General features: G+C 43.9%; 1 protein-coding gene, 1 long non-coding RNA gene and 3 pseudogenes across 10 annotated transcripts; 3 read left to right on the forward strand and 2 right to left on the reverse strand.

Annotated features, from left to right (window-relative positions):
- Positions 1-4,578: 4,578 nt before the first annotated feature.
- LOC148001430 (uncharacterized) lies at positions 4,579-24,997 on the forward strand. Of its 2 annotated transcripts, XR_015637531.1 has the most exons (3): positions 4,579-4,743; positions 19,132-19,175; positions 19,767-24,997. It is a non-coding gene; the product is annotated as an uncharacterized LOC148001430 (long non-coding RNA). The 2 variants fall into 2 exon arrangements; XR_015637530.1 differs by lacking the exon at positions 19,132-19,175 and having other exon boundaries at positions 19,767-22,254.
- LOC120096858 (U4 spliceosomal RNA) lies at positions 5,259-5,435 on the forward strand (annotated as a pseudogene).
- On the reverse strand, positions 11,549-94,577 carry Hormad2 (HORMA domain containing 2). Of its 8 annotated transcripts, none has more exons than XM_087584097.1 (11): positions 94,178-94,577; positions 88,732-88,819; positions 82,368-82,509; positions 79,953-80,016; positions 79,451-79,487; positions 76,589-76,609; positions 75,894-75,920; positions 68,537-68,604; positions 65,516-65,667; positions 65,281-65,349; positions 11,549-12,390 (listed from the first exon to the last, which is right to left on the reverse strand). In XM_087584097.1, exons 2-11 carry the CDS (start codon positions 88,780-88,782, stop codon positions 12,362-12,364), a joined length of 660 nt encoding a protein of 219 aa, XP_087440223.1. In that variant the 5' UTR covers positions 88,783-88,819; positions 94,178-94,577; the 3' UTR covers positions 11,549-12,361. The 8 variants fall into 8 exon arrangements, with proteins under 8 accessions (XP_087440223.1, XP_087440224.1, XP_087440221.1 ...); XM_087584098.1 differs by having other exon boundaries at positions 94,323-94,467; XM_087584095.1 differs by having other exon boundaries at positions 65,045-65,349; positions 94,323-94,467.
- Positions 42,120-42,514, forward strand: LOC103693146 (non-histone chromosomal protein HMG-17 pseudogene; annotated as a pseudogene).
- LOC120096841 (U2 spliceosomal RNA) lies at positions 51,815-51,989 on the reverse strand (annotated as a pseudogene).
- Positions 94,578-125,989: the final 31,412 nt, after the last annotated feature.

Here is a 125,989-nt window from a genome sequence, read left to right on the forward strand (position 1 = left end):
AAATGATGAAAAGCACAGGATTGGAGCCAGAGTGCCAGGTTCAAATCCTCCCTGTACCGTTTCCTGTTTTAATTATTCAGTTTCTCTGTATCTTGTTCTCCTATCTGTAAAGTGGGGGTAAAGACTGCACCTATCTCAAAGGGTTGTTATGATAATTAACAACGATAATATGTGTGACATCCACCACAGGGTATTAATTAATACATCACACTGTATTAAGTATTTCCTTTGAGCTCAGTCAAATGGTGATAGATTTCTCCAGCATGCTCACCCTACATTTTCTAGGACGTTCATATCTGGAATGTGTGTTACCAACTTAGGTCTATGTTTGTCTTCAACACATAGAGCGAGGGTGGATGCGTGACCTTTTGGTGGGCGGCTAAACTCCTAGTTGTTTGCCAGGCTGTGACAAAGAGCAGAGGTTTCCCAAGGATATACTATAACCCCCACCAACTGGTCTAGGTGAATTACGGAAAGTTTAGCTCCCTCCTAAACCACAGGTTTACTATCAGGCTTTGATGACTGACGTTCATGGCAGAGGGAAACATCCTTGACCTTTGGGGAAGTCTGCCCCTTGCTCAGAGGTTGCAGTGCCTTGGGCAAATCCCTGTACAGTAATACATGCTTCCCTTCCTCACGTAGACCTGGGAGGAGCAGAGGGAAATGAGAGCCAGCTTGGGGGATAGATAGTCAAGTACTTGTGAAATGGCTAGTGACTGACAGCCAGGGACAGTGACAGTGCAGTCTGAAGGAAGCCTTCTTATCACCAAGAGAACGCTCATGCAAAAGTAAACCCAGCTTTAAAAAATTCTAATTCACAAAAATTGAAGAGAGACGTGGTTACTGTTGCAGACTACAGAACTGAAAGAAAGAAGTAAATTGAAAATAAAAAAAAAAAAAAACTCCAAAAGGATGAGGTTCGCCCATCTGGGAAGAAGACCAGGATATCACTGGAAATCAAATAAAATCAACAGCAATTTAGTCTCCTTGCAGCCAATGAGAAGGAACCTAGAAAAGGAAACTCCAGATCTCTTGTTTATCCAGCTGTCTGCACAAAGTGAATTATTCATGATTCAGTGTGAATAATAAGCCTATGCAAATATTTGTTGTATTCTGGATTTTGAAGGAGCAGCAGGAAATGAAGTCACTGTAAAATGATTTCGTTAACTCTCGCTCTTTGAAATGAATTGAGAAGATTGATGCTGACGGTTAGCAAGCGATGTCCCGCCTCTCAAAAGAAATATTTTTTTCTCCTTCGGAGGCTTCTGTCTTGTTGGAAATAACAATTTAAAGCTTCTGTTAGTATCATGACCTTTATATGATTTCCTTAGAAACCAATTATGAGAGTTTTTTTGCTTTTTCTCAACTGTAGAGGGTTAAAAAAAAAGAAACCTCACAGCAGTTCTGTAAGGGGAAACCTTAACGGACAAGTTTCCAAGTACTTGCTGCTTACTGTGACTTTTTACCTGTGGATTTCAGTTACAGGTTTTCGATACAGGGAATATTACAATAATACTGATACCCAGCAGCTTTTGGCTGTTTATCTTTTCACTACAGAGTTGGCTGAACAGTTTCCGTCAGAATTGCTAGATGAGCAGCTTAGAGCAGTGGTTCTCACTCCCTAACGCTGCGACAGTTCATGTTGTGGTGACCCCCCCTCCTCCCCGCCTCAACCATAAAATTATTTTCATCGCTGCTTCACAACTGTAGTTTCGCTACTGCTATGAATCGAAATGTAATTCAAATATCTGATATGAGGGACATCAGATATTCGACCCCCTGTGAAGGGGCAGTTTGAGAACTGCTGACTTAGCACTGAGACCTGTGTTAGCATTTATGCAGCCTGTCTTCTGGGGTACCTGCAGCATAGGACAGGTGTGTTACTCTCTTGCTGCTTTGGTAGCTTTCCCACTGTGCCAGCATCATAGGCTGCCCCATCACTCCACCCTGATTCTTTAAAAACATATATTTTATTTCCTGTCCAAGGCAAAGCTTCACTGTATCCATCAGGTTGGCCTTGAACTCATGATTCTCCTATCTCAGGCTCCAGAGTGCTGGGATGACAGATGTGAGCCACAAAGGCCCAGTTCACCACAGCCTCCTATGGAGTGGCTAAAGTGTGTGATGACTGCTGTATGTGTTACGCTTATGAATGAATTTTATTGATATGGACAGTTGCACCTTGAGTCTCCTCCTAAGGCTGACATGATTCAGACTGTGGGCTCCTTTCAATTAAACAGACTAAGTTCAGAGAAATCTCACTTTTGCTCAGCAGTGGTCCCAGAGTCTTTGGGGGAGAATTTGAGCTTCCCTGGTTCTTGTGGACCAGGCTTTGTCTAGAATCATTCACTGGTGGAGATCCAGACTCTGCCAGAAGCTCTCTAGCTTTCCTTAAGTCATAGAGCCCAGGCAGAGGGACCCAGGCCACTGGGGCAGATCTAGAGCAGAGAGACTCTCAGGTAGGACTTATGCTTCCACCACCTGGTTGGTAAAAAATTATGGATAGAAATCAGGGTTACCTCACATTTTGCAGCTAAAGAACAGGAATAGGCAGGTCATTTGGTTTTGGATGTCTAGGTAAAAGAAGAACCAAGATTAAAAGGAGGCCGAAGAAGATGGTTCAGTAGGCCAGAGTGCCCACACGCAAGCACAAGAACCAGAGTTCGAATCGCTAGAACCAAAGAAAAGGGTGTACGGCCGAAGTCAACACTGAAGTTTAGGCATGGTGAGAGACCATCTCAAGAGAATCAAGTGCAGATTGCAAGGAGACACCTGCCATCTTCTGGTCTCTGCATGTTTATACAGTCCAGTACACAGACAAAGGCACAGACACACACAGAGAGACACAGATACACACACAGACACATACCCCCCTAGACACACAGACACAGAGACATGGACACCCCCTCCCCCCCACCCACAAGACTAAAATCTGTTCTTTCAACAAAGCTTTAATTTTTCCATGCTACTCTGAGGAAGACCATCCTCACGATCCACCCAGAAACCGAAGGACCTATCATTTGTCCGGTGTCACCACACAACCCCTCGCACTGCACGGAGTGTTCTGTGTATCTTTTCCTTCTGCTACCGTAGTTTCTGGGCATCTGTAGTGCAGAAATAGACCATGTAGAGGAACACGAGAAGAGATGCATCCTTCATAAGGCGTCAGGCATTAATGTGTTGAAAACTGTCCATAGTTCCAGAAGAGAGAATTAATTCTATTACTCCTCTCAAAATTGAAATGCTACCAAGTGCATTCTGATATTTTCTTTCATTCTATACTGACTGGAGGTAACTTTTCTTATTTAAAAGTGACATTAACATTGTGTCTCAAACTTAATTAGCAGTACAAACTTAATGGCAAACTCTGGTCTCAAAAGAAAGGGTAGGGGTTGGGGATTTAGCTCAGTGGTAGAGCGCTTGCCTAGCAAGCGCAAGGCCGTGGGTTCGGTCCCCAGCTCCAGAAAAAAAAAGGGTAAAGCAAAGACTTGAAATACTGGAAAAATCAGCTCTGTCCTTGGTAAAACTTCCCTGCAAGTGAAAGTCGGTCTCACTAGTCACACCTCACCATGCTCTTTCTTTCGAGGATCTATCTTTACAAGGAAAAAGATTGAGACGTGATGGTACTGTGTGACCCTGGCTGACCTGAATGCACTGTGTAGATGCATCTATTCTCAAACCTTCAGCGATCCTTCCGCCTCTGCCTTCCAAATGCTAGGATTACTGTCGTGACCCACAATGTCTTTCTCTCACAGGACAGATTATCATAAATCAGTGTCTCCTTGATAGGAACTTGTCTCCATGGTTATTTAGTTCAGTTGATTCCTTCTGATACTGTTATAGCTGAAGAGACATTTCAGTATGTTGGGTGGTTTCTTAACACGTGGTACAATTATTCTTTTAATAGGGCTGCTCTTTAAGGGAGGCCCACTGGACACCACTGTGAATTAACATTGTAGTCCGAGGGGAAGGCTCTTTGGAGACAAACGTGAAACTGATACATTTTGGCTGAGAAGTGTGACCAGGGGACTTAACCACATTCCTTGTGGTTTCAGAATAACATGGAACCCATAGATAGGCAGAGATACTTGTCATTCTCAGTAATGACATGACCACATCAGTTTTTTAACATAAAGAGGCGGTTCTAGATGTTATAATTTCTCGGAAGCGGCAATGGCTGGTGCGCAAGACCAAAGGCGAGTGAGATGCAATTCCGTCCACGGGTGAGTGCCTACGCAGAAAGGCAGTTGGCGGCTTGAAGGTTGTAAACAAGTTCTTCTGCTATCAACCCAAGGTCCCCCTGCCCCAAGCTTATCTTGCCAAACTGTGGTGAGGTCTTTATGTTGGGGCCTGCACATCCTCCAGATTCACGGTTGCCCTGGTTTCACAGCTAGGGCTTTGATATTTACAAGCTGTGCTACGTTGGCCACGTGATTTCTCTGCGTCTTAGTTACTCTCTGTCTGTGAGAACTGAATGAATAAGCGCACGGACCAATGCCGAGATCAGCCTGCTCACAGGTCCTCCCACAAGCAGCAGGGCTTGTATCTAGCAAAGCAGGGGAACGGCTACGTGAACCCAGTGAAAGGAGGTGACCTGCTAAGGAACAGGGGGACATTTTTGAACGTGGAAGGAAAGCTTTGTATCTTTATAGTTATCTTAGCATAAGTAAAAAAAAAAATCCTTAAGAAATTTCTTTCCCCGATCACGCCTTTACTACAGGAGTCCAGGTCCTCAGCACTCGTGTGAGTATCAACACTCTTAATCTCTGGCTGATTCTCTGCCCCCGAGTGTTTTCTTTTCTAATTCCTCCTCTCATGTTCCCACTCACCCACACGTTTGCAGCCTCTTCAACAGCCGTGCCGAGGTCGGTGCATGATGTTATTTGTTTAGAGAGAGAAACGAGTGTGCGTAAGCAGGCATGTTTGCTCGTCTGTACCTAAAATAGCTCTGAAAAGCCATATGAGAAAGTGGTTATGCTAGGTGCCTTTGGGGACGGGAAGTAGATGGTACGAGGTCAGGAGAGCCGTGTCTGAATATACATCCTTTTGTTCCTCTTGAGTTTTAAGTCAGATGACCGTATTACCTAATCGCAAACAAATAAAAGTGTAGGAAGTAGTAAGGACTCTGCCAAGTCCATCGACTTTGTTAGACAAATATTTACTGTGCACCTACTACCTGCCAGATATTAACAGGGTCATTGTGTTTCATCTCCTATGTGCCAGAGGCCCTACCACTTGTTGTATTAAAACTTGCTCACAGCTTTGCACAGTGGCAGTATCGTAGCCAATGAGGTTTATCTGAGGCGCGATTATTGCTCATTGAAAACTTGCTCACAACCTCCGGTTCCCCCACACACACATACACACTATAAGCCCAGTATCGATGAGCTGTGCCCTGTCCCCTGCGTGCCTCATTTTCTGGCCCACAGCTCTGTTTGTATTCCTGGAGGCCTGCTGGCACTAGGGACAAGCAGACAGCAGCCTAGCATAAATGTCCTCTCCGAGGCTTTACCTAGCATCTGATGGAAACAGATGCAGAGACCCACAGGCAAACGTTAGGTAGGGCTTGGGAATCCTGTGGAAGACAGGGAGGAAGGCTTGAAGGAGCCAGGGGGCGTCAAGGACACCACAAGAAACCCACAGAGTCAACTAAGCTTGGCCCACAGGGACTCAGACTGAACCACAACCAGAGAGCATCATGGGACAGCCTAGGCTCCCTAGACATATATAACAGACATGCAGTTGGTCTTCAAGTGGGACCCCTAACAGCAGGAGTAGGGGTTGTCTCTCACTCTGTTGCCTGGCCTCTTCCCTACCTGGGTTGCCTCATTAAGCCTCAATAAAAGAATATACACCTAGTTTACTGCAACTTGATATGTCAAGGCGGGCTGATACCCATGAGAGGCCTCTCCTTTTCTGAGGAGAAAGGGAGGGGGGATGAGAGGAGGTGAGGCAAGAGGGAGGGACTGGAAGGAGAGGAGGGAGGGGAAGCTTTGATCTGGATGTAAAGTAAATAAAGTAATTAATGAAAAATAAGCTGGCTGACAGGAGATTTCAAAGAATTGACTAATAACAGCCAAGGCTGCTTTTTGGTTAGAAAAAAACAAAACAACTAAGTCTGAGTTAATTATGCTACAAAGGATGTCCCTTAATAGAAGTTGGGGCAAAGGGGCTTAGAAGAAGCCAGAGTGTCAGGTGATACGCTGTAACTAACATTTACTGAACAATGATGTGTACAGGCGGGCCAGTCTTCTGCTTTGGCTCAAGTATGGTGACTCCCTTAGCTCTCATCACAACTGTGAGAAAGATACTACTTGGTCCTCATTTTAGAGACAGGGAAACAGAGAGAGCAGAGAGATAATATGCCCGATAATTTGGGCTACTAGAGGATTCCCAATCAGGCTCTGAACTCTAGAACCTCAGTTTTAAACTTCACTGTCTTTGGGAGAAAGGATTATAACGTCCTCCTCTGTCCCCACACATCTCTGCTGAAATCCCACTATTTTTTTTTTTTTTTTGGTTCTTTTTTTCGGAGCTGGGGACTGAACCCAGGGCCCTGCGCTTCCTAGGTAAGCACTCTACCACTGAGCTAAATCCCCAGCCCGAAATCCCACTATTAATGCAGGGTCACGGAGCTGTGCTGCTGGAAGAGACTTTAGTATCGAGCTGCTTCTATCCTCATGGCAAGGAACAACTTCCCATGAAGTGAGTTGAACACTTCTAATGATGAGAGAACGTTCCTGCCAGAAGTAGCCAGAGGCTGGCGGCTCTAAGTGCTAATAAGTCAGGAAAATGCTGCCAGCCTGCTATGTGGCACAGGCTGCAGTGAGGGGAGAAAGCCTTCTGCTGTGGAGGCTGGGCCTGCGCTCGTCAGCCTTCTCCACCTGCTCTGTGTTGCTCTTTGTAACACATTGTGTCCATGTGTTCCTAACAGCTCTTTAAATGTTTGAAGGTGGGGTAAAGCTCTCCTCGGACTTTCTTCGTCTCTGTATATTCTGTCTGTTTTCATATCATGGTCCCTAGGTAACATTCATTTGCCTTAGTAACAAGTTTATATTTAAGATATAAATGTGGGAGGACAGCTCAGTAAGTTTAATCTGAGGCTTCCCTTCTGAGAACTGTCCTGAAGGAGAGGGACAGGGAGACGCTAAGAACACAGGCAAATGGGAGCAGCAGGGTCAAGGGTCAGCTCCAGGCTTGGAAAAGATATGGTAGGGAAAAAGGAAGCAGCGATCTTCAGCTCTTGATAACTAGAGAGTTTTGAGGGCTTGGGAAGACAGCTTAATGATGAAGTGCTTGTTGGACAAGTACGAGAACCTGAGTTTGGATCTCCAGCAGCCGTGTAAAACGCCAAGTGTGGGGTCCTCTCCTGTGATCTGACAATGGGGGAGGTGGGCCAGGCAGATTCCTGGAGCATGCTGGCAAGCCAGCCTAACTGAATCTGCAAGCTCCAAGTATGTGAGAGATCCTGTCTCAGAGATGGAGATAAGACTGAGGATGCTGGCTGCAGAGATGGCTCAGTGGTTAAGAGCACTGACTGCTCTTCCAGAGGTCCTGAGTTCAAATCCCAGCAACCACATGGTGGCTCACAACCATCTGTAATGGGATCTGATGCCCTCTTCTGGTGTGTCTGAAGACAGAGACAGTGTACTTATAATAGATAGATAGATAGATAGATAGATAGATAGATCAATCTTTAAAAAAAAAAAGACTGAGGATGCCCAAGACTCTGGCATACTCAAGCTTGTACACACACACACACACACACACACACACACACACACACACACACAATGAGCATCTCTCGAGCCTTGGCTATATGCTTGCTGGGCAGTTCACTTGATTTTCTTTCTTCATCCTCATAGGAGATAGGAACAAGGTTTCACTCTTATATTTCATTAGACCACGTAAACTGAGGATCAGAGAGGGAAAATAACTTATTTAGAAACTAGCAGTGAGGCTTGCATTCAGTATCTCAGGTATGTGCTTTCTTTCTTTCCTCCCTCCTTCCCCCCCTCCCCCGGTTTGGGTGTTTGAGATGCAGTTGTAGTCCTCCAGCCTCAGACTCCTGAGTGCTGGAACTACAGGTGTGCACCACCAGGCCTGGGAAGCTCTGTCTTGACTGCCTTGCTGAAAGGAAGATGAGAAACTAACTGTGTTTGGTCATCCCGGAGCCAGTGAGTAATTATCCTAATGGAACCAAGCTTCACCCGCCTTTGGAAGTGCGAAGAACCAGATAACAGCCTTTCAAAGCCAGTTTTACACTAGGTTTCTGTCCTGAAGTATCTGAGGCCCCCCAAGACTGCATCTGTACTTCAGTGCCCTCCAGATGTTTATGAGGCTGTCATTCAGCTTGCCTCTCCACTTGTGGAGAGGGGCTTGTATGGTTGGACACCCGGGACCAGGAAGATCAGTCTAGAACACTGAGTGAGACTTCACTGAAGGCTCAAGGCTATCACCCTGGCGTTATAACAGAAACAGCCTGATCCTGAATGGCCGGCCTATTTTCCAGGATGGCCTTTTGCGAAGGTCTTCCATGTAATACCAGGGCAATTGAGTACCAGGGCAGTTTCTCTGACTGTGCACAATTACCCTGACTGTGGGGTACGTGTAAGCCACCATCTCCTACAAGAAGGAATCTCCAGGAGGAACATGCCTTATCCCCAGCACTCTGGAGGTAGAGACAGTCAGATCTCTGAATTCTAGGTCAGCCTGGTCTGCATCCTGAGTTCTAGGACAGCTAGGTCTATTTAGAGAGACCCTGTGTAAAACACAAAACAAAACAAAACAAAACAAACAACCCCTGAAAACCTAAAAAACAACCAAGCCAAAACCAACCAAGCAAACAACACAGACATGAACACCTTTGAGGCTTCCACAAAGGAAAACCCTACCTGCAGGGCGCTGTCCAATCAGATACCATTGTATGAGCACATTTATTCTTTAGCTCCGCCCCAAGTCTCATGACTTCTGGATAGGAATTACACTTAACCATTGCATAGCCAAATCAACAACCAAATAACCAAATAAACAACCAAATAACCAAATAGATAGATAGATAGATAGATAGATAGATAGATAGATAGATAGATAGACAGACAGACAGACAGACAGACAAATGTTTTAGACAAACAAAACACTGTCCCAGTGCTGCCCTTGTTTTCTATGGATATTGAAAATGGCATATTATGTTTCAGCAAGGACCTCAATACAGAAATCACAGTTAAAACATTCCCGCAGAAACAGACGAATACTTTCCAGAGTACAACTCAGGCATTCTCTCACATATGTAGAGGCTAGACTATTCTTGGGGCTTCCTTTAAAAAATATTCATTATATCTGAACATTGTTTTTGTTCTAAGAATCTGTGGAAGTCAATGACGGTGGCAGTGGTGGTGATGGTGGCAGTAGTGGTGATGGTGATGGTGTTGGTAGTGGTGGTGGTGGTGGCAAACACCCTTTATCCCAGCACTTGGGAGGCAGAGGCAGATGGATCTCTCTGAGTTTGAGGCCAGCCTGGTCCACAGAGTGACTTCCATGGCACAGAGGGGGAAGAAGAAACCAGGAAAGGAATCTGTGGAAGTCACTGAAGATCTCAGACTGCTGGTTTGGAAACCATAAATCAATAACTTGTTGCGCTCAAAATGAGCTTCAATTTTACTAGAATTTTAAAAACCACAGCAGTTTAAACTTATCTCAAGGCAGCTTTGACAATGAGACCATTTCCAGCCTGTTTCTGGCAGACATGAGCTGGAGAGTGAAAGAACCTAGACACAGGAGGGACCTGCAGGAGGGGAAACGGAGGTGTGGTTTCCGGTGCCTGGCTTCAAAGGCTGGGGGCAACCCTGAGCCCAACCTATTTCTTTGTAGCTAGACTAATTTCTGTAAAGAGAGAGAAACCACTGAGCCAAAGTCAAACTTCCCCATACTTTAACAGTGCCCCAGTTTCCAGACCATCACCCTCTAATCTCTGTAATTGTGCTGGGGAGCAGGTGCATCCGGCGAGTGAAAGGCCGGCCCAGCACACTGCAGGGATCCAGCCTGGGCTAAGTTTCTTTGGATCTCCTCTCCCTTCGCCATCTCTCTCTTCCCCTCGTTTCTTCTCCTCCTTTCTCTCCCTTTCTCTGAGTTTTTTCATGCATTTGTTTTTATCCATTTTTTGACAGCTGGGGCAGAAATGAAAAACTAAAGGATTTATTTCCTTAGACAAATCTTCCACTGAATGAAAAGGAATGCCTCTTCCTAACCAGTTATGCAAATGAGCTAGCAATGCTGTGAAAACCAGCTCTATCATATGCTCACGTTTCTCAGCGCTTGATAACAGATGGAGAGCTCCCCCTGAACTCACATCAGAAACGCGAGGTACCCATTGGCGGTGAGACCGATGTTTAGATGAAAGGGGTGTGGGGGTGTTAGAAGACAGAGCCAGATCGCTGCAGACAGTGTCTAGATAGAATTAGGTTCCACACTTTAAAGAAGACTGTCAATATTAGGGTGCGTCTCTGATGACTGTAAATACAGACTGAGTGCTGAGTCCCCCTGCAAACCAAATGGTTTCCTTCTGAAACCCAGGCTACTCACTCTGTAAGTCACAGACCCTTAGAGATGTGGTGACATTCTCTGTGTCCTCACCACCTTATAAGACAGACAGCCCATCACAAAATCCTGACAGCCTGTGGAGCTCAGAGCTCTTCTGTCCTCTGTGCCAAACCGACCTCTTGCTGCTTCCACCAATTTGGTCTCAGATCTGCCCTCTGGAGAGACACAAAATAAACCTAATCCCTCTACTAGACACCAAATCCCTTTATGTGACTCCCTTAACAAAATATGGTGACTCAGGCTGCACATCAAGCATCTAATGAGACCAATTACCTTTCCCCTCCTGCTCCTTTTAGTGGCAGAGCAGGCTTACATGAATCCACTTTAATACGCAGGCGGGGAGAATCCAACCCCCTCTTCCCCCACAGTCCTGCCTTAGAGCTTCAGCTGATACTCAGCATTAGGTCCTCGGAAACAGGAGAATCCAGCAAAGGGCAGCGCTAGGCAGGCAGGCTACCCTGACTTTCCTCTGTTGTGTAGCACACTCTCCTCCTGCAGGCTAAGGGACACCTGGCCCAGAGACTCTTGTCAACTTCTGCGGCAGAATCCTGAGACTGTCCCCCAGATCTTGCCCCTGACAGTTTGATTAGTTCCAGTTAAGACATAATGTGTGATGGACACTCCAGGTACTAAGGGCCTCATTGACCTTACATTGGAGAAACACTAATTTAAGTGAAAAACAAAAAACTACAAAGTGCCTTGCAGGCCCAGTGAATGGATAAGGGGGCTTGCCGCCAAGCCTGAGGACCTAAGTTCACTCCTCAGAACCCACATGATGGGAGGGAAGAACCGACGTTAACAAGTTGTCCTTTGATTATCACACACGCATGTGAGACACACACACACACACACACACACAACACACACACACACACACACACATTTAATATCTAACTTATCGATCTCATCCATTTAACTTCAGTTATTAAATCCCATGGTACATAAATCATAAACCAATTCTTTAAGTCATTTATTATTCATTTTACATTAATCATTAAGCCTATCAAAATTCTTCCAGAATATGGAGAGGACAAATAGCATCACCTGCAAGTTACAGACTGATAAAGGCAGGTATTTTGGGGAAAACACTCAACATAGGTCTTACAAGGGAACCAGGCCCCTGAACTGCATGTCAGCTTTTGGGATTGGCCAACAAAAGGGCCTGAGGCAGAGCTGAGGAGGTTTACAGGGAGGGCATCAGGACCTGCACGCTCCTCATCAACCTTGAGACTGAAGTCAACATATAACTCACACTGGGCTAAGCACCTTCAGACGTCCTATGCGGCTCTGTGTGTGTGAGCTTTACTAAAGCTACAGAAGGATTCCCACACACAGGTTATAACAAGTCAGAGTAGTTCACAGCAGTCGAGATACCTGGAGAACTGAATTATGTAAAGAAAAGCCTTTTCTTTAAGAACAGCAGCTATTTCTTCCCAAAATAACTGCTGGGTTTTCGTGCAAGCACAAAGCATGTCTCATCTCTAACTCGGCCGTGAGATAATGCCAGGCCAAGGCAGCTCTGGTGATCTTGTTTCCTTCTGGAGAAGCGAACCCAGGACCTGCTCAATAGCTTAGCCCCTTCACAAACTGAGTCAAAAATTGAGCAAAAGCTTTAGGAAAAAGTTTTGGTGACTCCTGTTACGACATTTCATGTTTTTGCAAACAGGCGTAGCAAAGGCACCTGTTTCATTTTCTGTTTGGAATGAAGATTGTCACTGGTTCGCTGACCTTCCTCTTCTTCCTGGTGCTTTCAAAACTTGGCTCAATGTGCACAAAATTCATTCTTTGAACCTGTGAGAATCACACAGAGAGGCACAATTCAGCAGAGATGTGGCACCTCACATGACATCTATAAAACAGGAAGACCAAGCATGCAAAACAGATCCAAACCTGTGGGCTTGTCTGGCCCAGATCAGAACCCTGTTGCCAGCATCAGAAGCTGGTATTCCAAGTTTCAGGAGCTGAAGTCCCCTGGAGGCAGCCAGTTTCTGGGACAGTTTCTTGGCTCTCTCTAGTGACTTCAGCACATCCAACTCTTGAGGGAAGAGTTGTTGATCAAGGTGTGGGGCCAACAAGGAGCAAGTAGGGGTCAGGAGAGATCTAGGGCACTGATTATTTTAGAGGCAGACAGAATGTAAGTCCCGATTTCAGCCAGCAGAGACACAGCCTTGTCTTTTCTGCAACTGCTTAGACAATGACTTGAAAGGACAATGTCCTTTGCTGAGGAAAAGTATCTATTATTGATTACTGGGAAGTTGATCGGTGAATTATCGCTAATTATCATCCCCAATAGTTAAAGATCTTGGAACTTATTTCTGTTCAACCGAAAGAATAACTGGAAGCGCACGCATCTGTCAGACAAGCTCTGTTGCCTGGAGTTCCAAGAACAGCATAAAGGGCATTTGTATGTTACTCAGCCGCTAGAAAGGAGTAGTGCTTTTCCCACGTCTGCTGGCCCTTTGGAAGGAAAGTGGAATGCAGTGTATTTTAAAGCCAGACTTGTCAGAATATCTAGCAGAGACTCCGACATTATCCCTCTTCTTCTGTAGTAGACATGTGTTACTGTTGATACGGAGTAACTACAAAATAGTGAGAATGTCAGGAAAGCCTTTAAGTACCACTTAGAGCCAGAGACTGAGTCTGAAAATGGGCAATTTAAGCATTCATTTCATTTACTTATCCTTTAGTTTTACAAGAGGGCTGAATTTCTCATCTCAAAAACCACAAACTCCCGTTAACCTTAACTAAAACACTGACTAATAAACCAGTGAAAGTTTGAAGAAATTAGGGCTGCTTATCAAATAACTCATTTGTTTATATGTGCAGACGTTTGAAACTGCTTGCTCTAAAGGAAAATACATAGCAACATCAAAACACAAAACATGGGCTGGAGAGATGGCTCAGTGGTTAAGAGCACTGGCTGCTCTTCCAGAGGTCCTGAGTTCAAATCCCAGCAACCACATGGTGGCTCACAGCCATCTGTAATGGGATCTGATGCCCTCTTCTGGTGTGTCTGAAGAGAGCAACAGTGTACTCATATAAATAATAAAAACAAAACAAACCCCACAAAACACAAGATAGCTTTTTAGTCTATGAGATGAATTTGTTATAGTTTGGTTGTAAGAAAAAGCATTTGATAAAGTTCATCTTGTCTAGAAGTGTTGCTGAACTACGACTTTTCTGTCAATCCTGGGAACACATGAAAAAAGAGAGACAATGGCTGAAGGGCTTTAAACAACATCTTCGCCTGATGCTTTGACTAAGTTTTAGTCCCATTTTCTTCTTCTCCCAAAAAATCAAGTTTTATTTTAAACTGCGGGACTACAATTTTAGTTCACTGAGCTAATCAAATTCCTTCAATAATGTATAGCTTTACGGCAACCAGTGAAGCCTGAGGATCTCATTGGTTTACAGAAAACCAGCAAGCATGTTATCAGTCAGGGACCACGTCCACACAGATCTGTATGAACTGTGTAAGCTAACACATCCACACAATATCCACCAAAGTATATTCCAACTGGTTCCATTTGTACCATTGATGCCAAAGGTCAACTGGCCAAGCAATTAGGCAGGCTAGCCTTATTGCCTGTAAACACATCAGATATGAATCAGATGATTTGAAATGCATATATATGTAGGGGGCTGGAGAGATGGCTCAGTGGTTAAGAGCACTCACTGCTCTTCCAGAGGTCCTGAGTTCAAATCCCAGCAACCACATGATGGCTCACAACCAACTGTAATGGGATCTAATGCCCTCTTCTGGTGTGTCTGAAGACAGCTACAGTGTACTTATATATAATAAATTTTTAAAAAAAGCTAAAACTCCTTTGAAATACATATATATATACATATATATATATACATATATACATACATATATATACATATATATATATAATGAAATGTTTGTTTTTACTTGTGTTTTCCTGAATGTATGTGTGTACACCACATATGTACCTGGTATCTGAGGAGACTGAGGGGTTCCAATACCCTGGAACTGGAGTAAGAGATAGTTGTGAGTGACAATGTGGGTGCTGGGAACCAAACCCTATTCTCTGCAAGAGCAGCCAGTGCTTTTGTCCACACAGACGTCTCTCTGGGGGGTCTTACATGTGATTTTCTGATGCAGTGTCTCATGTATATCAAATGCTAGGCCTGAGGTTGAGGATGGTCTTGTAAGTTTTCATCCTCCTGCCTCCACCTCCCAAGTTTTGGGACCGCAGGTATCCATCACTACAGCAGTTGATGCAGTGCATCTGCAGTGGGTCCCTAGTCCCATCATACCTCAAACACACAGTTCTTAGGGTGTTCCTTAGCTAAGCATGGTGGCTCATATCTGTAAGCACAGTACTTGGAAGACTGGCGCAGGATTGTTGTAAGTTCAGGGGAAGCTTGGGCTTCAGTGTCTCAAAGAGACCAAAATTTAAAAATCACAAAATGTTTCTTGTATTCAGACTAAGAGGCTACCATGGTTAATTATCAATAGAACCCAAGTAATACAGAATTCACATGGGACTGAAAAACCTTAGAAAAGATACACTTTCCACTGCTGACTTAGTAACATTCTAGTTAAGAAGCCCAAGAATAGGATTTGCCTCACGTACGCACGATGGATAGCCACCCCATCTGACAGCATTTGGATGGTATTATGAAAGGTCTTTTCTTTGTAAATGACTGTCACTATTTCCTCTATAGTCATCATCTACAAAAGCTTATTATTTGAATATTGTTCCAGAATTTTCTCTTTGGCTGTCTCTTCTGCTTCTTATTCTCTCGTTCTTTCTCTCCCTCTCCCGTCTGTGAGGGATTTGATCCTCTCCTGAGAATCAGTTACGTTTCATAGCTAAGAGCCCCAGGGTTATGCGTCCACTTTAGATCTCTTCTGAACCGCACACATGCACGAGTGTCTGCAGCCCACTGGAGTCTCTACACGGTCACTCCAAAGACACCTCGGCCTCACTGCGTCTGACCCTGTAAGCCTGGCGCCAGTCACTGTTCTCACCCAAGGTGTTCGAGTAAAAGTCTGAGACTGGCGGAAAGCTTGTGAGGCCTCAACCTTTAGGCAAAGAAGCACAGTCAACTATGAAAGTGCGGGTGGGAGAGATACTCTTGCTAGGGAAGAGCACACAAATTGGCTATCCAATCCCAAATGATCAGCTCTGAAAACGCACATACAACATGTGGACTGAGCAGGCTGTACTCATATATTTGGGAGATATATAATATATACAATATAATATATATAATATATATAGTATATACATATATAATACATATTATATATTAATAAAAAGTAATCAATGTGAGCCTTTCAGGATTGAGCCTTGTGAAGAGACACTAAGCACGTGTTACAATAAAATGCAATGCTGTATTGTCCAAACAGACATTCATTCTTTCAGCAAATGCTGTGCATGAGACAAATCTAAGTGAACAAAACAGATAAAAATCCCTGTGCCAAGGACTGTACAACCTGGTTACATTACTTTTTGTCTTGGAATCTTCCAGTGGCATCGCGTCAGTCTTGGCTGCCTGCTTGGCAGTGGTGCGACTCACATGCTCACCCACTGTGGCACACTGGGTGGGAGCTTACTTGACCCCTTGAGTAAGGTCACATCTGGATACAACCGTGTGCTTTGATCTCATACCCTGGCCCTTTCTGATTCTAGTCCTTTGCATGCAATCCTCTAAAACACTCTATGTCTTCACTTGTAGATTCTGACTCTGGTGAAAAATTATTTCCCCAAAGAAATTTTGCCAATCCTTGTGATATTATTATAGACATATTTAGTTTCTAGGTTTCTAGCTCCTAATTCCCACCTCAGGGCATGTCACAGAAATTCAAATGTTCTGTCTTTTCTGACCTACTTTCTCTGATAGTAGATGATAGATAAAATACAGCAGATATTACCCTCATGTCAGAAAGTGACCTGTCTCAGAACCGAGAGATCAAGAAGACTGAACAGAGACAGGCTGTAATAGCCTCTGTCATCCAGTCTGTTAGCATTACAATCCCAAAAGGACAAGTGCCAGAGAGAGCACGGAAGCTCCATGCCCCTTCTCCTACACACCATGTATGTGTGTTTCCTCTATGTTCCTTCCTACATCCATTATAAACACAGTGTGCGGGGTTGGGGATTTGGCTCAGTGGTAGAGTGCTTGCCTAGGAGGCGCAAGGCCCTGGGTTCGGTCCCCAGCCCCGGAAAAGAAAAAAAAAGAAAAAGAATAAACACAGTGTGCACCCCCAGATTCTAAGAGCCATTTCAACAGATTAGTTGAACTTGAGGCGGTTGTGGGAATCCTAGATTGTGCCAATAGGTCAGAGGCACAGGAGAAAGAAACAATCTGTAGCTAGCAACTGGCATCTAAACTGTGTGTGCCTGAGGGGCACAGATGGTGCCCTGGGGACAACTCTAAGTAGATAGCGTCGATCGAGTTGGAGGACATGGAACTGTTATAGAAATGACTGCTTGCTTTTGGTCATGTGTTTCAACATCACCAAAGTCTTCTTTGTTGGAGCTAAAATGGCTCTAGTGGATGATGCCTGCCACTCAAGCATGAGGCCTCCAGGCCGCCCACACTCGTGCTAAAGCTGGGTACAGTGGGAACAGCTACAATCCCAGTGCTGGGTGAGGGTACAAGATCGGTGGATCCCTGGAGTTCACTGGTCTGCTAGTCTGACTGAATTAGCGAGTTCCACGTTCTAGAGATCCTGCCTCAAAAAAACAAGTAAGAGGGTAACTGAGGAAGATAGCAGAGATACATACATACATACATACATACATACATTCATACATACATTCATACATTCATACATACAATGTACACATACACAGAAGGAGGAAAAAGTCTCTTACATTGATTGAGTTGTGAGAAAAAAAGAAAAAAGTCTGCTTGATTTATACAAATACAATCTCAATTACGTTAAGTTCCCCAATCATATAATCTATAGAATTCTAGAAGATTAGAAACAGGCAATTTTGGTCACATTTGTATCAGCAACATCTAGGAAGTGCCTTGCATGTAGAAAAGGGTTAAGAATGAATGAATGAATGAATGAATGAATGAATGAATCTTCAAATTATGCTTGCGATGTAGAAATGCAATAGAGGCATGGAATGGGTGCAAGATGGCGGTTTTACACATAGTTGTACTAAAGTGAAAACTAGAGAGTCAGTGGAGATGTACAGAAGTCAAACACGAGAGAAATCTTTAGAAGTTAGAGTCAGAAGACTGACCAACTGGATATGACAGTCAAATAAATTAGGTATGTCAGTAGAACTCCTGGTTTTCAGTTTGGCTAATGTGTAGATGAAGGCGCTAGTCTCTAGCTAAAAAACAATGTGGACTCTGAACTTGGTGAGTGCAGACTGGTGTGCCTGCAAAGCTTCCACAGGGACAAGGGTAAACAGCAGCGGTCTGAGTATCTGGGAGAACTCAGGGCTGGAGATGTAATCTGAGAGTCAGCTGCCTGAATAATTAGGGCCCTGGGTGTGGAAGTGTTTGCTTATTGGGAGAGCAGAGCGTGAGAAGGGAAAGGGGCCAGGACACAGCCTTAAGGAATTCCAACACTGAGAGATTAGCTGGAAGAGGAGCCAACAAACAGGGCTGAGGATGAAAACAATGACAGATAAAATACTAGCAGACTGTTATGTCAAGAAACACGGGAGAAGCACAGGGAATGCGGAAATCAAAAGGCGGCGGTCAGCAACATCACGGATCGCTGACCGGTAAAGGCAGTGGTGTGTGGAGACTATGGGGTACACTGAATTGTGGGGGTAGAAGTCAACTGAAAAGTGAAGAACCATAGGGGAAAACTGAAAAAAGTACACAAAACTGTACAAAAGTCAAAGGCCTGGGGAATGCAGAGAACACAGATGAGAGATATTGATTTCTTTCTTGAAGAGTGAGTAGCTGTTTTCCAGACAGAAGGTGGTGACAGATACAGAGGGGAGGAGGTCACTTGAGGCAGAGTTCAGCAGATGTAAAGTTGCTGAGCTGTGAAAAGACAGAGAGAGAGAGAGAGAGAGAGAGAGAGAGAGAGAGAGAGAGAGAGAGAGAGAGAGAACTGACAAGGAAAGAATGTAGGACAATGGGAAATGTCCCTCCATTAGAGCAGCTCACAGGGCTAAGTTTTATATATCCTCCAATTATTACTCAATATGTTAGTATAAATTAACTTATCAAATGATCTCCAGGTGTCAGCCAGCTGGAAGCCAGGTCTCTCAGGCTTTGGAAAGAAAACAGACATATTTCCATATAGCAAGAGTGAGCAGTTCAGGCCACAGTAATTATCTTGCATCAGGAGGTTGGCCTGTGTGGGGAACCACGGGATGGGCTGCCCTAGCGTCCGGGAAACACACTGAGTGCTTTACATGCCTTGGGTGAGAGTGCAAGGATTTGAATTTTGTTTACTTCAAACTTATGTTTCAGGTCATAGTTGGCCTTATGCCTCCTTCCATAAAGTGTGATTTCTCTGGTGTCAATTCATAATGAAGCCTTAACTCTAGATTCTCTGCACCTGTCATGTCCCAGGTCACAGAATCCTATGGTCCAGAGAGCCTGTGTCCTGTAGAGAAGTAAGTGTAGCCTTGGCATTGAGTTTGATTCTTCTCCCATTTATCTTTTCTGTCACAAAAGGATTAGCAGCTATTTAAAATAGGCGATATTAACATACACGTAGGCTGTGTTAACACTGCAATGAATGAACAGTACAAGGCAAATGCTTACAGAGGATGCTTATCTCCAACTTCAGGGGAGCTACGGAAATTGCCTTTGTCTTACTGGGCTTTATAAAAGGTCCAGTGATTCCTTTATTTTCTATTGTAAACAGGGTTCTGAGCATGACTATTTTTATTTAGGAGATGAATGTGTATCCTTTATAGAGTTATAACTAGATTAATCCCTTTTAACCTAAGAAGCTAGTATATCAACTATCTTTCCATGTCTCCTAAGATAAAAGTCTCACAGTGAAGTCAGGTGTGGTGGAGGATGCCTTTAATTCTGGCACTCCTGAGGCTGGGGGAGGCAGATACCTGTGAGTTCAAAGCCAGGGCCTACATAACTTCTTCCAGGTCAGCCAGGGTTTCAGAGTGAGACTCTGTCTAAATAAGTAAAGTTTTACAAAGACGGAAGTTGATAAATGCTTTTGACCACTCTTTGTGTTGCAGACATTGATGTAAGCACTGTAGAGGATGCTTATCTCCAACTTCAAATTTTTGATCAAAAGTGATCATGGTGAAGACTCGGTAAGAATTCCAATAAGATTTGAACTAGTTTTCTTCGGGAGACATGGCAAGGCTTCAAAGGCATGGAGCTTGAAGTAGGAATTACAGGCAGACGACATCAGCAGGCAAATGGCGTAAGAAAAGGGTTGCAAAGAAGACACTGCAGACGGCAGGGGCACAAGTGCAGGGTAGAAGGCAGCACACCCTGGGGATTCTGGGAATGTGTGTGAGCAATGCGCTGAGAACACCATCCCTTCCCCCTAAAATGGTGTGCAGCCAAAGGGGTGTTGAAGACACTTCTGGGGCAGCAGTGTGAAGGGTGACAGGACAGGCTGAGCTGAGACGCAATGATACAGGAGCAAGAGGGGCAGCAAGGAATGGGGAGAGGGAGGGGTTAGAAGGCTGAGAGAATGGCAGCCTCGACTCAAGCCCTCCCTGTTCCCTGGGAGCAGCACAAGGATGGGAAGCAAAGAACACAAGGACAAGTGACCCATGCGGGTAACGCTGCAGACCAAGGCGAGAGCCAAAGGAGACTAAGGGCGTGGGGCCGGACATAGACACTCAAAGCAGTCTTGATTAAAATCAGCAACAGGATAAGGGTGTTCACTCTTTCTATGACTACTCAATACAGGACTTGAAGTCTTAGCTAGAGCAGTAAGACAACTAACTAACGACAGGGGATGCCAACAGGTCCTCAAAGATTCCACCAGCAAACTTCTACCACTGATAAACATCTTCAGCAAAAGCAGCAGGATATAGAATTAATAGGGAATAATCAGTAGCCCTCAGATACACAATGACTAATAGACTGAGAAAGAAATCATGGAAACAGTATCTTCCACAACAGCCTCAAAACCATCTTGGGTTAACCCTCACAAAGCATATGGAAGACTTGTGTAATAAACGTTAACATTGAAGAAGGAAACTGAAGAAGACGTCAGACCAGACCTCCCCTTGTTCATGGAGCATCGTAACTAACATCGTGGAAATGGCCATCAGTCAACAGATTCAACACAATCCCCATAAAATCTCAACATGAGTCTTCACAGAAATTGAAAAACACTCATCAGCTTCACAGGGAAGCACAAAAGTCCCAGGACAGACGAAACAGTCCTACATAGCAAAAGGCTGCTGGGGCATCACCACCCCAGACTTCAAATGGCACTACTGAGCTATGGTAATAAAAACGTCACGGCACTGGTGTAAGAGCAGTCACAGTGATCACTGGAATAGAACGTAAGGCCCAAACATATTCTACAAACTATGGACACATGATTTATGAAAAAAAAAGCCTAAAATACACAATAAAGAAAAGCACCTTTAACAAGTGGTGCTGGTCAAACGGGAGCTGCACCTAGAGGAATGGAAACAGACCTAATATCCAACATCTCCAACAAAACTCCCGATGAACTGGACTTGATCAGATGTCCTGAGTCTGACGGAAGAGAAAGTGGGGAACAGGCTTGAACTCACTGGCATAGGAAGGACTTTCTGCCCAGAACACAAATAGCACATGAAACAAAAATGCTCTGGCAGCAAAGGACATCACCATTCAAAGCGTCAGCCTACAGAGTGGGGAAACTTCACCAATTACACTTCTGACAGAGGGTTAGATCTCTAGAATGTACAAAGATCAAACAAAACAAAAAGCCCAAACCAAACAAACCAAAAACCAACAACACGAACAAAAAACGACTAGCCCAACTGAAAATGGGGCATAGATCACAGAGAGTCTTCAGCAGACAAAACACAGATGGCTGAAGAAGACATTTTTGAAAAGGTTCAACATCATTAGATATCAGGGAAATGACAATTAAAACTAATCATCGTTCCCCAGTCAGTATGACCAAGATTAATGAAACAAATGACAGCATGTGCTGGTGAGGGTAGGGAGGGGGACACTTACTGATTGCTGGTGGGAGTGCAAACTGACACATTCACTGTGGAAATCGGTGTGGAGGCTTACCACGGGGCTGAAATTAGCTGGGGGGTGGTGGTGAGTGCCTTTAATCCCAGCACTTAGGAGACAGACGCAGATGCATCTTGGAGTTCGAGGCTAGCCTGGTCTATGGAATGAGTTCTAGGACAGCCAGGGCTATACAGAGAAACCCTGTTTTGAAATCAACAACAACAAAACTGAAATTAATCCACAACATAAAGCTATAACAGTTCTGAGCATATTTCCAAAGGACTTCTCCTCTTACTACAGTGATACCTGTGCATTCACGTTTACTGCTACTCCATTCATAATAGCTAGAAATTGGAAACAGCCTACTGTGTTTCCATCTACTGATGAGTGGGCAATAAAAATATGGCCCATCAACACAATGGGTATTATTCAGCTGATAAGAAAAATGAAATTTGCAGGTAAGTGAATGGGGTTTGAATCAATCATCCTGATTAAAGTAATCCAGATTCCCCACACAACTTATTTCATATTTTCTCTTTTTGTGTGTGTTAGCTTTTAAGCTTTAGATATATGTGCTTTCAATTAGAATAGTCATGGAGATTAGGCAGCTAGTAAGGGACTTGGGGAGAGGAGGGAATCTTTCAAGTGAGAGAAAACAAAATATCGTGTTATAAAGAAATAAAGGGGGAAACTAGGATTAAATGGGGAAGGAACGGAAGGTGGAGTAACGAAGGGAATATGAGGAGAGACAAATGGACTCACCAGACAAATGGGGGAGACAATGCCCAACTAGACACCTTACATCACATGGTTATTAGCATTTGCATATCATCTTTTGTAAACTGTTCTTGATGCAATTTATTGACTGAATTCTTGATTAGGTTTTTTAAAAATTGTTAAATCATTGGGAATTTGATACAGTGTGTTGATAATTTTTACACCCCTTTCATTTCTCTCAGACCAATTCCCCTGCCTATACAAATCTGTGTCTTCTTTGAAAAAACAAAACAAAACATTAAGTCCAGTGTGTGCTTCCCACATATATCTTGGGTGTGTGGCCATCCACCGGAGTGTGGTCAATCTACCAGGAGTCACACCTTAAAGAAACCTGACTCTTCCTCTCCTAGAAGATATCTATTGTCAGTAGCTTGGGGTATGACTTCAAGGTTCACACTCCTGTAAATGTTGCGATTTTGTCTGGTTTGAGCTTGTTCAGAACTTGTGCATGCTGTCACAATGGATTGGGGTTCACATGTGCAAATGTTTTGTCATATCCAGGAAACATTCTTTTTTTTGGGGGGGTTCTTTTTTTCGGAGCTGGGGACCGAACCCAGGGCCTTGCGCTTCCTAGGTAAGCGCTCTACCACTGAGCTAAATCCCCAGCCCCTCCAGGAAACATTCTTATAGTCACCCACAGCCTCTAACTCTTACAACTGTCTTAGTCACTGTTCTGTCCCTGTGAAGAGACACCATGCATGACAAAGGCAACTCTTATAAAAGAAAGCATTTAATTGGGAGCCAGCTTACAGTCCCAGAGGCTTAGCCCCTTATAATCATAGAGGAGAACATGGCGGCACACAGGCGGACATGTTAGCTGAGAGTTCTATATTCTGATCTGAAGGCAGGGGAGAGAGGGGGCGGGGGGGGGGGGAGAGACTGAGCCTGACACCAGCTTTTGAAACCTCAAAGCCCACCTCTACTGACACACTTCACACTTCCTCCTCCAAGGCCACATTTCCTAATCCTAATTCTACCAAAGTTCCCACTCCCTGGTGACGAAGTACTCAAATATGTGAGCCTATGGGGGCCATTCTTTAGTTAAATCACCACACAATCTGTACACTCTTTTTCTGCAATGACCCCTGAGCCCTGGGAGGAGGGGATGTGATAAAATGTCTTATTCAGGGCTGAACATTCTGTCTCTTGACTAGTCAGTGGGTTTCTTTCGTCATCTTTGTCATCTATTGAAAGAGAAGTTTCTCTGATGAGGGTTGAGATATGAACAAATCTATGGAAATGAGGCTAAGTCATTCGCAGCCGGTTTAATGCTGTATCTGTTTAGCAGAATAATAGTGGTAGGTTTTCCTTTAGGGCCTGTGACCTGTCTAGCCTCAAGATGTTGGTTTCCATAATGGTGCCAGGCATGGATTTTATCTTATGGAATCAGCTTTAAATCCAAGAAGAAAGTGATTACTTCCAGACATTCATGCCGTTAACCGTACCAGTGGGCGTGTCTTGCCGTAACAGCTGAGTAAGCTCACGGTCACGTCTCCCCTCCAGTAGCGTGCAGGGAGCGTCCCAGCACTATGAAAGTTAGCCAGTACAGATGAAGATCTCAGGTCAGTACCAGCTTCTCTCCGTGATCTATGAGTCAAGTACATGGTGTCCTCAGCAAGAGGGCCTCACCATCGAGTCCTGGAAGGTAACCAAGAGCACTGGCACTAATCTGTAACGCACAGGCCAACGACTCCAAAAGACGAGTACTGTCAACAACTCTGCAGGAGGAGACTCACCTACCTCCGGGCTGGGCTTTTTGTTCATCTGAGGTATCTAGTAGAGGCACCATTGTCCTGTTACGGAGTAACACTATTGTAACTCTTTCTACTGTATATGTATATATTATAGGAAGCATCTATAATAGGAGGCTTTATTACCCATATTCCTTCCTCTACCCTGCCCTCCCATTCCCCAGAATCCTTAGCCTTCAATGGTCCATCGATCCCTTTAGACCACTGCAGTCTATCTCCCCTCCCCTAGAAGCTATCTCCTTCCCTCAGAAACCTCTCATGTGTCTTATTGGTTTCCTGGCCTCAGTGAGTATTCCAAACAAAACATACATACTTAAGGATTCAAAGCTAACATCCACAAATGAGAGATGTCATGTGACATTTGTCTTCTGGGTTACCTTAATCAGAATGGTGGTTTTTTTTTTTTTTTTTACTTCTATTACTTGAGTTTTGTAATTTCATTTTTAACAGTCAAAAATATAATATCGCATTGTATGAAATCCCAGCACGGAGAGGAAGAGTGCCCAAAAGTCCTACCCCTAATCAAGAAGCTACTTGCACCTGATACCTGCTGGGAAAGGGGAAATTAGTTCTCTCCAGTGGCACCACCACACCCTACCAGATTTCATTGTGTGTGTGTGTGTGTGTGTGTGTGTGTGTGTGTGTGTGTGTGTGCTTTTTTGTTTTGTTTTTTTTTGTCTTATTGTTTTTTGTTTGTATTTTTTGAGAAAATAAAGATAAAAGAATGAGAACATGAAGTTGGGTGGAGGATCTTAGAGGATACAATTCCCTTGTGTGGATGTAGCCCATTTTATCCATTCATGGGCTTTAAGTCTTTTACCTGACTATGGATATATATATCTTAGGAAGCATCTACAGTAGTGGGCTTCCTTATGATTTGTTTCAAAAATCTTTAGTGTTAGCTGTCTGTCCCCAGTTCCCTCCTGTTTCGATTTCTTGGCTATTACAAACTCAGCAGCAATCACCATGGATAAGCTAGTGTCTCCAGAGCAGAGAGAGGCCCAGGAGTAGTACAGCTGAACACGGAGTACATACACTTCGAACTTTTCGAGGAACTCCCACAGTGATTTCCAGAGTGGCTGTCAGTCTGCACTCCTCACAGTGCTCTCCTTCCCTCAGACCCTTACTCTTTGTGCTGCGTAGTTTTGTTTTGTTTTCTCCTACTTGTGAAAAGGGGACCTCAACTGCAAGACTACCTCCTTCAGACTGGCCTGTGCGCATGTCTGTGAGGGCAGCTTAACTGCTCATTCAAGCAGGAGTGCCAACCTCCTGGGATCACTACCATTCCTAGGAAGGCAAGTGTTGGCTGTGTAAGAAAATTAGCTGTGGGCTCAGAAGCTAAGAGCATTGGCTGCTCTTCCAGAGGACCTGGGCTTGATATCCAGCACCCACATGACCAGAACTATCTGTAATTCCAGTTTCAGGGGGAATCTGATGCCGTCTTTTGAACCCCCCTGGTACTGCACACAAATATGCACAAACATAATGCAGGCAAAACATCCATACATATTTAACACACATATACAAAGGAAGCAGTAACTGTGTAAGTCAGAAGAAGCAAGCTGTAAGCAGCATTCCTCCGTGGTCTCTGATTTGGTTCCCACCTTCAGCTCTGGCTACGGCTCCATGCAATAATGGATTGTACCTGTAAGATCTATCAACCCTTTCCTCCCTACGCTGGTTTTGGTTAGGGTTTGCCTAAGCGTCATAAAGGAAACAAGAACATTCATCATCACGGATGTGGGGACTGAAGCTCGGTCTATTCAGTAAATAGAATCCAGGTGTCCTGCCATCAAATCCATTGTTCATTATAATTTGCTTCTTCAACCCAAAAGAGAGAAACAAAGGTAGGACATTTTAGGAGAGGTCATCAGAACTCTCAGTAGGTCCTGGGCTTCTACTTGGGATTGGCCTGTTCTTGAGTGGTCTACTGTGACCTAAACACAGCTAAAATGGAATTATTGCTCTTCTTATGAACCAATTTTTTTCCTCATGACTCTTAAATTTCTACTCATCATTTCCCTGCCATCAGAAGTGGCTTACACAGCGTTCTGGTAATGAGTAAACGGAATGGCACAGACAGAGCACCTAAAAAACGGTATCTCACACATCAAGTCATTCAGTGACTGACAGCTGCAATCACTCTCACTGCCTCAAGACGCTCCAGCCACACTGCATCCCCATAGCAGGCCAAAGTTGGGTCCCAAGAGCTGTCCTAACCCCCTGAAATATGTGATGTTTCTTTACATGAGAAAGCAGAGGGAGGAGATACTTGCTGACGTGGTTAACAATCTTGAGACAGAAAGATTAGTCTTAATTACCCAGGTGGGCTTAAATGATCCTGTGTACTTAAAAGGAAAAGACACAGAGGGATATGAACACAGGAGACAGCAGTGAGCACACAGGCAGACTGGACTCTCCTATGAAGCTATGGTTCTTTTGGGAAGCACTCTCTGTAGATGCCATCCAAGTACAACATACACGTAGCGCTTTCTAGGGACGTGGTGACAGCAGGGACATAGACACTGTTAAATCCTGCTTCCTTAAGACACCAAAATTATTACAAAAACAATTGTTCCCAAAATTAACTATCATATCAACATAATCCTGGCCAAAATTCCAATGATATGTGTGTTGGAACTCATTACATGGGTTCTAGTAGTCATACAGAAGAGAAAATTACTACAAGGACATTTAAAGAGGAGGATTATGAAGGGGAAAGAGTTAAACTTCCAGATACCAAAACATACCATAAAGTTAGAATAATCAGAGCATGACAACAATATTTCAAGAGTAGATTTATGAGTGACATAGAATACCAACTATAAATTATCTATTCATATCGAAGATCATGACCTTTCAGTTTTAGCAGAGCAGAGCAGACTGTTCAAATGTTATCAAGTGGGAAAAGTCTCCAAACTACAAAAAACTTCAGCTTGCTTAAGGAGTCAAAAATTTGAAAAAGAAAATCTTAAAAAACGTATGAGAAATAAATATAGAACATTTTAATTATAAGAATTGAGGGGAGATGAGTATTTTACTTTCTTTTGTTTTCTTGTAAAACTGGGTCTTTCTGTTTCCTGATTAGCCTGGAAGTCACTCTGTAGACCAGGCTGGCCTCAAGCTCACAGAGATCCCATTGCCCCCATAGCTGGGATTAAAGACCTGCACCAGCACACCTGGGAGAAGGAGTCTCTCTTTTTTTTTCTTTTCTTTTCTTTTTTTTCAGAGCTGGGGACCGAACCCAGGGCCTTGCGCTCGCTAGGCAAGCGCTCTACCGCCGGGCTAAATGCCCAGCCCCCGAGAAGGAGTCTTTTAAGCGATGCATGAAACAGTGAAGCAATGGGAAGACGTCCGCACGCACGAGCCGTGGACTTACTACGATCGGCCGTGACTGCAGAGTCCAAGCCACGCCTTTCACAATCCTAGTAACAGCCCACGAGGTGGTTCAGCTACAAGGGTGGCTGTGGCAAAGCCTGAGGAGTCTGGTCTAATCCCCGGAAGCAAGCAGGCAGAAGGAGAGAACAGACATGGCCTCTACCTTCTACATGTATGTCATGACACACACGTACTGCCTCCCTACTAGTGGATGAAAGAACCCCAACAACATTTCTTACAGAAATAAGGACAAAGGCTATTATATAATTTGTACGGAAGTATAGTGGGATAGCTTGGTAGTGGAGCATCTGCCTACCATAGAATACGTCCACGCCAACGCTTATATTTCAAAACAGCCAAAGTGCAAGCCACCTCCACGTCTGTCCTGGCCAGAGTTGCTATTTGCTGGGATGAAACAGCACACCTGAGAGGAACATGGGAGGACATGTGGCTTACACGTCCAAACGTAATCACCGTTAATCCTAGAAGGAGGTCAGGGCAGGAACTTAAAACAGTAGAAACCCGAAGGCAGTAGGGAATAGCAGAGACCATGAAGACCAGCCCTTATGACTTGTTCAGCCTGCTTATTTATTTTTTTTTTTGCTTTTTTCCTTACATTTATTTATTTTTATTTCATGTGCACTGGTGCTTTGCCTGCATGTCTGTATGGTTGTGAGCCACCATGTGGTTGCTGGGAATTGAACCCAGGTCCTGCTGAAGAGCAGCCAGTGCTCTTAACCACTGAGCCATCTCTGCATCCACTCAGCCTGCTTTTTTCTTATAGGACCTAAGGACCACCAGGCCCAGGGATGGCACCACCCACAATGGGTTGGGCTTTCACCCATCAATCACTAATGAAGAAAATGACTTAGAGCTAAATCTTATGGGTGCATTTTTCTCAATTAAGAGTTTCTCCTTTCGGGGCTGGGGATTTAGCTCAGTGGTAGAGCGCTTACCTAGGAAGTGCAAGGCCCTGGGTTCGGTCCCCAGCTCCGAAAAAAAGAACCAAAAAAAAAAAAAAAAAAAAAGAGTTTCTCCTTTCAGTTGACCAGCTTGTGTCAAGTTGACATAAAACTAGCCAGGTCAATGTCCACAGATGGAAAGATGTTATATACACAAATACAGTCTCATCGAGTCTTAAAAGGAAAGCATTTGTGATATGCATATGAACTTTAAGAGTATTGTGTTACATAAGTCAGTCACAAAGGGCAGATATTGCTTGTTTCCACTTAGAGGAGGCCACTGGGAACGTATAATCAATAGAGACTGCAGCAAAAGGGTGGTTTTCAGGGGCTGAGGTATGATGGTGAGGACAGGGAATGACTGTTTGACAGAAAATAGTTTTGGTAACAACGACATCAAAGATGGGTGGTGGTTATGGTTATGGGACAATGTGAATATATTTTATGCTACTAAACTATACACATATAATGCTTAAAACAACATTTCAGTCTGACAGCATGGGCCTGCAATCTCAGCTACTATGAAGACTGAGGCCTATGGGGCACAAGTTCAAAGCCTGCCTGGGCACCAGTGGGAGTCTGGCACACCTGTTGGTTCTTCTAACGAGAGAGGAAGGTTGGGCGTGATACTACATTCCCTTGACCCCAGCACGCAGGAGGCAAAGGCACCCAGATCACTGTGAGTTTGAGCCCAACCTGGTCTACATAAGTGAGTTCCAGGATATCCAGCGCTACGAAGCAGCTAGACCCCACTTCAGAGAGAGAGAGAGACAGACAGACAGACAGACAGACAGACAGACAGACAGAGACTGAAGACAGTGCTGAAAGAGGAGCAGGTACCCATACAATATTCTTTTTAGAAATATTAAATCACGTGTATTGACTGGGGAGGCATGCCAAAGTGATCCCGGAGGCACCGAGGAGGTCAGAGGACACGCAGGAGTAGATTCTCTTCTACTGTGTGGGTCTCAGGCTTGGTGGCAAACACCTTTACCTGCTGCTGAGCCATCTCACTAGCCCTAAACTGAATTTAAAAAAAGATTTATTCATTGATTTTTACTTTGTGTGAGTGTTCTGCCTGCCTGTATGTGCACCAGCACCCATGGAAGCCAGAAGAGGGCGCTGGGTGTCCTGGAACTAAAGCCACAGTTGGAAGCCACCCTGTTGGTGCTGGAAACGGAACCCGGGTCTTCTGCACCAGCTTAACTACTGAGCCACCTCTCCAGAGCCCACAATCGCATCAAAATTTCTGACACAAAATGAGAGCTGGGCATGGGGGCTCACCCCGGGACTGCAGTTCTCAGAAAGCAGACACAGGAGGATCCTGAGTTCCAGGCCAGACTAAGATACACAATGAGATCCTGTCTTTCTTTTTTTTTAAATTAGCTGATGGTGTACTTCTTTTTTAATCCCAGCACTCAGGAGGCAGAGACCAGTGAATCTCTAAGTTTCTTGCCAGTCAGTTCCAGGCTAACTGGGGCTACGCAGTGAGATCTGGTCTCAAAATCAAAATAAACCAAAGTTGCATACTACCCCAAACTGAAAAAAATACACTGGAAATAAAATTTTAAAAGAATAAAGTTTCTGGGCTGGAGAGATAGCTCAGTGGTTAAGAGCACTGACTGCTCTTCCAGAGGTCCCGAGTTCAAATCCCAGCAACCACATGGTGACTCACAACCATCTGTAATGGGATCTGATGCTCTCTTATGGTGTGTCTGAAGACAGCTACAGTGTACTTATATATAATAAATAAATAAATCTTTTTAAAAAAGAAAAAAGTTTCTAAGCAAAAAATTAAAACAATTATACATTTTTCTTGATCAAGTTAATACATTTGAATCGCTTCATATAATCAATGGATTTTGTGCCATTAATATAGTTGGAGTCTACTTAATTTTCCTGTTTAAATTTTTATATTACTTATCTATCCCAATAGTACATTCACGCAGTGCGCCCCACAAAGGTAGCGGAAAAATGTACAGTAAGACTGGATCCTGAAGTCACTCAATTCCCTCGCTAAGAGACAATTGTGTCTTGACATTTTCGTTTCTTGAATTTTTGCAGAAAGTACCTGTTCTCACTTTGAAGTCATAGGTACAGCTAAAAACTGAAATTGCTATAAAAAATCATTTCATTCTCTCCAAATTGTTGACGTAAATCTGTAGGAGATGTGGAAAGTGAGACCGGTCGAGCTGAGGGTGGGGCCGGCAGAGGCACTCTTGGTCTGGAGCGGCAGCTTCCTCTCCTGCCAGCCTCCAGTTACTCCCTTCTAGCAACCACGCGGTTTCCTCCTAACTAAAGGAGAGGAAGGAGAGCCGGAGTGGAGGGAGGGAGGGAGGGAGGTCAGAAAGGCAGAAGGCTTGGTGGTAAAGGGGTAGGGCTCGAGAGCATTTCAAGGCACAGAAGCCACAAACCCTAACAAATAAAGTGAAGAAATAAAAAACAGTCCAAGCAGTGCGCTTTAGGAATGTAGAAGGGCGAGGAATGGAGGGAAGGACTTTATAAATTAGCCTGGAGCTGGCTGAACATGTCTAACAAGCTTCTCCTCCTCAGAGTGCACGGGTTTTCCCTGACTCATGAACACTGAGCTGACACTATGCCAGAGCAGTGCACAGAGCCTGGGAAGGAAGCCTTTTGGAACCAACATGGACGGGGGAGCAGTCCAAGAAAACTGCACAAGCACAGAATGCAGAAATAATGAGGAGAGAGCCACTCTCACAACTAGTTCTGCTGCATGCTGAAGGACAATTACGAGCATGTCCAGAACCGCTACTGTCAGGTTAGAACTAGGCCTGCTAGATCCGGTTCGACTCAGGGACCCCCAGGTATACTTCCGTGTTTTGGGCATTCCTGCAAGTGTACAGGCCACTCAGCACGCGTGCATGGAGCCCTGCTGCATTCTCCAAAGGCAAACACTGAAAAGCTATTCTGCTGCTGCTGCTGTTCGCACTTCTAGACTCCAGCCCAGGGCCAATCGCTGAGCCACACTTCTGGCCTTGAGCACCAGCTTTTAACACACACTTTCCAATCCCAACACTGAGTTTTTACTTGGTATACAAAGACCACCCCTTTGGCTAGTATTTCCAGTATAAGAAACACTGTTTGCAATGTTTTGAAAGCGAATTTAAAACCCAAGGCTGTTGGGTACGCGCAGCAGTGCAGCAGTGGCCTCGGAACACAGCTACATTGTACACTTAGCATGACATGCGTTTTCCAGCCTATAAAGATTTTCCATGATGTGGCGGGCTGCTCAGTTTCCAGTTAAACACAGTTTAGATGCAGGGCCCTTTCCCATCGAGCAGAGCTGGGGCGCTGAGCGCAACGGCACCGTTGCAGGGCATGTGACACGCTTTGGCTCTGAGGCTTTTGGGATTTTCTGATCCAGACTGAAAGCTTCTACCTTGTTTTAAAAGAGCTTCTCTGATCCCTACTTCGTATCCCTCAATCCATGGCCATGACCAGATTCAGCCCAGTACCAACATCCACCAAACTGGGAAGGAGCACGACATGGGCTGTGCCGTGGGCGTTTGTGCCACTGAGCTCACAGTTCCGAGTTCCAGTACTGGTCCTGCTCACAAGTCACCCATCCCAGTGAGCTGAGGAGACGCTGGCCGAGAGATGCATGGCTCTTCCTCTTCCACACGTCCCGAGAGCTGCGCTGCAACTGACCTTTGGAGTTTGGACTCTGTGGGTACAGAGCTGACTCCTGGAAAGTTTTATAATTTACTCAAATTTTTTGGTGAAAATTAGTTACCTTTAGAATTTCCACTATGGATAAGCTAAAAAAAAAAAAAGAAAGAAAGAAAGAAAAAAAAAGAATTTCCACTATGGTGATGAAAGTTAACTGGGGAGTTCTTTACAGGGAGAGAGCTCAGGCGATGTTAGTATCAGCGTCTCTTTTCAAAGTGTGTGTGTGTGTGTGTGTGTGTGTGTGTGTGTGTGTGTGTGTGACAATTTACAGTCCTATTCTCCCACTATTGGGTTCAGGGATTGGACTAACTTGGTAACAAGGACTTTTGCTTGCCCAGCCACCTTCACCCTCAGTTTTGATTGCCTTACTGTCGGTCTTTTCACACATGGAAGACGTAAGACTTAAAAGGTTCTCATGCACTATTACGTATGTCAAATAGATCCTATGTTTGCGAGTCTTTGACATGACGGTTAGTGTATGTTGACCATTCACTACAGATCAGTTAGTTGCATTATCTGACTTCACTGAACACGAGATGACTATAAAATGGAATCATGTTCTGAGTAGGTATGGTGACTTAAAATCAACTTTATTTTGATATGGGTATGGGATGTCTGGGTATGAGAGTGTAAGGGATCTCTGAGTAGCGAGGGGAAGTCCATACCCTACAACAAAGTCTCTCACTTCCAAGTCCAGCTGTGAATGTCTTCTCTCCCATAAATGCAGCAGTGGAGGTGAACTACGCATGCCTGAACAGGCTGAGGCCACAATGAAGAAAACCCCAGAGGAGAACTGAAACTGGAGACACTGAGTACCACACTGCATACAAACTGACATCCTTCCCAATCCCACCAAGATGCAGGGACAATGGTAATCGAGTCCCGGCCCTTTCCTGGTACAGTATATAGAGTAAGAAGGGGGAGCTGGGTTCCAGAACTGACTTGCAAGTTTCCACACAGAAGGAAAAAAAAAAGAAGGAAGGAGACTCATATTTGCCACGCAGCAAACAGGGATGCTTTGAGGATCAATGACATAATGTCTGAAAAGAGGCTGGAGTTCCTTGGAAAACAGACTCTACATAAATATAAAGTTATAATATTTAGGCTTAGTCCACAATGTGAGACCTGGTCTTTGGTTTATGAGGTCATCAGCAGTCTTGTAGAATGTGCTCAAATGCCCACCAAGCCACCTTCTAGGGTCCTCCTAAGTGGACTGCCTGGCTAATATGAGCCACCTGGTTGGAGAAAAATCAGAGCCAGTTTTCCTTTTTTGTGGCTCACGGAGGATACGTATGTGGAATGCTGATCCCATAAAGAGACAGGTATAGCCAAGACAGCACTTCCACGGCCTTTAGACCAGTGGTTGTCAATCTCCCTAATGCTGCGACCCTTTAATACGGTTCCTCATGTTGCAGTGACCCAGAGCATAAAATTATTTTTTTTCTTTTTCTTTTTTTCGGAGCTGGGGACCGAACCCAGGGCCTTGCGCTTGCTAGGCAAGCGCTCTACCACTGAGCTAAATCCCCAACCCTCATAAAATTATTTTTGTTGCTACTTCATAACCGTAATTTTGCTACTGCTATGAATCATAAATGTAAATATCTGATATGCAGGATATTTGACGTGTGATCCCTGTAAAAGGGCTGTTTGATCCCCAAAGGGGGTGTGACCCACAGGTTGAGAATCACTGATTTAGGGTTTCCAAGGAAGGCAGTAGGAATCTGGGTATGTTGTAGCTCGGAGGTAAACAACTCAGTATCATATGCTGATTTAGAAGAAAGACTAATTGTGCTTCACACAAGGAAAGCGAGACAGGTACAGGAATGGAAAAGTTTCCTGGACCAGTGTTCAGGGCATCAGCTTTTTCCCGGGCTAGTTTAATGTCGCTGACTAGAGTACACCGCACCTCCTCATCTCTCTCTATAGAAAGCCTATCAGGTCTATCCTGCAGACACTTTCATTTTAATATTCCAAGGAAAAAATCAGTTCAACAGAGACACTGATTTGCAAAATCTTGTGGCATAACTTAATGACAGTTATATTATTATGTAAAATAGTTACATTTCTCAGTCTTAAAAGAGAAGGTAATTGTAGTCCAAAGCTCCTGGCATCAGAAAATACCCTTTTCAAGGTGTAAGGTTCATAAATATAACTGATCATTAACTGCTCAACGGTAGTCCTGAGACTGCTGCCATACCACGATGTTCGCTTGTTCTGTTTCTGCATTTACTACAGCTGCTGTTCTTTCAGCGGCTGAACTTTTCTGACTGGCAAGGTACTGCAGACAGATTAAAGTTGGTGAACACACAAAGAAAATTAAGGTAAAGGGAACAGAGGTGGTATAGCCTTCCCTATGCATTAAAGATGCAACTGCTGAGTAAGATATTGGCCTCAGTTCTTCCTCTTCTTCCAGGCCTTATCAGTCCTAGGGTGGTGTGAGATGTGTCTAAGCAAGCTAGGCAAACTGCACGGACGAGAACGGAGCCTGAGCAAGCAAGAGAAGGACGCACATGGAAGACAGGATGGGTGCGAGGAATAGCGGATTAAACAGGGTAAGGAGAGAGTGTCACAGTAAGGGTGACCAACAGTTGGCTGTCATGGTGTTAGGAGTCAGACATTAGGGTAAGGAGAGAGTGTCACAGTAAGGGTGACCAACAGTTGGCTGTCATGGTGTTAGGAGTCAGACATTAGGGTAAGGAGAGAGTGTCACAGTAAGGGTGACCAACAGTTGGCTGTCAGAGCATAAGCAGGATTAGGAGGCCATCTACTAAAAAGAGGCCTAGTGTGGTATACCAGACCCAGCAGGATGGAAGGCAGTCTGGGTGGAGTCAGCAGCCCCGGGTGGGAGGGGGTGACACAGGTATCACCTGTATGGTGAAATGTATGGGAAATGAGGGTAGGAATTTGGTTACATTCCAGGGAAGCGACTAAATCCGTTGTGGCTGATAGGAGCCCGTTCTCACAGATGGAAAAGTTATAAATATGGAAAGTGAGGACACTAGAATGATCTTCACAGCATTGGACTGGCAGCGTGAGATCATGGGTGTCCACACAGATACACACATATAGGTGTAAGTGTGTGTGCTCAAGCACTTGTACACTCACATATATTCTCTGTCTCTGTCCACTGAGAGGACCCACAGCTCGGTTTCTAAAAGAAACCATTACATACCCAGGGGCTTCAGAAAAGCAAGTTGACTCTGGGACTGGAACAGGGAAACTATAAATCTGGGACAGCTTGTCAGGGCAGGATGGGAGTAGGTACTAAACAATTACGGGACACTAAAGCCTCCCTGACGGATAATTACTAGTAAAATCTCAGGGTCTATGAGCATCAAAGTAGACAGTGACGGATAAAGTACTCATGGATTCACACTGGATTCCTAAGTGAATGAGAAGCCTGATGAAGATAACGTAGAGTTCCAGAGACTTCTCTACACTCATTAGTCCCAAAAGATTTTTAAAAAAAAAACTGACTTTATTATAGAGAAGCCTAGCAAATAGCACCTTAACCAAATTACCTAGTAGAAAATTAACAATGAGACAAATCAAAATCATTGCTACTTAAAGGAAGTATGACTATTCATCACCACTTCTGGAGTTCTGAACACACACAGACCCTGAATGTAATCCTGAGGAAACACCAGTCACATGCATACGGAGTGGTCAGTGAGTCTGTTCTACGCCACATTCAGTACAGTCAAGGAAAGACTGAGGACCTGTTCCAAACTGAAGGAGGCTTACAAAGGGTAACGATGAAACAAACCACAGGAGCCTGACCTATCCTTACAAAAGGATAGCTGGGAAAGCGGGTAGAGTCTGGGGGCCACATGACAGTTATTATAGAAGTTTATCCTAGCTTGGATGGTTGTCCTGTGACTATGGAGGTGAATGGTTCTATTTCTAGGAATTGCTTAAGTTTTCTGGGGTAATGAAGCAAATTGTTCAGGGGGAAAAAACCCTGATTTGTGCTGAACTTGCAGCTTTTCCTGCAAAACTGGCATTATTTCAAAAATAAAAGTAAACATATGAACATGTTGATTTGTAGGAAAATATTTTTAGGAAAAGGACTAGCCTTTTCCTGCTACATACCTATCTTTTTCTTTTTTTTTGGTTTTTTTTTTTTTTTCCAGAGCTGGGGACCGAACCCAGGGCCTTGCGCTTCCTAGGCAAGCGCTCTACCACTGAGCTAAATCCCCAACCCCCATACCTATTTTTAATAAAGGTTTCTGAAGGCACCTGCTCTTCTCTAACTTACCTAGGACTGCTCTGTGATGAGCACGTATTAGGTGAGGCATCAAAGCACAATGCCAGACAGACAGGCGATGAGAGAATGAGAAACTGGAAGAATGTCAAGTCACAGTCTGGACTGGAGCCCATCAGGGATGCTTCTGAGACCATACAGACATCTTTAAGAATGTCTTAGGTCAACTAAACCATGCAAGGACAAAACTAAGAGCGGAGAGGGTCACTGAGGGGCTGTGTGCTCTCTGAGAGGCAGCAGTCAGTGAGCTGTGAGTGAGAAGAACCAAGGACGGCTCCCAGGGTTTTCTGATTTGTTTTTTGAGGAAGGGTTTCTCTGTAGACACGGCTGTCCTGGAATCCCTTCTATAGACTAGGCTGGCCTCTAACTCATAGAGATCCACCTGGTTCCCAGGGTTTTGACAGATGCGACCAGATAAAAGAATATTACTTACCAAAATGGAAAAGGTGAAGAGGTGTGAGGTTAGCTTTAATTGTCAACCCGATACAACCAGAATCACTTGGGAAGACAGTCTCAGGGACTGTCAACACTGAGCTGGGCAGCGTGCTTGTCTGTTAATTACATAAGTGATTCGATCCAACCCACTGTGGGAAGCATTATTTCCTAAACAGTGGTCCTTAAATCCTATCAAGAGTAGAGAAACCGAGTTGAGCACCAAGCAAATGAACGTGTCTGCATTCATTTTCTCTTTGCTTGAGACTGGGTGTGATGTGATCAGCTGTTCCAAACTGCTCCCGAGTCTCCCACAGTGCTGCACTGTAACCTGTCACTGCTTTCTCCCCTCAGCTGTTTTCTGTCGAGGTGTTTCATCACAGCAACAGAAATGAAAAGACGACGACGAGAGGTGACTAATGTTAGGAAAATGAACAGAACTGTGGACTTGACAACGGAGCTGTCAAGATGAAAGTCTGAGTAAATTGGGCTAAAAACAATAGAGAGCAGAGAAGTAGACACAAGAAGAACTAAGGGAATTGCCATGCACGATGGACAGAGTTCAGATATGAGGTGGAAAAGCCTTTTGGACAAGAGAAAATGCATTTGCTAACATGGGGAAGCATAAACGGACTTGACTCTTTTCTCATGCCAGCGAGAAGCCAACCTATGTCCAGGAAGGAGAACGTGTTGGGCGACGGTAAGAAGGAACACAGGTCGGGTGGAGCTGGATTAGGAGCAGCCTGAAGCTGGGCAGAGGCATTCAGACTTGATGTCGTAGGAAATGGGAGTCACGAGATCTTGTTGGTTAGGAAAGTGACCCCATGAAAGCTATAGTTAGGTTCAGCGGATGAGGTGGTGGTGTTATAGGGTGGAGGAGGCTGCAGATGTTGGTCTGGACTCAGGTTTTCTCAGTGACATCGCAGTGGAAAGCAAAGGTTTGGGGGCACATCTGGGACACTGAGATAAAGACGACAGATGCTGGCAGGCAGGGGCACTGGGTAGGGAGATGTGCTGAGGGTGTGGAAGAGGAAGGGCAGACGTGGATAAAGCGACTGCATACTGAACCGGACAGGATGGGGGACAGAAACGGGGAGAACTGTTGAAAGATGGAGAAATGGTAGTCTGGGACAAGGTCAGGGCTCAGAATAAGACGTGTAAAAGTCATTGGTACACATAACAGTCTGAAGAAGCTCTGAGAGTGAATGTGCCCACCAAAGAAAACACGTGGAGCTGGGAGAGTGCAAATCAGATCTCTGGAGATGTTGGGAGCTGCCTGCAATTAGAGACGGGAAAAGGAACAGAAGCAAAAGAGAAATGGATAGCAGGGTAGACAGAAGAGAAGGAAATCAGAGGACACTAATCCCAGAAACAAGAGGGGTGTTTCAGAAAGGATACAATGCCATCACCATAGCACACAGAAGAATGGAATAGAGCAAAGATTGTGGGCGGCTGGTAAGGAGGGCGTCTCAGGAGGAAAGAATCAGGCCAGCAAGTAAAACACAGCTCATCAGGGTCACGTGACAGTTACACTTCTTGTTCCCCTACTGAATGTTAGACCAACTTCTTTAAATTTCCCTTACTTTCCTCTTCTCTGAGAATTTCCAAGTCTAATTTCTGAAAAATTTCAGATTTATGTCATAAAAAGCAAGTGAAGGAATTTGACTTCTCTGTCCTCATAAATCAACAAGAAATTTTTACTAATTTTCAAAATTGAGTTTAGAGTTGTTCTGAAAAGCTCTGAAAAAAATCTGTAGGAGGGAGAAATTTTTTTTAGGTCAAAGTTTTTTCAGATAATGTAGTTTATGGTGTCCAGCGGCCCTCTACCTGGCTGAGATACTTATTTCCAAATAGATGTCAATTTATTAATATTGTCTGCTCTGGGCCATTCAGACTTATTATCTAAATACATTTGTATTATTTTTACAGTATTTTAGAGTATTTGAATGATAAATTTTATGTGAACTTTGGCAATTCAACTTATTTGAAACTTTTTATATATTTATTTATTCATTCTTCAGATCAAAATGCATAAAAATATTTCATTTCTAGGTCCTCTATTTCTTGAAGTATTTTTTAGAAATGTATTTATTGTCTTCTGGACAGAAATGGTAAAGTGACATTTCCTTTACAACCCTCGCTAGAATGAGAGTGATAAATCCAGTAAGCAGAAACGTAAAACATAAGAAGACACTAGCTGGGCAGGAGAGATGGTGCAGCAGCTAAGTGCACTGAGTTCTGTCCTCAGAGCCTACTTCAAGTGGCTCACGCTCCTATAACTCCAGCTCCCAGGGATCCTTACTAGCCTCCACAGCAGCGACATATAAGTGTGACATGTGCAAGCAAACACACACACACACACACACACACACACACACACACACACACACGTAGGGAGGGGCCTTTACCTCTTGGGTCTATTAAGCTTAATGCCTTACTTTTGTGGACACTGATGTAGAAAAACAAAGACTTTAAAACACAGATGTTGGGAATTTTCCCAAAGACTTGGACAAGTCATTCTATAATGAAGGCTGCACCAAGTTTCAGGTCTTTTTAAGTCCCTGAACTCTTAAATGTGAGCATACGGGGTAGGCAGGTGGGATGGAGAGCAGAAGGAAAGCAAACACCACCATGTGGACGGGAGGGAGGAAGACAGACTCTTAAGCTGGACATAGAGGTATATGGCTGTAATCCCTGGACTTGGGGGTCAAATTCAAGGTTAGCTTGGACTATACATCTAGACCCTATTTAAATAAAAACAAAAATACAAGAGCCTGAAGACAGACAGACAGATACATACACACACCAAAAAAAAAAAAAACCCTCCAAAACTACATTAATATTTTCAAGGAGAGGAGAAACATCTATAACCACAAACAAAAACAAGATGCCATCAGAAAGCTATATTCAGAGAACAACGAAGGTCTCAGAAATGAAAATATAGTCACACTGATTACAAATCTTTTCACAGACAGAATGCCTATACAAAAAGTCCGACATTTATATGGGGTTCTACAAAGAAGAAACATGAAATGAATTTGATGAGGCATTGTTTTCCTTAAGGAAATAATTCACCAAAGTTTCCCAGAACTGAGGTAGTGCTAGATTTACCAGACTGAAATGGGTCACTATGTAACCAGAACAAATAATGTATAAAAATAGACTTACATCAAGGGAAGTTGCTATAAAAATGTAAAAGCTTGAGGAACAAAGCTTCCAGACAGGAATAATTAGATAATGAACAAAGACTTCGAATCAGAAAGGCCTGAAACTTCTCAAAAAGCAGCAACATTGAAAGCTAGAAGAAAGAAGAACAATGTCCCCAAAATTTACCAAGACAAATAATTATCATGCTAGACTTTTATTTTCAACAGAACCCTCAATCATACATAGGGGTAAAATGGTGTTTGTAAGACAGGTAAGATCTCGAAAATGTACTTGCGATACCCAATACTGGCAAAGAGTGCCCAGGAAGCTGGAAAAGGATGGCTGTGGTGTGAGAGCAGCTCCAGGCAGAACCCTACAGGCTGATCAAAGACGAAACTGATGGTTCTGATTAGCCAAGGGGTAATTTGAGCAGCACTGTGCACCAGAACCTCCTATGATTAGTTCCCAGCATCCATATCAGTTGGCCTACAACTGCCTGTTACTCTGGTTTCTGAGGGTCAGATAGCCTTTTTCTTGCCTCTGAAGGTACCACACACATATATGTGCCCATATACTCAACACACACACATACACATAACAATAAATCAGTATTTTAAAATAAAAATAAAATGCATCACCACTTTTACACTCAACTGTAGACAGATGGATCTCTGTAAGTTCAAGGCCAACTTAGTGTACACAGAGACTTCCAGACCAGTCAGAGCTACACAGGGAGACTCTGTCTGAAATTCAATGCCCATGAGGAAAAACACAATGAAATGAAACTATTTGAAGTATATATCTTTCTGTTTCGATAACTGATAATTACTGCTACAATGAAGATACAGCTCATTCATTATGCTAAAAAGAGTTCCCATGTCTCACTATGTAGCTAGCCCTGGCTATCCTAGAACTTATGTAGACCAGGCTGTTCTTGAACTCACAGAGAACTGCCTGCTTCTGCCTTCCAAGGGCTGGGATTAAACGGTATACAACTGGACCAGCCATAGTTTACTTCTTTTAAATTTTACAGATATGTTTTTTTTGTTTGACTTTATCCTGACTTATAAAATTCATACCTCTATTTGCCTGTATCAGTTGTTTCTTTTTATGCAAATTGTAAATAATTTTCCAAAGACATCACAAATTTGCTTTTTCCTTGATGCAGTCATGACAACGGTGTTGTTTCTGTTTCCAGTTTGGAGTTCTTATGAGTGAGGCTGGAATGAATGCACACACACAAGCCTGTGTGTGGCTGTATGTCCTTGTTTCTCTTGCTTAAACGCCAGGAGTAAGATGGCTGCGTCGTATCCTCAGCCCGTGTTTGAGAAGCTGCTGTCCCACACACCTGAGACTGTTATTTTGGCCTTTGGTTTGGTTTTCCTCAGTGTGCCTCAACGATGTTACTCTCGCTGTACAATACAAAGTCACTGAGCCGCTAACGGCCTCTGATCTGTTGAACCTAGCCAGTAAAATGTTAAAGTCATATATATGGTGTGTTTCAGATCTGTAGTTCATTTTGTGATTCTCGCCTTAAGAAAACAAGACAAACAGCCAGGCAGTTTAACCCCAGAAGTCGGAAGGCAGAGACAGGTAAATCTTTGAGTTCTAGGCCAGCCTGATCTACAGAGCAAGCTCCAGGGCAGCCAGGCCTACACAGAGAAACCTTATCTTGAAAAACCAACCAAACAAATAAACAAACACTTTCTATATTTCCCTTCCTCATTATACTTATGGTTTTCTTTAAATCTGTGACTATACTTATAATAGCTTTCTTTTCACTTGTCTTATTGAGGCCTAATCTACATAAAATAAAAATCATTTGTGAATTCTGATAAACGTATACACATTAACAACCCAAATTAGCCTCTTTGTACTTGAGCCTCAGACAAAGCTTTCTAATCAGTTTCTGTCTTTACAGATCTTTCTGCAAAACATTGTGTCAGAGATCAACTTCTCATGTCTCCATGGAAGGAGCACTGTGGAACGGCTCTCCAGCAGAACTGTGAAAACTGTAAGAAATTAAAGTCTCGGAAGAAGCAGCAAGGATGATCCCCAGATGGACCGGTGTATACCGGTGTTCAGTGCTGACCTCCCCTGATGCCACTACGCCCAAAAGAAAGGCTGGAGGGGACACTAAAGGAGACAAAGCCAGGGTGAAGGACGAGCCTCAGAGAAGATCTGCAAGGTTTGTCTGTTAAACCTGCTTCTCCAAAGCTAGAGCCCAGGTCTAAAACGGCCCCTGCAGAGAAGGGAGAGAAGGTTCCCAAGGGGAGGAAGGGGAAAGCAGACGAAGGTAAGCTGCGAATAATCCTGCAGAAAATGGAGACTCCAAAACAGAGCAGGCACAGAGAGCAGAAGGCACTGGAGATGCCAAGTGATGTGTGTGCATTTTTGATGGCCGTGTACTTCTGGTGACTGTACAGTTTGAAATACTATCTTTATCAAGTTTTATAAAAACGCAGAATTTCATTTTACTTTTTTCTAAAACTATATTAACTATATTGTTAATAACTATATTGTTAGCACACAGAACACTTCACTGATGTGTCACTAACAAAAATATCACTCAAGCTGTATTGAGGACAGAAAACTGCTTTCCTTGATAATTTTGAAAGGCTCCTGTTGGCTTCCAGGAGAGACATCACAAAAGGCCTTGTGGTCTGGGAAAACTCTCAATTCATTTTTATATCCTCTTCCCATGTAGCAGCACCTCTCTCCTTTCACCCATCTGGCCCGGATGAGCTCTGTGCATAGCATCACTGTAATCCTGCAGCCCCTCTTTGGCTCGCACTTGGGAGGCAGCAACAGTCTCCAGGATATGAGAGGCAAGTCAGGAAGATCTGAGTCTACTGTGCCCCCTACCTAGCACTGCTCCCTAGCACTGAGGGTGAAATGCCCTCACAGGATCCTGTGTTTGAACAGCTGGTGGTCTTGTTTTGGGAGGTTTTGGGGTCTGGCTGGCAGAGTAAGAGTTATAGCCTGGCCCTCCTCTTAGTCTTTCTTCCTTTCTTTTCTTCCTTTCTTCCTTTCTTCCTTTCTTCCTTCCTTCCTTCCTTCCTTCCTTCCTTCCTTCCTTCCTTCCTTTCTTTCTTTCTTTCTTTCTTTCTTTCTTTCTTTCTTTCTTTCTTTCTTTCTTTCTTTCTGCTTCTTGGTCCATCAAATGTGAGGAACTGCAGAATATCCCACACCACCACAGACGACATCCTTGGACACTTCAAGCCAAATAAACCTCAGCTCCCTTAAGTCGTCTTCCTTAGCAACTGGGCCACAGTTATGGGAAACACTAACTGATCTAGCCGAGGAAGCATCACTGCTATTCAGGGAAGCTGGTACTGTCCTCACCTCTAGCCCCAGGACTGTGAAGCAGAGACCATTTCAAGGAAATTAGGTAACAGCTAAAAAGAGACTGGTCGGCTTACTGGAGACTCAGGTAGAAGACACTGTAAAATGATTCTTTTATGGGGAAACAAATCAGGAAACAGGTCACGTTTCTGGGGTCAGAGCAATTTTGAAACATAAAACCCAGAAGCATCCCTTCCAATGAGTCCAACCATGACTGAACTAGACTACTAACTTGTGATTGTGGGGCAGGGGCACTGTTAAACAGTAATTCAACCACTAGCAGTTAGCTGAGTAAATGTAAATTCTGAGTGTGGTCTCTTGCAACGAGACAGAGGAAAGCCTGGCTAAACTACTTTCATTCCAGTACACCTTTAATCCTAGAGTTTAGGGGAGAGAGAGACAGGTGGCTTTCATAGAAAGCTCCAGGCCAACCAATGGAACATAGTGAGTCTATGTCTGAACACAAGACCAATACCACCGCTGACAATAACAGAACAACCCAGTATTCCCCCAGAGAAAGTGCTGCAGATGAACAGTCCATTTGACTACAATGATCTAGCCAGTCGGTAAACAAATAAACAGTAATAATCAGCACTAATGAGTAGGGAAGAGACTAAAACTAGAGTTATTACTTTATGTAAAGGTCAAATTTCTAACAGAAAGCTGTGAGGCATGCAAAGAAACCATGGCCTGACTTGGAAACTGTGCCAAAGTGAGCAGATGTCAAATAAAACACAGGACTTCAAGACCCATTGTAGATGTTCTCAAAGAACTAAAGGAAAGGGGTTATATAAGTAAGTAAAATACAATGACCTTCCATTAAATAGATGACATCAGTAAAAAGATAAACACCCCTAGCCAAATGCTAGTTCTGGAGATGACGGACGTGAGAAATTCCCTGGAAAGTCCAGCGATGAGCTGAGCTGACAAAGAAAGGGAAGAGCAAGCCTGTAGTAGACCAACACGAAGTAGGATATTAAAAAAGAAAGCAGATTGGAAGACGAGTGGCAAATATTTGGGAGATCCACCAGATTACAGAAGTGCTATAGCATACCCGGTAGAGGCAGGGATTAGGAGAAATATGCAGATGCAAAAGAAGCACCAGACAATGAACGACAAACAGTTAGCAGATGTTTTTGCAGGCATAAAAAGTTCCTTAAAAGGTTTAGGAGCAAAATGAAACAAAACAGAACAAGAACTTAAAAGCCTAGAGGACAAATCGAAAGGTTTTCATCAGTAATGAGGAAGATCTGTGGAAATATCTACAGGAAAATAAAGAAAGACAAGAAGCAACAGGCTGAAAAATGACTTATGGACGCGGTCCTTTAGGAAGGAAGGATCCAAAAGGACAGGGCTGTCACAGGAGTTGACACTCCAAGAGAACTGCTGACCCTGCAGCCCCAGGGAAGAAAGTGCAGGGCGACGTGGATAATGGGCAGATGTGGGCCGAGGAAACAGTGACACTAACTACCCTGATTTTGTGCAGTCCCTAGGCTCGTGTATAAGTTTGTGGGTTTGCTGCATTTTGTTTTGATGGTTTTTTGAGACTGGGTTTCTCTGTGTGGACCTGGCAATCCTAGAGCTCACTTTGTAGACCAGACTGGCCTTGAACTCACAGAGATATGCCTGCCTCTCCCAGACGTGAGCCATCCAGTGAGTTTTTGTTTTTTATAAACAAGTTTTAAAAATAAAATAATAATAAATTTTAATAGAAATTTCAAGAGTATATAGGAAAAACACTATGTACACTACATGAATGCATATAAGCTGAATGTTGTTATAAATAAGTTAAAAGGTTTTTAAAGTTTATAAAACTAAAATGTTAAAGTAAACTAATTGATCATCCAAAGAGGAAAAAATCTTTTTACTAAATCTAGAGTAGTCTGAGTGTAGCATGTCAGTCAGCAGTCTGCAGAAGGGTGACGGTGGTCACTCACAGCTCAGGCACTGACACATGAAGGGCAGCCTGCAGCCTGGCACGCTCCTTTGTGGAATGGAAACCCACCATTCTAAAATGCACCACACCATTTCTCACTGCACCTCATGTTCAGATACAGAGACAGCCAGCACCATGCCGTAACTGCTTCGGCTTCAGTGCGGTCATCTCCGGGTGTAGCTGGTTATAATAAGTCATTCCATGCTGTCAGGTCTGTTGTCGCTACCTCACCTGGGTTTGAAGTACATTCTGTAATAGTCATACAACAGTGAGACCACCTAACAAGAGTTTCATCAGAGTGGATGCCCATCTTCAGCAATACTGAAACAAGCAAGCAAACAAACAAAAACCTTAAGCTAAAAGCAGGAGCCCCAGTTATTTTAACAATCCAAAGAAAACAAAGAATATTGCTAAATCTGTTCTTGAATTCAAATTTCAAAAGCAGTATAAATGCATATTTTTCTTTCTTCTATTAAATGAATTAAAATAAATTATATAAAATATGCAGTAATATATAGTTTTATTTAAAATACAAATAAATGTGTTTATACTGCACAGGAGAGCTGTGCCGGTTAGAGAAGACAGTCCTCATGTAAGATAAGCTGAGCTCAGAAAGGCTAATGTCACTGCTGTCTCCCACATGACAGGAAAGCAGAAGAGGGCTTTGGAGGGAGGGGTGGGAAGGGGGAGGCCAAGAGTGAAGATGAGCAGCACACAGTGAAACGCACTCACAAACGTCACCGTGAAGCCAATACCTTGCATGCTCATTAAAGTTAATTAATGGAGAAGAGAGGCACTGGCAGTTGGGAAGATGGTTCAGCAGGCAAAATGCTTGTCCTCCCTAACAAAACTATATGGGAGCCCATACATGTGAGCCCAGAGCTCCTGCAGTGTTAGGGAGGAGAATTCCCAGAAATTCGTGAACCACTGGCCGGGGGTACATAGCATCAATGACAAGAGACCTCACCCCAAACAAAGCAGAAGGGGGACTGACATCCAATATTAATATTGTCCTTAACCTCCACAAAAGTGCCATGGCACACACACGTCACTCACACACACACACACACACACACACACACACACACACACACACACACACACTCAGTACCTGTATACACACACAGAGAGAAAGAGACATTAAAGAAAAAAGGCACTAGGAAAAAAGTTGCACTTAGCTAGGGAACAGGCATGGCTACAGAGTAAAGCAGGGACAATGGTTTACTTTTACCATTAACCAGAATATATATAAAGCAGTAATATGAAAAGAGGAAGAATCTGGATCTGTATAAGGGCAACACAGAAATATCACACTGGAATTAAACTACTTTGTGGTTGAAACGGACACCGATTGATTCACACACACACACACACACACACACACACACACACACACACACACACACACAGTGTTTGTGTGTGTGTGTGTGTGTGTGTGTGCAGAAGTCTCTGGGTTAAATTCCCGGTACTGCAAACAAACAAACAAACAAACAGACAAAATCAACATACTCCTTTTTTAAAAACTCAGTTCTTTGAGGGTTGCATACAGTAAGTGTGATTCACCTTCCTCAGACTCCTCATATCTGCCTAACCCTGCTTCCCTTTCCACCCAACTGTGCTTTTTTCCTCCCCATCAAAGACCGTTTGTGTTGCCCAAATCTGCAATCAACATACTCTTAAATATTTAAATATATCAGAGAGAAAGCAGAAAATACTGGGAGGCAAATTAAAATGAAAACTGCAAAGCTCACACAACTAACACATGGCTCATGGGAAAAGTCAGGGCTGCGCGTGCAACAGAAATCTCACGCCTTTAATGTATAAATGTGTGGCCTGCCGAAATGTGCCTGTCGTTTTATCTTTTACCTAAGAGAGACAACAAACTAAAAGGCAAACAGAACCAGGTGCAGGGTAAGGGTATCTTCTGTGACACACTGTCCCTGAGCTGTCTCCTACACATGAAAATGTCCGGAAAGCACAAAGATGAGATTCTTTAACGCCACCTTCATGACGACCCAAAATGACCACACCTGAGACAACCCCACAAAGTACTTTTTTCCTTTGGCAGCAGACAACCTAAATCTCATACAATCAATGCTGTCGCCTAGTCCCTCGCCCCCTTCTTTTTTTAAAGACCTTTTCCTGGTAGTTTATCCTCTGTATCTCAGTCATTTCTGTAGTTGCTGGATCAAAGTTCCCTTGTGTCCAGTATGATCCTAGTAACTCAAGGGGAAGTACAAAAAATGCAAGAGATGCTCAACTTGGAACCCGAAACGTGATCTCCAGCTGAGGAGCTGCCTGGGTTTTCACTTCCCCAGTACCACAACCAGGAACCCGTCTCTGGATGCCAGTTCTCCCACCCTGCAGGCAGAAGTCCCCTCTTCTTTACCCTTTCCTGCACTTGGATGTGAGAACTGGGCAGTCTCTAGACTCTAACTATGTCAGAACTCCAGGGTTTAAGTTTCTCTCATCTTTTTCTCATTTAAGACATTGGTCCCATTAAACCATCTGAGGTTGAAAATCAACAGCTAAAAATAGTTACTATGTCATCTGACAGGTTCAAGTCTTCTGTCACGGGTTGTTGTTTATTTAGTGTGGTTTCTTTTCCCTTTTCTCCTCCTCTCCGTGCCTTCTTTCTGCACTGCTCCCACATGTTTTGGAACCCATCTGACAAATGTGTCTGCATTCCTACCCGCTGTACTTTCTTTTGGGGAAGAGAATCCTTTGATCCCCTCTGATGGTCCGAATGAGACCACCTGAGAGGTCAGAACTAGATCACCCTTTCCAACTCAGCTACACTTGCATGACTTGCATGCTCTCTCCAGGAAGCCACCGACTACCTCAAACACTGTCTGCTATTCTAATCTTGTATGTAAATTAGATTGTGGTATGGGATTTGATTAGAACTAGAATGAAAATTAGTATCTGTGGAGCTGGAGAGAGGGCTCAGGAGAGGTGCTAAAGGCTAGGCTCAGAACCAAAATTATCTGTGGACTGGGGAGATGGCTCAGTAAGTAAACTGCTTTCTGCACAAACATGAGGACTGAAGTTCAGATCCCTTAAACCCATGTAAAAGTTAGGCAGGCATGGTGGCCCATCTGAAATCCCAGTCCTGGGAGGCAGACAGGGAATCCCCGAGCCAGCTAGCTAGCTGACTAGCTGATTGGCAATCTTTGAGTGCAACTGAAAAATCCTGCCTCAGTCAATAAAACTGATTACAACTGTGGAGACACACATCAACTCTGGACACACACACCAACATACACAAGTATTCATTCTGCTGGCTAGATTTTAAGACAGCTCAATACACACTTGAGCCATCCAAGAGGAGAGAACTCCAATGTCTTCCTAAGACCAGGCTGCAGTCAAGCTTGTAGGACATTTTCTTAATTAGTGATTGATGTGGGAGGGCCCAGCCCACCGTGGGTGGTGTCATGAGTGAGTTGGTGGTCCTGAGTTCTATAAGAAAGCAGGCTGAACAAGCCATGAGGAGCAAGCCCGTAAGAAGTACTCCTCCATGGCCTCCTGTCTCCATGTTCCTGCCCTATTTGAGTTCTTTCCCAACTGCCTTTGATGATGAACCATGATATAAAGTGAAATAAACCCTTTCCACCAAGGTTGCTTTTAGTCATGGTGTTTCATAATATCTAAGATACCCATGCATATGTGAACACACACACACACACACACACACACACACACACACACACACACACGAACTACATGGTCTCAGTATGGATGTTTTGCTTTGCTTTTGAGATAGGGTCTCACTATGTAGCCCTGGCTGACCTGAAATTCAATATACAAAGCAGGCTGGCCCCAGACTCACAGAGCTCCTCTGTCCCTGTCTCCCAAATGTTGAGATGAAGTGTGATTGCATGTGATGCCATCACGCTTGGCTCAATATGCTTCGTCAGAAAAGGTGGCTCTCAATAACCTTCTCGATTCTAACGCCACGTTATATCTAAGCTGTAGCTGCGAGAGCAAGAAAATGGGAAGTCTATACATCCAGATCTATATTTGGTTATCCAAGATCCAAAAGTAAAAAAATACTATAGCATCTACATAGTTTTACAACTATCACTTAAAAACAATCCTTGTTCAGAAGAATAGATATTATATTCTATATGCCCCCCTCTATGCCCTGCCTCCATGGGTTGGATTCAGGGTCTCCTGACATCCTGTCCCCTTAGTGCTTTTCTTCTGCTGCTACACCACTTCCAGTGGCCCCACTCCTTTCTGCCTTGCTATACTCAAGTCCTTACTTCTGTGGGGCTCTTGCACAAAACTGGGATCAACTATTGAAATTTAATCATTTAGAGCCACATCCAAATAGAGAGGTGAGGTGGCTTTCATTAGAGTATGTCTTCTTCCTCATTTCAGAGTTAGGACATGAAAAGAACAAATTGTCAAGTTTTTAGAGGATTCCAATAAATTTCAGGATGAACTCATAAAAGTCAAAGTTTCTCCTATCCCTCACCTACCAAGTGTATGATAGTTTTGGTTTGTTGCTCTATAATATCTATAAAGACTAGAACTGAGGCTGAAGATAAATTTGTTTTTACTCATTTAGGTCACAGAGTATATACTGTAGGATCCACCTTCCAGACTGTTGTGGTTTGAATGAGAATGGCCTCCATAGGCTCATACATTTGAATGCTAGGTCTCCAGTTAGTGGAACTGTTTGGGAAGGATCAGGAAGGTCTTTTATAGGTGTGGTCTTGTTGAGAGAGAAGTATCACTGGAGGTGGGCTTTGAGGTTTCAAAAACTCAGGCCAGAGCCTGAGTTAGGACATGAAAAGAACATGAAAGTTTCTTTCTCCTATGTGCTTGCAGATAATATGTAAGCTCTTAGCTACTGCTCCAGCACCATGTTTTGGACATAATGGAAATAGGATAACCCTCTGAAACTGTAAGCTGGACAGTTAATGTTTTCTTTTATAAACCACCTTGGCCATGGTGTTTCTTCACTGCAATAGAATAGTAACTTCAACAACATCCCACCCTAAACAGGACTACACTTGTGATGCCCACAGGTACAAATGGAATTTCCTTACCTGTCTTGCCAACGGTATAAAGAAGTATACGATGAAACCGACCTATTACAGGCTCTAGGAGATTATACAGCAAAGGGATGAAAACCCAGCTCTATTATTTTTTTCTGATTTGCAGACAGGGTTTCTGTGCAGCCCTAGCTATGTTGGACCCACTCTGCAGACCAGGCTGACCTGGAACTCAGAGATCCACTGGCCTCTGACCTCCAAGGGCTGGAATTAAAAGCCCTGCATTACTATACTCTGCTATTTTTCTTTTTAAAAAATTATTTATTGTGTCATTCTCCATGTGGTAGGCTGAATCACTTGACTCTTTTCTGATTAATGGATCTGTTGATTCTGTTCTGACTTGACCCACTGGGCTGTTTATCAAACCAAAGTGTTCTGTAACACTAGATTATAAGCCTAAGTGAGTTACTTTTTGTCTTGCTTGTGAAATTGGTATCCAGATAACAACCGACCACCACAACCACATTATATAACTAAGACGGGCCTTGAACTCTCGATCCTCTTGATTAAACTTCACAACTGGGATGCCAGTGTGCGCCATCCTGCCTAGATTCTAAGCCAATTTTTTATGTACTTTATGTCTTGAACACCCCCTCCCCATTAGTAAGGGATCTATTGACTAAAGAAGGAAGAGGCAGTTCATTAACTGGAAGCCAAACTTGGAGGTTCCTCCAGAACAGGGAATTCATTTACTACTCCTTCGTAAACTGTAAATTGTAAACAGGAAAAGATTCTCCTGTTAAAAACTTTTTTTTTTTTGGTTCTTTTTTTCGGAGCTGGGGACCGAACCCAGGGTCTTGCGCTTCCTAGGTAAGCGCTCTACCACTGAGCTAAATCCCCAGCCCCCTGTTAAAAACTTTTAAGGAGGACTTGATTTAGTAAAACTCATGCTCTGGGATAGCACAACCCAGGGCACACTATTAACTGTCCCACAGGTCAGATCAAATTAAATCTTTGGGTCCGATACTCTTAGAAATCCGGGGCTGGGGATTTAGCTCAGTGGTAGAGCGCTTACCTAGGAAGCGCAAGGCCCTGGGTTCGGTCCCCAGCTCCGAAAAAAAGAACCAAAAAAAAAAAAAAAAAGAAAAGAAAAGAAAAGATAATTCCATTTAAATCCAAATACAGACCCTACTGAGAAAATTCTTGGGCAGTAGCTTATTCAAGCACACCATTCTCCAACGTAACACTCAGTGGTCCCACAGAAAAGCCTCTGGAAAATAGCCCCATCACAGGATCTCAATACAAGTGAAGTTGTTGTCTCCATCTGTTTCTTTCTTTCTTTTTTTTTTTAGCTCTTGTCTTTATAAGCCTATTATTTAACAAACATTGCTCCCCAGAAGGGGTGCACCGTTCCTGGAGATACTGCAATACCAGGTCGATGCGTGGAGTGGATGGAGCAAGCTCCTATTCCAACTCCTAGTACCAAAAATCCATTTAATATATTGTCCTCAGATATTAAACTGATAAGAACAGAGACTACACTTGATCTTAGCCAAAAGGCCGAGAAGCGATCCATCTGTTTTTATAGTCCAGAAATTCTACACTTTATTCAAAACCAGCTAAATATTTTACTGTTTTAATTTTAAAGACATCTTACTTTACATACCATTTTACCCATACAGATGACTTATCTTTAAATGGAAGAACTCCAAAACTCAAGAAGCTATCCAGTATGCCTGGATAGTATTGCCTTTGGGATTTAGGGACAGTGTACTTATGTGGTAATGCTTTAGCTCACAATTTTACAATGGAATCCTGTTTAAATACAGTGATAATGAGTTACTAATATTGATATTACCACTACGATAGATCAGTCTACTATATCATAGCTACTTTTTCCTTCTCTGTTCTTCTTCTCCTTCCTCATATATGTGTGGCTGTGTGTAAGGAGATTGTGTGGGGGGCGGGTGGGGGGGGGCGGGTAAACAGAGACAGAGTCACTCTGTAGTGTGACTGGCTGGCCTGGAACTTGCTCCACAGATGAGCCTGGTCTCAAATCTGTTTCTTCCTCTGCCTCCCAAGTGCTGATGTTATAGGTATAAGACACTATACCTTTAATTTCCTTACTGATCCCTTTCAAAAAGGCCAACATGTAGGATTCTTACCCTAGAAGCCTGCACACTGGCCCCCAGTAGAAAGCAGGCTATCATTTTGTTGTCTAACCCCAAGTCCATGAGACATCTTTGAGGGTTTCTAGGCATGAAAGTTTTTTGCTGAATATGGTCCTAAATGATATCAAACCAGTGAGAAGCATTAAAGGGGATAGACACAGCCTCTCTGCTGGACTAAGAGCATCAAATGGCATTCGACCAACTGAAGACCACACTAAGTTACACACCTCCATTTTTAGGTCTTCCAGTTCCTAGAGACTTTCATGCTTTTTCTATATGGAATGGCAGGTTTGACTTTAGGAATTTTAGCTTATAAACTGACACATCCCAAGACCGATGATCTCTATAGACAGTTAGACTTAGTGGACCAGTGATCGCCAAGCTATTTAAAAGCAGGAGCTATTTACACTAATTTAAAGTGTTAAACTCCGCTAGTTTAAAAGGCTTACAGATTAACTTTGGGATAACATATGAAGCTAGAAACTTAACCAAGTTCAGAGAGTTTCAGACATCAAGGGGCATCACCAGCTTACCAGAAAACTGAGAACATATCAAGCCCTGTATGTGAGCTAAGGCTTGAAATTCAACTCCCCTGCTCCCAACTTTGTCTCCTCTAGATTGTCAATATATAGAGATCACTAAACCTTTTCCAGTCAATCATACTTAAAAATATGCTTCTGGATAGTTCCAAGGCTGGCCGTTTACAGATGAGAGTAGTTTTACAAAAGCCATTAAAGGGGTGGGCTGATGCTATAACTGCCGACCATGATACCATAGAAGCAAATGTCCTTCCTCCTATCCCCTGGTCCCCAAAGCAGGATTCCATTGCCCTTACTCAGGCCCTACAGTCAGGCCAAGGAAAGATCTTTTTTTTTTAATTTATTTTATTTATATGAGTAGACTGTGGTTGTCAGACACACCAGAAGAGGGCATCAGATCCCATTACAGATGGTTGTGAACCACCATGTGATTGCTGGGAATTGAACTCAGGTCCTCTGGAAGGGCAGTCAGTGCTCTTAACCGCTGAGCCATCTCTCCAGCCCCAGGAAAGATCTTAAGCAGCCACATAGACTTGATGTAAGGATTCTGACTACTGTATGTTCATAGTGTCTGGAAGAGAATGCTACTGGTTGGAAGTTATCCATCAGTACAGTCCTCTACACAAGTCAAATAACTTACTACGGGGTTGGGGATTTAGCTCAGTGGTAGAGCGCTTGCCTAGGAAGCGCAAGGCCCTGGGTTCGATCCCCAGCTCCGAAAAAAAGAACCAAAAAAAAAAAAAAAAACTTACTACAAGGAGGCTGGATTCTTAGCAAGCCAAAGTAATAATACGTCAGATAAGACTGCAAAGCATGCAGCCAAAACCCAAGTTCTCACAGAGGATCCCACACAACCGCATAAACTAATAATCTTAGTCCCAGATTTTCTTCACCTAATCAGAACGCCAAGAGACCTTGATCAGGTGTACAAAAATGGAGTAAGTGGGGATTCTGTATCAATCAGACAAGCTATTTCACAGATAGACCAAAGACTGACTGCAGAGGCTGGTCAACAGAAGATTATTAAACACCTGAATAAAGCCACTCACCAGAGAAGGCATGTCCCTAAGGACCTAAGAAAAAGCTACTTTCTTATAAAAAGCCCTTATAAAACTGTTTAAGAGGTGTTTACAGCTATCAGATTTGCATACAAAATAAGCGTTGTGCCTCCACAATTTGTAAAGCCTCTCTCATACCTGGGTACCTTGTAAGGGGAAGTTGGCTATTAGACTTTACTCAAACGCCTCCTAAAGCTGGATAGAAACATGAATCAGTGTTCACGGGTATTTTTATTATTATTAATTTTGATTACAAGTGTTTTTATAGGATGGATATGTCTTCCCTACTAGAATAAAAAGGCTGTAGAGGTATCCAATGCCTCTTCTAAATGCATCTTTTTTTTTTTTTTTTACCTTTTTTTTTTTTTTCGGAGCTGGGGACCAAACCCAGGGCCTTATGCTTGCTAGGTAAGCGCTCTACCACTGAGCTAAATCCCCAACCCCTAAATGCATCTTACTTAGGATGTCCTTGCTAGGTGATAAGGGGCCTTCTTTTGTTGAAAATGTAACCTTCCTACAACCCTTGGGATAAACTATAAACTACATTCTGCCTGGTGTTCCCAGTCCTTAGGAAGAGTGAAAAATGTCAACCACTACTTAAACAGGCTTTAGACACACTAGTCCAGGAAACTCAGGACCCTGAGTTAAGCTATCACCTATTGCCTTCTTGAGACTATGAGCCATCACAAACATTTGCCGAAAATTAAACCCTTTCCAGATGCTGTACAGAGGTTAAGATGCTTCTTAACCATTTTTTCTTTTGCTTGAAAACAAACCACACTTGTCATACTCTATAATATACTGTTAATCTAGAAAAAACCCTACATGTTCTTTTAGAGTATAGAAACAAACTCTTGGGGGTGGGAATTTAGCTCAGTGGTAGAGCACTTGCCTAGGAAGTGCAAGGCCCTGGGTTCCGTCCTCAGCCTGGGGGTGTGGTGGGGGACAAAATAAAAACAAAGTCTTGCGGTATCCTATATGGGCTGCACAAAGAGAACCAGAAGATCTATGAAAGGATTATACCAATGCTGGCTTCTACCATGTTGGGAGCTATTAGTCACTATTGGTCCATGTATTTGATAAACTGTTGTCTACATTTTCTAGACTCTGTCAATTCCAAGTCAAGCTGATATGTTGCCTGCAGTTTTGAATCTATATTAGATGCCTGATGGAAATACTACGTCACGCTGGAAAAAGGCATTCCATTCCTCTAATAGATAAGGCAAACAGCCCCAAATCAGTCCTGAAGCGATTCTGGAGGACAAGCCTCTTCTCTTCCCGACTCCCTTAGGATTACAGAGAGAGAAAATCTCAAGGAGGAAACGAAGTAGAAATAGGGTGTCCTCTTAGGGACAAGAGACACAGGTTCTCACAGCCCTAATCCACAATTTCACAGACCTGTAACCGACCGAGAGTCTCTTTCCTCTCTTGCTAATATGTGCCGGTCCCTTGTCTCCTTATCACAGAAGGAAAAACAGCAGCAAACCACTGGATCCAGGGTACGTCCAGAGAGCTGCAGCAGCAAAACGGTCACTTATCTGTTTACACCAAAGAAACAGACCATACAGAGACTGTGTGTGTGTGTGTGTGTGTGTGTGTGTGTGTGTGTGTGTGTGTGTGTGTACACGCGTGTGCGCTCAGAGATCAAACTCAGGATTTTGCGCATCTAGGCAAGTGTTCTACCATAACTAAAGTCCTAGAAGAGATTTCCTCAAACATCCATCCTCCTATCTACTGAAAACGACCAGAGTCCAGATCATTCCAACAACTCACATACAATGCCTGCTCTTCTCTGCTGTTGGCGGCTGAATACCCTAGAATCAGCATCGCTCCTTGTTTCGTAGCCCCTTTTCTCTATCTAGCCAAAAAGACTGCCTGAAAATTAGATCTCTACATCTCAATTTTATTTCTAATCACTGATATTACAAACACACACATGGGCGCGGGGGACTGGAAGGAGACAGCTTTGTGGTAAAAGCTGCTCTTTCAGTGGACCTGGATTTGGTTCCTAACACTTGTAGCTCACAACTGTCTGTAAACCCAGTACCAGGAGGTCTGATGCACATGGTCTCTGCATGCATTACATGTATGTGCTGCACAAATGTTCACGCAGACAAAACAGCTACATATACAAAGTAAAAATAGATAACTCTTTCTTAAAAAAACTGGGTTGGGACATTAGTGATAAGGTGTATGTTTCGCATACATAAGATTCTGAGTTCAATCAATCCCCAGAAGCAAACGGAAAAAAATAAGGCATGGCTGAAAACTCAGGTAGAAGGATCTCCAGTCCAGCCTAGGCTACATAGTGAGTTAGTTTCAGGCAAGCCTGGGCTACACAGTAAGACCTTGTCGCAAAATACCAAAAATCTCAGCTTAACCTTCTACCTTAATATACTGAGGAAAAGGCTGAGCATGCTGGGCATCTTTTAGTTCAGCACTGGGAGGCAGAGGCAGACAGATCCTGTAATTTGAGACCAGTCTGATCTACACAGTGAGTTCCAGGGCGGCCAGAGCTACACAGTGAGACCCTAGAAATAGTAAGATGTTTCAGTTTCTGTCATTCACATAGCCTCCAATATTCTCAGAACATAGACATGCTGGCTCTTCAGTTCCTTCTCAGAGCAGAAACTACATCGTATGCATCTTTGTTTTCCTCACAGCAAGGCATCTTTTTTGTTTTTGTTTTGTGTTTTGTGACAAGATCTTTCTACATGAATCTGGCTGTCCTGGAACTCACTATGTAGACCAGGCTAGTTTCGAACTCACAGACAGATCCACCTACCTATGGCTGCCATGTTCTGGGATTAAAGGCATGAGCCACCATTGCCTGGCCAAGACACCATTATTTTTTGGTTTTTGTTTGTTTTCAAGGTACCAATCTTAATACATTCCAGTAAAACGTAGCATGAGAAAGATCTCAGAGATCAATTTAGCTCAAACATCCTCCTGAATCATTAATTTTTGGTAACATTCTAAAGACAATCATCTATACTATTACCTTGAACAAAGGTATATGAATACACACACACACACACACACACACACACACACACACACACGTCTGTGTATGCATGTGAGAGACGTCAGCAGAGCTGGCGATGGGGAGCTAATCCCTTCACAAGGCAGCCAGATTTATCAAGTAGTTGTCATTATCAAAAAAGTCATCCTCCCTTGCTGGGCATCAATGGGAGGAGAGGCCCTTGGTTCTGTCAGGGTTCCATGCCCCAGTGTAGGGGAATGTCAGGGTGGGAGGTGGGAGGGAGTGGGTGGGTAGGTGAGGGAACACCCTCATAGAAGCAGGGGGAGGAGGAGGGGATAGCAGGTTTCTGGAGGGGAAACCAGGAAAGGGGATAACATTTAAAATGTAAATAAAAAAATCCAGTAAGAGAAAAAAACCCATCCTCAGGAGGTGGAAAATTGGAAGTCTCTGAAAAATGACTTGAAATAATATTCATGCAAGTGCTATACAAATTTGAAAACTATGCATATTCCACTCCTGCTACCGTGAACCCAATATAAAGTAATGGAAAGCGCTGTCACACCTGCGAGGTATTTATTGTAATGCTATTTATAATAGGATTATCAGAAATTAACCTACACATTAGTCAACTCCCTGTCACTAAGAAATAGTTGGTTCTGATTTATAGCTTTGGAGGCCCCAGTTCCTGACTGATTGGCCCCACTGCGTTAGGCCTGTGACAAGACAGTACACCACAGTGGGAGTATGTGTCAGGACAAACTGCTCACGTTATCACCAGGAAGCAAAACAGAGAATGAAGAAGCTAATTTTCACAGACATGCTTCCATGGCCCCCAGACCTCTTACTAGGTTCCACTTCTTAAAAGGCTTCATCAGTTCTCAAGAGTGCAAGCCTGGGAGCCAAGCCTTTAAATATAAGTACTGGGGACATACTGTCATACACTCATGTTTGACTACCTAAATATTTAAAATTAGAGAAACGGCATGAACCTAAATGAACCAGTCATTAAACTTCACATATAAAGGCAAGGTAGAACGTATTTACAAAATCAGTGCTAAATAAAAATGAAATTATATATACCGTTATTGAAATAATATACAAATAAATGTATCAGTTGGAAAAGACTGAAAAGGATGGGGCATACAAAGTTAAAATTTGTACTGATGACATGAGGACAGTTGAATGATTTGAATTTTTAATTATTTTTTTTCTTGGTTCTTTTTTTCGGAGCTGGGGACCGAACCCAGGGCCTTAGCGCTTCCTAGGCAAGCGCTCTACCACTGAGCTAAATCCCCAGCCCCGAATTTTTAATTATTTTAATGTTGCTAATTGTACTGTTTTAAAAAGTTCTTTCAGGCTGTAGATATAGTTCAGTGGTGGACCATAAGCCTAGCATGAACGAGGCCTGGATTCAATTCTTACCACCGAAAGCAAGCAAAGAAATTAACCTCTTCCCTGCCTCTGCTCTGCTCACAACTGCGCCTTTCATACACTGTATCTTTATGCCTCTTGAAACCTCATAGACAAGACTAACTGAAGTATCTGAAAAAGATAAATGCCTTCATCCTCTGGCACTCTGAAAGACACACTGGATGTTCGGGAGACCCAGTCAGGAACTGTGGGTGTCACTCAGCAAGAAAGCCTCACACAGCCTGAGTCAGCACAGCCGGACAGGGCCAGGCTGGAGAAGTTTTTCAAAGCAGAGGAGACTGAAACACTATCCAAAAGGATGTGGGGAGTAAGGAGGCTACGGAAGCTGAACATCTGGGTTGTTCGGAAGAGGGACAGTGCCCAGTGCCACAGACAGTGAGCATGAGAGGAAAATGATGTTTGGCTAGAAGCTGAAATCCCATGTGAAGAGTAAAGTGGGGGACCTATGGGGGTGCAGGTCTTACATCGACAGGGACCTGTGGGTACTGTGGTGCTGTGGACGAGAATGCCCCCACAGGTTCATAGACTTGAATGCCTTGTCAGCACGGACAGCACTATTCGAGAAGAAATAGGCCAATTAGGAGGTGTGGCCTTGTTGGAGGAGTGTGCCACTGGGGTGGGCTTTGAGGTTCCAAAAGCCCACAGGTCTAGAGTCCTCTCTGCCTGTGGATCAGGGTGTAGCCAGCTCTCGGCTACTGCTCCAGTGCCTGCCTGCTGCCGCCATACTCCCCTGCCAAGATGGACGAAACCTCTGAAACTCTAAGCCGGCCCCAATTAAATGCGTTCTTTTAATGAGAGTTGCCTTGTCATGGTGTTTCTTCACAGGGACCAAGACAGTGTGCAGATCTGTACACCAGGGGTACTGTGAGGAACCTGCGTGTGCACATGGATGGGAAGCTCAATGTGAAGTCAGGAAGAAGACAAAGAGAAAAGAAACCGTGAGCTAAACAGAAAAGAGAAGCAAGTGGTGTGAGCAGCACAGTCAAAACATGACTTTTTCAAAGATACTGATTTGGGGAGAAAAAAATAATAACAACAATAACAACAACAGGACTCACAGAGACAAACAACTACAGAAACATAACAGCGTTTGTCTATTGTGAAAACTTCATAAGTAACTCCAAGTATAGCTGAAAGTGGCTGAGAAAAAGGCCAGGTACGAATATACACATGTCTCATATATATATGTTTACTTATATATATATGTTTACTTATAAATATTTATGGTGGTCTTTATTTCTGTTCCCCATACCCCTATCCCAGTACTGAGGCAAACTGAAGCCGGTGCCTCCTATGTGCTTAGCACACTCCCCCATAATTACCAAAACTTCTTCCCTGCGCCTACTGTCCCCTTCCCTAGAGAAGGCCATAGAGTGTGCCTCTGTAAGCTCTGGAGTGAACTAGGATTTCTTTTCTTTAAGTATTTAAAAATCCTTTTCCTGTGTATATGTGTGTAGTACCCTCAGAGCCCAAAAGAGGGAGCTGAGCCCCCGTCTAAGGAAGGGTCCTAAACAAACATTTCTTAGGCAGTTTTCTAAACTGCGAAATGACTAAAAAATTGGATTCTTCTAAAATTAGCAACTTCTGTTCAATCTTTTGGTAATATAAATTGTTGACCTGTACATTTTTCTTTACCCTGACTCACTCCTTTCCAGTACTTGATTACTGATTCATAGAAGCCAAGAAAATTACTTCATATTACCAAATGCCATTCAATTGAATATGGTACACTTTATTGTGAATATGGTGAACAGCAATCAAGAAACAGTTATATGTCCCTCTAAAAAGAACTGTCCATAAAGCATCTCCATAAAATAATGAGAAGGAAATTTATGAAGTTAAGATATTTACTATACATTTGTTTTGGCAAATTACTTCTATGCAGATTGTATCTGTAGAATTCCTGCACATGGGTAAGGCAGGCGACTGTGCTGATTTCCACTACTCAGCAGGGAGATGAAAATTAAAACCACAGCAACTGCCACTGCGCACGCTCCCCGGAATGTTTATCCCAGCACGATGACATACGCTCAGCATACAAAATCTGTCTGATAAAATGACAGAGCTAACTGCACTCACACCCTCGGCCCAGCAGTTCCACTGCTACCGACCCGACTCCCTGCATCAGTGTGGATCTGACTGAGCACCACGTTCCCGAAGTCTCAGAAGAACTAGTCCTAGTGACTCCAAGTGGGAGCAGACCCAAACCTACACCAGCGACGGCATGAACAAACCCGTGCTAACAGGAGGCAGGATGCCGATGGTCTTGCTAACCAAGTCAAACGTGTGAGGCTCAAACTGCTTCCAAGCGGGTGGTATCCCACTTCTGACCTGACTGGTGGTTTGTTTGGTAAGACTGGGCCCAGGTGTGTTGAGACCCAGGGAGAACAACTTAAGGAGGCTCTCGCTCTTGCACTCCAGGGCGTCCATGTTGCTTACATTGGCAGTGCAGTGCTGAGCACAGCTGCCTTCCTAGGCATCTTGCTTACCTCACCCATGTCCCAGCCCTACTGCTCAGTTTGTGGTATTTACTGAGCTGTATCACTAAGCCATATATTCTTCTGCATGCATATAATAATTAGACATAAAGTGTTAAGGGATCTGATCTACCTCGACCATAAGGAATATATATCTCTATCTCTATCTCTCTCTCTCTCTCTCTCTCTCTATCTATCTATCTATCTATATATATATCTTAAGTAGATAATTTCTTAAGAATATCAGAATAAAACATTAGACTACATTAAATGAACAGCTTTTCTTTACCAAAAGATCACTTAAAGAAGATAAGACAAGCCACAAAATAATCAAATTATTGCAACATAAATAAGTAAAAAACAATGATTATCAGAATATTTTCTTTTAATTATGTGCACTGTGCATGTCTGTCTGTCTGTCTGCTGTGCACACGGTACAGGTGCCCTCAGAGCCTAGACAATGGATCCCTCTGAAGTTACAGGCAGCAGTGAGCCCCTGACGTGGGTGTTGGGGACTGAATTTGGGTACCCTGGAAAAGCAACAGACACTGTTAGCTACTGAGCTATTCCTCTGGCCCCCAGGATATTTTTGCATGGATGAAGAGAGATAACTCTGTGCACCAGAAGACCAGAATGACTAACGAAAATATGCTCAAGCATCAACTATAAGAAAATATGCTAAAATTATGAGGTGTTAGCATATCAAGCAGACTGAAAAGGTAAATTCTGGTAATAATAAGTTTACAAGAATACAGTATCTCTCTTCCACTGCTGGTATAATAAATATGGGTATAGCACTTTGGAAAACTATTTTGTGCTTTCTAACAAAGTTGAAAATGTGTAAACCTGTGGTGGCTTGAGTAAGCCCCACAGGCTCGTATATTTGAATGTTTAGTTATCAGGGACTAGCACTGTTTGAGAAGAATTAGCTCAATTAGGAGGTGTGGCCTTGCTGGAGTAGGTGTAGCCTTATTGGAGAAAGCTGGGGTGGCCTTTGAGCTAAAAGGCCATGCTAAGTCCAGACTCCTTTCTGCTTAGGGATCAGGATACAGCTCTCGGAGACTGTTCCAGTGCCTACCTGAACGCAACCATGTCCCCTGTCATGATGACAATGGACTAACCTAGAACTGTAACCAAGCTTTTATAAGCTGTCGCTTCAGCATGGTGTCTCTTAACAGCAACAGAGCTGTGATTTAGACAAAGCCTGAAACTGGTGTATTCCCGGCAGACACTCGTTTGCATGTGCACCAGTAAGTGTGCATATACGTGTGGCGCACACCCAGCGCTCAGCATGTGGAAGCAGAGCTCAGTGGATCTCCATGAGTTCCAGGCCAGCCAGACTACGCTATCCAGACAGGAGAGACCTTGCAGTGACGCGGGAGGCTGAAGCATGTCCCTCCCCATAGACCCAGGGATCACCTGAGCTTAGTGTGGGCAACACAGATTCTGTCTCAAACAACAAAAGCCAGGGTCAATCTAATTCCAGTACATGAGAGATGCGAAGCAGGCAGATTTCCATGAGTTCTAGGCCAGCCTTGTCTATAGAGCAAGTTTCAGGTCAAGCAGGGCTCCATAGTGAAACTGTCTCAATAACAACAAAAATAAAACAAAACAAAAACCCAAACAAACAAAAACAGTAGAATACAGCAGTGGAAAGGAAAAGAACCACATGCAATAATGAGATCACATTCTTGAGAGTCAAGCAAAAGACAGTAATGACAGAGTTCGCGAGCATAACTACGTCTATATGTTTACTCAAACTAATACTCTGAGGTGGGAAGATTACAGGGAAGGACTGTCAGAGCGATAAGGAGAACTTTTCTCATTTTTTTTATTTTAAGTAATAAAGGTAAAGGTTCCGTGTATCTGTACGTGTCAGAATGTGCATGCAAATACTTTCTAGGAAGAAAACACTCGGATAATTTGGTGGAAAATGTCACAGTCCTCAAGTCACTGAATACTCTCAACAACTAACTGGCTCACTAAGAGAAGAACTGCTCACGTTTCCACAAAGTCCAGACCCCTGTCACTGCCAGGCTGGTCTGCTCACATGTATTTGGCAAAAGAGAAAGACAATCTGCCTTTTATTTTCCTTTTTGGTTATTCTGGTCTCAGATAGCCCAGGTTGACCTCACACCTATTATGTAATGGAGGCTGCTCACGAGCTTCTGTTATCCCCACATTGCTCCTAGGGTTGGCGACCTGGACAACCACGCCTGCCTTCTTAATTACGTTTAGTCTTTATACGTAGGCATGCACATAGGAGAGTGGGTGCCCAGGGCGGCTGGAGGTGACAGCTCTCCCTAGAAGCTGAAGTTGTGGGTGGTTGTGAAGCATCAGGCATAGGTGCTGGAAATGAAACTGGGGCCTCTACAAGAGCAGGATGAGCTCTTAACCACGGGGCCATTTTGCCAGTCCCTTTAACATTTTTCTTCTTTCTTTCATTCTTTTTTTTTTTTAAAGACAGGGTTTCTCGGGGCTGGGGATTTAGCTCAGTGGTAGAGCGCTTACCTAGGAAGCGCAAGGCCCTGGGTTCGGTCCCCAGCTCCGGGGAAAAAAAAATCATTTAAAAAAAAAGACAGGGTTTCTCTGGAGCCTTGGCTTTCGTGGATCTCCCTGTGTAGAGCAGGCTGACTGTGAACTCACAGAGGTCCCCCTGCCTCTGCCTTCCATGGACTGGAACTAGTGGCATGCTCTCTCATATTCAGCTGTTAAGTTTTTTTCTTCAAAATAAAAAATAGTCTCGTCATTTTCTTAACCACTGTTGTTATTATGATGATTAGCTTTTCCATGTTAGCTGTATCTGCTCTGACATGGAACCAAAAGAAAAATGATGTACCAGAACCTTGTTATTTTCATGCCTGACACTGTGAAAAAGCTTTAAAACAAAAGACAAAAAAAACCCATGTTTGGTTACTTTTGCTATATTAACCCAACTGAGACTAGGCTCTCCCCTGGGATACACTAAGCACATAGCACCGAGGTAAGGATTTAGAAGGTGCTTTTAGAAGCACCTAGCATAGTTAGCCAACACATTTTTGTTGTTGCTGTTGTTATTGTTGTGTGTATGGATGTTTTGCCTGTACGTGTGTCTGTTCAGCATGTGTGTACCTGGTACTCATGGAGTCCAGAAGAGGGTGTCAGATCCCCTGGAACTAAAGTTACAGATGGTTGAGAGCTGCCATGTAGGTGCTTGGAGTAGAACCTGGGTCCATTGGGAAGGCGGCCAGTGCTCTTAACTGCAAAGCCAACACTACAGCCTCTATAGTCATCTTTTAAAAGTAGAATTCTAAAACAAAAACATTATTTTTATAGTATCCCTCTCCACGAAACAGCCTGAAGATGTTTTTGTTTCCCTACAATGTTAGCACACAGCAAACTTTATTATCCAGATAACTGCCAAGTCATGGTATGGGCCTTCCGACTACAAAACAGAGCCTTAGCAAGTACACAGCTTTAAGTCCTCGCAGACACAAGCAGAGTCAAGGGCTCTGGGCTCTACTGAGCACTGGTACTGGCTGCAAGCTCCCAAGCCCTCAGCCCTCTCCACCAATCGAACCTCCATGCTTGTCATGGATGTCGATATCGTTCCTCCCTCCCCCACTTCCCTTCTCTGACTCAGGTTAATCCGTAAAATTTTTCCTCCCTAACCCTCATGACAGTTACTACAGTGACCAAGAGCTAATGTATACTTCTATTGACTATGAACATGTCAGATACTTATTTTTAAGTACTATAAAACACACTGGATTTTGTTCCTATTGCTAGACATTCTCATACAACAGCATATATTCCCCTCTAGAGGACCTTTTGACTAAAACATCCTTGACGTCACAGGCTAGTTTGTTTCAGTTTTCATAGCTGGCATGCTCCAGTGGACTCTGTTACTGTGACATGACCTAAATACAAACTGGAAATGTCACTATGTTTAAGTGAAGCAATGAAGGATCACTAAAAGTTGGCCTTACTTGGCTGCTGGAGGCCTCCTCTTCCTCATCCCAGTCTAGACCCTGATGGGCTATCTCAGTAGTGCCGTTGTCCTGACTGACACAGTCTATACCCTGAGGGGCTATCCCAGTAGTGCTGTCGTCCTGACCGACACTGTTCTCCCCATCCAGCATTCTGGTGGCCTCAGTTGTGACTTTTAATTTCATGCTGTGAAAGTCAGAGGAGACTGAACCCATTTGAAGGCTCACGGGCTCACCCTCAAACAATAGGAAGTGTGAATTCACCCCTTCTTTAAAACCAGGGGGTTGGTAATCATGTGGGGTCACTGCAGAAAAGACAAAAATATTGCAAATTAAGTTTCAATAGAGCAAGTGACATTAATACTTAACATACAGTAAAACGTTCTCTCAGATGTCTCTGAATCCTTCTGCCTATACACGACATCACCTGAGCACAGAACAAGGAATTTGACCAAAGGTCTCTCTACCTACCTGAGTTATAATAGTGGAGTTTCATAGTGAGTATGACATCATTAGGAAGGGGTCCAAGGTTCTGCATCAGGACATACAACTGGCGGATGAGTAGGGAGCAGGCTTTCTTAACATCTTTACTGTGTGCCCCACTTTCAAAGCTCGTGCTGCTGCTGTAGTCACAGAAAAACGGCACCTTTCAATCATAAAACATTCACAATATACTCCAAAACAATGTTCTGGCTCTGTCATATAATAAATGAAACATTAGGACATTTTGCAGACAGTTTTTAAGAGGTAACCTAAGAAAATGATGGTATTTTCTGCAATGTATACTCACAGAATCTCTGACTAACAGACACACCTAAAGCATTTTAGATATCACTTTAAAATTTTGGCTTTCAAATAATCACATGTCATAATAATGCGAACAATGGACTGTAATTAGGTGACCTGGCATCTAATATCAGCTGTACTCTGAGCAGCTGAATGACCTCGGTCAAGTCATGCACACACATCTAGGTCAGTCGGCCCATTTGCGAGATAAGCTTATGGGCACTTCTGCAGCTCTGTGAGCGTGAAACCAGTCACTAGCTCATGCTTATCTGCCATCTGATTGTCTCTCAGAGAAATCCCCTCCTCACGCTGACATAGATTACTAAAGCTCTATTCTTCTGGCTTCTTTTTTGTCTACACTTCGACACTCCAGGCTGCTGCCAAATTACTTCTCCCAATAAGAAGGTCTGCCTATGTCACCTTCTTGCTTAAGTTTTCTATTGCACCTGTCACCTCTGAACCAAACGTGAGAACGGCTTATGTACAACCATTTTTCGCCACCACCCACCCCTGCAGCTGTCACCCAGTGTGTGTCACCACATGCATCTGCAGCCATACTGTGCTTCGCTTCTCCTCCCGATGCTCCCATAGCACGTACCTAGCTCATGTGCATTTCTTCACGAAGTCTCCCTCTACTCTGCACCTCCCCTAGGAGAACTATCTGTTCCACATACACTATGAATGGCTAAATCTTTCATCTCCATTGGGTTTGGTATTCACGTACCCAATATTTGCTGAATTAATAAATGAATGAAAGAGTTGGGCTAATTATCTTCTAATTCAAATTTTTTTATTTCTCTACTAAGTTTTCTTCCCAATTAGTCTCACTTTTGAGTGTCTTCAAGGACACACTACAATGGCAATATATTTGCAGTACCCTGAATACACTGGCACTTAGCACGGCAACGTAATCTCAAGTACTTAAACTGTTAGGTCTCTCCCTGATTTCTGGAGGCAGTGAGAGATCACAAAGTAAACAAACATATATTAACTGGATATTTTAGCTTCTCTATCAATTTCCAACAACTTCAAAGTTCTGTCTACCAGGATCTTTAATCAGCCAGAATGAATGGGTATAGATATGTGGCTCGGGAAACATCAGAAGATATTAAGGGCCCTCATTTAAGCAGTATTTCTAGAAATTTCTATTATACATCACCTTCTCACCTCCTGAGTATCTGAAAAGCTCACCCACTTGCTTTACTGTCTACCTCTCAGCATATGTGTCTCTAAAACAAACAAAGACTAACCTGGTTGTCCAGAATATGTATGCTGCAGGTTTGGAGAATAAGGACAACTGTTTAAGGGGGTAGGGGGAGCATGAAATATGCCATATACATATACTGGGCTTGGGAGAGCACAGCCTTGCCTATACGTTAAGTTCAAAGTCAGCCTGAGTCACATAAGATGCTGTCTCAAAGACAAAGTGCTGTACAACCTGTAAAATCGTCTATAAGTACGAATTAATGGTGGCTAATGTTTGAACTACCCATTCTGGAACTGACTTTTATATCTGAGTACTTTCTGCAAGTCTCACAACTGAGGGGATAATTCAGGAGGTGTGCATTGGAAAGAAAGCATAAAGACAAATTTCCCCCAGAACTGTTCCTCTCAGGATATCTATCTCCTCATTTACAGACTTTCATTAACAGTCTTTTATAGAATCTGTCCTTCTCTCCCATCTCATCAGCAGTCCTCAGCTCGCTATACCTGTTGGCTGATCTGAAACCAAAAGCTTCTGAGAGAAGAATGATGCACCTTAACAAACTTCTCCATACACTCTAGGGCCTTCCCTGGTTTTGCTCTGTGACCCATTACTGTATCTAAAAACATGGATTTAAGACTAGATCGGGCTGTGTGGTGGTGGCACACACACCTTTAGGGCCAACACTTGAAGACAGAGAAAGGCATTTGAGGCCAGCCTGGTCTACATAGTGAGTTCCACGACAGCCAGGGCTACACAGAGAAACCCTGTCTCAAAAACAACAACAATGACAACAACAAAAGACTTGATAGGAAAATATGGTGTACATGGGTTTTCCCATATAACGACACACATATGAAATGGTGTGTGCATGTGTATAGATAAGCAACTGACAGCATTTGCACATACAGGCAAATAATCCAGGAGTTTCATTTCCCTCAGGCTCAGTATTTCCTCTATCCAAAATGGAAAGAATTAACATCTTCGCCTGCCAACAGAGCTACTGGACTAATAGCCAGAGACAATTGTATGGGTCCTTTCTCTAACATCACGTTGACAGCCTTAATATATTTTAAAATTAAATCTTCTGCTCCTTCAAGGTGTATTAGTATTTGTCGTTATTTGCAGGTGTGTGCGTACTGTCGGTATGTGCAATGAGTGCAGGTATCCTCAGAGGCGTGACTCGCCGGGACGGAGCTGGAGTAAGTAAGCCACCTGATGCAGGCCTTTGGACTGATTAGGCACCAAGCCCTCTGGAACAGTTGCTTTCCTAACCACAGAGCCATGTCCCAGCCCCTTTCCACCACTGCCTCAAACTTCATCAGCCAAATTTATTGACTTCAGACCTTAAAACAATATTATAATTTCTATTTGTGATAGTGAGGTTTTATAGGGCTACGAGAAAATTACACAAAGATGTAAGATTTCCACCAGCCATATAAAAGCTTATATTTACTGCACTCCCATACATTTCTCATGTTCATTAAACAATTAGAATCTACCTGTCAAAGTCCATACTGGTTCCCTTTTTTGTGTATTTGAATTTGAATTGGTATATCTCAGTCACTTTCTAGAAAAACCAAAGAGAGCAGAGAAAGAAGTTAATTTTGAAACAAAACCAGATTTTTACCTCATAAAAGGAATATTTCACTGAATATCTCCTATGTTTCTGTATGTTTGTCTCACAGCATTACTTTATCAAGGAGTAGTTGTTCCAGATATATAATAACTTAATCTCTCTCCTCTCAGCTAAAAATAAAGTTAGGTAGCAAATATTTCCATTAGGTATTACCAGTTGAAGAACCAGTCACTCATGTAGTGAATATTTTATCAAATTATCTACTTTGAGGTAGAAACTGGAGTCATTGTGGTGAACGAGATAGAAAAGTTTTTCCATAGAATCCACAGAGCTAGCTAGTAAACAAAGAAAATAAGGTAATTTCAGATAGAAATGGTGCTGTGGACAATGTGAAGCAGATGCTGTGGTAGAAAGTACATACTGGGGAGAAAGAAGGGCTAATTAGATTTAGAAGGGTCAAGAAAGATTTGCCCGAAGATGTGGTATTTTGTGATGAGCTTCAAGAAGGCTCAGTCATATACAGACCTGTGGGACGAAGCCTCACAGACAGAACAGTAATGCAAAAGCTCTGACCTGGGCGGGAATGCATTTCTCAGAATCCACGAAGAAGCCAGAAGAAGCCAGCTCGCTGACAGCGAGAGATGCGGCTGTGAGACTGTGTTGACAGTAACATCTTGGACATTGTTCTAAGTTCATCAAAGTCTACTGAAAGTTTAAACAGGTTCCTAAAGCTCTCTATGGACCTGAAGGTGTGCTGGTTTGAATAAGAATGGCCCTGATAGGCTCATCTATTTGAATGCTTAGTCACCAAGAATAGAGTGGATCTATTTGAAAGGATTAGAAGGATCAGGAGCATAGCCTTGTTGGAGGAAGTGTTTCACTGGTAACACCAGGCCCAGTGTCTGTCGGTCTTGTCTGTCCATCTCCTCCCATCCAATCTTGGCTACAGATCGGGCTCTAGCTATTAATACTGCTCCAGTGTCTGCTGTGTGCTGATGTTCCTCACCACAATGATCACGGACTCAACCCCGACACTGTGAGTGAGCCCCGGTTTAACGCTTGTTCTTCTAAGAACTAAGCAGACAGGGAATGAGCGAGCAGGAATGATGGTGCACGCCTTTAATCCCAGCACTTGGAGGCAAAGGCAGGCAGATCTCTGTGTGCTTGAGGTCAGTCTGCTCCCCACAGTGTGTGTTCTAGGACAGCCGGGGATAAACAGAAAAATCCTCTCTCAAGGGAAAAAGAGGAAGGGAAGGGAAGGGAGGGGAAGGGAGGGGAGGGGAAGGGAAGGGAGGGGAGGGGAGGGGAGGGAAAGGGAAGGGAAGGGAAGGGAGGGGAGGGGAGGGGAAGGGAAGGGAAGGTACAAAGGAAAGGGAGGGGAAGGGAAGGGAAGGGAAGGGAGGAAGAATACAGGCAGGGAAGCCACAAGGACATCTAGAAAGTCACTGTGGTGATTAGGGAAGACATAAGTGAATGACTATAGGAATTTTAAAAATTGGAAAAGGAACTGAAGAACTAGGGCATTAAGTTTTGTTTCCTTCACAAGAAGCTGTTACTGCTATCTGCTCTCATCACTGTGATGAAATATAGAAAACAAATTTCATCATTAAAACATATTCAAATAGTTCTTTCAGGCCAGTGACATGGTTCGGAGGGTAAAAGTGCTTACACTGCAAGCCTGACAACACAAGTTTTATCCCAGGAACCCAGAGTAGAAGCTCAAATTGTTCTCTAATCTCCGTACATTTGCCACTCACACCTGCGCATGCACACACAGGCACACACACAACTTAAAATGCTTTAGCTTAAAAATAATTGTTTTTCCCAGATAAATTATACAGTTTGCAGACAGAGCTAAGGATGCTAAAGACAGATAAAGTGTGAATTGAAATCAGAACGCCGAATATGAACCCTCGTTCATCTGACAACGTGGAGAAGAGGATGCTAGACTGATCAAAAGCAGTTTTCATGTTCCTGCTACTTATCTCTAAGATTTGAGCTCAAAGCTCTGCTGATCTTTAGTTGACAACTTAACCTCAGGTGATCAAGTCCTGGAAATTAGCTCACACTGCCTGAACCTAAGGAGATGACTGTAGTGAGCTAATGTTAAAAGAGAACGCTTGTGTAACTGCTCGGCCTGTTTGCGGGAGGCTGCTCTGTGCACACAATAGCAGAGACAGGTCAGCTCAGAGGTGGCTGCAGGAGCCTAAGGCAGCAGCAAGTTCACTTCAGGCTGGCTAGACGCAGCGGCCTCGCTTAGCCGGGTGCCAAGGATGATCTCCTGTAACACAAACAGCGCCTATTCTTCTTGCCTGCCCTTGCTTCTAGTCCACTCTAGCCTCTTAGTACTATGAGAATGCATTTTGTAAATAAAAGAGACCTTTAAGTAGTTGGTCATTTTTTATTATTTGATTCCTAAATCAGTTGTTTCACCGTTGAGATATATAACTGTTTTTAAAAGATGTTAATCCCAGTGCTGGAGAGATGGCTTAGGTTAAGAGCACTTTTTACTCCTACAGAGGAGTTGGGAGGCTTAAAATTGCCTGGAACTAGTTCTAGGGGATCTGACCCACTTCCGGATTCTAAGGGCACTGCACACACATGATGCACACACAGACAAGTAGATACAAATGCACATAAATATGAAGAGCAATTATTTTAAGGTGTTCATTCTTGGTAATTTCACCATGTTCAAACTGTTTCTCGCTCCCTATTCCAAGCTACTGGAAAGACACCTCAGGTCTATCTCCAAAGTGAATCACACATTCATGTGATCTTTACTCTCTGTTCTCTAGCTAAGAGTTTTTGAAAATATAAACCAGGCCAGGTACAGATTCCATAAGCTTGCACTCCCAACTCCCAACTACTCAGGAAGCTGAGGCAGGGAAATCACAATTGAAGGCCAGCCTTCAATTGAGGTATCCATCTCAATGTTAGAAAGAAAGAGAGAGAGAGAGAGAGAGAGAGAGAGAGAGAGAGAGAGAGAGAGAGAGAGAGCAAGCGTCAGGGATCTAGGCAAGGCCTGAGTCCAAGTCCTCAAACTACAACAAAAATAAGCATTTCAGGTACGGATCAAACCATGTCTGTCTGATCCGTGTCTGTCTGTCCTCCTCCCAGCCCCTCTGCTGGCCCCACTGTCCTTGTAATGACACCTATGGTGCCGCCCCCTTCTCTGTCATCCACTTAGCTCTTCTGCCATCCCCCTTTTTCATTCATGAGACAGACACAGGGCATCTTCCCATCCTAGGGTCCCAGTGTGTCTATATTCTGGATTGCACCACCAGCAGTCTGAGGTAGGTGTCATTGTCAGAACTGATGAAGCTAGTACGTGTGGAGCAGTCTGACTCCAGAACCTGGCATGCTACCCTCAGTACTGTCCTGCTGTCAAATACAGGGCTCTGCACAGGTCTGGAAGAGCTGAGTCCTGATTATCCCATCTCAGTTCCAGTAGTAGTCCAGCCCCCAGGGATGTTCGCTATGGCTTTGCCAATCTAAAACAGTCATCCAAGCCCTCCCTCTGTGATCTTTACCTCATCACTGACGAGTACAACACCTTTTCAAACTTTCTTCATGGCATTATGACCTTAAACGCCTTACTAAAGTCTATTTACTTACTGTTTATCCTTCTTCATACAAAAATAAGTTTCTAGAGGTCAGAAATTAGGTCTGTCCCATCGACAGCTGTAAATAGACAGAGTTCATCTTCAAGTAGAATTTCATCTTATAAGGATTCATTCTTGACCAAGTTTTTCTATGTTGTGCAACTAACCTAGAACTAATGATCCTCCTGCCTCAGCCTCCTGAGTGCTGTGATCATAGGTATGTGCCACCACACCTGGTCTCTAATAGAGAAGCTTTCTTAAAAAGTCTCTAGGCCAGGCTTAAACCCAACACTCAGGAGGCAGAGGGAGGCAGATCTCTTTGAGGCCAGCCTGGTCTACAGAGCAAGTTCCAGAACAGCCAGGGCTACACAGAGAAACCCTGTCTCAAAAAAACAAAACCAACCAACCAACCAAACGAATGAATACACAAAGTCTCTGAACACATATTTCAGAATCACCTATTTTTCTGTGACTGAAACAGGCAATTACAATTGTGCGTTGATCAGCAACGGCACAAAGGTCTAGATAATGAAGCACACGGTAACACTGCTCACCAAGCTCACACATGTAATGCTTTTGTCTTGTGTTTCAAGGCACGGTTTCTCTGGGTAGCCCTGGCTGTCCTGGAAGTTGCTCTAAGTCCAAACTAGCCTGAGATGTCCAGAGACCCGCCTGCCTCTGCTCCTGAGTGCTGGGACTGAAGGCCTTCGCCCCTACTGCCCAGCTCGTTAATGTAACCTTAGTAATTTATCACTAATTTAGATTTATTTGCCTTGAATGCCTCCCACATTTCAGTGTATGCTTACTTTAGTTTTCAGGCTCTCTTTCAGGACAGCAATCAGAACAAAAGTGTAAACGTAAATGTACTACGGCTGTGTGCATGGCTCCTAACTCCATCAGCTTCTGGACTAGAGAAACACACTCGGATTTCAGCTATGGTTCAACTGCTGTACTGTGATACGTTCTCCACAGGAGGGCTGCAACTTTAGGCCCATGTGTAAAGTATATTTTTATCCCTAGTAAATATTAATACTGTTATTTTTGTGCCATTTTGTTTTAGGGAAGGCTATCCTTTCAGTGATGACTCAAGCTGCTGGCACAAGATCAATAATGCCAGAGATTGGGTTGATCTGAAAATGTTGTCTCATGATTGTTTAAAAGAATGAGGTCAGAGAGCCACAGTTTTCTCAGTGACCTGATGTTAGGCAGCAGCCAGGCCATAAAACAGTGGAACCTTGTGTGTGCTTTCAGATACTATGAACACTGTAGAACTATTGTAGTCGTGGAACTGGAATCATGGCCATAGTGATCTGAATGAGAGATGTCCCTCAAAGTCTGTCATTTATACACTTAGTCCTCAGGTGGTGGCAGTGCTTGGGGACACTGGGAACTTTAGGAGGAATCTGGTTGGTGTCACTGGGGGGTGGGCTTTGGTGGTTTATAACCTCATTTCCAGTTGTAGTTTGCTCTCTCTGCTTTGTGCTGTGGTTGAAGATGTGAGCACTCGGCTTCCTGGCCCTGCTTGCTATGCCTCCTTGCCATGATGAACTCCTCTCCGGAACTGCGAGCCAAAGTAAACTCTTGTCTAAGTTGCTCTTGGCGATGGCATTTTGTCCAGCAGTCGGAAAGCACTAATACAATTGCTCGCTTTGTTTTGGGTTTTGTTTTTAAAAAAAAAAAAAAAAGCAAAACGAACCTGTAGTGTTTTGGTTTTTTTTTTTTTTTTTTTTTAGTAATCAGATGTGTGCCATGAAAACTAGCACTTAGGGATTGCTACCGTACGGAATATGGTAAGTATTCGAAATATTTTTGATGGGCCATGGATAGCTTGAAACTTATCAAACAGAAAGCTCTCTTTTCAAAACCTCCTTCTCCTGTATGCTACCATCAAAACTAAGCAGTTTTACTTTCATTCTGTCAGACTTTTCCTGAGGTAAACTCAACTTCACCACCTCTAAGACTACTGACTTCTTTTTTAAAATAAAGTTTACTATTTAACAAAACTGCAAATAAATAAAGTATCATGCACCAAAACTAACCAGACTTCAGAGTAGGAGATGTGCATGCACAGGGAAACATAGTGAGTACTAGAAGAACAAATCAATCTACTAACAGTCTGCTGGGAAGTTTTTGTTTGGGGAACTTCTCCATCCTAATTTAAAAAAAAAATCATTTTGAAGCTAAATAGGAGGAGAAGGCCGGGATGGGACACAGCTCAGGTGGTAGTGCTTATCTGGCGTGCAGAGACTGGGTTCCACCCGAGGTCTCAGTGAGCCTGGCAAGGTGCTGCCTTGTAACCTCAACACTGTGCTTACGGAGCCGGGGCCTGGTGAAGGCGGCAGGATCTGAAGTTCAAGGTGACGCTCAGCTACACAGTGAGTTCTGAATACAGAAGCTAGGAGAGAGACTTGGAAAACAGAACAATACTAAGGACTTAAAAATAATTTAGTCTTGAATGTCACCAGTTAGACTAAATCCACTGCTTAGAGGAGAAAAATTCAAAGCAAGGGAAAAAAGAGAAGAAAGCTAGAGAGAGACCAAACAGCATGAGAAAGCAAAGTGCTTCTGCATGTCTGTGTCACAGGTAGAAAAGCCATTGAAGTAGCACAGGTAACTGTCATATTTAAGGCAGTCACACTGCAAGATAGGGAACAACACCCTTCTCCCAGGAACTCCTAATCCTAATCTCTTTAGGAAACATATGAAGGTTAGACTGGGGCTCTTCTGGGAAAGGATTTTAGAAAAAGTAGGAGTTAGTGCAGCCAGTGAGGATCCACAGAGGATTTCACAAAGATCTGAAAAGCAGCAAGGTGCAGGAGTCACTGAGCAAGTCCAGGACTCGAAAGATGAGGGTAGAGATTTTAAGCTCTCAAAGCTTCTGAAAGCATCGCCTGAGAGCACTCACATGCCAAGGACCGCTGAGTAATGCTGTAGCTTTTGTTTTTCCAAAAGACCATAAAACAAATAATTAAAAATATTTCATTAAGTATACACAAATTTTTATTATTTATATATTTATATTGATAAATATAAATATTATTATAAGTAAGATTACTTTTATACATTTATGATTAGGAGAATCTTAATCCTGACATATAGAATGGCCTCAGTTATGAACAGTGTTGTTTGGTTATTTTTTTTTAAACACTGTATAGGAGTGTTTCTTAAAAAAAAAAAATCTAGTTTCTAAAAAAAATCTCATAGTAAAGAACTGGTCTCATTTATAATAAAACAAAGTTCACAGTGAATTGCTCTGTTTATGTGGTAGTCTAGTAACATAATCTACAGCCTCAACTCAGATAAACATACATAAATACAGTATACATGTATGCATACACTACCATCTATACACAGTATACATGTATGCATACACTACCATCTATACACAGTATACATGTATGCATACACTACCATCTATACACAGTATACATGTATGCATACACTACCATCTATACACAGTATACATGTATGCATACACTACCATCTATACACAGTATACATGTATGCATACACTGCCATCTATACACAGTATACATGTATGCATACACTACCATCTATACACAGTATACATGTATGCATACACTGCCATCTATACACAGTATACATGTATGCATACACTACCATCTATACACAGTATACATGTATGCATACACTGCCATCTATACATTGCCATCTTACCTCCGGTTCCTTGGGATTTGTGTAAAGCTGTTTAAGGGAAAAATAGAGCACTTAATTTCCAAAACTTACCAGATTGCTGCTCATTGAGTACACTGTCTTTGCAAAGAGTTCCATTTGTGCTCTGTTAACTGAGTATCAGCTAGGCATATGTCAAGGTAGAGATAGGATGAGCTCTTACTCTACTAAAAACTCAGAATCTTTAGCACTTTCTATGAACACTAAATATAAAGAAGTTTATAAGTGATGTAAAGTATCTGTGATTAATATGACTGAACTGCAAATAAATTCTTAACTTGTTATGCCATAAATACTTAAATAATTAATATATATTATCAATGGTATCTCAACTTTATAACCTCATTTTATACCCATGGCTATATAAAACTTCAAAAACAGGCCCACAAAACTTTCAAAACAAAAAAAAAAACTCTGAATCTGTTTCATTTCTAAAATTATATTTAAATCCTAAGAGTTAATATGGTTTAATCTCTATGTTCTCCCATATAATAACATATATGCCAAGGAAATATACTGAACATTGATAATTTCTTATTAAAGCTCTGATATATCCAATTTTTCAATCCTAAAATGCTATAAATCTCAAGAAGGGAGGAAGGGAAGGATTTCTGTTTAAACGCTTTACTTGCCAAAAGTTAATGTAGAGACAGAGACTTGGTCTTCAAGTGTGTACTTACTGTTAACACCGCCATGTGCAGCTTCAGGAGAAAAGAAAACGGCTGTTATTATTTGCTTGTACTACAGCACAGACATTTCTGATAGAGACTAGTTAAAATACTGTGGCACAGAGAAAATATTCAGCAGGTCAGAAAAAGGAACTAATTATTCACTCATTCAGACAATTTCTATTACAAACACTGGCTTTACTAGGACAGAAGAAGAATATCAAAAAAGTTGTTATTTTCTAATTTGGGAATCAAAAGATATGCAAAACAATTCATTTTTGGTCAAAATTAAATATACCACAAGAATTCCTAAAAAGTACTCCTTTTGAAACTCACTGAGCAAGGTCAACAAATTAGAAAGTCTGACGTATCTCACAAACTCATGCCTCTCTGTATACCACAAAACTACAAAGACGTTCTCTCATCCCTAAAAATAATGCTGAATATACAGACATAGATACAATCAAGGCTGTGATAAATTCTCAAACCTAAAGTATAAAATGTGAGGACCATATCGGTAGCAGTTGACTAAAACGTTAGTGCCCCCTTGTGGCTATTTTGCCTTATAACTGATTTTTATGACCACACAGTGAAAATGTTAATAGTTTATTGATACATTAAAAAAAAAAAGAGTATGGGCACTGCTCTCAAGAAGCATGTCAACTAGCAAGGGGGACTAACATTAAGAAGATCACATGGCCGCACCGTTATACTCAGGGTCTGCTGTGAAGGAAGAGCACTCGGTGTCAGGACAACCTCAAGGAGGGACAACTTTAGCTACAGGACAGTCTGGAGCCAGGCAGGCCATGGGCACAGGGTCTGGACAGAGCTTTTTGTGCAAAGATATAGGGAACTGGCACCCTATAGAGTCTTCGCGCAGCCTGAGCAGTGAGGGAGGGTGGCTTAGAAAATCAGTAAGGACATTCAGGCCTGCTTGATCGTGCAAACGGCTTTGAATTCCTTTTTTAAATTCCTGGAAAATTCTTAGACATTAAGAATAACACGATCAGCGTTTGGTTTCTGAGCGAATGTCGTGTGGAACATGAGCAGGAATTGTGGGAGGTAAGAGCAGGAATAAGGGAAGTTACATAGCTCCTTCCGGTAAGAATTATTTAATATATGTGCTTACTTTAAAGAGTTCAATTGTACCATAAAATATAAAGCACCCAGAATTTCACAACTAGTAAGATGTTCTCCAACAGAACATCTTCCAAGGGCACTCGCTACTCCAAACTTGGTTTTACTTAAACTATCTTTTGTTTCTTTGGTTGGTTTTTGTGTGTGTGTGTGTGTGTGTGTGTGTGTGTGTGTGTGTAACGGTCCTGGCTGTCCTGGAACTCACTGCGTAGGCCACACTGGCCTGGAACTCACAGAGATCCACCTGCCTCTACTTCCTAAATGCTGGGATTAAAAGCTTGTGCCACCAGGGACATGCTTTTTTCTTCTCTTCCTTCTTTCCTCCCTTCTTTCCTTTCTTCCTGTCTCTTTCTTTAAACAAATAGGGTCTTGTCACATAGCCTGGATGGCCTTGATCATGGCTGTTAGCTGAGATTTATGGAGTTGCTCTTCTGAAGGATTCACAAAGCCTTTGCATAACCCAGTCCTAAGACATACCAGGCAAACCAGGAAGTCAACTGTGGCTGAGAACTGCTTAGGCAATCATCCTTCACACAACTCCTAGATCAGATAAGAGGTTCTGCTATGCGGAAATCAACTTGCTAAAAGTGCCTTTTGTGTAACGATAAAGAGCTTATGAAAAGTTCCAAGGTGTTCAGTCCTTCAGAGGCTGATCCATCCTGCTGCTGCCGCCCAGAAGCCTAAATTCATCCTGCAGTGCCTCCTTCTCAACCCAGACCACAGACAAGCAATGGTTTAGCAACAGTTACAACTGAACCCGTGTATAATTAGCAATCGTTAGCTCCCCTATGAGCAGCAATCTCCTCCTGCCATGGTCTAGAAGCCCTCCCCTGATTTGTTTTATCTTTGTATCCCTCTGTCCCCTGGGTCAAAATGGAATGAATGTGAATAACTGTTCGCCAAGGGTAGGAAGGAATGAGGGAACATATGACTACATTAAATAATTCAATGTAAAGCTTCTGCACCGCAACATTTCTTAAAGCAGAGCTGACAGGTAGGACACAGGAAAAGCGGAGGGGCAGAGTAGCAGCAATTTCTTTTAAATGCATCTCATCTCTCTGGCCAGGCCTTGACCCTTCATTTTTCTTGCTCTTCGTTCATGTCTACTGAAGCATGAGAGATCATGTGCACTTAAAATCTGGGCTGTGTTCTTTTAAAGCTCACAGTTAAACACAGGAGTTATAATTAACAAAGTAAAGCAGAGTAAAAATCCATTATTTAACTATTTCTTCTTTTCCACCTACACACTGATCAACACTATTTTGAACATGTTCAATGTGCTAACTACCAGATTCTTGTCTTCCTTAACCCACATCCTGTGGACCGTGTCCAGTGACTTCAGAGGAAATTCTGTGGTTAGAAGTGATATGCGTATATAAAAAAGGGGATGAAGCTTTCGTTTCTAGTTGATGTCAGGAAGACATCAGTGGGCGACACAGACAGACTAGAAGAGAATCAACAAACGAATACAAAGGCAGGCACTGCTATGCACTGCTATGCACTGCTATACACGGCTATACACGGCTATACACTGCTATACATGGCTATGCACAGCTATGCACTGCTATGCATGGCTATGCACAGCTATGCACTGCTATGCACTACTATGCACTGCTATACACTGCTATACACGGCTATGCACTGCTATACACGGCTATACACTGCTATACTGCTGAGCACTACAAAACAGAGTGGAGATGAGTCTTTAATCTTAAGGAAAATTTTCGAAAATCTTACGTATCTCTTTTCCAAAGCATCAAAACAACCTTGAATCCTGTCAAGAAATAATATCCAGTGTCACTATAGCCCATATGAACAGCCAAAAAAATAAATCCAAGTACGTAATTAGCTGCACTTCTATCTTGAAGCACATAAATTAGCAATCATTCTGCCCGTTCTGTCATCTTTTAGAACCCCAAGCATCTTTCCACACCTACAGAATATTACAAGTGACGGACAGGCCATTCTGAAGCGCAGAAGTGCGCTTTCATTCCCACCACCACGTGTTAGCAAACAGACAGGCGCGTGGTGAACAATTGCAGTCAGGACTTTTTTTTCTTTATATAAGTCCATTTTCTTCTAAAATTAAATTGATAGTTTAAAATAATAACGAATAATTGCTACAATTCCCAGGAAAGAAGACTAAGAAAAGCAGTTTAAGTAAATGATTTTACAAAATAGTTTTATGGGTAATTTCAGCCATGATATATGTTGTTCGGTTTTTTCAGAATTTACTTACCATTTAATAATATGTAATGACCCAGGACACTTTTTGTCTTCCCGGAGAATTTTTAAACTGAGGTCTAAAAAAACAGAAACATCACTGTTATTCTGAAAAATCCACGCTCAATAGGGCATTTTCTTTAATTTATTTGTAAAATTTAGTTTTATGTTTTATATTTCTAACTTTGTTTTTGTTTTGTTTGTTATTGTGTTATTGTGGTTTCTCTGTGTAGCCCTAGTTGTCCGGAAACTTACTCCGTAGAATGGCTGGCCTTGGACTCAAGAGATCCATCTGCCTCTGCCTCCTTAGTGCTGGGATCAAAGGCGTGTCCACCACAGCCTGGCACACTTTGAATGTCTAAATACCCACTTTACACACGAATCCTATGTTGACAGTTACCTCAGTCCTTGTTTCGAAGTAGTGTATCAGACTCGCACTCTGGTTTCTTTTACTTATTTCCTTCTCTCTTACATAATCTACGGTGTCACTGAGGCCAAGTTAAACACATTCCCAATTTCATTCTTTATCATTTTCCCTCTTAATGAAAAAATATTAAACATAAATGCATACGTTATTCTCCAACATCTCTATGTGAGATTTCCCACGGTCCATATGAGAGAATAAAGGAAGACATCAATGTACACTGAACTCAGTATAGATACTGACTCGTGTGTGATTTAACAGGGGCCTCTTAAATCATCACGTGTTTATAAATGTACGGATTTGTGCACATGTGTGCACAGTGCAAAAGTGTGCCACGCTACCTGTGTGCAAGTCAGAAGTGACTTACAGTGTCTCCTCATTCTGTGGGTCCCAGATCATTAGGTTCGTAGCAAGTGTGTACGTCCCTGCCTGCAGAGCCATCTCACCAGCTCTCAGAGTCCTCTATCGCTTCCAATGGTTTTCCTACGCTAAAATTAATGTCACTTCCACCATTGTTGAGGAATAGGAAAATGATTCTACTTTGACAAAATACTTAGATGTTATTAAAAAGAGTGTCATACACACACGGAGCGTTTTTGTGACATGTCACTTTCAATACAATGCACCAAGGAGTAGCTTCTACGACACGGAACTGGAGCTAGGAGAAATGCTTTTGCCTCCGTGCCTAGGGCAGTCAATGCTCCTGCGGAGAGGCTGTACTTTGCAAGGCTGTCTGACTGATGAAAACTTCGGCGGTCCTAGAAAGTTGGAATGTTGCAGGTCCAGAGCTAAACTACAAATTATGTTGGGCTATCTCTAGTCCCCTTCGTGGCCAGTTATTGCCTACCTCTGTTTATGAGCTAACATCCTTTGGAATTTACCAACAGACTCCCTAGCTTACACCAACGCAAAAGCTGAGAATGTCAGCAGAGATTTCCCCACTCAGCTATGTACCCCCCACTCTTGAGGACTTTCTTTTTTCTGTAACTATAAGAACTTCGTGAAATTTCTTCCATAGTAGAAGATGAAAGTTGGCGTTGGCAGCAACCTACACGCGTGTCCCCGGCCCACGCCACTCACATCGGCCCTAGAATAAACTATCTCTTCTAGCTCTTGAGGTAAGAGCTGTGGGGTTTTGTTTTGTTTTAATGTCAGCACTAGCAACTGACATGGGAAAGGGGCTTAATTTCCAAAGTGTGCCTTCTTTTATAACTCCATGTTCCAAACAGGAGGGGAAACAAATTATATGCTACCTGCAAACACACTAAATCTCACAGACTTAGCAACTAAGTTGAAAGAAGAAATTACATGGAGGAAAGAAGAAAGAAGCACTGATTGCAAGAGCCGTGTTTATGTGGTCAGAGCGAGCAGGCACCCACTGATGTTCACCTGGAGAATCAATATCGCCTGAGAAAATCAAGTTAGGATGAAGCCATGGTGTCTTATTAAATATAAACATGAGAAATTTCAAATTAGATTTAGAAAAGTGGCATCTTACAAGGAAATATGTGCATAACAATAATAAAATGAAAAGGTGGGCTATTGTAAAAAGAACATAACTGATTAAAATAACTATCTAAATAACCATGCAAATCAACAAATGGATTTATGCTTCCTGTGCATATTTACATATGTTAATAGGGAGATTCCGTGAATTTCCTCAGCATCAAAATGTACCTCAAAGAACAAATTCAACTGAGGCACAAAATAATGTAAATCTTCAACATTAAGAGTGATTTTTGTTCTCACTTTTACAAGGATGGCTTAGAATGACTAGACACAGATCAACAGGTTTGTTTTTTCACTTGACAGCTAGCTTGAAGTTGATGGTTCCTATAAGGAAATCCAATTCACCCAGCAAAATTAAAATGTTAAGTGAATTGGTAAATTGATCTTGAAGTGCATGCCCATGAGTTGGAATTAGTGTACTCTGTGAGAGAGGGAAACTTCATCCTGCTAAGTAGAAAGAGGGACACTAGCCAAGGCAATCATTTCATCCAACTTTACCATCCAAATAGCGATCTCTGTAAGAGCTCTCTGGAAACAGGCCCCTCAGATACGTTATACACGAGATAGAGGTGGCAAAGAGTTTCTTCACCATCACCAGTGACTCACGCTCATTTGTGATTTGGGATGGGAAAATTGTTTTCTGGAAGAAAATCAAAGATGATAAAAATCAGTCTTCATGAATATTCAATTCAGTCCATCAAACCATTACCACAGATAGGGCAGAAACTTTTTAAGACTTCAAATCTGATACATTTCTAGATAATCAAAAGAAAACATGGCTCTGAATACTGAGTTAAAATAGATCTTCATAAAAGCAAGGCAGAACAGAAAGGCAATTACTGGAGTAATTCAGGACAAAAACAATTTTTCAGTGACCCATTGAACCAAAGCAAAATTGGGAGTTTCCCTATAATTCTACAACCTCATTCCTGTCTTCACACGCTCTTTGGACTTCACTGTAATCTGAATTTTCACCCTCATCTCTTTTATATCCCTCTCTCCAGAGTTACCATGTACAACTTATCAAAATCTGGTGGACCCCTTGTCTGGAGTATTGACACTGTATCCACATGACCCCTCAAGCTTGTCCACTGTATCCATATGACCCCTCAAGCTTGTCCACTGTTTCCATATGACCCCTCAAGCACCTTGACACTGTTGTGTTTTCTTGTTGTTTTGGCAGAACTGGGAATCAAACCTAGGACCTTGTTGCACGTTAAGCAAGAGCCTTGGTTATTGAGCTAAACTGCTACCTGCTACCACTATTTCAGCTTTCATCCATCCCTACACAGCTGAATCCCACCCCACCCACCCATCCCCTGACTTATTTTTATGAAACGAGGTCTCATTGTGTAGCCCTGGCTAGCCTAGAACTTAATTTGGAGACTAGGCTGACTTTCGACTCACAGAGATCTGCCTGTCTCTGCCTCCAGGATCAAATCCTCCTAGGATTAAAGGGTGTGCCACCACACCCAGCCCATTTCTCCTTTTTAACCAGCCATCCTCACGAGTGCAATCCTTTGTCTCTTCACAGTTCTCTTAGATAATCTTGTCTATCCTCACAGCTTCAGGGATAGTCTATAGAGAAGACTTCGACATCTAATTGGTGTTCTCCGCCTACAGTTCTAGTATCTGGGCGTCGGCTCCTCTACTACTTTGTAGACCCTGAAATTCAGTTTGTCTCTGATACCGTGCATAAAGCGTGGGCCCCAGTTTCATGCCTAGGCAAGAAAGTCAGCATCTATTCCAGTTACCAGGCTAGAAGCAGCTCCCTTTCTCTTTAGCTTTTCTCCCTCTCTCAATGCCATTTCTAACCACTGAATTGTCTCTTTTAATAAACCATTTTTTAAAGCAAGAAAAGAAACTAGAAAAGTTCTCTGTGTGCTCCTATGTGTGCAGGTACACGTATGTGCAGGTATACAACCATGTGTGTTTACATGCATATGGACACCAAAGGTCAACCTCAGTTGCTCTCTCTTTCTGAGATAGGATCTTTCACTGCCCTAGGTTAGCAAGCACCAGAGATCCCCTGCCTCCACCTCACGAATGCTGGTATTACAAGTGTGCACAGGCCTGGGGTCAAACACTGGTCTTCATGCTCGCAGAATGCAATGCTGAAGGACTCGTCCATCACCTGAGAGTGCCTTGAGAGTAGAATGGTAAGGAGGGACCATGACAGCGAGGTTAGGGGCACAGACTGTGCACTCCATAGCCAGGTTCAGATCAGTACTCTGTTACAAACGCAGTGTATGATCTGGGTGGAGGTCAGCCACCTGTTCTAGTAAATGCCCCGACAGTGAAATTCTTAGGCTTTGAAGTTAATTATGCCATATCAACAAGAAAGAAAATACAGATACATTATAAGTAAAGCTGTTTTAAGAAAAATCTCTTGCTAATAAATTGTTGCAGGTACCTGATTCTGCATAAATTCATCTCTCTTGTACCTCACTCAATCCATTCCTCTGCAAATAGGGGTAACAGTAAGACCTACTTGATTCCTACTTGATTGAGGATTAAATAGGCTAAAGTCTATGAAAGACTTCACATTGTCCCTAGTTCAATCATTTATTGTGTTTTGGGTTATGTGTGGGTTTTTTTCCCTTGTTATGTGAACACATATTAACTACTCTGTTAATTTATAAAACATCAATTACAAAGTAACTTCCAGGACAGCCAGGGCTATACAGGGAAACTCTATCTGGAAGAAAAAGAAAAAGGAAAGAAAGAAAAAGAAAACCAAAAGTGAAATAAAGAGAACACTTGTACTCCAGGCCAGCAAGAAGGCTCCGGTGTAAGGGCACCAAGCCTGATGGCCTTAGTTCCATCCCCAGGGTCACCAAGTGGCAGCTGACCTCTGCAAGGACACCAGGGTGCACTGCTCACTCCCATACTCAGTTTCCAGTTAGGGTTTCTATTGCTGCGGCAAAACACTATGACCAAATGCACCTTGGAGAGGAAAGGGTTTCCACAGCACCGTTCATCACTGAAGGAAGCCAGGACAGGAACTCAAGCAGAGCTGATGCAGAGGCCATGGACAGGCTCTACTTACTAGTTTGTCCCCTACGGCTAGCTCAGCCTACTCTCTTGTAGAACAGGAGCATCAGCCCAGGGATGGCACCATTCACAAAAGTCTCTTCCCCATCAATCACTAATTACAAAATGCCCTATAGGCCTGCTTATGGCCCAATCTTATACAGTCATTTTCTTTTCTTTTCTTTCTTTTTTTTTTGCCATTTTCTTAATTGAAAATCCCTATTTTCTGCTGACTCTAACTTGTGTCAAATTGATATAAAACTAGCCAGCATCCCACACACACATAAATAAACATGTATACATACATATAATATATTAAGAAATAAATTATTGTGATAAAATTTTAAGTTTATTTTTCCTACTCTTGGCAACAGTTTGAATGAGAACAGACTCATATGTTTAAAGGCATTGTCCTCAGCTGATTGAATTGTTTGGGAAAGATTAATACATACGGCCTTGTTGGAGGCAGTGTACCACTGAGGGTGGGCTGTGAGGTTTCAAATGCCATTCATTCTATGTTCATTCCCAGATGGCGTGCATAATAGTTCATCTCTCTCTGTCTCTGTCTCTGTCTCTGTCTCTCTCTCTCTGTGTCTCTCTCCCCTCCCTACCCCCTTCCCTCACGCTTCTGTAACAAGACTCTGAGGCCATGCCTCCTACGCTGACTTCCCTAATGGCCACGTGCTCACCCTCTGAACTGTAAGCTTCCAACAAACTCTTCTTTCTATAAACTGCCTTGATCATGGTGTCTTACTACAGAAATAGAAAAGTAACTAAGACATTCACTAAATCAAAGTTAATTAAATCCAACATAATTGTGGGGGCTTCGCACAGTATTTTTAAATTGGGAAAACTTTAGAACCCACTTAACTCAATGTACTCATGTCATAGGTCCTAAAAGGAAATCCAGAAAGGTAAGAGATTTGCCAGATCACAAAGCCTGCAAGTGATAAATGTCCTTTTATTATACTCTACAGGTCAACCGCTGGACTTCTGACAATCTTAATAAAGTTACTACCTACAAACATATCTCCAGATGGAAGATAACTTCCAGAAAGTTCACACACAGGTGCGTACAGAGATAAACACAGACACACGCACGTGCGTATACACACACACACACACACACACACACACACACACACACACACACACACACACACACACGTTACTAAAATGTCTTCTGGTATTCTAGATATGATTTTGCCATATCTAAAAATGCTTCTTTAGTAGTCTATATAAAGACAATGAGTTATTATTTTATGTTTTTGTCAAATTACACTATATTCAGTTATTTTTGAGGCACTTAATTTTTTCATTTCAAGACAGGTTCTTTCTGTGTAGCCCTGGCTGTCCTGGAACTCACTCCATAGACCAGGCTGGCTTTGAACTCAGAGATCTGCCTGACTCTGCCTCTCATGTGCTGGGATTAAAGATGTCCATCACCAGCACCCTGCTCAGTTTCTTCCTTATCGAGAGTTTTAACTGAAATAGTAACATAATGCCCTTGGTACAGTGCCTGGCACATAGGTAATGCTGAATAAATATTGAGTTTTACAGTTATTGTTGATAGGCTATTTCTTTGCCAGTGAGCCAATTCAAACCAGATTAGATTGTATTAAAGGCAGGTTTATTGAGAAGCTGTTCTCCAGTGGCAACTTCACTGGCTCAAAGGAGGAAGCCAGGGAAGCCGCCATGGTAGGGAGGAGGGAGAGAAAGTGCTCGATGCAGAGAGGAGAGGGAGGGAAAGAAGAGAGTGTAAAATGTCTGGACTATACAGGGAGGAGCCTCTGGGGGAAGGGCAGCCCCTCCCCTGGGCTAGAAAGTTCAGGGTTGGGGGCAGGGTATGCCAGGTAGGGACTGAGGAATGCTGGGAGAACCTGGAGGGCAAGTCTGTTTGATAGGTAAAATATGCACCCCAGTCCCTAGTCCCAGGTCCAAAAACAAACGATTATCATTGTTTGTAGTATTAGATAACAGAACTGGACCGTCAGGTGAAATTTACTGGGAAAAGCAGTTCCCTGTAACTCAAACAACAAAGGTCTGGCTGAACTAAAAAGTCAATTTGTTCATTTACAGTGAGAAGAGTGGCTGCCATGAGGACTGCAATTCACACACCCAGCTCAGAGTTTCCCTCAGGTGAGGGCAGTCCCTTAGGAAACTAGATGACATTAGAAGTTGGCTTGAGAAGTACCTGGGACAAAGCCAGAGAGGTGATGAGGTGACCGCTCTCTCTCTGTCTCTGTCTCTCTGCTACAATTTAACACTCCTAACTGCTAAAACAAGTCAGTCAGTCAGTCTCTCTCTCTCTCTCTCTCTCTCTCTCTCTCTCTCTCTCTCTCTCTCTGCTACAATTTAACACTCCTAACTGCTAAAACAACTCCTATACTCACTCTTCCAATCAACCAACCTTCTGACCTGGCACTGACTACAAAATAAGGCACCAGTCCTTGAGCCTGGCTTCTTTTTTTTTTTTTTTTTTTTTTTTTGGTTCTTTTTTTTTCGGAGCTGGGGACCGAACCCAGGGCCTTGCGCTTCCTAGGTAAGCGCTCTACCACTGAGCTAAATCCCCAGCCCCGAGCCTGGCTTCTAAGATCCAAATTCATCTGTTCCATCAAGCCCTATTCCATTTTGTTTTCTCCTCCTGGTCAACATGACGGCTTTACTACACAAAGCTCTTTCCCTAAAACACACCAGGCTTTTCTCTTATTCCCAGCCAAGGCACACGCTAGGTCTCAGGAAATTTTCTCTCCCCTCTGAGCCTTTCCATCATTTCAGAGTATACAAAGACCTCTAAATTGCTACATTTGAATTACTATGTGCCTTTGTAGGTTAAGAGATAGAGACAGCTTCTCGAGCTAGTTCAGAGTGACCTGGGACTCACTGTGGAGCCCAACCAGTCTCAAGCATGTGACAATTCTCCTGGTTTCACTGTTTTTCACGTGTATATAAATATAGGCATATTGACTTAATTACCATAAATCTTATTTTTCTTAATATGATTACAAAGAAGATAAAGATCGCCTTTTTTATTTTCTCATAAAACAACACACTATTACACATATATTATACTCTGAATCTAAATAAGTCTATGTAATGCATTAATGACTGTTCTGGAATTTACTCAACTGGTCTGACACACTGTGACTTGTTACATCTGAACCTTAAATGTCCCCTGAAGTTGAAGGCATGGTCATGATACTGGGAGATGGTAGAATCCTTAAGAGACAGAATATAATGGGATGACACTAGGTTATCAAGTGTCTCCTCCCCACCCCAACTCCTGACCACTACGATGCGTGGCTTCGCTCTACCTCGTGTTTTCCCTGCAGGTCTCCACGATGTTCTGCCTTGATACTGAGTCAAAAACAAGAGAATCAACTTCTGAAACTGTGAGCCAAAATAAATCCTCCTTCCTTTTAAGTTTATTATCTCATATATTTTGTTATCCCCACAGGAAGTGACTAATACATTCTTCCCCAGACTCCTAGCATCAAAGCTTCTTTCAGTTCTCTCCTCTTTGGTTCTAAAAGTTGCATCACAAATTTCCTAATTGCTCCAGGAAGTGCACGCCTGACAAAGAGGCTTCTCTGTAAACATCTTTTTTTTCTGATTTCTTTCACTCCAGTAAGCATGAACCGAGCACCCAGTACAGAACTTTATAATTGGTCTTCATTTTCTGAATATCCCCCGTACATTAGGCGTTAAAATGTAGACATACTTTCCCAGAGTAATGCCAATTAACTGCTAAAACTGCTGCTAAGGGAATGTTAAATTCAGTAACTCACTAAATGGTCTTTGACTTTTCTTCCTAATTCTTAACAAATACCTTAGATGCCTTCAGTGTTCTGGGGTTGTGAGAGAGCTGAGCAGTAGCCATCGTGAGAATGAATCAGGATTCGTTCAACAACTCCAACCTGTTAAAAAAAAATTAGAGATTTTCCCTAAGATAATACTATCTTGTCTTTCCAAAGACAGAACTGAACTCTAAAACCTAAAATTAAAATCAAGTACAGTTAAGAACCGACAACTCCTCAGACTGTCCTGTCACGAGACAAATTTACCAAGCTCAATTTTGAAAATACAAAAATTTAACAAGTTCAATCTTGAAAATACAAAGAGAGAATGAAGCTAAAATAGTTCTACCTGGCCCTACCGAAAATTACAAAAATGAATCTGAATTATAAAAAGTCTTATTTTGAATTTTCCAAACATGAGCTACATAAGCTAACTGTAATTTTGCTAACCAATTTTATAATAACCATTTGGGTTTCCACTACAAGCTTTTACTAAATCTGGCATAGAGTCTCTGCATTAAATTTCAAGAACCCAATAAAAACTGCAAGACAAATTATTCATTCCTAAACACATTCTCAGAAGAAAAGTAAGTTATAAGTCACCTAAACACTCGACAATGTGTCCCATTCATCTTTGTTGTTCCCTCAAAAAGGAACCGTCTTCTCGGTACAGCAGGGCTCAAAACAGTTCTTAGGTTAACTTGGGATTTGTTTACAAACTCAAAACCCACTCAAAAAGAGTGAGGAGATGGAGAATTAAGACCCTCATTACCAGGTTGGGAATTTAGCTCAATGGTAGAGCGCTTACCTAGCAAGCGCAAGGCCCTGGGTTCGGTCCCCAGCTCCGAAAAAAAAGAACCAAAAAAAACAAAAAAAACAAAAAAAAAAAACCAAAAAAAAAAAAAAAAGAAAGTCCATCCTGGCTCACCCTGGGCAATCTGTCACCTGTTATATTAGAAATTAAGGCACAAATCTGGAAGATTTTTGCAAATAAGAGGTTAGAATTATTCGGACACAGTGCCACAAGGTGGTGACAGAGACTAGTGAATTTAAGAGACTTAAACTCTTCAGCAGCACTGGGGACACTGCTACAGGGTTTCCACATGAGATCTACCTCGTGGTCCTGGGCAGTCTTTAAATGCTGTTTTCCTCTGTTGTCGTTATAGTGTAACTGTCACATCTGACCCAGAACACCTCCTTTATATTATAAGAAATAAGGAAGGAAAAGAAAGGTAGGTATAAGGGCTTTTTCAGCTCCAGTTCTAACTCATTAGAATATAACCTCCTACAGGGGAAACAATAAATATAAGGAATAATGGTTTTTAAATCACTTTCTATGTTGGGAGGATTTTAGCCAATCTCTTTACAATCACCAGACATTCCCGATGCATCCACCAATTAGACCACCACATACAGTTGGCACCTGCATTTTTAGAATATATGGGTGACCCATATTAAATTAATAGTACTGAAAAGCAATTCCACTAGGGCTGTTGAATCTGAGCGGGGATTAAAAATATTTATAAAACAAGTAAAATTAAATTTTATGCAACATAAATGGATATGTAAGGAAAGGCAGTCAACAATGCAATCTAGCAAAAACAGGCTTTGGAGTTATGAAATCTGTGTTCAAATTCGAATTCTGTTACCTAGCAGCTATATAACTGATTAAATTAATTCCTCTGAGATCTGGTTTCGCTTTTTTTGTAAACATAAATACAGAGCCAATGTTCGGGTCTTGCTTGCTGTCCATCTGGAGTAGTAACATAGGCCACGGGTTAAACACATGGGCTTCCTAACAAACCTGCCTAAGATCACATCGCAGGGTGCAGTTCACTATGTAACCCTGGACAAGATGTGGGCCTCAGTTTCTCCATCTGTACAGAAAAAAATGCATCAGTGACTACTTCAGACATTTCAAGATTAAATTTATTAAACTAATGTGGTATTTAGAACAATTTTTGGTGTACACTTCATTAAAGGTAAGAAAGCATGTTTGCTTTCAAAACAAAACAAAACAAAACAAAACACCTGTATATTAGTCTTCCTCCTCCTGGTGTTTGCCTGACTCAGCTGCCCCTCCCACTGCCCTCCAATCTTTTCTCCCTGCCTCTGTTCCTCCTGCCATCATGGTATTCCTCAAGTTTCTGTACTAGTAGTCTTCTGTGATTGACTGATTGATTGATTGATTGATTGACTGACTGATTGATTGATTGAGGCAGGGCTTTCCTATGTAGCCCTGGCTATCCTGGAACTCCCTCTGTAGACCAAGTTGGCCTTGAATTCACAGGAGATCTGCCTGCCTCTGCTCCCAAGTGCTGGGACACAAGTGTGCCACCACCACTCAGCTTTTTTTAAATTTCTAAACACAGCCACTAAACAAATATACTCCCACTATTTCAATTACTGTTTCTAGTCTAGTGATTTGTATATTCTAGTGATGTGTATATTCTCAGACCTGGTCATTCTCATGAGTTATTGATCTATGATTCTGCCCATTAGACAATTCCCACTTCGATGTTATTAGCATATCCAAATGCAAATTCTTTCCCCTCAAACCCTCTGTTTCCTAGCAAATGGCATCATCAAATACTTAAATCACTCAGTCTGAAAATGTATGACTCAACTCTGCCCTATTTCTTTGTTCAGTCAACTTAGTACTTCTCAAATGTGTCAACTGCTCACTTTCTCCACCACTGTTGCCTACTAATATTTGGGGGAGGGGGGGTCTTCTCTCATTGTTATTGAGGCTGCTACTGTTGTTTTTACAGGATCTCACTACATCCCAGCTTCCTGAAGCTTGCTCTATAGCCCAACAGCCTTGAACTTGACATGATTCTGCTGCCTCCACTTCTCAAGTGTTGAGATTACAAGTGTGTACCCTCGGGTTGGGGATTTAGCTCAGTGGTAGAGCACTTGCCTAGCAAGCGCAAGGCCCTGGGTTCGGTCCTCAGCTCCAGAAAAAAAAAAACAAACAAACAAGTGTGTGCCCTCACACTGGGCCTGTCATCTCTACTTCAGATCAGATCATCCTCATCTTTTGCCTGAATTGTTGCAACCCCCCATCTGCCTGTTGCTGTACTCAACCATCTCTGTTCTATGTTTTCAACCAGACTTTCTTCATTACAACCTTGATTATATATTATTTCCAAACTGAAGCCCTTACATAGCTCCCCAACTGTCATTGTTTTGAATATGCTTGGCCCAGGGAGTGGCACTATTAGAAGGTGTGGCTTTGTTAGAGCAGCTGGGTCACTGTGGGTTTGGGCTTTAAGACCCTCATTCTAGCTGCCTACAAGTCCGTCTTCCACTAGCAGCCTTCGGATGAAGATGTAGAACTCAGCTCCTCCTGCACCATGCCTGCCTGGATGCTGCCATGTTCCCGCCTTGATGATAATGGACTGAACCTCTGAACCTGAGAGTTGCCTTGGACATGGTGTGTGTTCACAGCAGTAACGCCCTAAGACGCCAACTACCCTCAGAAAAAAAATCTAAACTCTTTCCCACCGATTCAAGATTTGCCTCATAACCTCCTCGATCCTTTCCCCTGGTAATTTGTATGTTCCAGTCATCTGTACACCTTTACTCTCTCTGGCTTTCAGACAATATTCTCCTGGCCTGACGTATCCTCTACTTCAAATTACTACCTATCTCCTGAAGATGCTTTAGTTTTTCAAGGAACAATACCCCGATTTCTACTACCACCTCTACCACGTTCAAATTATGTCCCCATTACAATACATAGTATATTGTATCTACTTTGTGTATGTGAATACCTACTGTGAGTTAACATAAGAGTAACATTATGGGCTGGAGAGATGACTCAGTGGTTAAGAGCACTGACTGCTATTCCAGAGTTCAAATCCCAGCAACCACATGGTGGCTCACAACCATCTGTGATGGGATCTGATGCCCTCTTCTGGTGTGTCTGAGGACAGCTACATTGTACTTTATAATAAATACATAAATCTTTTTAAAAATAAGGGTAAAATTATATCTGTTGAGCTTGTTTGCTTTTTTTAATGTTTTTTTTTTTGGGTTTTGTTTTTTTTTGGTTCTTTTTTTTTTTTTCGGAGCTGGGGACCGAACCCAGGGCCTTGTGCTTCCTAGGTAAGCGCTCTACCACTGAGCTAAATCCCCAGCCCCAATGCTTTTTTTTTTAAGTGCTCAGCTTCAATGAGAGTTCTTGTCTCAAAAAAATGAGGCAAAGGAGCTGGAGAGATGGCTCAGTGGTTAAGAGCACAGACTATTCTTTCAAAGGACCCAGGTTCAATTCCCAGCACCAACACGGCAGCTCACAACTGTCTGTAACACCAGACCCAGTGAATCTGATGTCCTCTTCTGACCTCTGTGGGCACTAGGCACCCACATACATAAAGCAAAACATCTATACAAGTTAAAAAATAATAATACAAATACGAACATTTTTAAACACTAAGCAAGCGAAGAAGATAATAGCCATTAACATCTGACCTCCAAATACACATGCATTTCCAGGTGTATGAAAAGACACATGTGCACATTAAGTAAAATGTGCTGGGCTGGGATGGCATACACCTTTAGGGCGGCACTAGGGAGGCAGGGGCAAGTGAGCTCTTTGAGTTGGAGGTCAGCCTGGACAACCAGGGCTACACAAAAACCTGCCTCAAAAAGAAAAAAAAGGTAACAAAAAACATAAAATGCTAAAGGAAACTGAAGATCAGCAAGAGAATTTAGTTTGCCAAAGTTCTCCGTGAAACCTTTTATTAAGAGTACTTCAATAAATTATTAGCCACCATTTTTTTTTCTTTTCTTTTTTTCAGAGCTGGGGACCGAACCCAGGGCCTTGTGCTTGCTAGGCAAGCGCTCTACCACTGAGCTAAATCCTCAACCCCTATTAGCCACCATTTTAATGAATTCCATTTGTCCCTGATAATTCTGCTACTTCATGCTTGCTCGAACTAAGTGGTTCCTACTATATTAATTGGGTATCGGTTCATACTTTTTGCTTTTTAAAATATTTTTTCATGCTATTTCCATTAATCCATGTATTCAACGCTTACTGTGCAATTGCACTGTTCCATATAAAACATGGCTTTTGCCCCCAAGAAATGTATGGTCTGATAAAGGAGGAATTAAGCTATCATCTTAATAAAAATCTAAGACCTTTTAAGGGCAAGAACCACATTTACACTTTGCTTATCTGGTGAGCAGACAATGTACTGCCGGCCCATTTAATGCTCATATCGTGTGTGTACATCTAAATTTAGATTCCACATATGAGGGCAAACGTGTTTATTTGTCTTTCTGAGCCTGGCTTATTTCACTTAACTTAATGATCTCCAGTTCCAATTAAAAACATTAGAGCTAAATCGCACAGCCATTAAAATGGTGGAAATTCAAGGTCTAGCCGCCCATTTCTCCCCACCACATCACCACCACCACCACTTTGTTTAAGGTGTGAAAAATTTCACCATCCAGAGTAAGAAACCATGTTACCTGCAGCTTCCGGTCCTACTTGGCATCCCCCCAACACGATTATACTTCTACTCTGAGGGCTTTCGAGTTCCACGAAATACTTCCAAATCAAACCTCTCAATTAAAAAGAACAAAGAAGTCTGAACTCGAAGACCACAGAACCCACCCGAACGCCTGTCTCTGGAGACCCCCAGCGTATGGACACGCGGTGAGGCCTTCACCTCAGCCGAGGCCAACGGCTTTTCCCAGCATAAAGCCCGCCCCTTGGCTTTACGACTTTCCGGCCAGGCCACAGGAGTCTCTTCATGAATAATTCGTAACTCTTAGGTTTACCCCTTAGCCTGCCTGGCTCTACCTCATGAATATGCAAAATAGGGCAGAAGGCAGCCTGCCCACCCGGGCTGTGGGCGGGGCCTAGCCTACCCGGGCTGTGGGCGGGGCCTGCATTCTCTTGCCCTAAAAGTAAGTGTAGGGAGCTCCTGGAACCTTCGAGGGACTGCTGAATGTGTGAGGGGGCATCTGCTCTGGACCAGAACTGATTGAGGGGAGGCACGGTGTGGCTGATGGGGCCAGTACCCCGATGGGAATTCTCCAAGACCTGAGGCAGAGCTGGTATCCCTAGCTAGAGCCTGGAAAGGCTTGGGCTCAACCAGAGAGCTTTGCAGTCCTAGGGCACATCTTTTATCTCTTTCCTAGGCTTGGACCCCACTGTAATCTACTTCACAGTAGTGTTTAATTATGCGGCTAAAACTTGGCTATATTAACTTTTCTTTGAGCTTTGCCAATTTTAGCCCCGCCTCCCCTGATCTTTACCTCTCCCCCTCTCTCTCTCTCTCTCTCTCTCCTCTCTCTCTCTCTCTCTCTCTCTCTCTCTCTCTCTCTCTCTCTTCTCTCTCTCTCTCTCCCCCTCCTTCCCATCCCCTCCTCCCACCTCTGTGTGTGTGTGTGTGTGTGTGTCTGTATACATGCGCGCGCATGCGCGCGCACCAAGGAATTTTCCAGAACAATTCTAAGTTCCATAAGCCTCCACAGTAGATTTCTCAAGCCTCTAAAATGAGTGAAATATTTGACAGCACTCATTATATCTCCATTGGAAAGCAAAAGAGAAGGGAGAGAAGGAGGAGGACAAAAAGGGAAATTTGGGTTGCTGAGAACATGAGTTTAAAACATAATGAGCAAACTGAATAAAAAAATACATATCAAAAAGAAAGGACATGACTGGGCCTGGGTATGGTGGAGAAGATGTAATGTAGACATAGCCAGAGGCAGAGACATCCGGGAGAGCCCAGACTGGACATCATCATGGGTCATGTGAGGAGAGGGGGTGGTATGGGCCCAAAGAAAAGGGGTAACCAAAATGGTTGGATTATATAGAGAAGAACCATCCAGCCTCTAGGTGGAGAGTTTAGGGTAGGGAGCAGGGTATGCCAGACAGAAGGGTCCTGGTTGGACGGAGGGATGCTTGGGAGAACCTGATGGCTATGTAAACTTTAATATGTTAAAAAGGGACCTCAGCCATTTGTCCTGGGTTTGAGACCTAACAGAAACCACAATCCAGATTTTTTTTAAAAAGTCTCTTTTTTCAACCCCTGCAGTACTCCTCTCTCCAATCATGACACTCAAGACAGGTTTCTAGACTGCCAGCAGTCCCTCCAGAGCAAAATCCCTTTCTAGTCCAGATCTGCTTGGATCCTGTACTTTCCAGAAATAACAACTTTTTATTTTGTTTCTAAGATCCTTTCCAGTCTCGAAATTAACTTGTTTCCTGGCTGGACCATTGGACTCCCCTCTATGCTGCTGTCTGTCTTTGTTCTCTATTGCTGTGGTAAGGACAGCATAACCAAAAGCAACTTGGAGGGAGACAGGGTATATTTTATCTTACAGCTTACACTTCATCATGAAGAAAGTCAGGAACTCAAGCAGGGCAGGAACCTAGAGGCAGGATCTGCGTGAGAGGCCACAGAAGAATGCTGCTTGCTGGCTTACTTACTCATGCCTGCTCACCTTGCTTTCTTACACAATGCAGGACAGCCCACAGCAGGCTGAGGCCTCCCACATCAGTCAAGAAAATGCCTCGGCAGACTTCCCACGGGCCAATCTAACTGGAGGTACCTCTTCCAAACCAACACTGGCTTCTGTCAGTTTGACCCTGCGTATGTGTGTGCTTCTATGCATGCACGCGTGTAACAAATCAGGACACTTCTAATTGTCATTTGCCTTGCAGTCAGAACTCAGCAACCACCATAATGTTCAGAGGCCTTCTTCCTTGCCTTTACACTAATGGCCATGTACAGAGCTATTTTCTTACACTTTTTATTATTCTATTCCTTTTTTGGCACTTAATAATGGGTTTCATTTCTTTCTTAACCTGTTCTTTCTATCTAGAATGTATGTGAGTGAAACAAGCTTCATCAGAAGATCTCTGGGTATTCAGTTTAGCGCCTGGCAAATAGTGGGCACTGGACAAGCATTGGGGGGGTCAAACATGCTGGTGTGTGCCTGTGATTCTCAGCCATTAGAGGGGTTGAGACAGGAGGACCACTCTGAGTAGCTTAGTCAGGCCCTGTCAATCAGTCAATCCTTTCTTTTCAGTGCCGAGAACAGGGTGCTCCCGAACACGTTGCCTGTGACGTCTCAGGTGCCTCAGTCACGGTTAAGAGTAGAGCTGAGTGGATCGAGTCTCCTGCCATCTTTGTTTTCTTCCTTATAAGGTTAAAATGAGTATGGCCGTTTAGTGCTGCCTGTATGGCTTCTCATCTCTATGCTCGGATGCTATTTTATTTTGGTTTCCAAGGGAGCATTCAGTAGGGTTATGGCCTGGATCTTAAATGTTCTCCATACACTAAAAGCTTGGTGGCCAACCTGTCATACCACTGGGAGGCGGTCAATCAGAGACTACAACATAATCATCATTAGGAGGCAAGAGTGGATGGAAGGAAGGAAGGAAGGAAGGTCACTATGGGAGGGCTGGGCCATAGCTTCTCTTCAGCTTCTCTTCCCTTCCCGGTAGCCATGATGTGGGTAAAATGCATGGTCCCGGGGCTGGGGATTTAGCTCAGTGGTAGAGCGCTTACCTAGGAAGCGCAAGGCCCTGGGTTCGGTCCCCAGCTCCGAAAAAAAGAACCAAAAAAAAAAAATGCATGGTCCCTGTCATGGTGTGCTACCTCCCCTCAGGCCCAGAAACAAAAGCACCAACCAAACAGCAGAAATAGTGAACCGAAACACATCTGTAAGCGGTTTCTCTCCAGGACTTCAGTCACGCATGTGACGGAAAACTAAAGTCAGTGGCCGTGTGGTTTACCAGAGGCAAGAATCCTTCCTTGGAGCTTAGGGTAGATTAGGAAGCAGTTCTGGAGTCCTAGGAGTTTTAGCATCATAGAAAGGAGAAGCCAAATAAATGATTAAGAGAGCCCAAGTTTTGAATGAAGCCTCTGTGTGTGTGTGTGTGTGTGTGTGTGTGTGTGTGTGTGTGTGTGCGTACACACACACACACACACACACACACACATGCGCACAGGCACGCGCGTGTGTTTACATATATATTTATGATTGCCAACTGTGCTGAGCTTCCGAACTTTCATCCTTTGGCAGCTAAAGAGAAGCCAATCAATATGAAACAAACTCCCCAACTGTAAGGTCCAAACACAAAACCCTTCTCCTTCTGACCCCATCCTGTCAACCTACAAAATATGGCTTCCTGTGTAAGTGGAATTTACTGTGGCCTTCGTCGCCACTCAGAGTTGTACATCAACCCCCCGGGCCCTTGGGGCTAATTTTTCTGACTGGTAGAGGATCTCCAAGTGGATTGAATGCTTCCAGAAAAGCCAGGGCTTAATGAGCTGAAACAGGAAGTGACAGGAAGTGACAGGAGCTGTGAGTGTCAGGCTGCTTTGCTGCTTGCTTGAGTGCCCAGACTAAGAAATGATGTCAAGGGGGACATCGAATCCTCCAGCATCATAGAAATAAATATCTGGCTACTTGGTTCTGTCTTCTGCTGAATATCAAGTTTTGATGGCATGTAAAATGGTGTTTCTTCTTAATCACTTAATATGGGAAGTTTCAAATAAAGAGATAGTTTTTGAAACTAGCTTTCCATGGTTGGCCCTGAGAATACCTGCACTGGTGGTAGAAAATGAGAGTTACCAAAAGATGATTTTGAATTCCAGGGATGCCCCATTGCAGGCTCAGCCCTGAGAGGTTGTTCTCTTTCTGGAACTCACACTTAACCAGTGATGATTATGTTGTAGTCTCTGATTGAGAGGGTTTGTAATTTAAGACTTAGAATTCTCAAGATCTTAGCACAGACAGAATATAATAGCGTAAGAAACACGAAGTAGGCTTTTAAAACATTTTTTCTGATTAAAGAAACAAGCGTCTAGTTCGCTCCTGCCAAGAAAAAGGCTAAGCAGCTAGAAACTGAGCCCTCACAGGGGAATGACCTACATCACTTTAGGGGGAGGGGAGTGTTTGCTGGGTAGTCTTCTTCCTGGAGAGCTGGGTCCCTGTGGGTCCCCTATTCCTAGTGCATGCATGTGTACAAGTGTCAGTGTATTCATGTGGATACCTTAGTTAAGGTTTTACTGCTGCGAACAGACACCATGACCAAGGCAAGTCTTATGAAGGACAACATTTAATTGGCCTGACTTACAGGTTTAGAGGTTTAGTCCATCATCCTCAAGGTGGGAGCAGGGTAGCATCTAGGCAGGCAGGGCGCAGACAAAGCTGAGAGTTCTACATCTTGATCTGAAGACTACTGGCAGAAGAATCCTTCTAGGCAGCTAGGACTAGGGTATTAAAGCCATGCCCAGTGACACACCTACTCCAACAAGGCCACACCTTTAATAGTGCCCACTCGCTGGCCCAAGCACATACAAACCATCTTACTTGTGTGCATATGTATACAAAGACACCAACACTCTGTCTCAGGTATCATTCACTCCTCAGGAGTCATCTACTTTTGTTTTTTCAGACAAGGCTTCTCGCTGGCCCGGGGCTTTCTAATTAGGCCAGGCTGGTTGACCAGCAAGCCCCAGGGATCTACCTGTCTCTGCCTCTCCAGCACTGGGGTTTCAGGCATGCACTGCCACATCTGAATCTTTTTATGTGGGTTCTGGAGATGGAACTGGAGTGTTTGCGTGGCAATAGCCTTACCAACTAAGCTATTTTCCCACCCCAGGAGCTGTGCTTTCAAATGTGCCAGGTACTGTGTTATCTTCGGTCCTGCGAAGACTCAGCATGGAGGGTTATGCAAGAAGAGGAGAACAGAGAGGAAACCGTACTTTCTAATAATTCGTTGATGTCATCCTTACTTTGATGAAGACTGCCTAGACACAAGACACATTGAACTCATATTTTGTTGTTGGGAGAATCTAAATCCAAGTAATTTTTCCGGGACGTACTCACATTAGGCATAATACGATTTATCTTTAGAAAGAAATATTGTAAATGTCCTTATTTGGTTACTTATTACTATTATATCAGTGGTTGTTTTTGTTTTTACAGTTCTGAAGATTACACCTAGGGCCTTGCACATGCAGGACAAGCACTTTATCACAGAGCTATATTCCCAGGCCTTGTATTATTTTAGTTTTTGTTCTGCATGTGTGTGTATGTGCAGGTGTGTGCATGTTGTTTTGATTCTGCCTGTATGTGTATGTGCATGTATGTGCTTGTGTGTGGAAGCCAGAGGTTGAGGTCATATGTCTTTCCCAATTGATATTCCCCTTATTATTTTTTTTTTTTTGGTTCTTTTTTTCGGAGCTGGGGACCGAACCCAGGGCCTTGCGCTTCCTAGGTAAGCGCTCTACCACTGAGCTAAATCCCCAGCCCCTCCCTTATTTTTGATACAGTATATTCACGCATTTATCTGATTGACTGGCTAGCAGGCTGCTGGGATGGATCCTCCTGCTTCCAGCTCTTCAGTGCTGAGACCAAAGGAACACATCACTGTACCCAGCACTTTACATGGTGTTGGGGACATGAACTCATAAGCCGTCTTCCAGCTCTGATTTTTGAGACCTAGTTTCACTTAGGTAGCTAGGCTGGCCTTGAACTCACTCTGCAGCCCAAGGCAGGCTTTGAACCTGCCACTGTCCCCACTGACCCTCCCAAGTAGGTAGGATTACAGGCTTGTGCCACCAGGCTTACATTTTAGTTTATTTCTCTTCAATGATTCAATTGGAACTATTATCTTTTTGTGTGTTACCTTTTTATTTAAGTGTAGTGTGCATACATAAACCCATCTCCTCCTTTGCTGTTTTATTGATGTATTTATGGAATTTATTGATTTGAAGTGTACAAATCAACAGTGCTTAGTTTAGTCACAAAACTGTAACCATCACCTCCTACCTAATTCTGTAGTAATCTCGTCGTCTCCAAGAGGAAGCCCGGCCTACGGGCAGTCACTCATTGTTTCTCAGAGATGTCAGCTCTCTGATAGGAAGGAATCACAATATGGCTTCCTTTGGCTTCTTTCACGCAGTCTAATAATTGAAATATAATTTTCACCCTGGTAACACATATTCCTTTGGAAACTAATATTCAGGTGTACACAACATTTTGTTCGTATATCCAATTGATGTCATTTTGGTTGCTTACACCTTTTTGCTGTCCAGAATAATCCTGCTGTGAACAGGAATGTTCCTGGGCACTGGAAAGCACTAGTCCTTCATCACCCACCGACAGCAGCAACTCCGTCCATCTGCATATCGCCCTGCTGGTTTCTCTGTCGGTTCTTCTGTGTTATAATTGTGCTTTGCTGTGGTCCTACTGTGCCTTCACATGTGACATGATGCTAAAGCATGTTTTAATTTGCCTATTGGTTATGTGTATGTCTTTGAACTTCTTCTAGTTGGCTCGGTTCTTCCATAGCTCCTTGAGAGCTCTTCAAACAAGACTTTTGAGTTGATTGTCAGGTAAACTAGATCTCCGAAGATTTATCTTGGTCTTTTGGACCGTGGGTCCTTGTCTTCCATATGCGTTTTCTTGCTGGAGCATGACCATTTGAAGAAACACCTTGCCTCAGCGGCCTTTATAGTTTGTCCACAGTCGCCCAGCTGGAGGCTCTTTGCGCCTCTAAACTTCCGCTTTTTCTGGAGCCGCATCTCTTGTTGATTAAGCATCACTGTTTTGGAAGGGTCTCCAAATTCGAGCTTCTTGCTCCCCCTGGCGTCTGCACGCAGTGCTGCAGCTAGCTGCGTATGTTCTCTGATGAGGACAGAGCCAGCCGCCAGTGTCTCCTGCGGTATTTTAGGTGCTTCTGAGTTTACGGCTTGCACTTAGAATCAGACAAGATAAAATCAGTCCTTGGGAAGGGCCTCAGAGAGCCAGCCAGTTGGGCATACTTCCATTCTTTCCTTCCAAAAGAAGAAACAAAAACTGGGCACTTTTCCTGGTCGCACGGAGATGTCTGGCTCATAGGAAGACATAGAAGCAAGGGAGACGTACCTGAGTTCAGCTGCTCTTGCCCGTGTGCTTTGCTGGGTTCAGTGACTTCCGGTGAGGTTTCGGAGTTTTTATTAAAGCTGTATATTGTGATAAGGTCAGTGTCTCTGATCTGCTGCTTCCTATTCTACTATCTTGCCATCCTCGCTCTAGATTCTTTTTTTTTTTCCTTTTTCTTTTTTTCGGAGCTGGGGACTGAACCCAGGGCCTTGCGCTTGCTAGGCAAGCGCTCTACCACTGAGCTAAATCCCCAACCCCCTCGCTCTAGATTCTTAACTTTTGGAGTTGTGGTATACTGATAGTATGGTGAAAGCTGTAAAATTCCTACCTAAAAAAATAAATAAACATACATAAAATGTGAGATATAAGCCAGATATGGTGGTTCGTGTCTGTACTCCCAGCACTTGGAAGATCCAGGCAGAAGGCTCGAGATTTCCAGGCCAGCCTCAGCTTACATAGTAAGTTGGAGGTCAGCTTGGGTTAAATAAGATTCCCCCACCCGCGATGTGTGTGTGTGTGTGTGTGTGTGTGTGTGTGTGTGTGTGTGTGTTCGAGAGAGAGCCAGACAGAGAGACAGAGACAAAGAGACAGAGACAGAGAAAGGAGAGACACACATTTGGAGGGTGTTAGGTTCATATACAGGAGTACATTCCTAAGCATGTGCTCTGATTTAGAAACCTTGGTAGCCTGAGCAGTGAAGAGTTAAATCAGCAGGTTCCAGGTACTCAGATTACACATTCAGAAAAGGCCTCTCCCTTCACCAGCACTGGAAGAAGACAGCCTCTGGAGCTTTGAATATCCTGCCAGAGCCTTTATCTGCCTAGGGCCTCGGCCTCCATGTTCTGCATTTGGTCCCAGGAAGTTATGCTGACATTGAGACCTACAGTGGTCATTTAATAAAGATTCCGCCCGACTGTGTGAACTTCGATAAAAATCCTGGACTCCGAGGCTCAAGAAAGCTTCCTACTGAGTGACACTTGGTAGATCGTTGCTGAGAGAAACAAGTTCTCTCCCTGCCACCAGCAGCGGACAGCTGGAGGCTTGTGCCTGATTTCTTCTGGACTTTGCCCGTGCCCCTTTTCCCATTATGACCCTATTCTCTACCCCTTCGTTGTGATATACTTTAATATGAGCAAAGCAACATTTTCTGAGCCCCACACGCAAATTACCTTATCTTGGGGACCATTTACACTCTAAACCATTCACGCTGAGGTGACCACCCTGCCAGGCCCTCTGCAGGGCGTGACCTTCCTGTCACTCAGCACTTGCAGCATATGGAAGTTGATCCCAAGAGAACATGACTAGACGCGCTATGAAAGTCCAGGGATTCCAAGGTGAATAGGCTGAGACCTTGGTATCAACCTCCCCAGCTAATCTAAGTGGTAGAACTCTGCATACCGGTCGCATCTTAGCCTTCTTGTTGTGTCCGGGTTTTTCTCGCTCAGCACATCATTCTACTATAGACCCCGCCCCCTTTGCCTGGGCGGGGCACGCTCCAAGGCTACCAGTGGATGCTGAGGCAAAGCCGAGTGCTGAACCTTACTTTTCCTGGCAACTAAGCGCCTCAAATCTGCGCTCAGAAGCAGAGCAGCAATGTGAGCACAGGCTTCTCACTTTTTCTTTTGAGATTTCACGAAGAAATCTGCTCTTTATCATTCGTTTTAGCATCTTTCCCCTATGGAACGTATGATTTATTTTTCTTACTACCTCAAGAGCCTTCACCTTTCACCTATAGGAAGTTGTTTATCCCTCGCCCCCTACCCCTTTTCTCGACTTCTGTCTCTCAGCTTCTCTCTCGGACCTTTCTCAACAGAATCAGGAGCCGTCTTGTTTCTCCCACTCCGGTTTTGGAATTGTATGGTACCCGTGCTTTTGTGACAGGGTCTCACTCTATAGTCTAGGATCTCCTGGAAGTCACTCTGTGTAGTCCACACTCAAATTCCCAGCAGGCCTCTTGCCTGATTTAGCCTCTCTAATTCTAGGTTCACAGGCCACCCTGCCTGCTCCTTACAGTTGCGTCTTCCCAGTCTGTGACTTGTGTTCTCATTTTTCTGACAAGGTCTCTTGCTGAACAGTTTTCAGTTTTGAGTAAGACCATTTTTTCACTTCCAGCTCTCAGTTTGCTCGCATTGGTCCAAGGGAAGGGACAGGGCCAGGATGCAGCCTCTGCGAACGGACGTCTCATTTTCCAGCACCATCTATTAAGAAGACCCTCCTTCCTCCCACTAACTGCCATCACCTTTGTAGAAAACTTACCGCCTCTGAGTGTGTGACTCATTTTTGGCCTCCGTAGTTCTATTAATCTATATGTCTGTCTTACGCTCCTTCTGATTTTAATTTCCATGGTTTTACAGGTTAAGTCTTAGCTTAGTTTCTCCAGTTTCAGTCTCTTTCTTCCAGGTTGCTTTGGCTTCCATAATTTTAGAGTCGACTTGTCAATCTCTGCAAAATGACCTGCTGGGATTTTGACTGGGTTTGTGTTGAACCTTTAAATCGATTGGAACAGTTTAATATCTTAACAATTCAAGCCTTTTAATCCATGCGCGTGGATTATCTCTCCGTGTATTTATGTTGTCCGACTTCGGTTCCGCTCAGCGGTGTTTTGTAGTTTGCGTTGTGTAGGTCTTGTGATGTTTTAATTAATCCCTGGATGCTTCCTCTGTGTTAGCCGGCACTGCTAGCACTGTTTTTCCTTCATTTCAACCTGTAGCCATTCTTTCCAAGTATAGAGAAGTCCAATAGATTTCGAATTTTTATGCACTTTGTATGTTTTTTTTTTTTAAATGGAGACCAATGAACTCTGAACATGCTGAAGTGGCCAAAGGGTTTCTTATTTTCTTTCTTTGAACTGGGTGCTCCTTCAATTTCATATTCATATGTGTCTGTCCTCTATTTTAGCAAGCACAAAGATATCCCATAATGCTTAATATTTGACATGGAGAAAGCCCTGCATTGTAAGTAGTTTTTTTATCTCAGTTTAGAGATAAGGAAACAGAAACCTGGAGCAATGGATTAATTACCAAACCTCACAGATAATTAAGTGCCCGGACTGGGAATGGATTCTGGTGTCTGGCTTTTGAGCCAATGCTCTACATCAGAAGTCCTGAGACCTTTTGGTATCTGGACATCTTCATAGTCTTAACAATGACTGAGCCAGTGTGTGCACAGGGAGAGACTGTGTGGCTAGGAAATGTTGATTAATTTTGGTGGACTTAACCACCAGATTTTTTTCCTTTAAATAATAGTATTTATTATCATATATGTTAAACATATTTTTTTGGTTCTTTTTTTCGGAGCTGGGGACCGAACCCAGGGCCTTGCGCTTCCTAGGTAAGCGCTCTACCACTGAGCTAAATCCCCAGCCCCAAACATATATTTTTTAAATTTATTTATTTAATGTATGTGAGTACACTGTAGCTGTCTTCAGACACACCAGAAGAGAACATCAGATTTCATTACAGATGGTTGTGAGCCACCATGTGGTTGCTGGGATTTGAACTCCGGACCTCTGGAAGAGCAGTCAGGTGCTCTTAACCGCTGAGCCATCTCTCCAGCCCAAATATATATTTTTACATTATTCTTTTATTGGATTTTTAAAAAGATTTATTTATTATTTATTTATTTATTTATTTCATGTATGTGAGTACACTGTAGCTTTCTTCAGACACACCAGAAGAGGGCATTGGATCCCATTACAGACGGTTGTGAGCCACCATGTGGTTGCTGGGAATTGAACTCAGGACCTCTGGAAGAGCAGTCAGTGCTCTTAACCGCTGAGCCATCTCTCCAGCCCCTGTTGGATTTTTTTTTTATTTCAAATGTTATCCCCTTTCCCAGGTTCTCTCCCCTCCAGAAACCTGCTATCTCCCCCTACTTCTATGAGGTGCTCCCCGGACCACCACTCCCTACCACCTCCCTGCCCTGACATTCCCCTACACTGAGGCATGGAGCCTTGACAGGACCAAGGGCATCTCCTCCCATTGATACCCGACAAGGGCCATCCTCTGCTACATATGTGGCTGGAGCCATAGGTCCATCCCTGTGTACTCCAGGGGTAGAATCACCAGATTTTTATGTTTGCCATAGAGCTCCAGATTGAAATAGAAACCCAAAGGCAGACTCTTTTTTTCTTTTTTTTTTTTTTTTTTTGGAGCTGGGGACTGAACCCAGGGCCTTGCGCTTCCTAGGTAAGCGCTCTACCACTGAGCTAAATCCCCAGCCCCCCAAAGGCAGACTCTTAAATGTGCCACCCTCCTCTCATAATCCATGAAGGATATGCCCCAGCTGTCCCAGCAGAAGCCTTAAATTGGGCAGTTTTGAATCCTAGTAGAATCAGACTTTGAGCCTTGAATTTTTTATCTTTTCCTAGAAGAGCAATATACAGGGCTCTGTTGAGATGCTGGGCAGAGCAGTGAGCCACGCCTCCAGTCAGTCATGTGACCACAGCAGTAACCAGCCAGCCCTACAGTGTGAGGTGTGGCTGAACTCTCATCTGTAGCCTCGGCATAGTAAACGAATTTTTTGACTTGGGATGTTTCCATCTCACTATGGGTTTATCAACTCTATTGTGAGCTAAGGAGCATTTCAACTATGTTTTTTCTTTGTGTCCTGAAGTGTTGCCAGGAGGCTGCCTACATCCGGTCTTCTATGGTTTAGGCCCAGGGTGTTCCTGTGCTCTGAGGCCAGGCTAATAAGCAGTAAGTTGTACAGTGTAAATCCTCTTACAAAGGGATGGTTCATGCCACGGAGCTAGAACATTTGCCTTGTGTGCATGAGATCTTGGGTCCAGGTCCCAGCACCACAAAACCAACAAAGTAAGAATGGAGTGAATGGGATGCTGCATTGCTCTAAACAGTATTAAAAGTGAAAAAATTAAAGTTATGAATTGTTTATTTTGGAAGTTTGCATTAAATAGTACTGAACTGAAGTTAACTGTGGGTTGGTGAAACTATGGAAATCAAAACCATGGGGAAGAAAGGGGACTCATGTGCACGTGTGTGTGTATGTGTGTGTGTGAGTGTGTGTGTTTGCATGTGTCTGTATGTGTGTGTGTGAGCATGTGTGTTTGCTGTGTGTGTGAGCATGTGTCTGTATGTGTGTGTATGTGCATGCATGTGTGTTTGCATGTGTGTGTGTGAGCATGTGTGTGTGTGTGTGTGTGTGTGTGTGTGTGTGTGTGATCACAGTCTCAGTAATTCTATGGATGGCAGACATGGAACAATGGCATACGATGGAGAATGAGGAACTCTATTCCCTGACTCCAGCTATACACAAATGTTTTCGGGTATAATTAATTGACCTACATTAGAAACTTTTAAAACTTCTAAATGAACAGGTAGAGGGTCAAAGAATAATATTTTCATGATTTGGATTGAGGTAGGTAAAGAGTTGGCCATAACACAGAATGCATTAAACTGAGAACTAAACTTTGACAGATGGGGCCTGATGAAAATCTGAGCCAGTGAAATGTGAGAAGAAAACCAACTCTCAGAAGTTGTCCTCTGGCCTACATAACACACTATGTCCTGAACATGTACATACACACACACACACACACACACACACACACATATACACACACACACACACACACATACACACACACATACACACACATACACACACACATACATACACATACACACACATACACACACACATACATACACATACACACACATACACACATACACACATACACACATACACATACACACACATACACACACATACACATACACACACATACACACACACATACACACATACACACATACACACACACATACACACACATACACACACATACACACACATACACACATACACACACATACACACACACACAGTAAACTAAATAACATCTGACTATCAAAATATATCATTTTAAAATGTATTTTTATTTTATGTGTCCGTCTGTGTGCAAAGTGCACACAGTCCCCAACAGAGGCCAGGAGAGAGTGGTGGACCATAGGACTGAGGTTCCAGGTGGGTGTGAGATCTCTGATTTGAGTGTTGGGAACAGAACTTAGGTCCTCTAGAAGCATAGCAAGGGCTCTTAACTGATGATCCAGCTCTCTGGGCCCTCAAACAGTATTATTTAAAAAAAAAAAACTAGGGGCTGGGGATTTAGCTCAGTGGTAGAGCGCTTACCTAGGAAGCGCAAGGCCCTGGGTTCGGTCCCCAGCTCCGAAAAAAAGAACCCCCCCAAAAAAAACTAAATAGAGGGGTTGGAGTGACGATTCATCAGTCAAGAGCATCTTAGCTCTTGTAAGGGACACAGGTTCGGTTCCCAGTACCCACTTAGAGACTCGCAACTCTCTGAAACTCCAGTTATAGGGGATTTAACACCCTCTTGTGGCCTCTTCAGTCTCCCATACCCATGTGGGACACAGAAAGTCACACAGACTCTCAGACATATACATAAATAAAAACTAAAAAAGGAAGGAAGTCGAGGCAGGAATAGTGACATAGACCTTTAATCCCAGCACTTAGAGGTGGAGGCAGGGGGATCTCTAAGTCAAGGGCTCTGTCATGAGACCTTGTCATAAAAACACAAACCAAACAAACAAAAAAGAACAAAACAAAAAGAGAAGAAAAGAAAGGTAGACCATCTATGGACTGTTCAATAATTCATATACAAAATATATTTTTAAAAATTCCTTCAAATCAATAAGTAAAAAAATTAGTTCATTACCCACCAAGAGACTCCTATAAAATGTTTTTGCCAGCAGCATAATTGGCTAAAATTAGACAAAATCCAAATACGCAACAAGAGGAAAATAAAACAATTTGTGATATGGCCATATAATGTAACATGATTAGTAATAATAAAAGAAATGGGATACTAATATACAGAACACAAATGAATCTCAGAAACATGCTGGGAAAAAGCCAGACACCGTGATAGGGTTGTAGCTCATTGGCTGAGCGGGTTCTTAACACGCACCAAGCCTTGGAATCAATGCGCAACCCAAACAAAAAGAAAAGCACAAAAGAATACAAATACCTGGATGTTCTGGCATACTCTGTAGCCCCACCTACGCAGGAGGTTCGGTCAGGAGATCTCAAGTTCAAGGCCAGCCTAGGCAACTTAGCAAGACCCTGTCTCAAAAAGGGATAGGGGTTTAGATGGAAGCCCTGAAATACAATTCATACCATATGGTTTCATTGATATGTCATTAAAAACCAAGCCAAGTTAATATTATATATATATATATATATATATATATATATATATCAGAATGGTCACCTCTGATAGACTGGACATTGACTTAATGATACACAGATGCCCTTCCAAGGTGATAAAAGTGATCTGACCCTTAAAGTGGGCACAGGTTACGATAAGTGCATATATATTAAAAATAAGGTAAATGTTTAAGATTTGTATACTTGACTGTATACAGTGTCAATTTGTTTGAGACTTGGTATCACTATGTAACGCTGACTGGAACTCACTCTGTACTCCAGGCTGGCCTTGAACTCATATTCACCTACCTCTGCCTTCCAAGCAAAAAAACAAAAAAAAAAAAAAAAGTGTGTGTGCCACCAGCCCTGTAAGTCAATTTTTAAAAGGTCAAGTAAAACAAATTGCTGAGGATCCCCAAAAGCCAATGCTCTTGTTTTCTATCAAATAATAGAAATAGAAAGAGAAATATAAAAGGAACTCATTAAAATATTAAATTTACTGCATAGTAACACAAATAGTACATTATGAAAATAACCCCTTTTCTTTTTTATTCCACATAATACTTCTATGGATTCTCTGAATTTCACATCATACTCATGCCCCAGTCGTTCCATGTCTGCCTGCCACTCTCCTGTAGCCTCCACAATCAACCAAAAATAAGAAGCAAGTCCAGTTTGTGCTCTCTTTATACTCCCTGGAGTAAGTTCAAACCCTCAATGGCCTGCCCCTTAACTAGAACTGAGCCCTTCCCCTCCCGCACCCCGACAGAAGCCATCCATGGTGGAGAGCTAACGTCAGCATCATTGCAACAACTTTTAAGAGTTCTCTTCCAGGGTTGGGGATTTAGCTCAGCGGTAGAGCGCTTGCCTATCGAGAGCAAGGCCCTGGGTTCGGTCCCCAGCTCCGAAAAAAAAAAAAAAAAGAAAGAAAGAAAAAAGAAAGGGCCAAGACCCCTGTCCAAGGCAAAAGGAAGGTGGTCATGTTACCCTAATGGAAAAAAAAAAAGAGTTCTCTTCCGGGGCTTCCAGTTTAAGCTGCTACTTACTTTTGGTGGGGAGGCTTGGAGTAGGGGTGTCACGGAAGCCTTCTATGTCTCTCTCAACTGTGCATCTGTGGGCATTGATATTACTACAAAAATAACTTCCTTGGTCTTTCCAGTCAGTGGAGCACAGATAACTCCATTTTCTTTTTTAAAAACTTTTTTATTGATTCTTTGTTTCACGTCACTCGCCAGAATCCCACACCTCTCCTGATCCCCTCCTATCTACCCTCTGCCCTTACAACCTCCTTCCCAAACACACACACGCATGCACGCACGCACGCATGCACTAAAAACAAAGCATAGGAAACATCTCGTCATGGAAGCTGTTGTGTCCCACAGTGTGTCCCACAGAATACGCCTCTGTCCACACAAATGGTCATTGCAATGAGTCATTGGTCTGGTTCAAGGTCTCTGGCTTCTGTATCACAACCAATAATGGATCCTTCCCGGGATTCCTCCTGGTTATTCTGCTGTTGCCCTGTGTCATGGAGATCCTGTAGTTTTGGATCGGAAGGACCGGCTCTTCCGTGCACTCCAGCAGTGCATAGATGACATAGATTTTGGAGTGGGCCAAATCAGAGCCCTGGATCTGAGCCTGGGTGGCAGCTGAGCTGATTGGTCTGCTGCCTCTCCCTTATCTGAACTACCAGGCCAAGCCACCCAGTGACACCATCGGCAGAGGCAGGCCCAGCTCACCCACTCTCATGACTGTGGGCCAGCTCTCCCAACTGGCAGAGGGGGATGTGGGGGAAGATATCACCCCTGCACCCATGCTACCTCAGATGAGTGGTGAGGTTGGCTTTCCCTGCACTTGGGCCTGGCTCACCCATCACCCTCCACCAGGGCCAGCTCTACTATGATGCCCAGGTGAGGTACAGGGCCTGCTCTCTTCGGCTTGACAGTTGATGAGAGGCCGGGCTAGCTCTTCTGCTCTCTCCACCCTGGTGTCAGCTCACCTAACTGCCTCAGGGCACAAGGGGCTAGGGTATCACCTCTGTGCCCACAGCCCTTCATAGCACAGGAATGGCAGAGCCAATATTCCCCCACTCACACCCTCAGGGCTGGCCCATCTGCACGCCCCCTACCCCCTGCCACCAGGGTCAGCTCTACTGTGCCACCCGGGCAAGGTACAGGACCTACTCCCCTGGGTACTGTGGCCTGCAGGAGGCAACTCCAACTCCCCCACTCTTGTAGCCAGCTCTCCGGACTGCCTCAGAGGGGGCAAGGAGTGAGGGGATCACCTCTGTGTCCATGTCATCTCATAGCACAGGACTCCCCATTTTCATAGTTGGGGCTAACTCATCTATGCCCCCCCACGCACACACAGAGACACCAGGGCTAGCTCATTTATGCTGCCCAGGTAAGATGCATGGCCCTCTTTCCCAAGTGCTGCAGCCGGTGAGGGGCAGGGACAGCTCTCCTGTTCTCATGACCCCAGGGTCAGAGGTGTTGAGGGGTGAGGTGGGGAGGGCATCTCCCTCAAACCCAGGCCATCCCACAGCAGATGAATGAATGGCAGGGTCAGCTCTCCCACATTCTTGCCCTTGGAGCCAGCTCACATCCCCCTCCCTGTCAACCTGCACCCCTACCAACAGGGCCAGCTCCACTGTGCTGCCACCAGTGAGAAGTGGGGCAGGCTCTCCCGAACACTGCAGCCAGTGAGGGGTGGAGCTGAGTATGCATAGCCCCTGGACATCCACATGGTCCCTGGCAGCTGCACAGACCAGGGACATCCTCATGATCTCTAGTGGTAATCCGAGCCTGAACACCAACATAGACCCTTGCATAGCCACCAACCATGACCTGACCCTCCAGGGCAGCATGGGTTGGGACCTCACCATGGCCCCAGGTGAGCACTCACAGCAGGGTACCCTTCCCTACCCTGGAGTCTCCAGTTCCAGCTCTCTTCATAACGCTCAAGCTGCCCCACTTCTCTTTCTCTCCCATCTCTTCACCACACATTGTAGTGACTCCCGTTTCAAGCAGGCTACAAGGCTGGCAGGTGACCTCCTCTGGCCACACTGCCTGGCTTGGTGACTACATCCTACCCATGTGGCATGGTGGCAGATGAGTCAGGTTCCCCCGCCCCCGCTTGCACTGCGCTGAACTAACTCTATTTTCTTAATTACAATAACGAAAAGCATTGAGCCACTTGCGCACGCCTGAAATCCCAGCATCTGGGAAGCAGAGGCAGAGGGTAGCACATCCTAAGCCAGCCTAGGCTGGTAGCAAGAACCTGTCTCCAAACACAAAAACAAAACCTCCCGTGGGAAAACTGACATTCGGAGTCTCCTTGGTGAGAGGGTGACAGCGTTATTGTACTTCTTTGCAGATTTCTTTAATGTCTGGCTTAAAAAGAATACAATGGAGTTCAAAACCCATGTCTGCATTTAATTTGTTACAACCTCATATTAATCAGCCTTTGGAAACTCCAGTGTATACTGAGCAGAAAAGCAAACGCAGAGAGAAAGAGCAGGTTAGAATCATTAGGAAAATCGCTTGGACCTCACAACCCTCTGGAGTCTCACAGAAGGAAGGTTGTTCCCCTTTGAGGCAGGTTGACCCCTGGCTCTGACCTCTGGTTCTGACCTCCCTTGGCTGCTTCTTTAGCACGTGGCTAGAAAAGGAATTCAAAGATTTTTTTCACAGTGGAGTCTGCATTCCTAATACCTTCCAGATTTTCCACTGTTCCACTCTTCCCTCCATGACATGTGAAGGTTTGATGGCTTTGGTGTACAGGACGTTTTCTTCCTGTCATCTTTTCTTCAGTCGGAGTCCATATTCCGGCCAGCAGGTAGATAAAGGCACAGCATGCAGAGTCAGTCTCAAGGTGACTTCTGTCTCCACTTTCCTAGGATGACGGTTTATCTGAGAGCACAGCTAGAATTAGTGTGTTCTCATATGCGTTCAGTATCCAATTACAAAATACAAGTGTAGCAAGGTCACTTGTATCCTGTCTCAAACCCTGACCCCCTACCCCTGCCACAGATACTCAGGAACTCTCTACATTTTGTTACCTAAAGCCCTGTGAAATATCTTTAAAGATTTTAATTATTTTAATTTTTGTGTCTGTGTGTTTATGCCACACACATGGTATCCGTGTCCGGGAGCTGAGTCATGGGGTCGTGAGGTGCACGGTGTGGTTATTGGAAGCTGAACCTCCTCCCTCTGCAGAGGCAGCAAATCTTTGAACCACAAACATCTCTGCAGCCCCTGAAACTTGTCTTTAAATGATTTGGGGAGACCTCTGCACAACATAGGCTCACTAGTCTTAGTTAAGTCAGGAACATGCTCCAAATTTTTCCCTAAATGGTAATAAATATGTTATGTTTTTTTTCTCACGGATTATTTTAAATTATAAAACAGGAACAGATCTTCAAACCATGGACCACAGTCAACCCTTTTTATTTCCGTAATACTTAATCACATTGTCCTAAGGAAGAATATTTTTAACAGCAAACTTGGAGAAGGAAAAGCAGGCTGCCATTTCTCATCTCCACAACAGTGCAGTGAATACAGGCGTTCAGTGCTCTGAGTAAGGCGAGGAACAGGAAGCTGTGGGGCTTCAGACTTGCTGGGAGCGATGAAAGTCCTGAGACAACAAGGCCTCTTTCCCAGACAGCTCCATCGAACATCTGCACTTCAGGCAGCTCAGAGCCTTTCAGAGCCAGGAAAAATACATCCCATAGTGCTTAATCATACACATCTCCAGGCTTGTAGATAAACTCCATTATCTAGAAAGGCTCAAGTCCCACTTATTCCCTTCTGCCCCACTAACATGGTGTTTTAACGCTGAGGACCATTCTGGGCACGTCTGTGATGTCCTTGTGCAGACCTCTTCCCGTGGTGCACATGGATGAGAAATGTGCCTCCCATTTCCAGAGACTTTACAACGTCTCTAGTTCTTTTTATGGAGGACACCGCATACAGGAGGGTTCAGACTAAGAGATGAGCAGGGGTGGGGATGGGAAGGGGGGGAGAGACCTGTGGAAGGGAAATTGTGACCCAAGTGTTGCAGCTCTGATGGGAAAAGTATCCTGGCAGTTAGGGAGCCAAGGAATACCACAAAGTCACACTGCACAACAAACCTCACACAAGAGATTGGGAGGGGAAACCCCAGGAGGGTGTCTGCCTCTGCTGGGGTGAGAAGCAGCAGGGAGCTGGGCAGTGAGCAGGGCTTATATAGGATTTCTTAGGGGGTGAGGCTTTCCAGGGTGAGCATTGGTGGGATTTCAAGTCCTGAGCTAAGGAACTTAGGGATTTGGGAGTTTTCTTGTTCAGGGATTGGTGGAATTTTTTTTTCTTGTAAGGTGTGGCCTGGCCACTCTCCCAGGGCTGGGAATGACCATAACAGTTAGAGCAGTTAGGAACACCCTTTAGGGCTGTGAGGGATGTGGGATGAGGCCTGGCTACTGGAGCTTCTCAGGGGAAAGTGGGACTGGCTACTTTCCTGTCTTGAAGGTTTACCGTAAGTGTTTCTGCTTGGATGGAAGGGTAACCTGGGTCTTGGAAGCCCAGGAACCACACAGCTCTGAAGGGAGGTGTCCCAGTGGAAAGGCATTCTGAGACATAGGAGCCCAGCTCTGAGACAAAGCCTCCTTAGCAGAGGCAGTGCAGCTCCCAAGGGAGGGGATCCCCAGCTGAGCTGAGCTGCTCTGGAGCCTCAACCCCACTCCACTTCTCTTCTCTTCCTTGCTTCTAGTCTTCTCTCTCTCTCTCTCTCTCTCTCTCTCTCTCTCTCTCTCTCTCTTTCTTTTTTTCGGAGCTGAGGACTGTTTTCTTGTCTTCTTCAGATGAGAATGCCACACCAGGCAGCAAATCTCATGAGCGAGATTTATTGGGGGAGGGGGGCCTAGAGTGTGGAGGGACAAATCCAGGGATGGCTGCCTCTGCTCCTGGGAGCAGACAGCAGGGAACTGGACAAAAGCGCAGGGGCGGGGCTTATGCAGGATTTCGTAGGGAGCAGAGCTTTTCAGGGCAGAGATTTGCAGATTGAGGATTGATGGGATTTCAAGTCCTAAACTTGAGGAGTTTGGGGTGTGGGTGGGGGGGTTGGCGGTTTTTCCTGGTCAGGGATTGGTGGCTTTTTCCACCTCCTTTCCCCTGCATCAGGCTCATGGGTTAGAGTGGCAAGTCCTTCTCTGCTGCAGGCAGCTTTGGCTGCGGTGCCATCTCCGGAGCAACTCCGGAATTCCAGGGAGCAGGTACTACTACTGTGGACAGCTCCTGCGGGACCGATCCTGCGGTGGTATTTCATTGAAGGCCTGAGGCCGGGAAGAAGGTGGACAGCTCCTCGTGACCACAGCAAGCTGAGGCGCTGCTGCTTTGACCTTTGCTGTCATTTCGGTGGCCTTAGGCTGGGGCCTTAGGAGAGGCCTGTTGCTGCACTGACAGCTTTTGCCCTGCAGTACAGGGATTACTTTTACAAAGGTTACAAAGTTCACAGAGGGAGTCTTTCCCTACTGCTTGTGTTGGCCTGTAAAGCCAACATCTAGGCCCTAGAACATTGACCTCTATTGACCTGCGGAAATCCTAAGGGATGTGGAGTCTTACGCTCACTTTGAGATGATGGCGCCCACACCGGGGGTTGAGGAATTAAAGCCCAGAAGGGGTATGTCCCCAAAGCCAACTAGTTAGCAGCACTGTCTAACTAAAACTCAGCACAGTGTTCTTAACACCGCTCCGTTACATACCTCAACGGTCACTCTCAGTTTAACTCACTGAGTGAAAAACCCAAGGGTCCGGTCAGGCTGTGTTCCTTTACAGACGCTCCTAGAAGGACGCCCCTCCCCAGAGCTGCCATTTCCTGGCTTGCTTTCCTCCCCATCTCCAATGTGGACCTAATGAGTCCTGGTGTGTCGTACCTCTCTGACTCTGACAGTTTCCCATCTCTGCCTCCTCTGCCATCATCTCTGCTGTCTCGTTTGCGTTAGAAAACAGCATGTTCAAAGGGGTTGAAGGATTAGGGACTGATCAGCATGGGAAAGCCATTATTCTAACTACATCAGGTAGAGCCTGACTGGTATTGGGATAGGTCTCAGTGGTGTCTTTCTGGGATGGCCACAAGGGGGTTGAAAACTGCCACCAAAGGGTTGGGGATTTAGCTCAGTGGTAGAGCGCTTGCCTAGCAAGCGCAAGGCCCTGGGTTCGGTCCCCAGCTCCGGAAAAAAAAGAAAAAAGAAAAAAAAAAAACCCTGCCACCAAGTGCTGTCTTCATATGAACCGGCTGGAGCCCCATGGGAAACAGGGGTGAGCACTCCTCTCCACACTGTGCCTACTGGCGCTCCTTGTTTTTTTTTTTTTTTTTTTTTTTTTTTTTTTTTTTTTTTTTTTTTACGACTGATCAGGAAGCCAGCCTGACAGAGTTTTGTGTGACAGAGAAGAGTGAAGAACAGTAGGCTTGAAGGGATGACACAGCTCTGTAGGCGACAAAGGCAGCCGTTTTTAGAGTTGCACGAGGATGCTCCTCATCTTACGGCCGGGTCGTGCCTCAGCAAATCTATTTTAATGCATGGTTGCTTTCTCTCATAATAGTGTGGATGCCTGGGACCTGGGTAAAATGCCTAGGAGTGGCTGAGACAATCGTACTTTATATCACTAGCCCCAGGAAAGACATAACATTCAGAAGAGGGCAGTCGCTATTCAGTGGGCATCATTTTCACACCATCATCCCAAAGCTGAAATTTTCTAAGTCAAACCAATGTAAGCTGGGATGGTCTGTGTGTTTAATCGAAAGTTTCTACTTCAGCCTGACAGTGGTGGCACCCGGTGTAGGATAAAAGGCCCAAGGAAAGAACACACTGGCCCAGACTCTAATCCAAGACCAGGGCCAAGAAACAGAATTCTACCAATCCCTGAACTTGCCACAGAAACCCACCAATCCCTGAGCTCATCCAAACTCATGATTTGAAATCCCACCAATCCCCACCCTGGAAAATTCCACCCCCCAACCCCCAAGAAATCCTGAATAAACCTGGTCTCCGCCCAGCCCCCTGCTGTGTCTCACAGGAGCAGAGGCAGCCACCCTCCTGGATTTTTCCCTCCCAATAAATCTCTTGTGCAAGGCTTGTTGTATGGTGTGACCTTGTGATGTTCCTTGGCTCCCAACTGCCAGGATGCCTCCCTGAGCAGGATGGTAGCCCTTTTGCCAAAGCAGAACTTTTGCTGTGGGCACCATCCTCTTCAGTAGCTGAAGTAAAGCTGTAACCCTTCTGCAGGGGAAAGTTTTCCCTTCAGAGCTCCAACGCTTACACCAGCGTTCAGGAGGCAGAGGCAAGCACATCTCTGAGTTCAAAGCCAACCTAGTCTACAGAGCAAGTTCTAGGAAGGTCAGGGCTACACAGAGAATCTTTGCCTCAAGAAAAAACAAAACAAAACAAAACAAAACAAAAAAAACAACATCAACAAAAAGAAAGAAGGTCGTAATTCCCATATGTAATTATTTTTACAAACCATAAGAAAAAGATAATCCAAACTGGCTATAGTGGCAGAGGCCTGCAATCTAAGCAACAACGAAGGCAAGAAGATTACAAGTTCAAGGCTAGCCTGGGCAACTTAGTGAGCCCTGTCTCAAAATGAAAAAAAGGGGTTGGGGGAACTGGGGATGTAGTTCAGGGGTAGAGCGCTTGCCTTGCACATGGGAAGCCCTGGGTGTGCCACCTACAGGTGTAAGCATGGTGGCCAGTCCCAGCTGCTCATTACCAGGAACTACTCTGCACTGCATATAAATGCATGTGCCATTGTCTGCATACACTGGTGGCACGGCAGGTCTGCCGACAGCAGCGCCAGCGCAGACGATTGATACACTGCACAGTGACGGTATGATGACCACGATATAATTCAGTTCCATCATAGTTCCCTGGGACCGCCGACAGGTACACTGTCTGCCATAACCCAGAATGCCCTCATGCCACACGTGACTTCATACAAAGATGGCGGATGGGGGGGCTGTAGAGTAGAAAGCACAGAAATGCTTAAAACCCAAAACGATGGCATTGCCTATAAGAAAACCCATGAAGGTGGGTTATAAGGGGACAGAGGGACAGAGAGGCTAACCAAAAGAATGCTGCCTCAGTGAGGGTTCTATTGCTGTGAGGAGACACCGTGACCACACCAAGTCTTATAAAGAACAACCTTCCATTGGGGCTGGCTTATGGGTTCAGAGTGATTAGTCCATTATTGTCCTGGTGGGAAGCAGGGAGGGATGCAGGCAGTCGTGGTGCTGGAGAAGTAGTTGAGTTCTATTCAGGATCGGCAGGCAGCAGGAAGAGAGTGAGACACTCTGGGCCTGGCTTGGGCGTCTGAAACCTCAAAACCCACCCCTCAGTGGCCACACCCACTCCAACAAAGTCGTGCCTCCTATTTCTTTCAAATAGGGGCGTTCCCTATGGGCCTATCAGGGACGTTTTCATTCGAACCACTGCAAATGATGCCGATGGCAAAATGGAGTCCTTTGAGCAACAAAAATGAAGTAGGATGTCAAATTTGTTCTATGAATTAGAAAAGATGATACGGCACAGGGTTATCGGGGAGATGATTATATGTAAAGACAGAGCCATCCATCTCCGCAAGCCTGGCAGTATTAGCGTGTCAGCCCTGAATTACAACCCTGGTATGAAGTAAACACCACAGGCATCTACTTCGACTTTAATAAATGACAGTGTAAATCAGCAAAGGAAACGGCAAATCCCCTGTGCAGAGGAACTCCGTCCGGTCACGTGGTTTCTCCTTAGGGCATGGAGACTCCCTGCCTTAGGGAGGGAGCAGTGCAAGACCAGGTATCCAGGGCCATCTTGAACCACGTAGTGCGTGCGAGGCTACTCTAGCCTGGGTGAGACCTCCAATCATTAAGCGAGGGCTTCCGAGGGAACAGTGTGAGCTGGGAGCATGGTTCAGTGGTACAGTACTTGCTGAGCATGCTCAGTCAAGGCCGTGAGTTCGAGTCCTACCCCAGCCCCCAGGACTGCAGGAAATTATTCCTAGTTCAGAGCTTCTTTTTTTTAGGTGCTGGAGCTTGAACTGAATGCCTTGCTGATGGATTAGCACAAAACCAAGCCAAGCCCAGAAAGTTCAGAGAGACATTAAGTCACCAAAAAGTTTTTTTTCTTTTACAAAGATATATGCGCGTTTGAAAAAAATTAAAATGTGACTATTGTTCAGTCCCAGAAACAACACTTTTCACAACTTCCAATTAAAATTGTCCTAGAACATGCAGAAGAGTGTTAGCCCATAAGATAGCACTGGACTGTCACTGTACCAAGGCTGAGTGAACACTGTCCGGTGACGGGCAATCTCGTGACCACCCACACGTGACCCTCCTGAGGTGTGGGCAGGATTGGTGGATGCGCAGGCTTTACCAAGCAGCTGTGTCCATGGGCCAGCAGAGGTGGCACAGGCTTGGTTTCATATTCTCATCTTTCTCTCTCTCAAGGCTGAGAGTAAATCTAGGGTCTTAAAGGCAAGGACTCCACCACTGAGATACGTGAAGCCCAGTTTGGTTGGCAATCTTTTTTTTTTTTTTTTCCTTTTCTTTTTTTCGGAGCTGGGGACCGAACCCAGGGCCTTGCGCTTGCTAGGCAAGTGCTCTACCATTGAGCCAAATCCCCAACCCCTTGGTTGGCAATCTTAATATTTTTATTTATTTTGAGGTAAGTGCACACTGCGTCACCTTGATTGTTCTGGAACTTTGATTTGTCCCAAATTTCACAGTTTGGCTGGTCTTGAACTCACAGAGGTCCAACAGCTTCTGCCTTCTCCCAAGTGCTGGAATTAAATGTGGGCGCCACCACACCCAGCTGGTTTGTAATTTAAGTGAACAATAAAATAAATAATGCTCTTCATTATAAATAAAACAAGAAAACACCCCACCCTGCCACACCACCAAAGCAGCCACCCTGAGATGGCCTCCCCTAACCGAGTGAACCCTTTAAAAGCACTGACGCAGATAGGGCTTTGGCTTCAAAAAGGATTTTAGTCGAGGTGATTTTTGCCTTAGGGGGAGATCCCTTCATATGGCCTTTGAAGCAAAAGGACCACACTGCAAGGAATCCAACCACCTGAGGGACTAGGAGGGCCCAGGCCTCAGGAGCAGGGGACCTAATAACACCACAATTTCAGCTCCTCCAGCAGAAAACGCAGCCACTCTGTTCTGAATTCCCATACTGTGGTAGCCTTTCGGTGGCAAAGGTCAAAGGTGAATGAATGCTTGCTGTTGCTGCCGAGCAGATGGGAATGGTGTTTCTAGGTCATGGAGGGCTGTGCAGTGAAGGGGGTGGGGGGGTGGGGAGATGGGGTGGGGGGGTGGAGTGGTGGGGGTAGGGGTTTTACAACAGCCACTTGTGCGCCATCCTGGGTAGAAGGAGGCACTCCAGAGACACTGTGCCCTCCCTCTGGCTTCCAGACTCTTAAAACAATGGATCCCAGGGAATTAACTCAGGAATCTCAAAAAGGCTGAAGCTGCTAGAGGAGGAACTTGTCTCCCGGGGAGAGATGTGTCAGACCATGTAGCAGGAGGGCCTGGAGCAGGGACATGATGACGGTGGGCCTACACCGTGACCAGCCTGGTCATGCACACAACTAGCCCTCATTTAAACTTCAGCCTCCTGCCAGGACCCCACAGGTGAGTCTAGATGCGCTGGGTGGTGGGGGCGGGTGGGTTGGACGGGGTCACCAGACATCTTCTTTTGTTCCTCTTCTCAAAGTGGCCACATTGAATAACTCTTTCTCTGCTTGATGTTTAATTGAGGGCAGGTGGCTTGTTAGGGATGCCAGGGCCCAGGCTCCAACTCTTGACAGTAATTACTGGTAGGCTGAGGCAAGGGGATTACTTGTTTGAAACCAGCCTGGGCTACACAGTGATACCTGAATGGAGCAAACAGAGCACTGCGGCTGACAGAACAGGAGAGCTGACATATAGGCTGATTGGTCAATTGTGGTGGCAGGAAAAAGCTATGGGGCAGCCATTACCAAAGTCCCAGTGATGGAGTGGGATTTGGCAGACGGATTATTTCTACTGTTAGTGGTTAGAGTTTGTTTAGGTGGGAGCAGGGATGTGGCCTTGCTGGAGTTACCAGGAACATGCATTTTGTTTTTGATTAAAAACAAATCTTTACACTGGGTCTACGCTTGCTCTATACCTCTTCTGGCAGTGGCTGCAGCTGCTCACAGCTCTGGCCTCAAAGCTCTAGATGGCCTCCTCTCCCTTCTCACCCAGCTCCTCCCTTTCCATTCAGCTCCTCCCTTCCCACCCAGCTCCTCCCTTCCCACCCAGCTCCTCCCTTTCCATTCAGCTCCTCCCTTCCCACTCAGCTCCTCCCTTTCCACTCAGCTCCTCCCTTTCCACCCAGCTCCACCCTTTCCACCCAGCTCCTCCCTTCCCACCCAGCTCCTCTCTTCTCACCCAGCTCCTCCCTTTCCATTCAGCTCCTCCCTTCCCACCCAGCTCCTCCCTTTCCATTCAGCTCCTCCCTTCCCACCCAGCTCCTCCCTTCCCACCCAGCTCCTCCCTTTCCATTCAGCTCCTCCCTTCCCACTCAGCTCCTCCCTTTCCACTCAGCTCCTCCCTTTCCACCCAGCTCCACCCTTTCCACCCAGCTCCTCCCTTCCCACCCAGCTCCTCTCTTCTCACCCAGCTCCTCCCTTTCCACTCAGCTCCTCCCTTTCCACCCAGCTCCACCCTCCCCACCCAGCTCCTCCCTCCCCACTTGGTTCCTCCTTTGCCTTTTGCAGTACACATTCTTCAGAGGATATACTTTTTATTATTATTCTTTTTTTTTTAAGATTTATTTATTATATATAAGTACACTGTAGTTGTCTTCAGACACCAGAAGAGGGCATCAGATCCCATTACAGATGGTTGTAAGCCACCATGTGGTTGCTGGGATTTGAACTCAGGACCTCTGGAAGAACAGTCAGTGCTCTTAACCACTGAGCCATCTCTCCAGCCCCCTTTATTATTATTCTTTTAGGATCTTATTTATATTATGCAGATTTCGGTTATTTTACTCCCTATTACCTTCCCCATCCCCTCCAAACTCCAGCTTGCCCTCCTCCTTTCCAGCAAGCTGCATCCTATGTGTGTGTGTATATACATGTATGTGAATATGTGTGCATCCAAGTACATGCATGTGTGAGTATTGAGTGCCTGTGTATGTGTGTGTGCATATGAGTGTATACACGCTTACATGCATGTGTGTCTAAGAGTGTGTGCAAACATGCATGTGTGTGACTGTGTAAATGTATGTGTGTTTGCATGTGTATGAGTGTGTGTGCATGCTGGTTACAGGATATTCAATCACACTGTGAATCCTGAGATGGTGTTTACTGGAAAAAAACTGTTTCTAGATGTGGTGTGGCTCAACCCTTTAGCACACACCATTCCGGCTGGAATGCAGACACACCCTTGGTACACACCTTTAATCCCAAACAATGGAGGTAAAGTTAGTTTGTGGAAGGAAACAGCAGTGCTTGAAAGTGATATCTAATTGAGTGGCAGACAAAGTGATGAATCAGAGAAAGATTTGATAGATTAGGATCTGCCCAACTCTCACAAGAAAAGAGAGGAAAGGAGTACCAGGGGCAGTGCGGAGAAAAGAAAGGAGGTGAAGAAATAACGTTTCATAGACACAAGAAACAAAGCTGTAAGAATGAAGTTCTGGGAATACAGGAGCAAGGTCTTGGTGGTCAGAGTGACCAGCATTAATGGAAACTAGCCAAAACAAAAACAACTGTTCCCCCTACCCCTCTCTGTGGTAAATTCTGAGAACAACCACAAGATGTCATCCTGACCCTGCCTGACCAACAAGTTCACCACCCCCGCCCCCCAAGGAACGTGTCAACTTAGCCCTTTCCCAGTGATTCTCCAAGGCCAGGTGTAGGGCTGGATGAGGAAAGTGACTAATTGATCCAAGAACAGCCCCTTGAGCAGGCCAGCCAATACCTGACCGGATCCTTTGTCCTGTGTACCACCAATGAGAATAGGCCAGCTAACCCTGTTGCTGAAGTCTGCCCTCTGTAACAGAATAAAAGTTGTGTGCTTTTTGGGTTTGGGGTTGCCTCTCCCTGCATGGATGAGCAACCCCACGTACGTGGATTAACAACCTTATACCCTCATGCTATTGCAGTGGTCACTTTGTCAATCTGTGCTCTGTGGGTTGCACTTCTGAGGTAAGGCCACTTTGGGGTCTTACAACAGAGGCAGTTTTACTGTGACAGTTGTACAGAGACTGGTTGAAGAGAGAACAAGTTTGATACAGGTGAACACAGAGAATGAGAAGGAGCCACAAGATCAGAACAGATTGCTAGGGTTAGTTCGAAGTCAAGCAGAGCAATTCAGTCAGAGGCCAAGAGAGAAGTCAGACTGAACTAGTCAGCTTGGAAAGAATTTTGAGCCAGAGCAGCTGAGTTGATTAGCCAGCCGGAGCTCAGCAGTAAGCCTCAGAGGCTGAAAACATTCTAGGCCCAGATTGGATTGTATGGAGGCCAAAAGCTTCCCAGGACTAGGCCTGGGTTAGCAGACCGAGGCAGTAAACCTCCTAGATGACAATTATATCAAGTGAATAAAAGTTACCTTTACACATGAGTGTATATGAGTGTGTGTGTGTGTGTGTGTGTGTGTGTGTGTGTGTGTGTGTGTGTGTGTTTAATTTGGGCTGCTTGCATGTGGGAGGGTGAGGGGTTATTTACCAAGCAGAGCAACCTACCAGTGGCTACACCACTGAAGGACTTCCCTTCACCAGCCGCCATTAACCGCCAACAGCTTCACAGAGAAGGGTGAGGCTTCACATGGCTGTCCTCCACCAATGAAGGACTGTCAACCCCTCATTTGTGCAGGATTTGCTGGTAGCCACAGCCTCTGTAAGCTCATGAGTGCACTACCATTGGGCATACCCAGTCCCTCCTTGGTGCTTTTGATACCAAACTCTCCTGATCTTCCTTCTTTCTTGGTTCTTGCAGGAAGTTCAAACTTTCCACTGAAGGTTTGATATTTGAATCTGACAAAGTAAAGCCAGCAATGGACAGGTTAAAGGGGAATGGCATTTATTCCATCAGTTTCCATGACAAGAAGGCCTCAGATCAGGACCTGAGGACCCAGGGTGAAGAATCCGACTTCATGCTTAGGCTCCATGAGGCGTGGGCAGCCACAGAGAACTTGGACTATTTGTGAACTGGTAGAAGCAGGCTGTGGACTGGGACAACAGTCTCCTGCTCTGGTTCTTCTTGGCCACCCAGCTCTAGCATGTCTGCTCCAGGGCATGAGGCAGCACTCTTTGTACCACTTATAGCCAAACACCACAGGGAAACACCTTGCAGACAGTTCTTAGAAAGGCAGGGAAGGATGGAAGGTGGTTTTAGTTTTAAGGTAGACTTTGTGCAAAGAGGTTCTGATTTCTATCCTGCTCTGAGGAGAGTGACTTCTGTTCCCGTGGCTTGCCTAAGGGGAGAGGCTTGGGGAGTAGGTCAGAGAAGAGCTTTGTTTCTGAGGCCACATGCACTTTCCAGTGATAGTCATCTCATGCCAGCTCCCCTTTCTCCAGTCCCTCTCCCCAGCTTTTATTTAGCTTAAGCTTGGCCTCCCTCTCCTTCACTCTCTGCCTTGTCCCTGCTCCCCCTGACTCCTGAGCTTCCTCAGAGAGCCCGCTGGAGAAAGTCTTCTTCAAAATGAAGACTTTCAGCAGGTACCTGAGTTTGATCCCAAGGACCTAGAACCCACATTACAAATGGGGAGAAATCAATTACATGTTGTCCTTATGCTATGTGGAACATTCTCTCTCTGTATCTCTCTTGTTCTCTGTCTGTCTCTCTTGTTCTCTGTCTGTCTCTCTGTCTGTCTGTCTCTCTTGTTTTCTGTCTCTCTGTCTCTGTCACTGTCTCTGTCTCTCTCTCTTTCTCTTTGTGTGTGTCTGCCTCTCTTGTTTTCTTTTTGTCTCTCTATCTTTCTCTGTCTCTGTCTCTCTGTCTCTCTCTGTCTCTCTCTGTCTCTCTCTGTCTCTCTCTGTCTCTCTCTGTCTCTCTCTCTCTGTGTCTTTCTCTTTCGTCCTCTGACCCCCCCCCCCCACAGGACATCTATATGTCTATAGGAAGCAGCAAGCCCTCTGTTAGCCAGTATTCATGACAGAGGCCTGGCCTTGTTCCCTCTGTTGTCCAAGTACTTCCTAGGATCCCCTGTGAGTGCCCAGTGCCTCCTGGAAGCTCTGTGTGGAGCACTTTGCTGCATGCAGCACTCTCTGTGCTGCCCCACACCCTTTCTATGCTGCCTGTTACTTGGATAAAAACATGCTCTATTCGGTCAAGCTCATCTTCCCCCAGCACAGATGCCTTCTTGCTCTGTGACTTGAAACGTCCACTGCCTACTTGCCTCCTTTACCCATTCTCCTCTCTCCCTACCTGCTTCTTATTTTTCTGTTGGTTTGGTTTGGTTTGGTTTTTGACATAAGGTTTCACTCAGCAGTTTAAAGTGTCCTGTAACTCACAGCAGCCCTCCTGCCTTAGCTTTCCCAAGTGCTAACATTACGGTGTAAAGCAGCTATCTACCACTTTTGTGACCTTCAAGAAAATGAACCAGGGGTTGGGGATTTAGCTCAGTGGTAGAGCGTTTGCCTAGCAAGCGCAAGGCCCTGGGTTCGGTCCCCAGCTCCGAAAAAAAGAAAAAAGAAAAAAAAAGAAAAAAGAAAAGAAAAGAAAAGAAAAGAAAAGAAAAGAAAAGAAAAGAAAATGAACCAAAGCCCTGCTGGGGCCCTGAGACCGTGTTCTGGCCTCAGAGTCAGAGGCTTTCCCTGGGGAAGGTTTGCCTCCTGGTGGAAGTCCTGTGTCCCTGAGAACGTCTGTCTGTCTGTTCCTCCTTTGGATCCTTCAGGGCTAATAGCAATGGTGGCTCTAGATTCACAGACAAGCAAGTTGTATGGAGGGGCCAGGAGAAAACACCGGGGAGAAAGAACCTGGTACGGAACAGTGGGGAGGGCGTGGGGTCAGAGCGGCGCTGGGATGGTGAGCTGCGGCAATCCAAAACTTAGGGTTAGATTCTGCAGTTGGAGGCGTGTCAACCCACTAACTCAGCGGGAAGAAACGGGATGGACTGATGGGTCTTTAAAAGCCTTCAACAGCCAGTCTGGGTTGATAATTGGTTGGCTCTGTCTTTGGAAATTGGGAATAAGTGTATTTT

The sequence above is a fragment of the Rattus norvegicus genome, chromosome 14 (assembly GCF_021556685.1).
Source record: "Rattus norvegicus strain SHRSP/BbbUtx chromosome 14, alternate assembly SHRSP_T2T, whole genome shotgun sequence".
Lineage (NCBI taxonomy): Eukaryota > Metazoa > Chordata > Mammalia > Rodentia > Muridae > Rattus > Rattus norvegicus.

Excerpts from the sequence above, each read along its gene's own strand:
- Hormad2 (XM_087584095.1), bottom strand. The coding sequence starts at position 88,782 with ATGGCTACTGCTCAGCTCTCTCACAACCCCAGAACACTGAAGGCATCT. Across the intron at positions 82,510-88,731 it reads GAACACTGAAGGCATCTAAG|AAAACAATTTTCCCATCCCA; the intron begins GTATTTGTTAAG and ends ATTTTCTTCCAG. Across the intron at positions 80,017-82,367 it reads CAGAGATCGCTATTTGGATG|ACCTCAGTTTAAAAATTCTC; the intron begins GTAAAGTTGGAT and ends CTGTTTTTTTAG.